Source organism: Schistocerca americana, chromosome 8, assembly GCF_021461395.2.
Source record: "Schistocerca americana isolate TAMUIC-IGC-003095 chromosome 8, iqSchAmer2.1, whole genome shotgun sequence".
Taxonomy (NCBI): domain Eukaryota; kingdom Metazoa; phylum Arthropoda; class Insecta; order Orthoptera; family Acrididae; genus Schistocerca; species Schistocerca americana.
The window spans coordinates 164,569,566-164,713,744 of record NC_060126.1 but is presented as its reverse complement, the minus strand read 5'-3'; the positions used below and the strand labels follow the sequence as shown (position 1 = coordinate 164,713,744).

The 144,179-nt window shown below is 40.2% G+C and overlaps 1 protein-coding gene across 2 annotated transcripts; it reads right to left on the bottom strand.

The window, feature by feature from the left end:
• Positions 1-38,349: 38,349 nt before the first annotated feature.
• Positions 38,350-141,316, bottom strand: LOC124545440 (protein takeout-like). 2 transcript variants are annotated; one of them, XR_006967630.1, is made up of 7 exons: positions 141,160-141,316; positions 127,120-127,212; positions 68,399-68,549; positions 62,697-62,833; positions 51,580-51,729; positions 39,875-40,085; positions 38,350-38,665 (listed from the first exon to the last, which is right to left on the bottom strand). XR_006967630.1 is itself a non-coding variant. In XM_047124363.1 (6 exons), the coding sequence occupies exons 1-6, from the start codon at positions 141,221-141,223 to the stop codon at positions 39,931-39,933; spliced, it is 750 nt and encodes a 249-aa protein (XP_046980319.1). In that variant the 5' UTR covers positions 141,224-141,316; the 3' UTR covers positions 39,502-39,930. The 2 variants fall into 2 exon arrangements, 1 of the variants encoding a protein (XP_046980319.1); XM_047124363.1 differs by lacking the exon at positions 38,350-38,665 and having other exon boundaries at positions 39,502-40,085.
• Positions 141,317-144,179: the final 2,863 nt, after the last annotated feature.

The following is a 144,179-nucleotide window of genomic DNA, read 5'->3' as shown; positions in this document are numbered from 1 at the left end:
CATTCCTATCTCATAGGTATTGCAGATTTTCGTGACCTGCTCGGTAACAGCATATCAATCGACCAAAAAGAGATCTCATTTCATCTTTATCGGTTGATTTTGCATCACGGTCTCTTGTGAAATTTAGTGCAGTGTGCTGCATGTAAAAATTGTTGCACATTGTAACCGTTACCGTGTGTCTGTGATGACAGAGAACTCCACAACTGTCTGTTTCTTCTCCTTCATCTTCCTCTCCCTCAGAAGATTCATCTAATACTTCTTGCAGAAGCTTCCGAATTCATTCCTGGTCTACGTCGTAAGAAGCCAATGATGAATTAAAGTACAGAGAGTGACAACAAGCAGCTGCTATGGAATACGATTGTAAGTTAGTGCACAATAACGTAAAGAGTCGAGCGGAGTGTTGACCTCAGGGCTTATTGTTGCGTATTTTCTTGGAAATCAGTCTTCCATCTTTGCTTCTATTTTTACTCAAAACTCGCACATAACTTTCTAGAAAGATACTAAAGATTATGAAGGTACATTTCTCTCCACTACGTATTAGACCACAAATAAGCTGAGGTGTTGTGAACAATCCGCGTGACCGCTAAAGGGTTAACGGACAACGAGCGAATGCTGAGACGCCGCTGAGTGAGGACCATTGATGGCGGTCGTGCCGTACACAGAATGAATTTTATTTGAGATGCTCCATGGCGTGACTGTATATAGAGACTGGATTTTTTAGGTGATTTTATGGAAGGACGAGCATGCGTTGTGTTTTATTTGCTGCAAGCGGTAGCCAAGTAATTATCCTTGAGGACATATTGCGTTGTAAATAAAAATATGTACGTTTTGGCATCCCGGGCGAATTATCAGTTATGTGTTCAGACTCTTAATTACTACTCCTCACTCTCCTCCTTCCATTAAAAGTATTTTATTCGAAAAATAAAGCCTAAATTTTACGTAATTTAATTATTAATCGTATGAGTTAAATTTTATGGTGTTCGGCAACGCTAGGAAAAAAATCATAGTTGGTGTCAGTACAAGTCACTTCTCTCTTTTCAAAATGACTAATATAATTTCAAAATATCCTTTTATTCACTTGCAAATCTTTCACTGAAGCTTATCCTCTTTGCTGGAATGAAAGGTACAACGTCTCTGCACTGTTGCACTTTTCGTTATTACGTGGACAGCTAGTGGTATTTTGAAAACATAACAAAATTCTCATTTGTCAAAGCAGCCTAAAAGTTCTAAGGCAACAAACCGCACTGCTTATTTCTAGATCATGCTATTTAGCACTTCATATTCTTACTGGTAAAGACGTGTCAGAACTGAATTATCCGTTGCAGGGAACGAAACAATTATAGGGACTAAAGGAACTTAATAAGATGAAATTAGAAACAATTTTGATTTGATACACTGAAAGAACACGATGTAATATATGATGAAAATACTGAGAGTAGTTATCAGTTAATGAACACAAACAAATTATAAGTTTATTCTGTAGATAATGAAAAGGTTGGCTTAGCAATGGATCTGAAGTACATACACAATGAAGGTAGTGAGAAATTTATCAGGTAATGATGGTAAACCAGTTAGTAATCACTCTAGCAATAAGCGAAATATTTATTGAACAAGTAGAAAAATGTAGTGCACAGTTAAGTGAGTAATGAGGGAACTAACATAATCCTAGATGAAATTTTGTCTAAAAGAAACACTATAGCTACACAAATTTGTCAAGATGCGTGTGGCGAGTTGCGGACTGGCACAAATAGTTCAAAGACTAGACCCGGAAACATAGAGGTAATACCAGTTAGATCAAGCGCAGAATTCCCAGACAGTAATATTATTGTTATTTTATGTGGAAGTATACTGAAGAACATAAAGTATACTGAAGCTTGAAGAAATGTATTCTGTATTGGTACTTGAATAAAATATTGCGGAAATCTGGATGAGTAACTTGGAATGTTCATTTCAGTTTCAGTGATAATAACGAGTGGATAGGTTGTTTGGAAATTGCGGTTGAGGCTATTGTGAATTAGTAATCTATTTATATGATTGAAGCCTTGAGGATAGACATACTTTCTCCATTCTTTTGATCCATAAGTACTTGGAAAAGCTATTTCAAGACGAGACCGTTACCTTTGCCATATTATTTTGGTCATTATGTAACTATAAATTTCCAAGAAGGTAAGATCCAAACTTTCAATGACTTCATGGCCATATTATTGTCATACAGTAAACATATATACAGTTAAAGGTTTTTCATGAGATATGATTACACAGTGTTACATGTGACCTGTAAGCTGGTATTAAATTAGGATTAATAATATGCTCTTGACTGACAACTTACAGACTTTATCTCCACCTGTGATACTTGTACTAATAGTTTCCACATGTAGTAATTTTAGGCCGTGGTGATCAACTGTTCCTTCCTATAAGCTTGTGTTACATACAATTCGTAGTTTGATGTTTTAGTTTAGTATACCCATGTAATTTGACTGAGTGTAAGGGTAACGTGTAGCGTGTTTTCATTTCGCTCTTGTGATTATTTATTGATCCTTAATTCGCGAGGTGACTTTTCTGTAACGTATATCACGAGGTGTGATCTCTAAGACCTCTATGTTGAAACCGAGACTTACGCCATAAATCATATGAAATTTTTAATTTATGCTGTATAATATTTATTTTTAAATTATTGAAGTGTTGTTTAAATGCTCCTAGTTTATTTTATTGCAGTAAAATGCCCGCAGCATTTTACAATTTATCGCACAAAAGGACATAATTTTTTGTGGTTCTGTTAAGCAGTACAGGTGAATGGACTGTTAAGTACTGAATTTTACTGACTGAAAAACTATATAACTTCTATAGCAAATAAATTTCCAAATAAGTTTAAATTCCAGGGCTTAAATTTGCGTATTAAAATCCCACCCGATACGTACAAAAAGGAAGTCTGTCAAATTGGCATTAATTGCCGGGAACTACATTTTTCTTATCACCACTGAGAACACATTCTTTTTTAACAGACACTTTAAGTATTTCATTGATCAAACATACAGATCCCCATCACAGATTTCCTGAAGTTCTTCCTCTGAATGATACTCTTGTCCGATAGCAGAACTGTGATCACTGGATAATGTAAAATTGTCGTCCTTTTCGTTTATTTCTTCATCCATATCACTTACACCTTCCTCCATAGACTGACTACCAATTTCATAAAACTCGGGAATGTTAAAATTGACACATTCCTGCGAACACATTTTGCTGAAGGGTACCATACTGAAGAAAATAGGTATCTAGTGCACGAGGTGCGGTCTGGGAGACTCCAACATCCATCAGTAACAACAATAAACACGGAAGGCGACAACGCAATCGAAAGCAAAACATCATACGCTTGCCAATTATGGTTTCAACGAGACGAACAATTATGGTTTTAACGAGACGAAGCGACCTCACGTGCAGCCAGAATTTGCATGGATTTCTTGCGACGGTCATTTCCCGGTAGAGTAATTTCCGGTTTTGATGACATTTCCTGGCCGCCTCACTCACCTGACTTTTCGTGTGCTGACTTTTTCCTTTGGTGCTGCCTGAAGCAAGAAGTGTTCCGAACACGTTGTGCCGCCATTCCGGAGATGAAGGACCTCATTATAACTGCCGTCGGCAGTGTCCAAGGGAATACGTTACGTCGGGTTATGGAAAGCTTCCAAAGCCACCAAGATGAATGTGTTGTGCAGAGGGGGCGTTGTTTGACAGGAGTCATATTCAGAAAGTAATCCCCGCAATGGGCAATGACTTACACATTAGTAAATGGCATACCTTAGCTATTAATAGACATAAGAGGTAATAAATAAATTAGAGTTACTGCCTGATTGTGTGCTTTTAATATCCTACTATGAACGCTGCCTCACCCTCTACATACAATGTTCGTGTTATTCTGTACCTCTGTTCCATAACTTAAATGCAAATTTCACATTTTACTATATAAGATACATAATATTCAACATAGAAAGTACGTTCATAGTCATGTAATATGTACAAACTCAACATTTCATGAAAATGTCACGAGGTATTATAAGCAGTTTTTGTTTCATGAGGCACCTCATTCTCTGTGCACTTAAACACATTCATCCAGTTTCCCTTTTATTCTAGCTTGAAATGTAAATGAATTTAAATGAGGTCTAATTTCAACTCATTCACATTTCATGTATTCTGGACATACATGAGAGGCACTCATTACTCTAAATGTATGCACATACATATTATATTGAGTGGAGCTCTTATATGGGTGGTATTAATACTGAAGTTTGATGCCACTTTTTGCTTCATTCAGTGCAGCACCAGAGATGCTTTTCCATTATGCAAATATTAATACAATGTGGGGTCACCACTCTGTTTAACAGCTTGCTTCCCTTCGATAATGTACTAGTTATTATGCAGCTGACAGTAGATGATTGAAGAACCAAATAGCCATTATTCTCCCACCTGTGAATTAACGGGTTTGTCCATGAAAGAACTGAATCAGTTTTTGTGCACTGTGGACCTGCCCTTATCTACACTTCTGGTATTCCATTGGGATCTTTGATTCGTAAAAAAATGTTCAAATGTGTGTGAATTCCTAAGGGGCCAAACTGCTTAGGTCATCGGTCCCTCGACTTACACACTGCTTAAACCAGCTTATGCTAGAACAACACACACCCATGCCCAAGGGAGGACTCACACCTCTGGCGGGAGGGGCCGCGCAGTCAGTGACATGATGCCTGAAACCGCACGGACACTCCGCGCGCCTTGGTTTGTCAGAGAAGAAACTAGTCACTTTACTTGTTCCCTCAGTCTAGCCTGTGTCAATAAATATTTATGTTTGTCTGCAACTGCGATTATATGAAGCAACTAACAGTGCATCCTACATAAAGTAACTAGTGCTGTGTATGGCAATTGCCTTGAGTTAAATAGATTCACCTCCAGAACACGGCATTTTCCCATGCGTATTTCATCTCTTGGATTAGAAAGACTGCTCACCTGTTTCTAAAGATATCTAACATTTTATTGCAACATATTGGCAACAGTTGTCGATCATTTATACTACTTCTTTTTTCAAGATGTATAACACCTTATTGGCATTTTACTTGTTATGTTATTTTTCCTTAGTTGTGATAATGTGTATTCCGCATAGTCGTATACGACTAGTCATCCTTTACGCTCATCTTGCAATATCAGTCACAAAACCTATGTTCTGAGTGACATTTGTGATGTTTTCCAGTCCTAGTACATCACCATTATTCATGTCTATTAATTGTGTTTCATATATTTACCGTTGAATTTACAGTACTTTCTGTTCCATTTTGTAGTCGTTGGACTCACAACTTTACGTATTTTCGGCTTTTTTCTTTTGGTCATAACGAATTTACTTACTTTTTCTTGCTATTGCAAGAAACATTCAGCAAAATTCTTGTTTGATAGGATGTGGATTGTGAAAGGTGAATATATCATGGATAATGGCAGTTTGTTTGAAATTTTCGCTACTATGGGCGTCTTTGGACGCCTGAACGGATGTGTGGCTACTATAGGATGTATTTTATTAGAGGTGCTCCCTGGTGTGACTGAATATAGGGGATCGATTTGTGAGACGATTTTATAGAGAGACTACGCTGTTGGCAAAAGGTAATATGCACAAAATTTTATTTGCTGCTTGTGATAACTCAGCAATTAATGTACAGGGAAGATTACATTGTGTTTCAAATTTTATGTGTTTTGAGTTTAGCAAATTATCAGTCATGTTTTCATAATCTCATTGCTGTTTGTCACCCTGCATCTTAAGTTAAAAGTATTTCATTAGAAAGGTAAAGCATAAATTGTATTTTATTTGAAATTTATTAGTAGGAGCTAATTTTTGTGGAGTAACGCAATTCTATGAGAAAAATCATAATTCATGTAAGTATGAGTCACTCCGATGTTATTAAAGGGCTTCAATATAATTACAAAATTCCAATTTAGTCATCTGCTAACATTTCACTGAAACGTATAGCCCGCGTTCGAATGAAAAGTGTAGCTTTACTGCTTTGTCGCTCCTTGCATTATTGCGTGGACTGCTAGCTGCAGTTTGGAAAGATAATAAAATTTCCATTTGGCAAAACTGCCTACAAAATGTTCAGGCAATCAATTGTCCTTTGCTTATTTCAGGAACATGAATTTCAGAACTCCATATTTTTACAAGCCCAGACAGAGCAGAGCTGAGTTATTCGTTTCAAGGTAAGATACAATGGTTGCGGTTAAAAACAACTTTCTGGGATGCCATTAGGAACAGTTTTTATTTGCAAAACTTTAATATATATTTAGCAAATGCGTTTTTCTAACAAAACACAGATTTAATACGTGGCATTTAGACTTCGTGTGTGATTATCTTATGAGAAAGCCATTCTGCTTATTACTGACAACTGTTGTTTCTATTTAATTTCTTTCACAATTGATGAGATTCTTTTACATTAACAGAGTCACGCACATCAAACACAATTGATGTTGCTATTGTTTATGTTCAAAAACAAAGTACCAAAAATATTCTAGATTTATTATACAACGTCGATTATGTAGTCGGAATCGAAGAGCATTTGCTATCACGTTACGAGAGAGAAGTTTTGTCGTACTCAGTTTCGAATTTACGAGTTTAAGCTTTAAAAGGCCCATCATCTGCAATTAATTTATTAAGTATGTGTAACGTTTGCTTGATCGTTACGAAGGTTCTTTTGGGCAGTGGGTAGCATCGTAACTCTTCCGCTTTTTCGTCGCACTGCTGGTTGTTTTCAGAGTCATACATATTTCGCCGAATACGAGACAAGAGTTCACAACATCCTGGGCTTTAAACGCAGAAACCTTATGGAACTACACACCGAAGAACCGAAGACCAACCGCATTTTTTTACACACAAAGATAGTGATTTACAAAAGCAAAACTCTGACGTCTGCCAGAGTGTTTACAATATGTATATAGATATTGCAGGGAGTGCATAATGTATTGAATGAGCATTAATTATAATTAATTTAAGCAAAGAGAGATATCATCACAGCCTGCTAGCAATTCGCATTGTGATAATTATTAGATATTATATAATGTAGAAGAGATAGGTATGATTTTACATTGATAGATTTCATGATAGTTAATACAATGTTAACAGTGTGGCAGCTTTTAGAAAATCTGTCTTAATTTAACTATTGCATTTAATAATGAAAATGAATTATGTATTTTACTACTGTCGGTGTGACTGGAATTTACATATGTTCTAAAGCACGAAGTAGGTGAGCAAAATGCGATAGTAAGTATGTATAAATACTGTGTCCATTGTTATCACGTGTTGAAATGCTTTTTTACATATATATGCCTAGTTCCTCAAACAGATTTATGAGACTATCCTTTTCAGTATTTGGAATTGGACTGTTATACATTTAACAACAAGTTTACTTATTGTTTTGATGTTTTTACTTTACTCGTCTATTTAACCAGTATTTTCAACATCCACGGTCACACCACGTCAGTTATCGACCAAATAGCGGAATGAATGGCAAATTTCATTAATAGTGAGGTATAAAAATACTTTCATCAGTAGAAGGATCGAATGTAGAAGTATGTTTGCTCATACATGGCGTAATTTGAGGATAAGTTCGACCAGTTGTACTTGACAGATAACTATAAGAATTTTCTACTTCAACTCTACGCTTTTAGAACAGATCTTGTAGATGACTGATTCCCGCAGAGAGTGGAAAACATGCAAGTGGTTTAACAGGTGTACTCTAACAAGCACAATGACTAGCCCACAGGAGATATCTTGACAACGCAACCTATACTCTGGTGAGGAAGAGAACCACAAATTTCTTGAGGTGTAGGTGTGAAGCCACTCTGCAGCTACACTCGCAGGTCAGTAGTTTTGTTATGCTGACATGATAAGCAAACAAGCTATTGTAAGTGCAATAATGACAGCTGTTTTCATATGTCTGTATATTTGGATAAGTGTAGCAAGATATATAGATGCACACCCCTCCAACTACCTCAACACACAACGGCATGGCACTCGTACAGCATTTCTGCCGAGCAGTTCAATCGGACAGGCATGGCAGGTGTAATCAATGCATAATGCTAATGAAATAGCCGTACGTTATACAGTGCATACATTATGCATAAAATTTAATAATTTTCGTAATGTTTGTGTTCATCGAGGCAAAAAAATTAGATCATTTCTATCCCCATATTTAACACTTTCATATTTCTTATTTCCTTTCTTTTACTTTTCGAGGCATCCTAAGATCTTCCTCACAGTTCAAGCTAATTCCATACCAGATTTCATCGAAATTGATTCAAGAATCCTATCGTGAACACGTAACAAAGTTACTTTCACGTGTATTATGTTCATATGTGGACATATGGATTAAACACGTTGAGGATTGTATAAGCATTGTATTCATTATGTTGAATAGTATTATGTAGAAAAATTCAATCAATAGAAGCATCTTCATAAATATGATAAAGGTCAAAACTCACAGAATGTTTCTCTGATTGACGTAATTTCTACACACTAATCAATGCTTTGTGCTCATTTTTAAAGTAGCCCATGTTCTTCCTCGCTATCCCATACCAATCTTTATGAAAACTGATTCAGTGGTTTGGTCACGAAAAGGCAAGAAACTAACAGATTTTCGTTTACATAAGACTTTCGATTGCGATGTCTGTTTTTTTGCGACGTGATTTTGAAAATGAAAGCGTATTTCCTCAACCTTCGCTCATGTTACCTCTGTAATCCTCATGAATATTCATATAGTATTTTTGGAGATTACTGTGTTCTGAATATTCATATAGTATTTTTGGAGATTACTGTGTTCAAACACACAGACTCCACGATGTAAGAAAAAGCTTTAAATCGCGATATCTTTTTTCCCCATGATTCGATTTTGATGAAACAGCTATGCTCAAGTTACTCGTAAAACCCTAATGAAAATGTATCTAGCAGTTGTGGGGATTAGCTTGTTCAATCATGCAGACACAATAGTTTCACAGTTATATTAATAGTACAGATACAGAAGATACAGTCTGGATTTCGTAGGGATACCAAATTGTTTGTTATGTTTCATGCGCTTTTCCATATACCTCCTGTCATTCCCTGTGTGATTGATATACAATGATTTAGTGGATAAGATGGGATGCAATAGGATTCCTGCCTGATCGTCAATACAGAAAAGTCTGCGTGCAGCCACACACAGCTGTTGTCACTATGGAAGACAGGAGTGTTCGTATATTGATGATGGTGAACAACGAGTAACATTCGGCGACGGAAAATTCTGAAATAAACGTCTTGAATTAGTAGTACGAATTGCATCCTCAAAACATCGCTGAATCCCTTATGACCTGAACTAGATGCTTCACACAGTGGGTTAAACACTTGACTGGGACATAAGAGCCATTGAAGCAAATTCGCAACTTGTCGGGCGATATTACACACCTCCGTTCTGGTACGGTCCACTTTCTGTGATATTTGGCCCACTGGAGACGTGCTGCTTTACGTGCTGCTATGGGCAATGACCTTTTGCGAGGTACACAACAAGCGTGGGGGGTCACACAAATGCCTAGAACCAGTTCTACGTCATTCATAGTGTCCAGAGTAGTCAGTGTGATCTTTGAGTTTGTGGGCAATAATTTTTCCAGTGAGATTGAAAGCTGCCTGCAATCTGAGAAACTGGACTCAAGAGTAAATGTACTTCCTAGGATTTATGGAAGCAGTTGAGGTCCAGACGCCAATACTCTGCTCGCTGCTGCACTCATTCTTGTGTATTCTGCTGAAGAAAACTGTGCTCCTGCGTGGGAAGACAATGTCCACGGAACAAAGATTGACGTAGAGCTTGATGAACGCATAAGAGTTATCACTGGTGCTGTCAGATCAACTCCCAGTCAGTGGCTGCCTGCCTAAGCTAATACTGTGCTGCAATATCTGAGGAGGAAAGCAGCTAAGATTAACTTGGTCGAAAAGATTGCTTCTCTTCATGATATCTTTCACGTAACTTCAAACAAGAACTCTCTCTTCTATGATTGTAAGGTCTATCAACAATTCGTCCGAGATCACGGAAATGGCCTTGGGGTGATTTAGAAAGTATCGTTTGTTTTGACGTCACCTCCAGATGGCTACAACGCTGGAACGAACATCCACAAAACAACGCTCACCTAGTTCAAGATCGTATGAGAACCGCATTAGAACTGCCCACGAAAGATGTGGTTACCCCGTGAAGGAGTGGGGTTTCTGTACCTCTGCGGACTTCGACGGGAGCGGAAGAGTAAACAATATCTGAGGACTTGACATATAGTGACTCAAAGTGCTCTTGTCCGGTTGTGAGATGTTGACATTCGCGTTTCATTACAGATACCTTGGTGTAGTTCTAAAACCATACGCTAAATAAAGAAAATAAATGAACGTCTCCCACATCATTTACCTCCAATCGAGTGGTAAGACGCTTATGAGGTGCAAAGACTCTCTAAGCAATATTTTCGTCCGTTAGGTAAGTCACGCTCTTTGACTACGTAGAGAAAGCATATTTGTAAGTGGTACGTTCGGGCGGTACCTTACTGACCAATCCAAAGACAAGGCGGTTGAGAGTTGAGTTAGCGTCCGCATGTGGACGGAGAGACGAAGCACACTCGTGTTTCCACAGACTGTGTGTGAGTCACATCATGTGGATGGCGACTGTAAATTCTGTTGTTCTATTGGATGAAATTCGACACCTTTGACTAATGTATTGCGATGGTGATTTATTCGCTGATATATATAGGAATTTATAGTGAACTTCGTTGTAAACTGATTTTAGCCTTAAATATGGGAATTCCTTAACGCCAAATTTAAATCCATTGTTCTGAGAGAGAGACCTTACTTCATGTTCAACAATCAATATCAGAATTTCATTAGCTCATCTGTAAATGTAAACCGTGGTTGACGTTGCTATCCACTTTATTTAACTTTGTTGTGGTGATCGGAAATTCTGTGGAGGAGTTGTTTTTGTTCTGTCTTTGATCGTTCGTGATCTTGTATTCCACATCGTCCTATGGAGAACTTATGTCAATTCATCACACGCATTTTCGTGTTTATTTCTTGAATAATATGATAAGTGATTTTTAATTCTATTCTATTATTTTTCATCACAAATATTATGTATTCTGTTTTCATTTGAACAGCATAGCTATACCGACTCGAATGCACTTACTGCAGAGTAAATATTAGCAAGTGGGTCCCTCAAGCCATGCACTTGTTTTCAGTGATGTCTTCACGTGACTTGAGAAGGCCTCCCCTTATCAAAAAAGATGCCACAACCATTACATTACAAGCCATGCCCCATTTTCAAGGAACGTCACTTTGGCGGGAAATTAAAAAATATGTAATCATTATGTATCCACCATGTTTAATCCATTTGATAACCATTATTATTTTGTGCGTAAGCTTCACCTGAACTGCAAATAATGGTACCATGTTCCAAGATATTAACCAATACTATAATATTGCCAAGTCGAAAAAAAAGCTTCAACTGAATTAGGTAAAATGGCGCCGTGTTCAAATGGTATTGCCAATACTGCAGTATTTTCTTATGGAAAAATACAACAACTTCACTTTAATGCATAAAATAGCGTCATTTTTCTTAAAAAAGTTTTGCCAATATTCAGTATTTCTGTGTTGAAAGTTACATAAGCTTCATCCAAAGTGCGTAAAGTGGCGCTATTCATCTCTCTCTCTGTCACAGACACACACACACACACACACACACACACACACACGCACGCACACGCACACACAAATACACACACGTTCATTATGTATACAAATATTCAGGTGCACACGCTCCTACTCACGCACATCCATATACCTGAATTTTGTGTCATGTGTTCAAAGTGGCTGAATAAATTCATTCCACTCTAGGCTGTTAAAATATAATTAATAGCGATAAAATTTTTCTTGTACGGTCATATTCAACCATTCTGGAAAGTTGTAACGTTCTCAAAAACATAATGTTGTGACATACTGGAACATAGTTCGTAAGATATTTACATCACTTAAAAATAACACTTAATACATTTATATTTTTCAGATGGTAGTGACCTCAGCGTAAGATATTTACATTTTTCACACATACACACACACATTAAAATCAGTCATCATCATGTTTCAGGCGAAGGTATCCGCATAAGTCACCATCATCATCATCGTCATTATTCTCATCATCGTTATTATTAACATTGTCTTTCAGGTGACAGGACCGCAAGCTAAGGCATGTACCTTACCTGGAAGTATAAAATATTCTTCACTCTTACTACAAGCCTAGCTTGTGCTGCTTAACAGTAGATACTAAACTGAGTTTGATCGAATTACAAACTGCAAAACTGTTATAACTTCAGAATCCAAAACCCATTGTCAGCAATAATCAATGGTCAGTTTCTTAACAGAAGACTGTTTGACACACTTTTCTCTGACCTTATGTCTTGACACGGTAATGAGTGAATATGTTTTAGCTCATAGGCCAATAGATTCCGTAATAGGCTCACCATTAAACTCGTCTTTAGTTAACCAATCTTCCTTTTCACTCATAAATGGATAGTTGTATATGTTATTTATAGAGTACCCTGAAGTATCTTGTCACGTATGTACATCACCCTTCCTATTGTCTTAAATATTTAAGGTTTTAGTATGATGAAGTTATCCATGTCTGTGTAAGACAGTTTTACATGATTCAATGGAAACTTGTTAAATATATAGCCTCAATGAGTGTCTATAATAAGGCTCTTTGAAATATCCCTAATAGCTGTTCCTACTGCGATGAATTTGTCGGGGTGTGAGAGATTCTTGCAGCATCTGTTGTGGATCTCATAGAAATCTCAGTGTGTTTTGCCAGTGCATCAGATGTGTCATAACCGCCACTGTAAATGGCCGACGTGAACAAAAGTGTATGAAGAATTCTTCACTCATGCCTGCCCTGCTAAAAAGTGCACAGTCGTCGATACGAAGAAATGAAAAATAAATTGCCACTGTGTAGAGTTAAACCTGGAGGACACTCTCGGTAACAGGCATTGATTTTGCTGGATCATTACACACTAAATAGCCAAAGAATCTGCTACACCTGCCCAATTTCGTGTAGTGCCCAGGCGAGCACGCAGATGTGCCGCAACATAACGGCAACTGAACTCGACTAATGTCTGAAGTAGTGCTGGAGGGTACTGACACCATGAATCCTGCAGTTCTGTTCATAAACCCGTAAGAGTGCGAGGGGATGGATATCTCTCCAGAACATCACATTGCAAGGCTTCCCATATATGATCAATAATGTTCATGTGTGTGTGGAGTTTGGTGGCTAGCGGAAGTGTTTAAACTTAGAAGAGTGATCCTGGAGCCACTCTGTTGCAATTCTAGACGTGTGAGGTGTCGCATTGTCCTGTTGTAACGCACAATGCACAGGATGCTTACATATGTGTCACCTTTCAGAGTCGTATCTAGACGTATATGGCGTCCCATATCACTCCAATTGCACACGCTCCGCACCATCACAGAGCCTCCATCAGTTTGAACAGTCCCCTGGTGATTCGTAGGATCTATGGATTCATGAGGTTGTCTCCATACCCGTAAACCTCCATTCACTCGATACAATTTGAAACGAGTCTCGTCCAACCAGGCAACATGTTTCCAGTCATCAACAGTCCAATGTCGGTGTTCACAGGCCCTGGTGAGGCGTAAAGCTTTGTATCGTGCATTCATCAAGGGTACAGGAGTGAGCCTTCGGATCCGAAACCTTATAATGTTTCGTTGAATGGTCTGCACGTTGACACTTGTTGATGGCTCAGCATTGATATCGGCGGTGATTTGGGAAGTGTTGCATTTCTGTAGCATTGAACGATTCTTCTCAGTTTTATTTGGTCCCATTCTTGCAGGATCGTTCTCCGGACGCAGCGATGTCGGAGATTTGATGTTTTAGCGAACTCCTGATTCTCACGGTACACTCGTGAAATGGTCGTACGAGAAAATCCACACTTCATCTCTACCTCGTGTCATCGCTCGTGCGCCGACTATAAGACCACTTTCAAACTCACTTAAATATTGATAACCTGCCACTGTAGCAGCAAAAAAATTCAAATGGCTCTGACCACTATGCGACTTAACTTCAGAGGTCATCAGTCGCCTAGAACTTAGAACTAATTAAACCTAACTAACCTAAGGATATCAAAATGGTTCAAATGGCTCTGACCACTATGGGACTTAACATCTGTGGTCATCAGTCCCCTAGAACTTAGTACTTAAACCTAACTAACCTAAGGACATCACACACATCCATGCCCGAGGCAGGATTCGAACCTGCGACCGTAGCAGTCGCGCGGTTCCGGAGTGCGCGCCTAGAACCGCTAGACAACCGCGGCCGGCCCTAAGGACATCACACACATCCATGCCCGAGTCAGGATTCGAACCTGCGACCGTAGCGGTCGCTCGGTTCGAGACTGTAGCGCCCAGAACCGCGCGGCCACTCCGGCTGGACTGTAGCAGCAGTAACCGATCTAACAACTGCGCCAGATACTTGTTGTCTTATATAGGTGTTGCCTGCCGTTGCACCGTACTCTGCCTATTTACATACCTCTGTATTTGAATACCCAAGCCAGCCTCTGTAGCCGACCGGTTTTAGGCGCATCAGTGCGGACCGCGCTGCTCCTACGGTCACAGGTTCGAATCCTGCCGCTGGCATGGATGTGTGTGATGTCTTTAGGTTAGTTAGGTTTAAGTAGTTCTAAGTCTAGGGGACTGATGCCCGCAGATGTTAAGTCCCATAGTGCTTAGAGCTATTTGCACCATTTTTGAATAGGTAAGACTATAGCGGTTTTTTGGTGCTTAATTGTGTGTTAAATTGGACATGAAACCAAGAATTATATGCGGATTAATTCATATGCCCCACTACATCACGCAGTTCTTATTGTGTTTGTCACAAATATGTCCTCTGATAGATTTACGGTGGCCATGAAACATCCTCACCTTGTTTATTCAGACAATGCCACAACATTCCTCGCAAAAAAAAAAAAAAAAAAAAAAAAACTGTCAGTGCTCTTTAAAGCGATCCAACTTAATGAAATACAGTACAACCGTATCCAGCATGGAAACATCTAGGCGTGTGTCAAGCGTTGCTTGAAGTAGGTGCATGTTCGCTCTCAGAGTTTATCAAACTCTACATGAAGCCAGTACAATTCAATTCACTTTTCACTAAAAATAACACTCATTTAAAAACTATGTTTCGCAGTCGGTGCAGCGGCTCCCTACCTACCTTCCTAGGACGTTGCTAGTCTTTCTCTCGCTTTATACTTATTTTTCACGGTTTTATCAAATACTCCATTAATCGTTAACTTGAAAAAACATCAGTTTGGAGAAAACGTAGTTTTTCTTATCATGTATAGTCCAAATTAATTTCTTTGGTTGCTGTAGGATGGTGGCACCATTTTTTCTGGACATAGGGAAAATCTTAATGAAAATCGTGAATACTGTCAGGATATTCAAGATAAACCTCTGAAATGAATCCCATGTCAGAATCGTCAGGTATATTTTCAACTTCAAAAGTGGCAAGTTTTTCTGGAGAAAGCAATACAAAACTGGACACTGGAAAAGACTGTAACACTGCCCAATTGTAAATTCTATTCAAAAGAAGACAGAAGACGAATCTGTAGTTTGCCACAGTATGTCTGCATGAAGGTTGAACAGTACAGCCTATAATGCGTCTTCCAATTATTTGAAGTTATTCAATATCGGTAATAAGTCGCAATTCTACTTTAATAATTATCAGCGTAGCATACTATGCCAATCCATGTGATGTAATGATATGATCACGATCGAATTCAGAGGTTTGAAGAAATGAGTTACGAAAAGTTTCGAACTCTTCAGTTATCAGTACCGCCTCAATTTTCAAATTTAAATCGCAATTTTCTCTTACTGTGTTACACATGAGTACATTCTAGCCACTATAAACTCATGGTCACTCATTTTTAGCCACAGTTTCACCTACCGATAACCTTTTAAACCTTTGAACTGGAGATAAATAATCTTCCAGTAAAGAGGATCTATTCGTCACATACACATACATAAAACTGCTTCTCGGCTAAATAAAACCTGTGATCACCTGGAAAATACAACCTCACTATGTTCTGCTTTTCTGATTTCATACATGAAGAACATATTTCGAGAGAGCATGCCAAAAAATGAAGTGAATCGAAAATTCAGGAACTCATATTGCGTTTCCTATCTTCGAGTATTACTTCAGTAGGCCTCATGAATGGTTTACGTTCCTTCATATTCCATGGCAGTAGCGAAATGTAAACGGCATTTAAATTCTCTATCTTCAACTGCCATCATTTGTTCGTGATCAAGAAAAGACCAACGTAATTGTTCAGTTGCGAAACATAACAGACACTATACAGTAAGGTCTGCAGATCACACTGAAACTGCCATGTCTTGCAGTCGATGTGAACCACTGAAATGTAAGTTGTCTCTGTGTTCAACATATCCTATTTTAAAGGGACTCAGCAGATACGACACACCGATGGTGAAATAAACTATATTTATTCTTGAAGGCCTATTTCTGCCTATTTATTTTCAATTAAAACTCATTGACAGTCTCAGAAATTACGTACCGTCTTTCAGTGAACACTCCAGTTTCCTATTCGTTCTTTACACAAGCCATTATAATGCGACGGTTTAAGCTGTGCACCATCAACGGAGCACCCATTTTTCTTTGGAACTAGCATTAACAGCGCTGTCATACTGCAATAAAACGATGATGAATAGTAATGATACTACCTGCTAACCCTCAAATGTTTGTTATGCAATAGAAGTGGTATTTGTCTGTACTAGCAACCTCCAACGCTAGTATACTTACGTGTTCCTTTTTTAAGACTAATCTATAGTGTAACGGGTTGCTTAAACTACACACAAGTACATCGATCCAGAATTCATATACACAAACCATCAATAGATTCATTAGAGAATATCCTTTGTCTTCATTTTTGCAATTATGATGTTGTGCTCCAAACCTAGAAACACGATTCATACAACTTAGTGGTGACTCCCAATGCAAGTGGCCTAAATTTATTAATCCCGATGAACTATCGTCTGTAATGATATAGTTATACAGCATATCGTTAATATAAACATTTTTACTGAAGAAATGGCTCTTCAGAATATAACATTACCATATCTGAGTGTATGTTTATAGATCAACAAAATATCAGATTACAGTTTTTGATATGCGTAAAATACTTTCCGTTTTCTTATGACTTTTGTAACATTATTTATTTCTAATATTCTTCGTTCTATACTGCAGATTTAAGTCATTATGCATATCAGTAAACATTTAGTCTCACAACTCTTACAAAATTGATATGAATGTAGTCACCATAGCGGGCTACAACAAATGCGTTTTTATAACTCTTTTCACATACATTCTTCATGTAGTTGAGAACATGGATTCTATACATTGGGCAAATGTTATTTAATTTTTATGTCTATACTCCGCCTCGGTTTAGAAATCCTTTGTTTGGAAGGTGCTACATTCTTGCTGTTTTCGATTCCAGCCGTTAAAGCAGCTGTCTCTCTAACTTGTATGCGCGTGTAGTGAATGGCTGCTCTCTTGTGCTCTATCAGATATTCTAACTCATTTCCCAAGTCACGTAAAAATATTACTGGGGACACCCTCTCATTGGTGTTACTTGCATGCATAAAGAAGGCGTTAATACCAGCAATGTCAGTCTGTTTTTCCTTGAGGTTGAATAAGTAGCTCACATTTCAACTACTGTATGTACTCCTGTTTTGTCTTATCGTACATTGTTTTAATTTCTGGTTTCTTCTCATCTACAGAATCAGTGTCAATGATATCATCATGATGCAAAGATGAAAGAAGGATAATGATTAAAATTTATTTTCAGCGGTCTCATGTGCCGGAAATCGGTTAACACCGTTGAGTGCATTGATTTCGGTAACAGGAGGCCCTTCAGCTGAAAATGGCATCTATATACCTACCTCTCTACAAATCACTTTAATTATGGATTAGCTTGTCGCCTGTTAAATGCAATGTTTCTTATTGAATTTTAAAATGTACTATCATTTCCAAAGACTTGTGGGGCTCGGATAGAAAATTTGTGTTGTGAACTTCAGGCTGAAGTCGGGTTTGATGGAAGTGTCTTTGTGAGTGTGTCCTGTTTAACTCTCTTTATTTCTACACAATCGCTGGAACCCACATCCATCTGAACCTACTTTCTATAGTCTAGCCTTAGACTCACACAACAATTCGGCCCCCTGAGAGAAAAAAAGAATGAAAACCTCTTCCAGATATAACGAAATTAACTACTCCTTGATGCTTTAGGATGTGTTCTTTTACACTACTGGGCATTAGAATTGCTACACCAGATGATAAACGAGTATTCATTCGACAAATATATTATGCTAGATCTAACATATAATTACATTTTCACGCAATTTGGGTGCATAGATCCTGAGAAATCAGTGCCCAGTGCCCAGATCAACCACCTCTGTCCGTAATAACGGCCTTGATACACCTGAGCATTGAGTCAAACTGAGGCTGGATGGCGTGTACAGGTACAGCTGCCCATGCAGCTTCAACACGATGCCACAGTTCATCAAGAGCAGTGACTGGCGTATTGTGACGAGCCAGCTGCTCGGCCACCATTGACCAGACGTTTTCAATTGGTGAGAGATCTGGAGAATGTGCTGGCCAGGGCAGCAATCCCACATTTTCTGTATCCAGCAAGGCCCGTACAGGGATCAAATAAAGGGTAGAGCCACCGGTCGTAACACATATGAAATGTAGCGTCCACTGTTCAAAGTGCCGTCAATGCGAACGAGAGGTGACCGAGACGTGTAACCAATGGTACCTCATACCATCACGCCGGCTGATACGCCAGTATGGCGATGACGAATACACGCTTCCAATGTGCGTTCACCCCTATGTCACCAAACACGGATGCGACCATCATGATGCTGTGAGCAGAACCTGGATTCATCCGAAAAAATGACGTTTTGCCATTCGTGCACCCAGGTTCGTCGTTGAGTACACCATCGCAGGCGCTCCCGTTTGTGATGCAACGTCAAGGGTAACCGAAGCCATGGTCTCCGAGCTGGTGGTCCATGCTGCTGCCAACGTCATCGATCTGTTCGTACAGATGGTTGTTGTCTTGCAAACGTCCCCATCTGTTGACTCAGGGATCGAGACGTGGCTGCACGATCCGCTACAGCCATGTGGATTCGATGCCTGTCATCTCGACTGCTAGTGACACGAGGCCGTTGAAATCAAGCACGGCTTTCCGTATTACCCTCCTGAACCCACAGATTCCATATTCTGCTAACAATCATTGGATCTCGACCAACGCGAGCAGCAATGTCGCGATACGATAAACCTCAATTGCGATAGGCTACACTCCGACCTTTATCAAAGTCGGAAACGTGATGGTACGCATTTCTCCTCCTTACACGAGGCATCACAACAACGTTTCAGCAGGCAACGCTGGTCAACTGCTGTTTGTGTATGAGAAATCGGTTGGAGTCTTTCCTCATGTCAGCACGTTGTAGGTATTGCCACCGGCGCCAACCTTGTGTGAATTCTCTGAAAAGCTAATCATTTGCGTATCACAGCATCTTCTTGTCGGTTAAATTTCGCGTCTGTAGCACGTCATCTTCGTGGTGTACCAATTTTAATGACCAGTTGTGTAATAGACCTTTTCATTTAGTGAAGCCATCTCATAAATGTTTCTCCCGTTTCCCACTACTTTCTCCTTTATTGGTCATTAGTTTTAGCTGCGTAATCCTTAACATTCTTTTGTTGCACATTTCAAAGGTGTCTATTATCTTCTTCTCTCAACGGTTTGACGTCCACCTTTCAAATGCGTATAAGATTATACTCCACAAAAGTACCTTCAGAAAAGACTTCCTATCGTTTCATTTTGCATTCGATGTTAACAACTCAGTCTTTTTCAGAAGTGTCTCTCTTGCATTTACCACTCTGCATCTGATGTTGTTTCTGTTTCGGTCATCATCAGCTATTTTGCTGACTAAATAACACAATTAATTTCGTAAGTTTACTGTCTCATTTTCTAGTCTACTTTCCGGGCTGATTTAAGTAGACACAAATCTAATAATCTTTTGTCATGAACCTACCGTTTATTCGTTGAAGTGGTCTTCCAAGTCTTTTTCTGTCTCTGATGGGATTACAGTGTCATTGGCAAAGCTCAAAGTTTTCATTCCTTTTCTCTTAATTGTAATTACTTCACCAAGTTACTCTTAAGTTCCTTGTACAGCTCATTAAAAGTGCAGATTCATAACATGGAGGACAGTCTACCACCTTTCCTCACTCCAATCTCTTCTATTGCCTCCCTTTCATGTCCTGTGTTGATACTATGTTCAAAAATTTCATCATTTATCAACTTTGCACTCTCGGCATTTGCGATGAATCTATAGTGCCATATCACCACTGAATTGCCTCGCACATCTTTTCCGTCGAACAATCGAGTATCCAATTCAGCGATTCTAGAATAACCATCACCATACTGAAACCTCATATGGACAGCGCTGTATGTAACGCTTATCTCCATAGGCAAACACTTTGCTTACCCAGAACACAGATTTTGTTCCATGTGCTGCAGGTGTGCCGTTACAGAGTGCCACCGCTGCGACTTCTCATAGTGGCGTCTACAATCGGAATGTGAGCTATGGTAATCTTCTCAGCATCGTTCTAGTTTCTTTATAAGTACGGCCGAAGCGAGTATAGTAATAGTGACTACTGTTATTGATGGAAGTTGAGTTAACACGGAATGTACTGATCCCTAGCTGTCTGACTGTCAAGCACTTTGGCAACATCCTTTAAGTGGGATTATTACCTCCATTGTCTATTTCTGTCATTCGTGGGAGAAAGCACTGACAGGTGGTGGCTAAGGTAAAGAAGAGTTAGGAGAGCGACATCTTTAATTTAGCATAGTCACTAACGGTAGTATGTTTTAGGCTTGTGCTTTTGGCAGCGTTTCACTGTGTCTCGTGAACACAGAATGAGCACACGTTCTCGTATGTGAGAGATTTTGGGGGACATGTTTATGTCGATATCGATGTCAACGTGTACCAGTTCTGAGCTACGTTACCGCTGGATACATTTGCGTTAATTTTATTGTTGTGACATGTCGCTGAGTATTAGGGTACAGTGAACTTATCTCTATTTCGGCTCACTTTCACAGTGTAATTTCAGGTGATTTTACATTTGTGCTAATTTTTATTGCTTTGGTGACTACGTTATTTGCTTTGTTTTCTTGCTTCATCTGGAGATGTACTGGGTACTGTTCTCTTTAAATGTTTTGAGCTTTCTATAAAAGTACTGGCGTGGTTATGGAGCTGAGACTTGATGTGATGTTGTGATAAACACCTGTACTATTTGATACGGGCCAAAGCATCCTTGTTTCCGTACCAGAGCATATTTGAATGAATTTCCGAATCGTTGCCTACGCATGAGCATTTAGTTAGTTGTTGGGATTATTAGGGACTTACATGCCAAACCTTGAGTGTGAAATTAGCTTTGGCATATGGATCGTAATGTTCTGTTCAAATGGTTCAAATGGCTTTGAGCACTATAGGACTCAACATCTGTGGTCATCAGTCCCCTAGAACTTAGAACTACTTAAACCTAACTAACCGAAGGACGTCACACACATCCATGGCCGAGGCAGGATTTGAACCTGCGACCGTAGCGGTCAAGCGGTTCCATAATGACGCGCCTAGGACCGCACGGCCACACCGGCCGGCCGAAATGTTCTGTGTTCTTAGCAATTAAAAATAGTTTCTAATATCAGAACGCCACACTTCCTCTATCTGAACGACCTTCATTTTCTGCCCTCAGGCCTCCCTCCTTGAATGTGAGCCTTATTATTTATAGCATGTTGTACATAATGCTTGGAGCAACAGGTGAGATTCTACACTGTGTATTAATGTCGCTTCAAACATGTGAATATTAGAGAAGGGCAAGTTCATTTCCCAAGTAAGTAACCTTTCGTTTCCAATTCGCAGAGTAGGCGATGTTATTGCCTAATGCGTCCAAACAGAACCAACGTGCTGCTATTTTTTTTCTTGTCTGTCGAAGACCTAAGGTCTGTAGAAATCCGTTTGAGAATAAAGAATGTGTAAGCTACAGCATGTCTGGCGAAAACCATCGGTGAGAATGGGCCCTACTGCTTCATGATAACGCACGTTTTCATATCGAAAGTGTCGTATAGCGTCGGCCGCTGCGGCCGAGCGGTTTTAGGCGCTTCAGTCCGGAACTGCGCTGCTGCTACGGTCGCAGGTTCGAATCATGCCTCGGGCATTGATGTTTGTGACGTCCTTAGGTTAGTTAGGTTTAAGTAGTGCTACGTCTAAGGGACTGATGACCTCAGATGTTAAGTCCCATAGTGCTTAGAGTCATTTGAACCATTTTTTTTGTCGTATAGTGGAAGTTATGCTAACTCCAGTGGGAGACACTCGAGCACTCGAGTACCCTTAAAAAACACGTTGAAAACTCGGCTATTCCTTTCGGACGAGGATATGCACTGGGCAGTTACGAACTTCTTCATACAGCAGGACACTGTGTTTAATCAATCGCGTACCTTCATCCTGGTGCCTCGGTGGGATGTTTGCCTCAATACTCATGACAATTTTGCTTGCTTGTTGTACTTATCCTGGACTGTACGGCCTTAGAACGGAAATGTTTAGATTGCCCCTCGTCTACACGTATACGGATAAGCTGAAGTCCCCTCCCTCCGCACGTATTTGTCTGTTGGCTTGAGTATGATGAATCAGTGGATGGCAGAAGTCCATGGAATCACAGTAGTTAGGGCAGCTGGGTGCTGCAGTTGGGCAGCCGTACGCACTACCTTCTGTGGCTAGAGAGCATCCCATATTACAAATTTTATGTGGCAGATGGTGCTGATGGTACTGACGTTGCGTGGCAGCCATGGCTTCATAGTAACGTTGTGTGACAGGTGCCTCGTATCAAGGATGCGTGACAGAGGATGCTTCGTACCAATGTCATGTGACAGAGGGTCTTCACACTGATGTTGCGTGGAAGTGGAGGCTTTGTATTGACATTGTGGGCCAGAGGCTGCTTGGTATCGATGTTGTGTAGTAGGAGGTGCTTTATAACGGTGTTTAGTGGCAGATAGTGTCTCACACCAATGTTATATGGCTGTGAGGTCTTCGTACTGATCCTGTGTATAAGAAGTTACTTCATAATATGTTATTTGGTCGAGGATGGTTCATACTGATGTTGTGTGATAGAGGATACTTCGTACCAGTTCTGCATAGCACTGTGTGCTTCTTGCCAATTTTACGCGTCAGAGGCTGCTTTGTAACGACCTTTCGTGGCCGACTGTGATTTGTACCAATGTAGTGTGGCAGGGAGTGTTCTGTACCAATGCAGTGAGTCGAACGTTGCTTTGTTACAATATTTTTTTGGGGGGAGATAGTGCTACATATCAATGTTGTGTGATATAGGGTGCATCCCACCGACGTTGCGTCATGGAGGATGCTTCGTAGCGAAGTTACTTATTATGGGACCGAAGGAAAGCTTGGTTTAATGTAATAATGCTGAAGCAAAACATTTCTCATTTAAACTACAAGAGGATCCGAATCTTTTGTGTCAGTTGTAAGTTAGATATGTTAAGATGAAACTGTTTTACAGAGTAGAGGAGACGACAATTTTGCCATTCATGAGAAATGAATCCATAATAACCACCACAGGCGAAATAACTGATTTGGAAGCGAAAGGTAACTGAAAGAAGGAACGAAATTGGAGCAAAATGGGTAAGAAAATGTAGTATAACCTGTATGATGAAAATATTTTTACCCTTCTCAGAGTCATCTGTGTGATTAATTCTTGTGATAACGTAATTTTAGATGAAATTGTCTTACTGTTTTATGTATAAATATATGAGTATGATAAACGTATAATTGCGAGTCTCTTATCAGGTGTGTCAACTGGTATAAATGTTTTGGCGTGTAAATAACCATTGTTCTTTTTACTATGTATGTTTAAGGAAAGTTTCTGCATATTTATCATGTGACAAGCGTCAAGAAGAGGACGAATTAGAACAATGTTATAGTGGTGTAAACACTGTGTTGAAGTAGCATTGAAGTAGCTTGTTGGATTAACTAGTAGTGGATTGAAATAAAATTATGAGTAAGTCACGTTTATGGGTAGTTAGTTTGTAGAATAGAACAGGTGTGCATGTCTGTGTGTAAATAACATGTGAACCCTATGCTGTTCTGACCTATACATGCACAAGGCATAATTCTGTTCATTTTAATGAATTGATAAGTAGCGTTTGATTTATTAAAAGAGAAGTGAATTGTTTAAATTTGAAGCATACCACATTTCTGATATGGATTTAAATATAATATTGTCAGTTCATTTAATTTTTATTTTCATACTGTCAAGTCATTTCACTTATTTTTTTTTATATTGTAAAGTCATTACCTTTTATTTTTATATTGTCGATTCATGTAACTTTTTGATTTGCAAAAAAAAAAAAAGAAAAAATTAGGTCTCACTTTTGATCTTAAAAATTGTGAAAGACAATACTAAGTGGTATTATGTATGACATTTTGTAATCACATAACTATGATGAACAATTTCTGTGAATGCAGTTGATAACGTGAAAGCGAACTGGCTAAACTCTTACAAGACACCGGGAGCAGCGAGGAGGAGGACTAGTTGCGAACAGGCGGGTTTCCCAGCAGGACACACTGTAGCGCGCTCGACAACAGAAGAAGGGGTGCGGGGCAAACACTTTCCCTTGCACCCGGAGCTAATGGCCGGCCGCACCAGTGCAATATGTGTTGAATTAATGCAAAACTCAGGGGAATATCCGATCTGTGGGTATCATGGGTCTGGCAAACCCAGGTCCCCAGCTGTTAGTAGCCTTGTTTCAGATTTTATGCTTTCAGTGCTACTATCTATCTATTACTATTCTATATCTGTCAGTATAAATGAGGATCTCTTATTATAGTATGCGTACTGTATGAATATTTTAAGATAGGAGAACTCTGAGAAAGGAATGAGTAAGTTTAGAATTTTGATAACAGGATGCGCGGTCCACAGCGCGGAAATCCATCTGCCGGCAATGTACCACACGCAAGCGACCATGGCGAGACGGCCGCGGTGAAACGACAGAAGACAGGGGATAGAGAGGCTTGGAGCCTTTTGACAGGTACTGTCCAGAGGAACTTGCAGACTTCAACGACGCCTGTCAACATTTCCTGGCGGAAGCCCATTGTCAAGCGACAGTAAATCATGGTTCGATGTTCTATGGTTGCTAAGGGTGGCACAAAGAAAAGCCAATAAGTGTCATCCTGGCCCAGGAATATCAAACTGGCGAGCCAATTGAGGATAACTCAAGAATTTAACAGAACAAAGGGCGTGGAGCCTTTTGACACGTACTGTCCAGAGAAACTGGCAGACTTCAATGACGCCTATCAACATTTCCTGGCGGATGCCCACTGTAAAGGGACAGTAAATCATAGTTCGATGTTTTCTGGTAGCTAATGGTGGCACAAAGAAGAGCCATTAAGTGTCATCCTTGCCTAGGAATGTCAACCTGGCGTGTGAAACGAGGATACTGCACGAATTTGACAACACAAACCTATTGATTCTCATTAGACTGTGATCGATTACCCTTTGCATGGGGCATATTTATAGTCGGGAACCCCATAAGGGGTTAATTGTAGTTCCAATATAACGACAAAGTGATCATTGTGTGCTAACTAACTGAAATATTGTAGAGTGAATAAATTACTGCCACAAAGTTATTTTAATTCTGCAAATTATTATTTTTATAAGATATCGAATTTTTTTGTGATAACCACTTTGTAAAACATGCTTTTATCTCTTATTATCATTTTTTTTGCCTTTGCAGATTGTGCATTGTAATGTTCTGCTTTATAACACTGATGTTATTTTCTTGATTTTTTTACTTGCTATGGCACCTTTGCTATTTTCAAAAACTTTACTTGTTAATAAACAGTCATAAATTTTCCTATGATCACTTGGCTCTTGCAATGAGCAAATACTGGTGAACTCCATAGGGGTAACAACCAGAAATTGTTTTCATATTAATGACACAGGTACCATTGCTTTTACTTGCTGACTGAATTAGGTCTACACTATCTTTTAAATAGGTGTCACAGATAGATTTTTTTTTATTTGAAATTGATAGATTCTAAAGATGTGTTGAAATTATTGTGTTTTAGCCAATAGCTGGTGACATTTTGCATTTTCTTTACATTTTTGGTTTAAGTGGGGTGTGAGAAGCCTGCTTGGGACTGTCCTAGCATGACCAGAAAATTCCCTGCACAGTCTTTTCCTGGAGCATTGGGGTTATGAAAGGCCTTTGTTGGATTCCTGTCATGTCAATTTCTTAAATCTGTTGTCATTTACGGCATACATTCCACTTCCGAATTTACTGTGGTGTTTCTGACTCCATGTGGGAGGAGACTCAGCAGTGGAACGTGTTACTTTTACACATAAACAAGAACGATCATTCACACTACTACACTTGGAAACACAGTTTATATGTCATTCATGTCACACAGTCTCATACGGAACCTACATCCACTTTCTTTTATATACTGTATATGATAAGACACTGTCATCCCCCTTCCCTTCTGTGTGGAGGGATGAATGAGCAATGTATTTCTAGTTGCATGCTTGATCGTAGCAGACAAGCCTCTCTGCTAGAGAACAGTAGGACCAACGTCAGAACAGGTAGCTTTCTAAAAGCAAAGAGGTTTCTATTCTTGGTATGGTCCTGTCCGTCCCTTGTCATCTTGGTATAGGAAGCTGCCTCTCTGGTCACTTCCATTTCTATCTGTGAAGCACCCTCGGTAGGGGGCCCAGGGCAGTCAGTCAGCGGCGAGCGTCTGAAGTGGTAAGATCTCCGGCTAAGCGCGTCTCTGCTAAGTCCATAGGACAATGGATTTCTTAAGTTCAGCCTAACTGACAATTAAATCACCTTTATTTCAGGTTTGGATCTAAAATATCTAATGTTATCTTAAATTGCAACGCAGTGTAATTCGAGTGTGAAGTTCAGAATATCTTCCGGCAGTTGCTTTGGCACATATTTGTGTTAAAGTGGAACCACGTGTTGATCAGTAACTCCAACTAAGATCATCAAACTTAAATGCGAATGTGTGTGGGATTATAATGTCTCGTCTTGCCAATATTTTTCAATATAGCAACTTCTCTTTATGTTCAACCCACATGTGGAGTACTTTGTGAGACCAGTACCACGTGCTTATACAATTGTTTGACCCATCAGGTTGATAGTAAGACGATAGTAACCAGTTCGAGGTTCTTCTTTTGTAAATTGCATTTCGATGTAATTTATTTTAATCATCAAAATTATTGTGGAGTTACACTCTTTGTGTAAACCAAGTTGACCACGTGAAGCGTGTGGTGTAATCATCAAAGTAGCCCTCAGCTAATCTTTTCAGGAAGATTTCACAGAGAGTTAGTATGAATCTTGGTTCCATATTTGATGTGTTCCGTAAGATTACAAACTCATATTTTCACAATCCTAAATAAGGCACCAGTTTAGTTATGAATCAGGTTTAATATGCTAAAATTTTAATGGAACAATTATCAATGTTAAAATAAATGTCCAAATTTAAACTGATTTATTTCTTTTTATTTACATTCTCTTTTTATATATATATCACCGGTTGTCATAAGATCACTATTAAAAGATTATAATTAATGTTAGTCTGGTTGGGAATTTGGTAAGCTAGACTGGATACCTGGTGAAACAGTTGCTTAGTAATGCAAGGTTAACGTCCCCAGATAGTTCATGGCTTTTAACCCGCTTTTATTGTCTTGAATATCAGCACCGCCTTCAGAACAAATTAATGCATCAAAATTACAACCTCACTCCAAATGTACAGTCACTGGGAAACACCAAAAAAATCACCCCCTACCTCCTACGTCTGCTAACTAGGCTGCTCACTCCCTCTGACCACTTACAACAGATTCCTACTCGCAGCATAGTGACAGTGTTCTCATCTACTCCTAACACAATATTAGAAGACCAAATACTTATGTACCACCCATATGTTCAGGCATTCAGAAACGCTCTCTGAAAGCAACTCTACAAATGAGATCTTACATCACAGCAAGTATTAGTAAATTCAAAAAAATCTGTGAAAAACTGAGATACACTAAAATTTTGTGTAATATCCATTTCAAAGGTACAAGAACTTTTCCTGCGTACTGGGAGAAGAAGCTGAAATCGCTTAGTTAAGTGGATCTTGAAGACTCAAAGGGATGGATTCCCCATTAAAAGAAGTCAACTAATGGAAGTTATCCACAAGCGACAGAGTTGAACCTGGATAGTGCGTTTAAAGGCATTTCACAGTGAATTCCAGAAGCAATGACTCCATTCCGATACAACGTTATTCATGAAATACCTAGAAGGGAGTATGTACCGTATGTTGTGACATCAAGAAACTACAAAGAGCGTAACGAAAATAATGATACATACTGGTATGATTACTACTAGTACTGCCGCTACTAGCATAGTTTGAAAACCACGCGGCGATGATTAAAAAAATACATTTGTTCCTTTATGTGTGTAAACTTGAAGTCAGATATCTATAACTAATTTTTACAACACATATTATTTTTCTTATTTCAATTCCCGACTCCCCATTGAAAAAAAGAAGAATCTAGTCTTACAAATTACATTGAAAGCAGTATATGAAAGTAACACATGTTTTGTACTAGAAATATTTTCGCAAATTGACAAATAGCACACACAACATTTTGTATTTTTAAAGTATTGTACAATTTTCGAATTTCTCTCGTCGACGCAATGATGTGTGCAAACTATGTGTCACAATTTGGTTGGATGTAGTGATATATGTAGCACTTTGGTATAATTTTGCTGCAAACTTGGCGTATCTTTGTTGTAATTGTGCTGTAACGAGATTATGTATGGAGGAATTTGTTACTATTTTGGCTTTAACATGATTTTCTGTGCTGTAGTTTGCCACTGTTTACAGTAATATTGCAATGTAACCAGTAGTGTATAATAATTCTGCTGTAACACGTCTGTGTTACGGGTAACTTGTTACAATTTTGCTACAACAGGGAGAGTCAGAATTTTATTAGAAAGTTACTTCTTATCAGCTATTTTCTACAAGTTGTGAGGAGGCTGTTTATGTTTTCTTATTGGCAACGTTATGTAGCGCTCTGTATGAAAATCACTGGCTGTGCTGTGTGCAGTCTGTGGCTAGTTTGCATTGTTGTCTGCCATTGTAGTGTTGGGCAGCTGGATGTCAACAGCGCATAGCGTTGTGCAGTTGGAGGTGAGCCACCAGCAGTGGTGGATGTGGGGAGAGAGATGGCGGAGTTTTGAAATTTGTAAGACTGGATGTCATGAACTGCTTTGTATATTATGATTTTTCAACACTGTTAAGGTTTTGAAACTATTGGAGGAAACTACGACGATTTTGGGATTTGGCTGAAGTTTTATGACGTTATTATTACGATGATGATGTGAATTATGGCGCTGAGGTATGTTTGTGGTCAATAAGCTGATGCTATATGAGGAATTTGATTATGCTATGTATCTGTTATGATGAAATATTGAAGAAGTGTCGACGAATATTTATATGTGTAATAAGGTAAGGAGTAATGAATAGCGGTTACGGACTCTGACTTGTGAAAAAGGATGTTGGAAACCAAGAATCGTACTTTAAGAGTTATGAAATGTGTGTAAATGCGTGAATGTATCACAATGCCGGTGAAAATTTTTTGGACACTGTTATATTCATAAGATTTTGTACCTACACATTTGCAACGCAAATTCTCGACCTGTGAAATTTTTTATATGAGACTGCCACTATAGCGGAAACTGCTGTCGTAAATATTTCCGTAAGAAAGTTAAGTGACCACCTGCACATAATGCATCATGGGCATCCAGCTGTGTCAGACGCCTGGAGAAAAAGCCATTAGTGTGTGCCTTTTTAGAGGCACAGGTAGAAAAAAAAGGGAGGCCATATCCTCGCTATTGACATTCCTTTGTAGAAAGCATCGCAAATACGACACGCTCAAACTTGAAAACATATGATTATACTGTGGAGCTCTTAATATATGATATTTACTAAAATGCCTAATGAAACGATGAGAAACATTTCACGGCTATTGCCTTGCTAGTTGAGAGAAATGCCATATGGCTTGCTTTATGTATTTATTTACTCACTTTGTTTAATATCTAGTTTCTAGCTGCACTGCAGCATTGGTTAAAATAAAATTTAATAGATGTACTAATATAAATATTTTGTGCTTACAGATCCAGTAAATAATTTTATGATCTATTCAAAAAAACGAAGGAGCATAAAAAGACATTTCCCTTCACAGGAATTGCATATGGAATTTTCTTTTCAACTACTTGGTAATTTTTTTGGTAGAATAACTTCTTGTGGTGCACCACTTTAATTACATAGATATTAAGATGTGAATATACATTTCCCTTGTCTGCATTGTTGTCTTTAGTGTAATATTTTTTCTGCTAGAGCTATGTCATGTTTAGATATAAGTTATTGCATTTGCTGCTGCTGTTTGCCAGGCATAGTGTTACTGAATTTGTCTTTGTGTTACTCTGCTAAGCCAGTTTACTACTGATTTATTTTTCTTGTTTGCTGCTCATTGCCTTATATTAGTTGTAATATTGTTACTTACTTTGCCAATTTGTATTTTTTTGTCCTTGCTGTTTGTGTTAATTTGTTATGTGCTGCTGCATTGCCTCGTCCCTTGGTATATATATCTGAGCTCAGTAGATTTAAGTTAGCTTAAGAGGGGGTAGACTATATAAGAAACTAACTATGATGAATCGGAAGAAATGCTTTGAGAAGCTATAAGAAAATGGTTTGGCCAAAATGGTAGTGCACAGTGGAGAAAAACTATTTTTGAAAGAGGATGTGAACAGAATACAGAAAGCATGCTTGGATAGGATTTTTTTTTCTTTTTGGCTGGAGCAAATGTTGAAATAAGAGGGACGATATATGGAATGAAGTTTTGGGATAGACTGCAGTACCAAATGTTACACTGAAAACGAACCCTATCCTTTCCATTGTGTTATCCCCCTATGTGTTTGTGTACTCTTGTATATTTGTCTTTTTCCTGTCTTTATGTGTTTAGCTAATAAGATTAATGCTGTAGAATTTTTCAAATACTATGTTATTTTCTTTGTTAAGATGTTAAGACGTTATTTATTCTGTTTTGTTTTAATGCTCATGTTGTTGTTTCAAAAGTTATTGTGATCTTTATGTATTTACTTATGTCATAATTCCTGTAACACTGATGTATATGTTTATTTCCATTCCTTTGTAAAGCCCCTATTACTACAAATGTTATCTGTATTATTATGTTCTTTAATGATGTATTTTGTACCTTTGTTATTGTATTCTTATGTTATAAAATTGTAATTGACACCAGTTCATCAAATTAAGTAACTTGTAAGTTACATTTCACTGCACACATTGCTGTTGGTCATAGTATGTGCACAATATGTGAGAAGTTGGGACTGTTAGTGTTTGCACGTGTGTTAATAATTCAGCAAGGGACTGGTTAACAGCATTGCTGGTTCTAAGGACAATTAGTTAAAAACTTTGTGAGTACACAAGTGGTTGTTTATGGACTTGCTATATTCTCTGCAAGACTCTTCGATGATGATTGTGCACCTGCACAGTCGCAACGGATGGCTGCTAGCCGTCTCTACAAGGACTACAGTGGGTCTGTTCCTTTGATGACCCACCAGTACCATTATTTCTACAAGGACTGCAGTGGGCCTGCACCTTTCATGACCCACCAATACCATTATTTCTACAAGGACTGCAGTGTGTCTGCACCTTTCATGACCCACCAATACCATTATTTCTACAAGGACTACAGTGGATCTGCACGTTTGATGGCCCACCAATACCGTAATCTCTACCAGGACTACAGTGGGTCTACTCTGTGATGACCTACCTACCAGTATTCTTCAAAACTTCGACTGACTCTGCGGTGGGTTTGCTCTGTTGTGGACCAATACCTGTCTGCATGTCAAGAGTCAGCACTGTTTTTCCGTTGGAAGGACAACACTACTTCTTCAAGATTGAATGGAAATCCACTACTTCCATGTGCATTTTCTGTTACTGCTCAGACTTTGAGAAAAACACTGCAATGTTACTGTGATGAATGATCAGGACTGTCTTTATGGTCTGTGAGAAAATTTAGCTTTTGACCAACATTGTTTTAATAAGTGAGTGCATTTGATATCTTTGTTATTGTAATTATGAAAAATTTTATCAAATCATTATTGGCCACTGCCCAAAACAATTTGTAAAATTTTTTGTGGGGAGCATGGGGGCTATGTAAGTAGGCTGTTTATGTTTTCTTATTGGCAACGTTACGTAGCGCTCTGTATTAAAATCACTGGCTGTGCTGTGTGCAGTCTGTGGCTAGTTTGCATTGTTGTCTGCCATTGTAGTGTTGGGCACCTTGATGTGAACAGCGCATAGCGGTGCGCAGTTGGAGGTGAGCCGCCAGCAGTGGTGGATGTGGGGTGAGAGATGGCGGAGTTTTGAAATTTGTAAGACTGGATGCCATGAACTGCTATGTATATTGTGAGTTTTCAACACTATTAAGGTAAATACATTGTTTGTTCTCTATTAAAATCTATCATTTGCTAACTATGCCTATCAGTAGTTAGTGCCTTCCGCAGTTTGAATCTTTTATTTAGCTGGCAGTAGTGGTGCTCACTGTATTACAGTAGTTCGAGTAACCAAGATTTTTGTGAGGTAAGCGATTTGTGAAACGCGTAGGTTAATGTTAGTCAGGGCCATTTTTTTGTAGGGATTTTTGAAAGTCAGATTGCGTTGCGCTAAAAATATTGTGTGTCAGTTTAAGCACAGTCATGTATAATTGTTCAAAAGAGGACATTTCAAAGTATGCTATAACATGTTGATGCATAAAGCAGTTTGTTATACTTCAGGTATTAAACATTAAATTTATTGCAGTTTTTGTGTTACATGACGTTGTATGGGCAATTTTTTATAACTTTGTTGTAAAATGTCAGTGTAGGGGGCAAAATGTCATTTACTGTCCACTGTGGCAGTAGCATTTATTAAAATTTCTAGGAGATGATGACAAATTCTTTTACTCTAAGACAAATGTAATTTCCCATCATGGGGGCCTCTTTAATTATGGTTGATTCATTATTAGTTTTAGATGAACTATGATGAGTTTTTGAGTACGAAAACATACGTTGTATAAGTGAGCTGGACATTGTTAACCTTGGTAAAATTATATCAAACTATTTTCATTGGCAGGTATGCGTTATGTTGTAAATCAAATCAGGAATAATGGCATGTGTGTTTTGTAACTTTGCAGAAACATTTTGACAAATAATGCTGGGAATTTGTGGTTTTGAATACATGGTACACGAACTGAACTAAACTCATCTAATAGTGGTACTTAGCCTGCTAGTTATATCAGTAGTGCCAACATATGAGAACTCTTATATTATGTCAGTAGCGCCACATGATGTTTTGTACTGGAGATGTTGACATATTTTGATAAATAAAACAGGCAATTTTTGTTCAAAATCGAATTTTCGTTCATGGTAAGACATCTGCTGATGTACTTGCATATTATGATAATTACTATGTGTAAGTTTTGTACTCGAAATCCTGATGTATTCCGATTAATAACTTCATTGATAGATTATGTTTTAGAGATATTGGAGTTTCCTTCCTCAGTTGGAGTTTGTTCCATCATTGTCATTGGCCTTGTTATGTGTTTAGGTAATATTGATTGTGTATAATCAAATGATACTTGTATTACGAAATTATGTAGTTTAAGTGATACAATACAATAAATCTTTAATCAAAGCACACTTTTATTGATAGAATTTGTTGTATTAATGTGTTAGAAAATATGACGAAGTTGTATAGAACAGCAGTGTAACATAACTGCAGAGAGGTGCCAGATTCAAAAATAATGAAGGTAAGGTATATTAGCAAATCAGTAACATCGATTATATTTCCTTAGAGCAGAAAATGATGCATTTCCTCCCCAACTTATCTCCTAAAATGGTGCTTGCATAGATGAGATTTAATAAAAACTTCTAGAAATGTTATGTGATTAAAGTGTACTCTTGTAACACAGTCTAAGATCTAAATACCAATATCTTATGCACTTAGCAAAAATTAGAGACAGTTTAAATATGACTGCATCACTGTGCCACTTAATTTGGGGTCATATTTTTTTCATCAAGTGTAAGTTAAACGTTAACTACATTCTCCTTGAAATTCATACTGTTCTTTACATCATTATCGCTATTTTCCTTCTTAGCACAGTTAATAGGAGTAGTGTTGTCATGTTGTGGCGTACGTCCTGCCACCAGCTTCTGGTGAAAGTGTTGCTGTCATTGTGCCATCAGGAAGGTGTCAGCACTGTGAACTGTGATCTGCTGCTTTACCTTCAACTGACTGTGACGGAGGAAGTCTCCTCATATACATAGCAGAGGTGATGTTGGACTGGTGACAAGAAATTTATTGGGTTCATAGAAAGTGAATAAGTGTACAAACACTTCTGTACGCAATTTAAGACCATTTTGTTTCTCAATAATTCAGTCCTACTCAAAGAGGGGACTTACAGTTGATTTTTCTAGATCGACGACTACACACTTCCACTCTATATAAGGCGTACATTAAGTCCTGGAACACTTTCAATTATATATTGCACAAGAACCAAGCATAGTACAGATATCATGCACATGTCATTTTGGAGATAAACCCTGAAAGTTTTTTTTTTTTTCATGTGTACCTCCACAGCATAGTTTGGTAATTTGCCGATAGTCAGCGCTAGTCACAATCATGGCGAGTTTAGGTGTGGAGCGAGCTTTCTTTGTGTTTCAGGTCGATAAAACTGCTGTTTAACGGACGTTTAAAACCAAGTACGCTAAGAAGATACCAACAAGGAAGGCCATTTACCACTGGCACAACAAATTCGTTACGACGGGTTGCTTGTGCCCCGCAAAAAGAAGCGGACGTCGCAGTATGAGTGAAGTGAATGTGGAGTGCGTACGAGATATTCATAAGGAGTCGAAGGAAATCGGTGCGTCTTTATCCCGTGAACTCCAAATGGCTCCAATGACAGGATGGGGCTCCACCCCATTTTCATCATAAAGTTCGTTGGTACCTGAACACGGAGCTGCCGCATTGATGGATCGGCTGTGCTATAAAAGAGGACAGCATTTTTAAGAAGTGGCCTCCCTGATCACCAGATCTCTTTCCAAGTGACATTAAGGGTCTGTTGTATGTATCGCCTCTACCACGTGATGTACCAGAGTTCTGGGAGAGAATACAGGAGGCGACTACCACAGTCCATGATGCCATGCTGTAACGGGTATGGAAAGAATTCGATTACCGTATTGACGTCTGCTGGGTCAATCATGGTTGGCATATCGAATTATTGCAAAAAAAAAAAAAAAAAATAAAATAAAAAAAAATTCTGAGTTTCTCTTCAAAATGCAATACGTATGACATCTGTACAATGCTTAGTTCTTGTGCAATAAATAAATGAAAGTGTTCCTGGACTTAATGTACACTATATTAGTCCTCTGCTGCAACTCCAAATGCTGAGAACTATCTTTCACTATCAGAAATAAGTGTTGTGCTTAGTACTTGTCCCAATCATACACAATCAGATACTCGAAGCACGATAAGAGACAAATGGAAGAAAGTACTCGTTCCTTCCTAAACAGTGACACACAGAAAATTTATAGTTATCACTCCTTGTAACTCACTCAACTGTACACTTCATTCACACTAGAAGAGAAGTGTAAGATGGCACTTGTTCTTCTGTATATTGTGACACACAGAAATTCAATTACCCGCCAGGTCTAGAGATAAATCGAACATAGCTTGTCGTTTATTAACAGGCAGAAAACTGAGGCTAATAGCTGTGGCTGCATAATTACCGCAAAATTTGTTGCTTCCCTGGGATGTGTACAGTCTTTTCATAGTTTGCTGCAGCATCATCTAGCTGTGACTCTATAATCACAGCTCCCAATGACTCAGAAGTTCCCTAGTAATGACTGTGACCAATAGAATACTTCTGAACATTGCCTATATGGCATCGCTGCAGATACTGTCTGACTGGCTGTTTTGTTTTAATGTCCTGAAAAATACTGTTATGCGATAAGCTGTTTCATTTTGTTGGCCGGCAAAATATGGCACAGTCTTTGGCTGTTTGGTTTCAGAGGCCTGCATAACGCCTCCATGGCCCATTGAATTGCTTCTGACATTATGACAATGACGTCATAAATTGGGGATGTGTCTTGTGATTTCGTGAGTGGGACTCTAATCTGCGAGAGTGACGTCAGAAATTTCCCAGATTCGTCACAGCAATTCTGCTTGTACCATCTGCGAAAGGTGTGAGGTTGCTATTAATGTTATCTGCGGGGGCATTAATATTCAACATTAACATCAAGGGTCCAAACTCGCAGGGGAACACCTTAAGTTACTACATCACTCGTTGATTCTACATGAGGAAAAATGTGCTACATCTTCCATAGATATAAATCTTCGGTTCAGTCCCAAATACCGCTTGACAACCTGCACGGTACCTACTTTCATTAACAGTCGTAGGTATCACATTGAAGAGGAAATCAAGGAATACTATCTCTGCCTGATTGCCTTGATTCTTTGTCTTCAGTATGTTACATGTTAACATCGCGAGATGGATTTCACAGGGACGATATTTAATGGAATCTACGATATTTAGTACGGCGAAGTTAATTCTGTTCCAGATATCGAAGGCGACACGCCGTTTATTTCCCACCAGGCACTAGCTCAAGAAAATCCATCGCTCAGAGCGCCCTCCTTGACATTCTCTGACTACAGTATTTTTGCAGTGAACACAATGGATGATCTCAGTAGACCGCCATTGAAGAATGAGTGAGGTTCAAGTTTTGCAACAGCATGACCACCTCAGCAACGATATGCCAAGGAGGCTCTAACCATGTTAGTAGGTTCTAGGTGGAGCAGCATGGAACTGAAAGTAACCTAACACTAGGAGAGTTTGGCTACGCTGATTTGTAGCACCGAACTGGCCGTTTTTCTTTTGACTGTTGGTTTGTTTTTATTTCAGCTACCAAAAACCCTGCAGTAATTTTAAAGTAACTATTTATTATTGATGTTGCTGCGTATGCTTACCGCCTTCAGATGTTTGTACTTCAAGGGTGTATCGTTCAGAAAACTTTGTCCTTATTTATCTAGCTGATGCTTTCGAAGCAGGTTTGGCACACTGCTGGTTTCTTTTCGACACCAAGATACTAAGGAATGGTCTTTCCTTTACCGTACCTAGGTCGGATGTGATGTAAAATTCATGTTAACTAGGTACAGTTTAGATGCGCTTTCTGTTTGGCAGTCAGTTGTCGCGGGACTTCGTATCGATGCCATTGTCTGAGATGTACAGTTCAGACTTAGCTTAATTGTTTAACGGCATGCCATAGGTCGTAAATCTGGGTAAAAATTTAGGTTGTGTGGTCTCGTATTTTCTGGATATCGTAATTTTCTTGTCGCGTCGTATGGAAGGAAGTCTTGTGTACTGTGCACTGTGGTAGTCCTAAACTCCTTTTGTATCGTTTTCTTTTGCAGCATCTGAAGATCTTTCATGTTAGTGTTGGAAGTTGTGTCTCATGCTACACCACCGTATGATGTGGTGTGTAGAAGCGACGCTTTATATGGTCTGAGATTAGTTGTAGTTGACGTTTTTAAAGATTTTGATGCTGAGGATTGGCATTGATGTTTCACTTCCTTCTTTGTCTTGACGTGGTTTCTAAAATGACCTCTGTCTCGCCAAACCCTAAAGTATTTTGTTTCCACTTTCCAGTGTATTAATCATCAAATATAGTTGATTCTTTATCTAGAACTGTCCTTATTGTAGCTGTTCTAGTTGAGTGTGAAGCAGCTGCTTACACTGCAGCCTCACACATGAGTATTTTATTTGTGTTCATAATCCCTACATTCCTTGGATTGACACCCTCATATGTTCACAGTTATGCATGTACAGGAACTCTTAATTCAGCAGTTTCGAATGACCGTTGCATGCCTCTCATTTTTTGAAAGAATTACAAAGGCTTCAGTATATATATATATATAGCTTCACTGTGAATATTACATGTATTAACCGTCAAAATACCAAGGGGTACAGGGTAGTTTATGCCCACATTTTCAAAATGTCATAATCTAGTCAATTACATTGTTATCTAAAATTAAAAGAAAAACCTTTTTTAATGAGCACTAGTGGAACGAATAAATTTTTCATGCTTCTCACTAATTTTAGAGTCATATTCAACAATTGAGGTGCAAACCTTACTTACACATAAATATCTCTTTAAAAATTACATTATGAAAAAATTTCTACAACAATTAACGAAATTTGCATTTTAAAATTTTTCTTTAGGGTGGCCATGAAGTTCCCCTCCCCTCCTCTGCACCTAGTTGTAAACGTGATTGAAGATGCATTGATATTGCCAAAGTGTGCTAAAAGATATTTTCGGGTTCTGGACCAAAATTCCAAATCAGTACCTGTTTAAAAAGTATGTGGTTAATGCAAGTCAACAAAAATTTACTAATTTCTTATATTACTTATGTTTTATACGGTGGGTGTAAAATAAGGTTCATGTGCAATTAAGGATCAAAATAGGCAATCATTATGGAGCTAGTACGTAGCAACACTCATCACACATACATAACATAATGGAAGGAAAAAAGAGAGAACAGTCTTTAGCGTCCCATCGACAACAAGGGCATTAGAGTTGGAGCACATTCTTAGCATGTTTCAAGAATGGTGAAGGATATGGGCCATCCCCTTTCAGAGTAACAATCCTCTTGTTTGCCTTAAATTATTTAGGGGAATCACCGAGTATCTACATCAGGTTGGCTGAATGCTGATACTAAGCACTGTCCTCCGCAATATTATCAGTTTTTGTATTTTCGAGTTTATTATTGTACATTAGACAGTGACTAAAGTACTAAGAAGATCGATGTGCATGTGCACTGTTTTGCAAATTTTGAAGGGAACCTTTACACTACACAGAGCTCTGATGTACATGTTTATTCGTACACGCTCTTGATTTAGAATTTTAAAAAATAGTTTTATATTGTTCCTGCTTAGTAACACAAATACAATAAATAAGGAGACTGAAGACATAATTCACTTTCTTACTTTTAGATGTGTAATTGTTTTCATTTACAATGTGTGACTAACACTTTGAATTATGTTTCTGCGGTGGTGTTGATAAATAATGTTTTATAATGAAACTTCCCGTAACGATCTAATCATCCTGATAATTAGAAACTACATTATAATAATGCATTGCGAAATTTATTTACTGTTGCTGGAGAATAACTAATAAATGTCATGATTTTTTAAAAGAAACTTTATTTTTTTCCAAATATTTAGAGTACAGAACTATAATCATTTGAATCACACACTGAACATCTTTCACATCATGTTGTGATAATATGATTAAGGACTAGGCTCCAACAGAGTTTATGGACTAGAATGCTTTCAATAATTACGATAGCATTGTTTCGATGAAACATTTCTATTGTTAATGAAAGCAAGTCCGTTGGAATAGACTCTTAAGCAAAAATATTCTAATTGCATTTCGAAAGGGACTCATTAATGACTAAAAGGGAAGGAAAATCACTTACTAGTTGCAAAACAATGCCAAGATATCTTTGTTTCTACGAAGAATACATAATACCACGAAGAGAATAATATTGACCTACGTGTCATGTTTAATGTATTCCCTTTCTATAAGCAGAACTTCCAAGCTGCTAGATCTTCATGAAGGTGGGAAGACTGAGTTGTAGGGGACCTTGCTAAACACTCTTTGAGCCATCTCCTTGAAGGAGGCAGCCAGGGCTTCCTGTATGACGGGTACCACCTCCTTCGCAATCTCTTCAGAATTCTCATTCAGAAACTTGAGGGTGTTGTCAGCTGTAACATACACATAAATTACAGAATTACCTTTACTTTCTCAGAGTCATAATCATCTTATAGCATCAATTAATAGGCGAAACTCTAAGACATATGAGTATTGCTGAGATTCATGTGGTTTTTTTAAATTATTGCCATATATATTTAAAATATTGTAAACGTATCAGAACACTATGAAAAGTAGTGCCCAATAAATTAAATAATGACACTGATAGGAGGTCGTGAATACGCCAGATGTCTCAACTGTTAAGATCAGCACAATGATCAAAATTTCAACTAGTAGGAAATTATAAAATGAGTCTCTGCAGGTGTTAAAAGTAGCGATTACTGCTCTTCACATAGCTGATTGTCTGAGACAAGCATATCAGTGTCTTAACATAGTTTTCATATTTACAATCAAAATCTTAATCTTCTGGGAAGTGTCATCACTTTTTAAAATATAGTACTTACTACACAAATGTGAGAGATGACATTTACTTTCGGTGTTTATCCACAGTTAATTTGTGGTAACTAGTAGCATTCATCCTATGTCACTATCTTTTAAGAGTTATGCTATCTGACTGAAATTTTCCTAAATACACTAGTGTCCACAAATAACGCAACGAACCGCTATTCCCTAGTCTTGTGTCTAATTCACCGTATAATCATAAAAACTGCCAACAGATTCAGTACGATCGTATTATGCACGGAAAGTGGAGTTCCGGTGAACGGACATCCACGTCAACCATCAAGTCAGTTACCATTTAGACAGCGTAATATCTAACATGTATTCCCACACACACGATTGCTGAATGCAGTCACCGATGGTGCAGCATGGCACAAAGAAGAGGCCTACCAGAACATTCTGCTGTGGAGAGCCATAAGAAGAATAGAAGCAGGACAGTTCGCACACTGATGAGGCCCGATGGCTTAATGTAAATCGTTTTGTTGTTTCACGGATGTGGCAACAACTTACAGAGGCCAAAACAGTACCCCAAAGACCAGAGCAAGGCCGACCACGTGCGATATCAGAAAGAGAGGACCATTATTTCAACGTTAGGTCACGATGGTACTGCCTTAGCACTGTACGGAAACTGGCATCAGACCTCGCAGCATACACTGAACGTCTTGTATCAAGACAAAATTTGTCCAGAAGGCTTTGGCAGAGTGGCCTTTATTGTCGAAGATCTGTTGTATCTGCACCAATGATGCGTTTTCACAGAAAGGAACGTCTAGAGTGGAGACGTCAACATGCCGTCTGGGCGCTCGAACAGTGGACCAATATTCATTCCACAGATGATTCCAAATCTGGCGTGTAGAGTGATTCTCGACGCATTCGCATATGGAGGGAACGAGGAACACGATTTTGGAGTCCAAACATTATGGAAAGAGACCGATATAAAGTAGGGTATCAAATGTCGTGGGCAGGGATTATGTTGACCGTATGAAGACCTCTTCTTGAAGTTGTGTGCGTGAATCGACAAGGTTTAACTGCTGTCAAGTATCGTGACAAGATTTTGAAACCCAATGAGTGGTTGTTTCGAGGTCTTGCGCGCCCAGACTTGTGTTGATGGAGGATAACGATCGGCCTCAAAGAGCAAGATCGTTTGATATTTTCTTGGAAACGGAAGATATTGCACTCATGGTATGTTCTGCTCGCTCTGCCGATTTTAATCCCATACTGCATGTCTGGGATACACTAGGAAGACGGGTTGCTTCACTGCAGCATCCATCAACCACTCTAGAAGACTAGGGAGCAACTCTGCAGAAATAATTCACGTTATTGTCTCTAGGTGAGATTGATGATGTCCCTGTCAGACCTGTGTTACTGCCAGAGGTAGTCACACCTCATATTCAGCGCATTAGCCAGTTGTCAGAGTCTGTATACAAATCTGTTAAGTTGGAAAAATCTTGGAATATTTTATGAATATTGCAGCTGTTTACGTTCAGAATTCCTTACATTGTCACAACTTTACTATCATCTGTTTGTGCTGTTTGTGGCAAACCAAACACAACTGTCCAAAAATGTCGAGTTTTTTTCTTAATTTTTGGACCAGTGTAATTCATCACATTGGCAGATGGTGTTTGTGGCCAAACAAGAGCTGTATCATTGGAGAAATACAGAGCCGATCGAGTTTGCCGGGACTTACCCCAGTTCACTGTTAGTAGTGGCATGTCACCACAATGCGTCTGGGCGTAGCACACAAGTATTGCACCATAATTTAAGAATGGAATTAAAACTTAAAGTTGATTTTCCAAAATTTGTTAGCACGTCTTTTAGTATACTAATTTGTAGAATGTCGAATCTCGGAACGATCAGGTCAATATTCTTCTCTAAATCCATCATTTTACGAAAAAACAAGTGAAACTAAAAAATAAAGCTAGAAACCGAAAAATTAGTCATTGTGTGCAGATGTATGTCTAAATTACCTGGCACAAGTCTCAATGTGATTAAAGAAATATTTTGGTCAGAATTCGGGTTTTTAAGAAACATTGAAGGCACCTCTTAGGAATATGAAAATTTGTATGAAGCTTCAGTTCAACATAAAAATAGTAATTATGTAACCCCATTGCGCTACCTCTAATAGTTTTCGAGTAATTTTCAGGGAACTAAAATTGTAACTAAGACCTTATTTGTAGTAGGTTAAGTATCTGTTATATTAATGCTAAAAAGTTTTGGTTACAACACGTGATGAAACCTATTAAATAATAGAGCTATGACAACTTTCAAGGCCTGGATATAAGTAATAACAAATACAAGGTTTCTTAAAGTTGTAGTCCAGAGATCAGGTTCTACTGAAGTTCCGTTCTGAAAATTCTAGACGGCAAAGGTTCAGCGCAGGCGAGCTAAAACATTTCGGTTATTTTAAACAAATTAACTACATCTACAAAAAAATTACGAAGATTCTAGATTAATACACAACAGTGTTTTAAAATACTATGTGCCTGAGAAAGAGGCCATTTGGAGGCTGCTTCTGTAGGCATAGGGTGGATAACAGCAGGTATTCCCCTGACCGTCCGTTGCGCCACATACATAAATATAGCCTCGGAGGCTAGACTTGGCTTCACTTCGCATCCAGCCACTGTACGATCAGCGTCAGTCAAACATCAGAGTGCGTGCTGCCTCGGATGACGTCAAGGACAAGCTGTTACCAAACGCATATATCCAGTAATAATAGAAAATGAGCCCACGAGGACTGTACACCTTCTTGGATCACTTAAATTTCGCAGATGTAACTCTTAGTATGCCGTACGTAATGTTAACAAATCTGCATGGAAAGTTGTGATATTTATTTTCCACCTTTGTGGCGAGCCATTATTTTGATTATCAGAAGACACAGCGAAAAACAATTTAAGAGGAACTTAACGATAGAGGTCGCCTCTGAACTGCTCTAGTGCTGTTTAGTATAGAGAGATTTATTGTCAGTATTAACATAATGAATATTACAAGGCTGAACAAATGGAACTTTACCAAATATATCTGTCAATTCGAACTCAAAACCTTTATTTATAATTACAGTTCTGATCCCGCTTAGCAAATAGAGTATAGCAACTTTTCTTTCAGTGGACTGGACAAGAATGTGAACTTGCAGACTGGGAACTATGGTCAGCAAGTTCTCCATCGCTTTCCGGCTGAAGACAAAAATAATTTCCAGGCTCTCGTATAAGACGGCGAACAATATTCAAATAAAACTTCCTGGAAGATTAAAACTGTGTGCCCGACCGAGACTCGAACTCGGGACCTTCGCCTTTCACGCGCAAGTGCTCTACCAACCGAGCTACCGAAGCACGACTCACGCACGGTACTCACAGCTTTACTTCTGCCAGTACCTCGTCTCCTACCTTCCAAACTTTGCACTTGCCCGCGAAAGGCAAAGGTCCCGAGTTCGAGTATCGGTCGGGCACACAGTTTTAATCTGTCAGGAAGTTTCATATCAGCGCACACTCCGCTCAAGAGTGGAAATCTCATTCTGGAAACATCCCCCAGGCTGTGGCTAAGCCATATCTCCGCAATATCCTTTCTTTCAGGAGTGCTAGTTCTGCAAGGTTCGCAGGAGAGCTTCTGTAAAGTTTGGAAGGTAGGAGACGAGGTACTGCAGAAGTAAAGCTGTGAGTACCGGGCGTGAGTCGTGCTTCGGTAGCTCAGTTGGTAGAGCACTTGCCCGCGAAAGGCAAAGGTCCCGAGTTCGAGTCTCGGTCGTGCACACAGTTTTAATCTGCCAGGAAGTTTCATATCAGCGCACACTCCGCTGCAGAGTGAAAATCTCATTCTGGAATATTCAAATACTTAGAGCAATTCAACCATATTCTAATATATCAAATATTCTCTTCTATTACTTATAACTGAGATTATTATATACTATAAACTATTACTGCTGTTATTATTAACCCACCACCCCACATGATAAGTCCCACAACCTTACAGCAGAAGAAAGAAAAAAAACTGTAACTACTTATGACTAAATCTGTTTATAGTAAAAGCTTGCACCTCCACACCACAAAAGAATTTAATCGTTTAACGAATAACACAAACCTGATGACAAATAACAAACTAAATTATAAATCTAGAACGAAGTCCTTTCATTACCAAAGGGCATGTATTTTATAGACGATTTTCTTAAATTGATAACTAATAGCACAATATGTATGTACGACAGTTACCTTTTGATTTACAAACCAAAGCTACTTTTAATTGTAATACACATAGTAAGTAGAAATCCTCGTATTTCCTTGCACTGTTTTATGGCAGACACTTATTGTGGGAAATCAGGGGTCTGCCGTTGATAAGTAGACATTTAAAATGAGTTTAATATCTGTATAACTAATAGAAAGTCTGACAGGAAATTAGAAAATACACATAAAATAAAATACATCTACGTCTACATCTACGTTATTACTCTGCTATTCTCAATCAAGTGCCTGGCAGAGAGTTCAATGAACCACCTTCTAGCTGTCTCTCTACCGTTCCACTCTCGAACGGCAAGAGGGAAAAACGAGCTGTTACATTTTTCTGTGCGAGCCCTGATTTCCCTTATTTCATCGTGATGATCATTTCTCCCGATGTAGGTGGGTGCCAACAGAATGTTTTCGCAATCGGAAGAGAAAACTGGTGATTGAAATTTCATGAGAAGATCCCGTCGCAACGAGAAACGTCTTTATTTTAACGATTGCCACTCCAATTCACGTATCATGTCTGTGACACTATCTCCCCTATTTCGTGATGATACAAAACAAGCTGCCCTTCTTTGTACTTTTTCGATGTCATCCGTCAGTCCCACGTGATGCGGATCCCACACCGCACTGCAGTACTCCAGAATAGGACGCACAAGCGTGTTGTAAGCAATCTCTTTAGTAGTCCTGATTCACGTTCTAAATGTTCTCCCAGTGAATCGTAGTATTTGGTTTGCTCTAAGCACAATATTATCTATGTGATCGTTCCAATTTAGGTTATTTGTAATTGTAATCCCTAATCATTTAGTTGAATTTACAGTCTTCTGATTTGTGTGTTTCCTCGCGTTTTCGAAGTATAGCTTATTTCTTTTAGTACTCATGTGAATAACTTCACATGTATCTTCATTCAGGGTCAATTGCCACTTTTCGCACCATACAGATATCCTATCTAAATCATTTTGCAATTCGTTTTGATCGTGTGGTAACTTTACAAGATGGTAAATGACAGCGTTATCTGCAAACAGTCTAAGAGGGCTACTCAGATTGTCTCCTATGTTGTTAATATAGATCAGGGACAATACAGTGCCTATAACACTTCCTTGGGGAACGCCTGATATTACTTCTGGTTTACTCGATGATTTTCTGTCTATTTCTACGAACTATTACCCTCGTGACAGGAAATCACGGATCCATTCGCACAACCGAGGCCATACTCCGTAGGCACGCAGTTTGGTTAGAAGACGCTTGTGAGGAACGGTTTCCAAAGCCTTCTGGAAATCTAAAAATATGGAATCAATTTGACATCCTCTGTCGATAGCACTTACTACTTCATGAGTATAAAGAGCTAGTTGTGTTTCACAAGAACGATATTTTCTGAATCCGTGCTAACCATGTGTCAATAAATCGTTTCATTTGAGGTACTTCACAATGTTCGAATACAGTATATGTTTCAAAACCATACTGCAAATCAACGTTAGTGATATAGGCCTGTAATTCAGCAGATTACTTCTACTTCAATTTTTGGGTATTGGTGTGACTTTAGAAATTTTCCAGTCTTTAGGTACGGATCTTTCTGTGAGCGAGTAGTTGTATATAATTGCTATATATGGAGCTATTCTATCACCATCCTCTGGGAGGAACCTGACTGGTATACAAACTGGACCAGAAGCCTTGCCTTTACTAAGTGATTTAAGCTGCTTTGTTACACCGAGGATATCTCATCTTGGCAGTTTTTCTTGATTGGGATTCAGGAATATTTACTTCATCTTCTTTGGTGAAGATGTTTCGGAAAACCGTGTTTAATAACTCTGCTTTAGTGGCACTGTCATCAGTGACTTCACTGTCGTTATCGTGCAGTGAAGGTATTGACTGCGTCTTGCCACTGGTGTGCTTTATGTATGACCAGAAGCTTTTTGGGTTCTCTCCCAGATTTCGAGATATTGGAAATTATTAAAAGCATCCTGCACTGAAGTACGCGCTATATTTCGAACTTCTGTAAAACTTTGCCAATCTTGGGGATTCTGCGTTATTTTAAATTTGGCACGCTTTTTTTTCGTTGCTTCTGCAACAAAGATCCGACCCGCTATGTGTACCACGAGGAATCAGTACCATCACTTATTAACTTATGAGGTATATATCTTTCAGTTGCTGTCGATACTATCTCTTTGAAAACATTCCACAACTTTTCTGCACTTACATGATCAGATCGGAAGGAGTGAAGACTGTCTCTTAAAAAGGCGTTAAGAGCATTTTATCACTCAACAGAGGAAAGGCCACTGGACGTGACGGGATACCAATTCGATTCTACGCAGAGTACGCGAAAGGACTTGCCCCTCCTTCTAACAGCCGTGTACCGCAAGTCTCTAGAGGAACGGAAGGTTCCAAATGATTGGAAAAGAGCACAGGTAGTCACAGTCTTCAAGAAGGGTCGTCGAGCAGATGCGCAAAACTATAGACCTATATCTGTGACGTCGACTTGTTGTAGAATTTTAGAACATGTTTTTCGCTCGCGTATCATGTCGTTTCTGGAAACCCAGAATCTACTCTGTAGGAATCAACCTGGATTCCGGAAACAGCGATCGTGTGAGACCCAACTCGCTTTATTTGTTCATGAGACCCAGAAAAAATTAGATACAGGCTCCCAGGTAGATGCCATTTTCCTTGACTTCCGAAAGGAGTTCGATACAGTTCCACACTGTCGCCTGATAAACAAAGTAAGAGCCTACGGAATATCAGACCAGCTGTGTGGCTGGATTGAAGAGTTTTTAGCAAACAGAACACAGCATGTTGTTCTCAATGGAGAGATGTCTACAGACGTTAAAGTAACCTCTGGCGTGCTACAGGGGAGTGTTATGGGACCATTGCTTCTCACAATATATATAAGTTACCAAGTAGATAGTGTCGAAAGTTCCATGCGGCTTTTCGCGGATGATGCTGTAGTATACAGAGAAGTTGCACCATTAGAAAATTGTAGCGAAATGAAGGAAGAACTGCAGCGGATAGGCACTTGGTGCAGGGAGTGGCAAGTGACCCTTAACATAGACAAATATAATGTATTGCGAATACATAGAAAGAAGGATCCTTTATAGTATGATTATATGAGACGGGAACAATCACTGGTAGCAGTTACTTCTGTAAAATATCTGGGAGTATACGTGCGGAACGATTTGAAGTGGAATGATCATATAAAATTAATTGTTGGTAAGGCGGGTACCAGGTTGATATTCGTTGGGAGAATCCTTAGAAAATGTAGTACATCAACAAAGGAGTGGCTTTCAAAACACTCGTTCGACCTATACTTGAATATTGCTCATCAGTGTGGGATCCGTACCAGATCGGGTTGACGGAGGAGATAGAGAAGATCCAAAGAAGAGCTGCGCGTTTCGTCACAGGGTTATTTGGTGAGCGTGATAGCGTTGCGGAGATGTTTAATAAACTCAAGTGGCATACTCTGCAAGAGAGGCGCCCTGCATCGCGGTGTAGCTTGCTGTCCAGGTTTCGAGAGGGTGCGTTTCTGGATGAGGTATCGAATATATTGCTTCCCCCTACTTATACCTCCCGAGAAGATCATGAACGTAGAATTATAGAGATTCGAGTGCGCACGGAGGCTTTCCGGCAATTGCTTCCCCCTACTTATACCTCCCGAGGAGATCATGAATGTAGAATTATAGAGATTCGAGTGCGCACGGAGGCTTTCCGGCAGCCGTTCTTCCCGCGAACCATACGCGACTGGAACAGGAAAGGGAGGTATTGACAGTGGCATGTAAAGTGCCCTCCGCCACACACCGTTGGGTGGCTTGCGGTGTATAAATGTAGATGTAGATGTAGATCAGCTTTTTTAAGTAGATATACTCCTATCGTTACCATAGTGTCTTGCGCAGCAACCAATCCATATACCATAACATTCTAAAAAAAACGTAATTTTGATGAAAGACAATGACTGAAATGAATTTTTGCATCTATTGTCTGTTTTTGTGTATTTCTGCAACAAAACTGCAATTATAACTCAAATGATACTTCATAGAACAGAAGCAAAAAATTCCTGCCCTTCAAGTATACTATTTTTCCATAAGAGAATTCTGAGGTACCAAAATTTAGCCTAATATAGACAGGGAATAATAAATTTCCGGCAGTAGGTAACTGAAAATTACAACAATGTGAGCTTTTATAAGGAAAAAATACAAAAATAAAATGAACTTCAAGGGAAATAAAAGGATCGCCTCATTAGACTCTCTGAGATGGTTGACGAACTGTTGACATCAGTAGTCTAGTAAACTCCATGACTATTCTTTGTTTAACTTTGCCAGGTTCTTCTGGCTAACGTCCTTACCACTCTCAAACATAATGTACTTTTATCGGATGTTTCAATAAGTGGTATGGACGTTAGCTAGAGGAACTTGCCAAAGTTAAATGCACATAATGTTGTACAATTGATGTATGTTTTAAATATTACATGAAACATTTGTAACTGTTTAACATAATCTGAAAAACCAACGTTCTATACAAAAACTGCATTTCTGAGAGAATTAGGTTCTGTGGTATAATCTGAAGTTGCCTCAGCTATAGTTTTCTGTTAAGACAGCGCACTTTGTTATGAGCTATGAACGTAAATGTCTGTTGTGATGTGATTAATTGGTGCTGAGAAGGTGTTGCAGTATATGACAACTGTGAAGTTCGAGCTCCACGTCATAGTATGACATTTCTGTGGATACCTCACTTCCACAATACAGAATCTGGAGGAGAATACACATATAGCCACATGAAAATGAAATTTGCTATAAAGGTAGGAATCGTGTCGTATGTATTACCATCAACTCGGTGGACTCGTCTATCAAACCTAGTGTTCCAAGTATTTCACTTTGAAATCAGAAACCTCTGGGCTAGCCACCCTTTAAGTCCCTGTTTAATCCGAGCAAATCGTGTACCGTAAAATATCGTAGTTGTTTTGTAACTGAATATTGCTTTTCGTTAATAGAATCTTGGTGATTCCTGTATCTGTCAATATAAAAGACTAGTTAATCTGTTATATTTAAATAATCTGGTATATCTACTTGGAATACCCGCAGGTACTTTCTAATGATACATTACTTTTCTATATTATTTGAAATAAATGAATGGAGTTTCATTGCATTATGGCAGAGTGCTACAGCAACCAGTTTAGAATTATTTCAGAGTAAAAACAATCTTGGTTGCGAAGTTATTTAATATCAGCGATGTGGTTCACTCTACTAGGATTTCATCAGATTGAACAAAAGTAACTGGATATGTAACACATATGTCATAAAGCCACATAAAATGGAAAGTGGACGCAACAGTAACTGGACCTGTAATCCATCCGACAGATTGCATATCCAGCTACTGTGGCGTCCATTTCCCATTTTATACGGCTTTATGACGTGTGTGTCGTATATCCACCTTCTTTTGCACAATCTGATTTGCCCCAAAAGAGTGATACGCGTTATTGATATTAAATGACTTCGCAACCAAGACTGTCTTTGTTCTGAAATAAAATGCATAAAACATTGACACTTGGGAAATCCAACAAAAATTTGATTTCTTGGATTCTGTTTTGAATCGTATGTGTACCATGATTACTAACATTAACAGTATGCATTTTCTAAATAATATTAACTCTTACTCTCAGCGACTACATGAATGGAGAAATTTTTCTCTCTTTTGCTGCAGAAAATTGTTTCCTCTACGACATAACGAAATTACTCAATGTATGAACACATAATCAGTAAAACAGTTACTCCTATTAGCATTAATCTTATCATCACAGATCTAACAACTGAACATAATCTACCAGGTTTAGGTGAAACGCTTATTCATGCAGATTTATCCTGCCTCTACAACCAAATGAAAGGCAGTTTGTGTTTAGCCGTATGTGTTTCGATTATCCTATCTATGAACCACTTAAGTGGGCTGTAATACAGGAGTAGTTTTATATACATGTTGTCTCCAAAATTAAGGGACAAGCTTAGGGCAGCTTCCTTACATGAAAACAAGGAAAAATTTCTTGTAAATTTGGGCTCTCAAATGAATAACGTAAGAGCTAAAAGCACTTTTTCATCTGCAATCCTACGGAATACATCTCTTCTACTTTCAGTTCCTTGCTTTCGATACTTCTGCAGGAAATAGTATGCACCAGAATAGAAACGGATGTCAACATTGGCTCTAAAATGGACCTGAAGGACTATGAGCGCTTATTCAGTAGAAGACATATGTCTCACAATAGCGAAGATGAATAAGTGCTCATAGCTGCCAAAGTAGGCAGTTTAGATCGCATATTTACTAAACATTTTTGTCTTAGTTTGGATCATAGAACCGCCTCCCAAAATATTGGAAGAAAAATCCTTGTTGTAGAAAAGATCTGAACGTGGTTTTCAGTGTTTAGTGTTGCCACCCATCGCTGTTGGTTTGTCTTTCGTCTTTTGCTTGTGTCGCGCATGTGATTTGCTATTCGTTTCTTTTGTCTCGAGTGTGTGGGTGTTTGTCATGTGAGAGTGCATTACTCTTTTCGTGAGTGAATTTGTCTGTGTGTGTGGGTGTAAGTGTGTGAGTATGCGTGTTTGTGTTTGTGTGTGTGTGTGTGTGTGTGTGTGTGTGTGTGTGTGTGTGTGTGTGCGCGTGTCCGTGCGTTAGTCTTTATGTGAATGGATTTTGTGTGTTTATGTATGTGTGTGTTGTTAAGTGTGAATGTGTTACTCATCTTTCATTTACTTTTCATAGTCTCATCACTCCAAAAATTACCCACTGCACTTCCCATGCGCCTCAATATTTCAACAGGTGGGAGGAACAGCCCTATAATGATGAGTACAAAAGGCTCTGTTCAGTAACATACCTAGTGCCTTGTCATTGTTGTAGAGTCCTGTCAAGTCAATCGATAGCTTGCCTAAACTGAGGTCGACCTTGTAGTCCGTGACGTCCCAGTACACCTCTCCATCTCTTTCAATGGGCTGTCCAAATAACTCCAGGACGGCCTCCAGTCTAGCTGCAGATTAGGAAAAGAAAATGAGTATTAACACAATTATATCGAAACTAAGAATACATGACGAAAAGCTAAAGAAAAATGCAGGGGCTTTTACCTGAGAGCTGTACCATTATTTGAGACAAAATTTAATGAAAGGAGTCACGAAGCTGAAGTTTTGAGCTAGGTGTCCCTGTGGTGGAAGAAAAAAAAATGGAAATTTCTGTTAAGGTCTTCCTGGACCAAACTGCTGAGGTCATCGGTCCCTAAGCCTAACAGTATTTAATCTACCTTCAACTAAGTTACGCTATGGACAACGCATACCCATGCCTGAGGGAGGACTCGAACTTCCGACGGGGTAAGACGCACGGACCGTGACAAGGCGCCTGAGACCTACACCGCGCAGCAGTGGTGGAAGAGGTAAAGTATTGAAAAATCAGTTACCTATGGCTGTGAGTCATTATACTGATTCTGAAGCCTCCAACTTTCATGATTTTTTCGCAAGCTAGATGAAGTATTGTAGTTGGTAAATGATGGTTACCAAATAAATATTCTTCAGTAACGTGGTGTCGTCAAACCATAAACAAAGCATATGCCGTATTAAGTCACTCTTAACAGCTGAAATTTACACTCACACCATGTAATAATTTTGTGCTGCGTATAAGATATCTTAGACGTTTTACATAAATAATTTACATAGCTGTTTCTTCAATGCTAAAACACCTAGATTTGTTGTAACTTGTCCCTGATTCGTCAGGACAAATTTAACCCTGCTTGATACACTTCTGGATGTGGGTTCAGGCATCCCAGTACTCTTACCATAGGCTTGAAGATATTGAAGGTGAATTGGTGACAAGTATATGGCATGTTTAGGATTTCTTAAGTGAAGAAAATTCTGTGGGTTTACTGGATCACACAGAGGAAATTCACCCAAACTTCGGTAGACATATAACTTACCACAAGCTTACAACAGGAGTGTGTGGGAAATTGATGACGTGTGAAACGTAGCGCAACTCTGAATTAGCTGGTGCAGTTTGAACCAAACATGATTAACAGAAGAATTATCAAGTGGAGAAAAAGTACTGTGAGTGATACCTCTATAACATCACGACTGCCGAGGATGGGAGTGAAAATTAATAAATAATTAGATAAATTTGATTTCTATATAATAATTTATTTACCAAACACTGCTATAACCCAACATAGGATGAGACATACTTTAGAATCTGACGCTCTGATGAGAGGTGATTTTTGGTCATCCGATTATTGGTACACGAGCGGCTTCGTACACAAGAGACCCAGCAACGAGCTCAAACTAAGACGTTTTAGATCTCTGTGTCTGTGGTTGGAGAGAGTACAGACAGACTATGATGTCGAGCTAGGGGGTTACGTGTGGTGGTGGTAGGCGGAACGAGAATCTGGGTTGGTTTATTCGTCTGCTTTTTCTTCCTTCTTCACGTGTTTACGACGAACATGCAGTACACCTCAGACTCTAGTTTATAATTTCAGTAAGTGTAGAACGTAGATGAGGCTTCCTACCAATTACCAGAACAAATGGCGACACTCGCGCACACTCAGTAATTCATTCCACTACAGACCACGATCCGCGGAGATGCCAGTTTCTGTTTCTTTAATCGAAGCCTTAGGTTCAAATACTTGTCACAGTGTAAATGACATACAAATATAGGTGTATGTAGACAGTTGTAAGATGGAAGCAAATAGCCCTAACCCAGAGGTATGTACAGGCAAGTATTGGAAGTCCTTCTTATTGCACAGGATTAACGGAGTATAGTCGCCCACTTCTAAAGTATTTACTGCATGCTCGTATATCTGACGTGGCTGTCGCAAGTTCTCTCAAACCCAGAGGCATGTACAGGCAAGTTTTGAAAGTCCTTCTTATTGCACAGGGTTAACTGAGTATAACTGCTCGCTTGTACAGCATTTACTTTGTGCTCGTATATTTGACGCGGAACTGTCCTGCTTGGCTTTCGAGGGCCCCTACATACAGCTTTTGAGGCTGTTTGGTTATAGATGATATACGACTGCGTCGCTTTTTACCTCCGACTCACAATCGGTGTTTGTGAAATCAGTGGATTCTCGATGTATGAGAGCTTTTAAATGACTGACGAAAGGGGCTTGCACTATGCGCCTCTACCTATGTTAGTGTATTTACAGCTGTTACTAATACTTGGATGATTTTTTCTTTTCTTTCTGGCAACCGTTCATGATTCAGTCATTACAACAAAGACAACTAAAGGAAAACAGTCACTATTAGTATTATATCGAAAGCTAGAGTTATCGCCAATAGCACTCATATATATAAATCAAGATTAGTCGAAGACAATGAACGGAATTATGTAAGACCTTACACTAATTTTCAGCAATGAACATTCTGAAATAACTAATACTGTCAGACTTATCATTTTATAGTTATATGTTCTGACAAACCAATATAAACATGTGACCAAATAACGCCCTGGTAATTAACAATTTCTCCGCCTTATGAAAATATAACAAAGCGTGTTCGCTGTTTCTACCAAAGATACTAGTTGCCAACATTGTTTCCAAAAGCAGATTAATTTTATGAGAACAGCTTAACATAATATACTGTTCTCTACATCTGAATATTTCAGGGTGGAACAAAAAAATTGTTCAAATGGCTCTGAGCACTATGGTACGGAACATCGGAGATCATCAGTCCCCTAGAACTTGGAGCTACTAAAACCTAACTAATCTAAGGACATCACACACATCCATGCCAGAGGCAGGGTTCGAACCTGCGACCGTAGCGGTCGCGCGGTTCCAGACTGAAGTGCTAGAACTGCTCGGCCACACTGGCCGGCCAGGGTAGAACACCGTTTGGCATGTCATACACCATCAATTGATGTCTGTTGAATATTCTACTTAAGTAATGTCAAATATAGAGGAATGTTGTCACACAAATTTAGTGTGTTTCCTTTCAGATAGATATCCATTGATGATCTCATATTCACACATAATTTTCACACAAAATCATCCAGTCACAAAATCAGTATCATTGGCGATAATCTGCTATGCAGCTAAAGCTTCCTTTTGTGTAAGTGATGGTTTTCCCATGCAGAAGTGAAAATGTTGTATAGTAATTGACACAACAATTATATTGCAGTCACCTTACGTGTGAAGCATAAAATGGAGTTAAACAGTTTCATTTTCATTACATAGCAAAAAGACCCTCTGTATCGGTTAATGACTTATGATGTTCTCTCATGGGTTCTTATTGTTACTAATGTACATTAAGTATGTTCCATTTGCTTTGTCACAAAATGGTAACTTGGTCATTTTTTGCAGATAACAGCAGTATGGGAGTAAGCAGGTGGCATTAGTTCAGTTAGGTAAATTTTGAATCAAATCCTATTCAAAAATTTAAACAGATGAATAAAGGTAACCAATCTCCATTTAATTTTAGCTAGACTCAGAATTTTCTGTTCAGTAACTCACTTTGAATACCAGAACTGAAACGTATAATACATCAAACAGTTAAATAGAAGTAATCAGTGTTCAGTGTTTGGGAACATCAATAAATCGCAAATGAGCTTTAAAGTGATTTTTAATCGTCTTGTCTATAGACTGATTGTGAAAGTTTTCAGTATTAAACCGTTCTTTAGGTACCAGTACGAGTAAAAAAGTTTTTGATTCACAGAAATGACTGAATAAAGTAACATGTTTCTGACACAAACCTGACTGTCAAGATCTAATGGCTACACAAAAACAATAAACAATTTTTTCTTAGATGTTTTCTGTTGTCATTGTAGGCTCAAGTTGCGGTACGTGCCTTAGAACACGCTGCTGACTGAAATAATTTAAGTAAATCAACAAATAATGGTTAATATAATTGTTAATGGTAGCCATTACACAATTTTGTTACCTGAATTTAATTGTTATTTGCTTGTACATAATACAGTCCGTTGAATCAACATTTTCAGAATAAACCACTTTGTTCTAAAAATTATATGTAAGGATAAATGTGCAACTCCCTACAGATATTTCTTGAAAACTTTTGTATATATGTATACACATAATTTAAAATTATCAGTATGGGAGAGTGTTGAACCCAGAGGACAATGTGACTAGGAGCTCTTGATTTTCCATTTCAGTTTAGTAGCTGATTTAAAATCACACAAAGGAAAGCCATAAATGATCTAACAATTTTCTGCATTTTTTGCTGTTAGATATGAGATTAAGATATGAGTACAATTTGTAAGTATTTCTTGTTCTGTTCATATAAGTTCTGCATGATATATTGATAGGTGCTAGTCACATTTGCTAAATAGTGACACAAATTCTTCACAGTTCAGTCGAAAAACTGCTAGAAGCTGACATCAGGATAAATCAGTTTGGATTGCGGAGAAATGTAGGAACATACAAGGCAGAACCGATCCTAGAAGACAGGTTAAGGAAAGGCAAAACTACGTTTATGGCATCTGTAGACTTACAAGGAGATGTCTCCAGCGCTGAGATCGACTTTTTGAAACCAAATATACAGTGATGTAAGTTAAGATCCTAGATATCACAGCATGCAAACATTCACCCTGGCGGGTCTTCCTTTGCGAATAACCGACAAAAAAATTCGAAAATTTACGTGATGCTCTGTAACGCTAAAAAAGTCGTAATACTACACTGGATGCATGGTGTAATGGATAGAACAATGTCTATTAACGCTGGGATTGTGAGTTCAGATCATGAAAGTTGCAATATTTTTTTTATTTTTAAAAATTTACCAAAATGACATTGGTCATTACTTTCATTCAATTAACTGGTTTATATTTAATTTTTTATTTCTATTCCTTTGCCATTTCATTTTAAGCCCTGTATGAACTTCTTCATTTGTTTAATTTTTACTGTGTATAATTCTTTTCCCTAGCGGAATTATTGTGACAACAGGTTTAATTATATTTGTCTACTATAATATTCAATTATTTGAAAATTCCGATGTATCAGTTAAAAAGCATGAGACGACATGATCTATTTATACTGACAGGGCAATAGTGCAAAAGGTGTATCTTTCGTCATCAGAAATTACTTTTTTCGTGGTAATTGTCATAGAAACATTTAAACCATATCCTAATTACCTTTTGAACTATGGACAATATAACACAGGTCAAGATTTAAAGGAAAGAAGGGTTTATAAGTAAAAGAAGTTGGATATAAAGAACAAAATAATGTGGATCAAAAAACAGGGTGATAAAGCAAAATAACTTTAATACAAATGAATACATAAATTAATTAAAAATGCATGAACAAATATTTCAAGTGGGAAAAGAATGATAAGAAGAAAATAACAGCAAATGAAGACGTTAATACTATGATTAAAATTACTTTACAAAGGAATGGAAATAAAAAATTACATTTTAACCAATTAATTGAATGAAAGTAATGATCAAAGTTTTTGGTAAGGATTTAAAAACAAAGACAATTACTGGACATGACAATCCTAACCCACAACCTCTTGTGTATGAAGCTATTATCCCATCCATCATACCACACAACCGGACTGCGTCATGCAACCTTTCTAACACTGTTGAATGTCACAGAAGATTGCATACATTTTTTTGTCAGTGAATCGCAAACAAGGGGCCACCTGGTGAATGGCCGCAGTGCGTGATCTGGGATCTTAACATACTTAACCATCTTTCAAAAAGTTGTTATCACCGCTGGGCACCTCTTAGAGAAAGATTTTGACTATGTTGATTGCGATACTGTCTTTGAAATTCTAAAGGTATAAGTGATAAAATACTGGGAGCGGATCCATAGAAACAAGATAGCATTCATAAGAGTCGAGGATCATGGAAGGGAAGCACTGGTTGAGAAGATAGTGAGACAGGGTTCTGGCATATTCCCAAAGTTATTTACTATGTACTCTGAGAAAGCAGTAAAGGCAGCCAATGAAAGACTTGGAGTAGGAATTAAATTTCATGCAGAAGATATAAGATTTTGAGGTTTGTCTATGATACCGTAATTCTGTCAAAGACATCACAGGACTAGGAGTAGCAAATTGACAGCGCCTTTAAAGGGCGACAGAAGATGAACATAAAAAAATGCAAAACAAGAATAGTGGCATGTAGTTGAATTAATACAGGTAAAGCTGAGGAAATTAGATTAGGAAATGAGACACACAAAGTAGTAAATGAGTTTTGTTGTTTGGGTAGTAAAATAACTGATGATGGTCGAAACAGACTGGATATTAATTGTGGATGGTCATTGGCTAGAAAACTATTTCTGAAGAAGAGAAATTTGTTAACCCCAAAAAGACAGTAGACTTGTTATGAATTTATTTTCTGGAGGCATTTGTCTAGATTGTAGCTTTGTGCGGAAGTGAAACGTGTACAACAAACGGTTTAGACAAGAAAGGAATCGAATCTTTCGAAATGTGGGACTTTGTAAGAGTGCTGAAGATTAGATGAGTAGATCAAGTAACTGATGACGATGTAGTGACCAGAATTTTGGGGAAACAATAAATTTGAGGAACAACTTGACTAAAAGAATGGATGAGTTGAGGGATCACCAGTTTAATACTGGAGAGAAGTATGTAGAGTAAAACTCATAGATGGAGACTAGGAAATTAGTACAGTAAGCAGATTCAGAAGGATTTAGGTTGCAGTAGTTATACAGGAATGAGAAGAGATGCACAGGATACAGCAACAGGGAGAGCAGCATCAAACCAGTCTTCCACAACAACAACAATATGTTATATTAGAGATAATTTGAATATATTGTTAACTCTTCAAGTACATAGTTTAATGGTCAGTAAACTAACGTATAATTTTAGAATTCTTTATATAAGATGTAGACAGTTGAGCCATAATTCGTAGCTTGTACAGAGACCTGTACTTTGAAACAAAAGAACATTTTTTCAGTGTGACATATCACACTAGAAATTAATGTCTTAACAAATTTAGCTTGAAATTCGAAATTTGTGTATTTTTGGGGAGCTTCTATTTGAAAATGTATTTAACTTGTAACTGGTTTACAATAAAATTTTTTGGTAATTTGATTTCAGTTACTGATTATAATCATTGCAACACATTTTTACTTTCTGCCAGCCCTCTCGATAAAGCTACGGTTTGTCTCACCTGTAATTGTGAGGAATAAGGAATTGAAAATAAAAGTTTCCTATCACAGACCGTTATCCCCAAGTAGAAGTTTTATTTTTTGTAAGAGTTCTAGACAAATATTTTACCCAAGGATAAGTTGAGAAGGGTATTTTTGGTCGTTTTCTTTTTTATGAATATTCTGCAGTGCCTCTTACTATGTACCAACAATACTCAACCAGTTCCCCATCCTATAAACCACTTTTCCATTACTGCAATCTTGTGCTAAAAAGTTTCCCCATGTTCATCAGCTACATCCCTCAAGTAATAAGAAAAAAAATCAAGATGAAAATAAAGGAATCGTAACTTTGGTGACATACGATACTTCATACTTTGGAAACATCATGTTATTCACAATCGGTTTACAGCCACCAGATTTGTGGTCTCCAATAAAGTGTGCACACACTGACTTTAAGGTATTGCGTACGTCATTAGATCAAAACATATTGTTTTTTTACAAATTATCTAGTCTTTTGTACAAATGTTTCTGACAATATACTTGTATATCACATATTTCACATAAACACAGCACACAATACAGTAGCGACTGTAAATTCTGGGTAGTGCCAATACTCATTCTTCGAAATTTCTCACGTGATTTAAGCACAAAACAGAATTGTGACATTTGTTTCTAATAGCTAACGCTAGATGGACAAACAAAGAGATAAAAATAAGTGTAGAGAAGAAAGTTTCCCTGTTGCATGTGAACTGAAACTTCCTTCAATTAAATTAACGCAAATCTACATGACAGAGAAAAGCCGATATCCAGAAGAAACTGTTAATAATGGATAAAAACTAAAATCCCTAAAATCATAACTGAATGCAGCATAGAAAATCAGTCCTAACAATTTACTTTCATGCAAAAGTGGAGAAACTATTCTGTGCACTGTTAATGATTTATAGTAGAGTAATGATGTGACAGATAGACAATTAAATACAATACTCACAATTTCTTCTATTTTACAGCATAGCTTCTACTCTTCAGTACTAGATCATATTGTATCTTGGAATATGTATTCACATTTGGGAAAACTTTATAATTTTCCAGCGCAATTTTTAATTTCAGAAAAAGACTGCACCAGAGGAACAATACAATCATTTATAAAATTTTGTCAAAAATGTATCCAGTTTCTGTTACAGGGCTCGTTAGAGGTAGTTGTCTGAGTATTGACCCAACCTACAACACTCTCACCAACTTCAAATATGTGAGAAGCGAGGTACAGCACAACAGGGGACAACAATCTCTGTAAATACTTCAGGGGCTTAACATTCAGTTGAGGGTGACATATGTCAGTAAAAATGTATTAAACATTCTGCCACACAATATATTAAATTTCTCTCCATTATTACAATGGAGATTCAAAGAGAATTCCAAAAAAAGTAAGATACCTTCCACCTGTTAACTCCTTTGGTTCACATAAGGTTCTCTTTGTAGGGTCTATTACAGTTAATTCATTTGTTGTTGTTGTTATAAGACTGTGATACTGCATAACTTGAGGTCAATGTGTTATAAGCCTGTCAACAAAATACAAATTTTTCATAATTAGCTGCTAACAAACATGGGACAGAGAGGTTATGTTTCTGGGAAAGTTTGTAAAAGTGATATTCTCTACCGACAGATATGTGGGCACTGACAATCCTGTCAAGTGGTCGTCATATTTGATACTCCATTGGATTTGTGTGCTTCAGGAGATGATGTAAGTGTTTGACAGTGATCCAATTTTTAATTACTCATTTATCATTGTCTGATTCATATCATATAATGTTTAAATTCACAGAAAATATAGAAAAAGGTAAAATATGTGTCTTTAAGAAATTGACATAATTACGTATTACGTTATGAGACCAGAATGCTCCTGTGCTAGATTTTATATATATATATATATATATATATATATATATATATATATATATATATATATAAAATCGAACACAGGAGCATCCTGGTCTCATAGCATAATACGTAATTATGTCAATTTCTTAAAGACACATATTTTACCTTTTTCTATATTTTCTGTGAATTAAAACATTATATGATATGAATCAGACAGTGATAAATGAGTAATTAAAAATTGGATCACTGTCAAACACTTACATCATCTCCTGAAGCACACAAATCCAATGGTGTTTCATATATGACGACCACTTGACAGGATTGTCAGTGCCCACATATCTGTCGGTAGAGAATATCACTTTTACAAACTTTCCCAGAAACATAACCTCTCTGTCCCATGTTTGTTAGCATCTAATTATGAAAAATTTGTATTTTGTTGACAGGCTTGTAACACATTGACCTCAAGTTATGCAGTATCACAGTCTTATAACAACAACAACAAATGAATTAACTGTAATAGACCCTACAAAGAGAACCTTATGTGAACCAAAGGAGTTAACAGGTGGAAGATATCTTACTTTTTTTGGAACTCTCCTTGAATCTCCATTGTAATAATGGAGAGAAATAAATACATTGTGTGGCAGAATGTTTAATACATTTTTACCGACATATGTCACCCTCAACTGAATGTTAAGCCCCTGAAGTATTTACAGAGATTGTTGTCCACTGCTGTGCTGTACCTCGCTTCTCACATAATATATATATTATCATCTTCAGCTTATATCAGGTGGTCTTCATATCTATAGGATATCACCATTGCAATTCCTACCACTACTGTAAAAGTTTGTTTTGTAGATATTAGTGGTGCTGTAGTAGGTGTTAAACTTTATCTGGAGCAGTTATTTTTGGAGTTGTTGAATTATGAAAGGTTATTTCATAATTACTGTCAAGTAACATCATTATGAAATAAACTTTCATTAATTTTAACACTTACTATAGCTTCACCAACATCAATGGTGCAAACTTATACTGTACTGACAGCAACTAAGAAATCGGCAATTGGAGATTTGTGGTAAGTTCCTATAGGACCAAACGGCTGAGGTCGTCAGCACCTAGGCTTAGACAATACTTAATCTAACTTAAACTAACTTACAGTAAGGACAACAAACACACCAATGTCCGAGGGAGGGCTCGAACGTCCGACAGGGGGAACCATGCGAACCCTGCAAGGCGCCTGAGACCACGCGGCTACCCCGCACGGCGGCACCTAAGACAGCAATATCAGATGAACATCAAGACCACCTGAAGTGCAGTAACTTGATGATGACAATCACCCCAAAATAGATCTACAGTAATAAAATTGTAATCGAAAACAGTGGCGCCTTGGTTTGTAGGACAATCTGTACCAAATTTGCCATGATTTAATTGAAAGTGTTGTTTTTCAAATATTTCACATGTTACTGTGATGATTCATCAATGCAAACCCCATGAGAAAATAGCTGAAGTAAGGTTGAAAACTGTATTGGATTTTGTACATTTTGTGGCCGATTTGCTGAGCAGCCGTTGGTCTGATAAAAAAGATGTATTATCCATATTCCGTGGCACTACGAGTAACTGGACGATTTGAATGATATGTAGATGTAGGTCCTTGATTAGATATCAAGATAAGTTAATGAAGGGAAGTAAACGCTCCTTGTGAGAGTATATGAAGAATTCGCATGTATTGCGTTAATGGAATATGGCTGTGGAAGTCAAACGCATAGATCCTCTCCTGGTGGGAACAGTCCAGTGGTTGTGTGTCACGTTTGATGAGACCTCAAGTGTTCGAAATGCTAATTTTATGTATTGCAATATGATTTTCGTAAGTGAGAGTAAGCCGCTATTGTAGCGAGGCGGAATGCATGCTTTTCAAGATTTGAGAGGGAGTGACAGAACATTGGCTTCTTTTGATGGTTTCGGCAAGCCAGTGTAGGTCTGGAGAACTGGTGACATGAGAATAGAGCACAGGAAGCGTAAGCCTGGGTACTTACGTGCTGTTATGTTGCTGTTCCCTTCCCCTTTAACAGGCAGCACCAACACCTTGCCTTCTGCCTTGTATGGGCCGACGAGTGTCAATGGCTTATCGGTATGTACCTCTGTCTTCATGTAGTAACTGCCTGGCTTCATCCTGTCAACACAGTCAAGTTGACAAGAGTTATCATGTTCCTTTGGTGTAAACTATAATCATTGAATAATCAGATCTGTAAATAACATCGTTATGAAGTGGGTTTCACTTTCATATGCCAAAGTTCACTGTTCCAATTCCTTGGGACAACGAGGCAGGAGTCGAACCTGCAACCGTAGCGGTCACGCGGTTCCAGACTGAAGCACCTACTATCGCTCGGCCACACCGGCCGGCAGAGCTTGACTAGAACACGCGGTTTTAAGTGATTACTGAAGTGTTATAATAGTGTGCATACGTCCACAGATAACGGTTTTACATCAAGATTACTGTAAAGAATTCTCCCCCTGGCAAGTGGGAAGGTCATGCACCTCAGACAATTGCGAAGGCGGGAAAATTAAAGTTTTCCGATCGCTGTACCAATTAGACAACGATCAAGAACTGGGTCAGACTTCGTGGACTATTACGTAAATTATAAAAGACGGGAAGCCCGCGTGGGATTACAGAAACGTGGTGCCAAACGCATGAATTGTACTTTTACTACTGCAGCCTTGTTATTGTAGGTCCATTCACAGGAGTGAGATGAAAATCAGCAGCCAAGCCATTCTGCATTACAAAATGGCTATAAATTTTACCACTGTTACAGACGTAAGGCACTTCAGCATTACAATGTGTGAATGAATTACTATACTGATAATAAAATGACACGAAGGAATATTCTGCGAAATTGCGACGAAATTTACGACGTAAGAGAAAATGACATTACAGTATGTTGAAGAACTATTTTGAAGTAACGACATCACAACGGTTATTGTAAGCGCTTCCGCTCCAACTGTTAATCATCATAATATAATCCACATTCCCCAAATACTAGAGCATCCATCTGATATATGTAGAGTTGCGATAATGAACAACTAGCACATAGCGATATTTAAACAAACGTCACTTATTCACTTGTAAACAATGAACACAATCTGATAATTTAACAAATTCCAATTAGAGAAATTAAAAATACAACCGAATATGTACAAAGTGTATGGTTTCAGCCGAGTCCCCGACATACCGCTGTCGATGTCACGTGATCCGCATCTGTTTCGCTGGGCCATAGTGAGGCCACAGAAAAATATGTCGCTCAATGCATAACTAACAGGATAAGGTGGCTCTAGGAAACACATGGATGCTGTAGCTCATATAAGTTAAAAGACCAACGTGTTTATTCACCTATGAAATGGAACAGTGGTCCACATTAATCCCCGTTTATAATAAACGCCACACGTGATATACATGAATACCAAATTACTACAGAATCAGTTCCAATGCTATAAATGCAAACAATAAGAAAAATATCAGCTATTAAGATGGAGGAAAGCAAATCTCGACAGCGTTTGAATAATTCAAGAGATTTGGGAAAAGACCGCAGTTTACACGTATTGAATTGATCGTGCAGAAGCTGTTTCATTTTGCTTCGCAGGCAACAAAATTTTCAGCTGAGTCGCAATGAGTCTACAACTATATGTACATCTACATCTACATCCATACTCCGCAAGCCACCTGAAGGTGTGTGGGGGAGGGTACCTCTATCGGTTCTCCTTTCTATTCCAGTCTCGTATTGTTCGTGGAAAGAAAGACTGTCGGTATGCCTCTGTGTGGGTTCTAATCTCTCTGATTTTATCTTAATGGTCTCTTTGCGAGATATACGTAGGAGGGAGCAATATACTGCTTGACTCCTCGGAGAAGGTATGTTCTCGAAACTTCAACAAAATCCCGTGCCGAGCTACTGAGCGTCTCTCTTGCAGATTCTTCCACAGGAGTTTATCTGTCATCTCCGTAACGCTTTCGCGATTACTAAGTAAACCAGATGGCAGTTATAAGAGTCGAGGGGCATGAAAGGGAAGCAGTGGTTGGGAAGGGAGTGAGACAGGGTTGTAGACTCTCCCCGATGTTATTCAATCTGTACATTGAGCAAATAGTAAAGAAAAGAAAAATTCGGAGTAGGTATTAAAGTCCATGGAGAAGAAATAAAAACTTTGAGGTTCGCCGATGACATTGTAATTCTATCAGAGACAGCAAAGGACTTGGAAGAGCAGTTGAACGGAATGGATAGTGTCTTGAAGGGAGGATACAAGATGAACATCAAGAAAAGCAAAACGAGGATAATGGAATGTAGTCGAATTAAGTTGGGTGATTCTGAGGGAATTAGACTAGGAAATGAGACACTTACAGTAGTAAAGGAGTTTTGCTATTTGGGGAGCAAAATAACTGATGATGGTCGAAGTAGAGAGGATATAAAATGTAGACTGGCAATGGCAAGGACAGCGTTTCTGAAGAAGAGACATGTGTTAACATCGAGTATAGATTTAAGTGTCAGGAAGACGTTTCTGAAAGAATTTGTATGGAGTCTAGCCATGTATGGAAGTGAAACATGGACGATAAATAGTTTTGACAAGAAGAGAATAGAACCTTTCGAAATGTGGTGCTACAGAAGAATGCTGAAGATTAGATGGGTAGATTACACAACTTTTGAGGAGGTACTGAACAGAATTGGGGAGAAGAGCAGTTTGTGGCACAACTTGACAAGAAGAAGGGACCGGTTGGTAGGTCATGTTCTGAGACATCAAGGGATCACAAATTTAGTATTGGAGGGCAGCGTGGAGGGTACAAATCGTAGAGGGAGACCAAGAGATGAATACACTAAGCAGATTCAGAAGGATGTAGGTTGCAGTAAGTACTGGGAGATGAAGAAGCTTGCACAGGATAGAGTAGCATGGAGAGCTGCATCCCAGTCTCAGGACTGAAGACAACAATAACAACAACAAGTAATCGTGTAATGAAACGCGTTGCTCTCCGTTGGATTTTCTCTATCTCTTCTATCAACCCTATCTGGTACGGATCCCACAATAGTGATCAGTATTCAAGTAGTGGCGAACAAGTGTACTGTAACCTACTTCCTTTGTTTTCGGACTGCATTTCCTTAGGAATCTTCCAATGAATCTCAGTCTGACATCTGCTTTACCGCTGATTAATTTTGTATGGTCATTCCATTTTAAATTACTCCTAATGCCTACTCCCTTATAATTTATTGAACTAACTGCTTCCAGCTGCTGACCTCATATATTGTAACTAACTGACAAAGGATCTTTCCTTCTACGTATTCGCAGCACATTACACTTGTCTACATTGAGATTCAATTTCCATTCCCTGCACTGTCAATTCGTTGCAAATCCTCCTGAATTTCAGTACAATTTTCCATTGTTGCAACCTCTCGATATACTACAGCATCATCCGGAAAAAAGTCTCAGTGAACTTCCGATGTTATCCACAAGGTCATGTATATATATTGTGAATAGCAATGGTCCTACGACAGTCCCTGCGGCACACCTGTAATCACTCTTACTTCAGAAGACTTCTCTCCATTGAGAATGACATGCTGCGTTCTGTTATCTAGGAACTCTTCAATCCAATCACACAATTGGTCTGATAGTCCATATGCTCTTACTTTGTTCATTAGTAGACTGTGGGGAACTGTACCAAACGCCTTGCGGAAGTCAAGAAACACGGCATCTACCTGGGAACCCGTGTCTATGGCCCTCTGAGTCTCGTGGAGGAATAACGCGAGCTGGGTTCCACACGATCGTCTTTTTCGAAACCCATTCTGATTCCTACAGAGTAGATTTCTAGTCTCGAGAAAGTCACTATACTCGAATATAATACGTGTTCCAAAATTATACAACTGATTGATTCTAGAGACCTACGGTACACCGCTGCAAAAAGAGGAGCAAGTTCCTTCGCGTACATTCTGAAGTAGGCCGAATCCCAGCACCATACCTAAAAACGCACTTAAATTATCGCGCCTTCTCCCCTATCTCTCACTGTGTTCAGTCCACAGGTGCATGAAGCCTAGTGGGCGCTGTGATTTTCCTCAAACTGCCAAGAACCAGATTTGCCTCGTACATCCAGATATAGTCTCTCAGCCACGTTTTCTCGCCCGTACTCTTACGAGAAGTCTCCTGCATCAAGTTAGAAACCGACGTCTGTTCTACCAATCTTCGAACAAAGCTGTTCTCTGCTGTTTTTCGAACACAAGTGACCTGTCTCCAGGGGATAGTTTATTCGCCACTCTGCAAACGTTCAAAACTGTTGTATACCAACAAGAAAGACTCATCAAAATAGTGTCTGATGCTGTGCTTATTTTGCAAGTCAACAATCTTCCCTCCATATGAAAGTGTACTATATTAACCGATTGTTATCCACCAATATGTGTAATTCTTATACAATACTGAACTACCATATTTCAGCCAGTTTTACCCATTGAGGTCATCTTCATATACGCACTTCTCGAAAGCTGGCGTCTTGCCTTCCCCTACTTTGTTTATCGTTTAGGTGAGACTGTGGTGGCTTGTTACGTCTTCTTTTTTTTTTTTTTTTTTTTTTTTTTTAGCTTAGAGGTCATCCACGTTTAGTCAGCGCCGTCCCTTTGAAGGATAAAGGAGTTTCTACTCACAAAGCGGGCCAACAGCTTCCTACAGCATGCTAAGACATTTATCTATTACAGACTGCCCCTAGCACAGATTTCCATGAAGGCGACTGTAAAATGGTGCAAGGTGTTCTAAACTCTTAGGCCAACAAGAGTAAGATAGAGGGAAAGACGGTTAATATACAATTCGTACAAGAACCAAGATGGAACAATAAGATTGGAAGACAAGGAATGAAGTGTTTGAATTAAATAGGTGCGTAAGAGAGGTAAGTAGTCTTTCGGCCCTAATATTCAGTCTGTATAACGAAGAAACAATGAGAGAAATAAAAGGAAGATTCAAGAGTGGAATTAAAATTCGAGGTGAAAAGATATCAAACATAAGATTAGCTGTTGACATAGCTATCTTCAATGAAAGCGAAGAAGAATTACAGGATTCTGCTGAATGGAATGAACGGTCTACTGAGTACCGAATATGGACTGAGCAGTAAAGAGAACAGCGAAAAACTTAATATAAAAAATGGTGGTCATTAAGTGGAAGCATTTAAGGAATTCTGATACATTAGAAGCAAAGTAATATGTAACAGATCAAGCAAGTAGGGAAAAAAAGCAGACTAGTAGAGGGCAAGAGGGCATTCCAGGACAAGGGAAATCTATTGGTATAAAACATATGCAATAATTTCAGGAAGAATTTTCTGAGAACATTTTTCTGGAGCACATTGCTGTATGGTACTGAATCATGTACATTTGGAAACCCGAAACAGAAGAGGATAGAAACATTTGAGATGTGGCGCTGCAGAAGAACGTTGAAAATTAGGTGGAGTGACAAGGAATGAGGATGTTCTCCGCAGAATCGGAAACGAAAGGAACATATAGAAAACGCTGACATGCGGTAAAGAAACAGAGATTAACCTCCATGGTACCAGAGGGAGCTGTAGAGGGGAAGACAGTATTTGAGATTTTTCCAGCAAACAATCGAGGACAAATGGTGCAACAGCTGCTCTGGAATGAAGAGGTTGCCGCAGGAGAGGAACTCGTGGCTGACCGCATCAGACGATTCAAGGGACCACTGACTCAAAAAAATAAACTTGAGTACTTACTCGACGTCGTCGATGATCGCATTGCCATTTCCGATAATGTCTACTTCGTTGAATTCCAAGCTCAAGGTGACTGGCCGTTCAGGTGAGTCCTTGATTTTGATTTGCGTAAAATGTAAGGGGTCAAGTGGCGGGAGACCCAGACTGGGAATACCTGAAACGAAAAAGTATATGTGATCAGAGTGACAATCGCGATACAGCACTGATAAATAAGTAATACGGGCCAGACCGCTGAACCGTCTAAGTAACTCCAAATCACTCTAAAGCACCAATATTCCACTAATTAAAGAAATCCACTAAATTAATGTTTCAGAAAGGCCAAGAGCAGTTATCGAGAAATTTGGGTCAACAATAGCGCCACAGAAAGCACACTAAACTGTAACTTGATAATGCCCTGGGCGTGGGTAAGCTTCCGAAGGCGCGTAATTGACGCAGTTGATTCTGTTAATTTTGAAGATCTAAATATTACAGAAAACACACAAAAATATTTTATTTAAAACGAGCGATATGTGCCCCCTTAGAAAGTGTGGCATATGGCGCCAAAGGGACAGTTAATGAACCTACTCGAAGAAATGGAGATTTATGTGCACAGGAAACAACAACCGGAATTACTTGGAAGGAGAGACAGCATTGGTCGTATATTTTTGTTTATTATCGCAAAATCGATTTTCGGTCACTTAGTGACCATCTTCAGTGCTGTAATATGTAACTTAAATTAGTAAGCACTGGTGTCAATATGCATTACGGCGATCACATAGACTCCAGCACTGAAGATGGTCACTAAGTGACCAAAAATCGATTTTGCGATAATAAACAAAAATACACGACCAATGCTGTCTCTCCTTCCAAGTATACCCATTATCTGGTCGTAGTGCACAGGACACTATGGAGTCGCCAATCAACCGGAATTACTGCTGAATGAACAGAACGAGTATAACCTGAATGCTTACTATGAAATATTCAGAGACCTACTACTTTGAGTAGCGTGGAGCACCCTAGCGGATTGCCGCGTACCGGCCGCCGGTGAAAAGGACACCGGGCTGTCCTCCGTGAGCTCAACCATAGGAAAACAAGCAAGTCATGCAGAGAAGACACAACATATTCGCCGTCGATACTGCACTCTAATATAATATCGATTCTCAATTTTCTATTTTTAACTAACGGTGTCAAATTTACTAACTGTATTATGATTTCGTTCACTGTTAACTAATCTTAGGATAGAAGATTTTGTGATTTTTGATTTTTTTTTTTACTTTATACTTTTCATACTGGCATTCATAAAAGTTGTATGTTACCTAATCAGGCTATGGGCTGTATTGTACATTATTTGTACTTTTCATGGATTACAAGTATGAGTCTAATTTCACTTACAGTATATCAGCATATGTTTGTAATGACAGACGCTCGTTTAGCCTAGGGTGAAATTTTTTTTAACTAAAGACAATGCATACAGCATTTTAATCTCTATATTGGCGACGCTGGTTTACTATGTACTCTGGCTGAAGTGCCCTCTGCAGGCATTAGGTTTTTGTATAAATACTGACGCAATCTGATTATTAGCACGCACATGTTTAAATTGACGATGATTTATATCAGAATATTTTAACTGTATGTATGACTCCCATGCATGGCTATAAATATTTTATATTTCATTCATCACTAAGACTTGTATAGATTTAATCTTAAGTAATTGAACCTGGTCGCTTAGACAATATTTATATTTACAACAGATCTGAAGATGGCGATAAGCCGAAACCGGTCATTAAGTGTAAAGAAATCTATGTGATGAAGACGGACTTGTGAAAATAAAAGTGCTAAAAATAAAATGATCGCGGACTCATATACAGACTTTATGTCTTCAATTGTAAGGACGAGCTCGGTGGAAAGTTTGTAAATCATAAATCATGACCACATATGAAACTACGTTTATACAGTATTTAACGTCCAAACAAATTAATTGGTATCTGCTTTGTATACTTTGCAGTGGGCGCCATCACAGTGAAAAAACAAATTAGAAATGCTGGTGATACATTTGTCGCCAGACCGGTATCAATTGTAGAACAATAGTTTGATTCTAAAACTCATGTCAAGGTTGAATATATGATTTAGTTCCTCTTGCTAGACGTATACAACATTAAACATAGCAAAAACCAACTTTCCAACTCAATGAACATAATGTCTTGCAATGGCGACGGAGAAATTGCTCCTACGCAACGTGTACAAAATCGTGTAAAGTACTGAAACACAAAGCTCTCTAACCATGAATATCCCGCTAACACTGTGGGAGGTAACTCATTTCTGTGGAAGAGTGGTTGGGGAGGGCTATAAACTTTCCTAATATGTGCAGCTCGCAAATGTATTGTAAGGGACTCCAAGACCAACGAAATAATACGATTAATCAGGCAACTCAAGTTGCGTAGAAGATCCCAGAAATTTTGAGCTGCTCAGAAAATGGATAATGCTAATGCAAATGCGACGATGACTCAGAACTCATCAGAATGCACCAGCCATCACCGGATAGAGACAGCCATGATAGCAGCAGAAAAAGGTTGCCATCGGTGATCTCTGGACCCCGAGTGCCTCACACAGCCTCACAAGGCAAGTGCCTAAAATTCTTGTACTGTAAGACTAACTCCTGATTGTTCGAAAAGCTGTACATGCAACACACGCAGATCGCTTGCAGATGCCTGTGGACTGTGTCTGCTACAACCCATGTCGCGGAAATGTGAGCCCATAGAAACCTGACTGCAAGACGAACTTTCCAGTTCATCTCCGCTGACACAGTGGCTGAAATACTTAACCAAAACTATTCAAATCTGGTCAATCCTGGCAGATCCAGATAAATAGTTAGTGATGCAAGTTCCTGAAAAGTACTGAAGGCGCAGAAAGATGTCACCAAAACGTTGTCATATGCAGTCGAGATCGATCGCTGTCTTTCGATTTTGATCGATTTTGCCACTCCACCAGGCACCTCAATGACAGCTTTTACAGAGTTTCTCGTATAGTGCACGACAGGACATGGTTCTGCAGCCTTATGGGGCTCTTCGCATCAGTTACTTTGCTCGTTTTATAACACGACAGTGACAGAACCACATTAAAACTGCGAGCGTGTCATAACAAAAAAAATATGTGCTAAGTATTTAAGAACTGAGTGCTCTACTATCATTTTTGGGTTTCATTTTGAAGTAGATATGAAATATGCATAATAAGTGGAACAAATGAGACTTTATTCTCATTCAGCAACTGATATGATAGTTATCAGAGACATGTACATACGATGATGATGAGGTCCCATACTCCGAGGAGCGTAGGGGGACAATGAGGGAGACCCGCACCGCCGACTAGTCAAGGTCCTAGCGGAGGTGGTTTGCCCTTGCCTTCCTCCGACCGTAACTGGGATGAATAGCGGTGATGAAGGTGACACAACAACACCCAGTCTTCTGGAGGCAGGGAAAATCCCTAACTCCACCGGTAATCCAACCTCGAACCCCGTGCGCTGGAAGCGAGAACGCTACTGCAAGACCACGAGCTGTGGACCATGCACATGTACATAACACTAATGTGGGTGAAATTACTTCTAGGTTGCAGCAGCCACGCAAATACCAAACAAATGAGTTTGTAGCGTTCAGTGACACTAACTACGATGACATGCGGATGAATATTTTATGAAATAGATACTAAGTGACTTTACTTGTGATACGTACCTCAACGTAAGTAGCACATTGATACGGTAGAAGGAGCAGCCAACACGTCCCATCAGTTTTTTTTATTATTATTCATTAGCGACTAACTACTTTAATCGTTACAGTCAAGTTATAGAAGGTTATCGTATTGTAGTGCCAACATACCTGTTCATTAGAATAAAAAAACTTGTTATAATAAGACTCTGTAAGATCATTATCTGCAGAAATATAACCACGCTTGCTGACCAGTAAAGTTTTTAATGCTTCCCGATTGTTGGTTATCGTTTACGTTCACGCAACCGTTTCTACCGCTCTGTTCGACCAACAATGGTATTCCTTAGCTGGTTCAAACATTAAAGTGTGGCTACGTGCGAGTAGGATTCGCGCAATGAGGGTTCCTCACAAATTTAATTATGTATGTAGACAGACCACTCATCCTGGCAAGCGGAGGAGCTCTCGACGATTTTTGTCTGTTATCGATATTGGCAAGCCAACAGTCCCAGGAATTCCAAGACCGTGACAAAATATCTATAGTAGTTCCTAAGATATCCCGGCGAACAAAATGAAGCGAAAGCGGACGTCGCTTTATATATGTAAAGAGAAGAGATCAAATGAAATGTTGAAACTTCCTGGCAGATTAAAACTGTGTGCCCGACCGAGATTCGAACTCGGGACCTTTGCCTTTCGTGGGCAAGTGCTCTACCATCTGAGCTACTGAAGCACGACTCACGCCCGGTACTCACAGCTTTACTTCTGCCAGTACCTAGAGCACTTGCCCGCGAAAGGCAAAGGTCCCGAGTTCGAGTCTCCGTCGGGCACACAGTTTTAATCTGCCAGGAAGTTTCATATCAGCGCACACTCCGCTGCAGAGTGAAAATCTCATTCTGGTAATGAAATGTTTTTTATTCACACATTAAAACATGACTATAACTTACGTTTTATATTTACATGTAGCAATATTTTTCTGTTTCGCTATTAACGGACAGTGAATGCAGTGTAATATATAAATGCCAAAAGATATTTCTTATTTCATATAATAACGATTTTACAATTTTCGAATATTTTTCCCGTTACTGGTACTGTGTAACCTTGCTTCTTGCCAAATTTCATGATTCTAGGTTAACGGGTGCACCCTACAGGTTTTGATGCTTGAGTTTGCGAGTATTAAGATACGTGTTATAAATGATAGCGTCTTTTACTCGCGTTAACTTCGAACCTTAAATATTGTACGCAGGCAAGGGATCACACCTCTTAGTTTGTGACATGTACTTCAGTATGACACGTCTATCCGTTCCTGAGAGAACGAGGTTTCAACAGACGGACAGTAAAAGGGTAACACGTGACAAGAATATATTTTTTGTGTCATATAATTACAAATTAACAATTTTTGAATTTTTTTCCTTTACTTGTTCTGTAAAACCTTGCTCCTTGCCGAATTTCCTAATTATAGACCATGGGGACATACCCAATATGTTTTAACGAGTGAGTTTACGAGTATCCAAGTATGTGATACATAAATTTCAACTCGATTCGCTTACACACTACTGAGAGAAAAAGGTTTTAACAGACGGACAGCCAGACAGAGGGGTAAAATAAGTGACAACAATATTTTGAGGCATGATATAAATACAAATTAACAATTTTTGAATTTTTTCTGTACGTATACTGTCAAGCCATGGTTTTTGAAAATGTGATGATTGTAGGTCAACGAAAAGTACCCTCTAGGTTTTGATGAATGAGCTCGCGACTCTGAAACTACGTCACATACATCGCCGTATCTTTTGATTTCGCAGTCTTGGAAGGTTAAATGTTGAACACAGCGAAGGGTGTGTGCCATAAATTTTAACTTGATACCTCTATCGATTCCTCGGAGAAAAGGTTCTTACCAGTCGGACAGAAAGACAGACAGACCGATAGGCAGACTAACAACAAAAGGAACCCATTAGGATTTTGTTTTAATGACTGAACTACATAACACTAAAGGCTATTGTTTACGATAACGCAGTGCTACTTTAATTATGGAAGCGATTGCATGAGAATCAGTAATCAAAAAATTGTACACTAACTGCAAATAACAGTAGAGGTAGATGGGGTAAAATTACCACCCTAACAGAAATTGTATTTTCGCAGTACCATAATTATTAACAGAAGTATGTCGCTTACACATTTTGAACCTACATGTGATATAGTATGACACGAAAGTGAAAAAAAATGTGTAGGAACTGTATGTATTTTTCTGAGAGACTTTCCCAGTTTCCTAGAGAGGAAACCTGGCAATGGCCATCGCAGCGGCATCTCACGTCCGTTGCTCTGATTTCCAGAAACATTCATCTCTTAAAACAATATCAGGCGACTGCAGCAGATCGATTTCAATCACCAAACATAAAAGAACAGAGACAGTTTTATATTACATAGTTAATTTGAAATAGTCCCGATGGAATGGAATTACGGATGACAGCTTCGTGTATCAAAGGGTCTGTAACTCAGTCGGATCTGTAGTATTAAGCGTGACGTAATAAAGGTACGTGGAAAGAACTCTTACTGGTAGAAGTCCATCTGACCTGTAGTACTAAGCGTGACATATGGAAGGTGTATGGTAGGAACTCTTATTGTAGTGAACGTCTTGTTCATTTTCATGCTTAGGGTGGTCACTTTTCCCTATCGGAAAGTATGTTGCCATTAGTGATTCACACATGAAACTATCACACAAAAGAAACCACACAGAACTAAATTTGTAGGCCAAAAACGCTGTTTAAACATGAAACGATTCAAAGGTATTACTCTACATATACGTAATAAGAATAATATGTTGTAAGTAAGGTTGCAGTATCACTTCTTAAAACATTTATTGATCATTACAACATCAGTTTCGGAAGATTTCCATTTTCAAGATCACGCGTATACAAAGTTTGAGAATTTCAATGTGCTACTGTAGTTCTATTTTCTTATTTTTTTTTTTTTTAGTGGAGAATTTGGTGAATTATTAACTTATAACTGAAACTTTATTCATAATTTTTACTATAGAGAATTACACAATCAACTACGTTGTAATTAATTTTTATACTTCTAAATTATGTGAGTAAGTGGAAGACTAACGTCTGCGTTGTCCGACGTTTATATAACATCTGGTGTGACTGTATCTGGTGACAGTTCTCGTAATATTTCACATTAAATTCTGAAATATCTACACTTGTGTCCAAAATTAAAGCAACAAACCACTATTTCCCAGCCTTGTGACTAATTCACGGTTTAATAATACAAACATGCAACAGTTGTCTGTGCAATAGACTGCGGCGCGGGTGGTGGCATTCCGGTCAACAACGGACAACTACGCCAATAATGACATCATGGCACCTATCAAGTGGGGTACTCCCACATCCACAATCGCTGTGTATACAGTCACAGACGGGGCGGAATGGCACAAAGACGATGCCTATCAGACTATGTGCGGTGGAGGGCCATAAGAAGAATGGATGTATAACAGTCGCTAACTGATGTGGTCCGACGGATTAATGTGAATCGTTCTGTTGTTTGTCGGACGTATCGACAGTTTATAGAGACCGAAACAGTATCCCGAAGAACAGGGCAGGGCTGACCACGTGTGGTATAAGAAAGAGAGGAATGTTAGTTGGCTGTAAGAACACGACGGTATCGTCTTCGTACTGCACGGCGACTGGCATTTGCCCTCGCGGCATCCACTGGACATGTCGTATCGAGACAAACGGTGACAGAAGGCTTCGGCAGAGTGGCCTTTACTGTCGGAGACCTGCTGTATATCTACCTGTGATGCACCTTCACTGAACGGAACATGTACAGTGGAGTCGTCAACGTAACACCTGGACGTCGAATATTGGACCAATGTTCCTTTGACAGATGAGTCACGATTTGGTCCGGAGAGTGATTTTCCAAGCATTCAAATGTGGAAGGAGCGTGGAACACGATTTCAGTACCCAAGCATTGTGGAAAGAGATCGATATCGAGGAGAATCCCTAATACTGTGGGCAATGATTCCGTTGATCACTCCAACCCCTCATCCCTGAAATTTTACGGGGAAATCGGCAAGTTTTAACTGTTATCAGGCAGGTATCGTGACTAGATCCTGGGACATCAGGTGCGGTTGTTGCGAGGTGCTGTGGGCCCAGACTTCGTTCTGATGAACGATAACGCTCGACTTAGAGCATAGGTGGTTGATATTTCCTCAGCAACCGAAGATATTGCACGCGCGTTCTGGCCTACTCACTTTCCCGTTTTTAATCCCATAGAGCATGCCTGGGATCCAATAGGCAGATAGGTTACATCACGTCAGCGTCCACCAACCACTCTCCAACACTTGTGAGTAGCTGTGCAGAAAGAATGGGCGTTATTGTCTCAACATGATATTGATAACATCAGTCACAGTATTCCCCATCGTTGTCGGGCCTGTATTGCTGCCAGAGGTGGTCATACCCCGATATTGAGCACATTAGCCAGTGTCAGCATGTGTGTGCAAATCCATTAATGTGGAAAAAAGGAAGAACGTTTTTGTCTACCGTTGTACAAATAACAGTTATTTATGTTCTGTATTCTTTACATTGTTTATACAATATCATCCACTGTTTATACAGTTTATTGGCAAAATAAACGTAACTTGCCAAATTTCCCTTTGTTGCCTTAATTTTGGACACCAGTGTATTTCATGTTGATTTTGTGCTGTTTTAGAGTGTAGCGTAATATTTTGAAATAATACTGTAGATATTTGCTGTAATTTTTTTTTACAGTTCACACCACAGTTATTTTACATTGACATAGTAAGAGACTTTGGTCAGAGGCGATTATATCCTTATGTATCTCTTTCACTCTCAGCCTTTAACGACTCAGTCAATAAAGCTGTCTAAATAATTTTTGTGTCTGAAATCGTTGTGTCCATTAAGAATTGCCTTCGGATTTTTTTTGTGTGAAATATATCTCAACTTCTTCCAAAATTTTAATTTCTAATCCTTTTGGTGTTTTATATAATAGTTTTAGAGCGGTTTCGATGTTTCTTGCCGAGTGGTTTCTGTTTGTTCCATGTATCTACCCACTTGATTGGTCTTTCTCATTGACTCATACGAGTTCACAGAATCGTGTGACTAAATTATGTCCTGTCTGGCAGATATTTAAGTTATTGTAGTTATGGCATGTGATTTTGTAAATTCCTGGAATTTATGGTGGCTACGAAACGTAGCTTCGTTCTTGAATTGTTGTTAGTGCGAAAAGCGAATTTAATCATGGTGTTTTTGTAAAGTTTCTGTCGGTATGTATTTAAGTTTAGGATTTGTCTGGTTTTCTCTAACTAGGTGGACATTTTTGTGTAGTGTGTCTCGTTATTCGTTTGTTACAAGTTTGGGTGACAATTTTAGGGTCAAAGTTGTTTTCGTAAGCTGTATCTTATAGTATTTCAAGTTCTTAATCGATTTCGTCTTTATTTAGTGTTAAATTTATTAATCTATTGACCATCGAGAACGTAAATTTATGTGACGTGGGGTTACATTATTCGCCATTCGTAATGCAATCGGCGGTGGTAGCATTTCCGTATAATTCAAAGTTGTGTACAGCGTTATTTTTGCTAATAGTTAGGTCCAAATAACTTATGTCACTTCAAGACATATACACTCCTGGAAATAGAAATAAGAACACCGTGAATTCATTGTCCCAGGAAGGGGAAACTTTATTGACACATTCCTGGGGTCAGATACATCACATGATCACACTGACAGAACCACAGGCACATAGACACAGGCAACAGAGCATGCACAATGTCGGCACTAGTACAGTGTATATCCACCTTTCGCAGCAATGCAGGCTGCTATTCTCCCATGGAGACGATCGTAGAGATGCTGGATGTAGTCCTGTGGAACGGCTTGCCATGCCATTTCCACCTGGCGCCTCAGTTGGACCAGCGTTCGTGCTGGACGTGCAGACCGCGTGAGACGACGCTTCATCCAGTCCCAAACATGCTCAATGGGGGACAGATCCGGAGATCTTGCTGGCCAGGGTAGTTGACTTATACCTTCTAGAGCACGTTGGGTGGCACGGGATACATGCGGACGTGCATTGTCCTGTTGGAACAGCAAGTTCCCTTGCCGGTCTAGGAATGGTAGAACGATGGGTTCTGTGACGGTTTGGATGTACCGTGCACTATTCAGTGTCCCCTCGACGATCACCAGTGGTGTACGGTCAGTGTAGGAGATCGCTCCCCACACCATGATGCCGGGTGTTGGCCCTGTGTGCCTCGGTCGTATGCAGTCCTGATTGTGGCGCTCACCTGCACGGCGCCAAACACGCATACGACCATCATTGGCACCAAGGCAGAAGCGACTCTCATCGCTGAAGACGACACGTCTCCATTCGTCCCTCCATTCACGCCGGTCGCGACACCACTGCAGGCGGGCTGCACGATGTTGGGGCGTGAGCGGAAGACGGCCTAACGGTGTGCGGGACCGTAGCCCAGCTTCATGGAGACGGTTGCGAATGGTCCTCGCCGATACCCCAGGAGCAACAGTGTCCCTAATTTGCTGGGAAGTGGCGGTGCGGTCCCCTACGGCACTGCGTAGGATCCTACGGTCTTGGCGTGCATCCGTGCGTCGCTGCGGTCCGGTCCCAGGTCGACGGGCACGTGCACCTTCCGCCGACCACTGGCGACAACATCGATGTACTGTGGAGACCTCACGCCCCACGTGTTGAGCAATTCGGCGGTACGTCCACCCGGCCTCCCGCATGCCCACTATACGCCCTCGCTCAAAGTCCGTCAACTGCACATACGGTTCACGTCCACGCTGTCGCGGCATGCTACCAGTGTTAAAGACTGCGATGGAGCTCCGTATGCCACGGCAAACTGGCTGACACTGACGGCGGCGGTGCACAAATGCTGCGCAGCTAGCGCCATTCGACGGCCAACACCGCGGTTCCTGGTGTGTCCACTGTGCCGTGCGTGTGATCATTGCTAGTACAGCCCTCTCGCAGTGTCCGGAGCAAGTATGGTGGGTCTGACACACCGGTGTCATTGTGTTCTTTTTTCCATTTCCAGGAGTGTATTTCACTGTGGGCTCAATCATCAAGAAACTTAACATCACTTTCATATTTAACACTGGAGAATATACTGCGTTTTATACGTCTCAAATTAAAATCACGAGGACTGTAGAAAGCATAAGATACAAAAGTAAACGCTTGCACCACAGAGTTATTCCATCTTACAGGCATGTAAGAATAACTACTGAATCAAATATATGGCAAGTATCGACAACTACGCGGCAAAAACAGGGGTCAAACTAGAATTAAGTGATAAAATTCGACATAAAGAAACGTTAAACCAAGATTTGTATTTAGCACATCTACACCTACGGAAATCCGTATCTCATGTGATATTTGATAATATTTTAATATTTGCAGAGTATTATATAACTTACAGCAGCAAAATATGTTCGACATAGACATAATAAAAAAATTACGAACCACATACACAACGAAAATAGCACAAAAAATTCAAATGCAGCAAGTCAACGTGTTACCTATGTAATTATAAATATTAAAATCAATGACAACATAGTTGTTTGTGCGATTCACGATAATAAAAATTATGACTATTTTCAGTTCTACCTTAATAACTCACGAAACTCTTCACTTACAAAAAATATAAAAATTAGAACTATTGCACGCTGTAATTCTCATACGTTTTATACGTTAGTAATCAATAAATGTTTTAAGCAGTGATACTGGAACCTTACGTACAATGTCCTTTCAAGACTATATTTCACTGCTGTCCTAACCAGCAAGGAAACAGAATAGTATAAACGACTTACCTTATGCCAGACGGTTAAAATCGTAAAAGATTTTTTGTAAAATAATAACGGTACAATCTTCCTCTGTCAGATGCATTGAGACCAGTAACGTTGCGTGTTACATCTAGTTTGATCTACATACATCTACGTCTACAAGATTAGTCTCCAATTCATGCTTAAGTGTATGGCAGAGGGTTCATTGAACCACCTTCAGACTATTTCTCAATCGTTCCACTCTCGAACAGCTAGTGAGGAAAATAACACTTAAGTCTTTCCTACGACCTCCGATTTCTCTTATTTTACATAAATCAGTTCTCCCTATGTATGTTTGGGACGATAAAATACTTTCGAATTAAGTGTAGACAGCGGATGAGTAAAATTTTGTGACCTGATCTCGCCGCACCAAAAAACATCTTTGTTTTAATAACTGCCGCCCCAAATCGCTTATGATATCAGTGATACTCTCTTCCATATTTCGAAATAATATAGAATGAGCTGCCCTTCTTAGGAGTTTTTCGATGTCCTCCATCAGTGCTATCTGATAAGGATCTCATACAGCACAGCAGTAGTCTAGGAGAAGACGGACAAGCGTATTATAGGTAGCGTCTTTCGTAGAGCTGTAGGACCTTCGAAGTGTTCTGCCAATAAAACTCTGTCTTTAGTTTGCCTTCCGCACAACATTATCTAAGTGATCCAAGTTCATGTTGATTGCCATTTTAATTCCTTGGTATTTTGTTGAACTGAACCCTTTATATGTATGCGATTTATCAAGTAACTGAAATTTAGTGGATTCCTTTCAGTACTTATACGAATGACATCACACTTTTTCTTATTTCGAGTAAATTTCCTCTTTTCCCATCATACTGACGTCGTTTGACTACCTCTCGGCAGGCGTCCTTGGACACTGTGCCTCACCTTCCCCTACTAAGTAAAGGAACATTCCAAATTGATCTGATGAGAATCTATGCAAAACAGGCACGGATGAACTACGAATTAAAGTAAATGTAAAACCGTAGTGCACCTGAAAAGTGCGCGGAAACCATGACAGTGCTCGTCAATGGCTTCCGAACAGCTATAATTAACGGACGCAGCAGCACAGACAGCTGTCAGTAATGGCAGTCTGGAAACCATCTGTACAAAAAGTATTTTACTTTATGAACTATTTACAGTTCAGAGGTCGATCGCGATGCATAACAGGATAACTAAAATGAAAGAAGAACTAAAAGAAAATAAAGGGAAATAGAAAAGTGTGGGGGCAGATGCTGAGATATTATGTCTTACAGCACGATGACACACGACTACAGTCAAAAAATGTAGGTGAACGTGCTGCTTATGCTGTATTAATGTGAATACCGACACTAGAAAGAATACAGAGAATAGAAAGAATACAGACAAAAGTTAAAAACTGAAACACATTTGAACACAAGCTGAGAGGCACCCACATGCCTTGCTCATACTGTGGCATCAAGCAGTCAGGCCTGCAAGATGAGTGGTCTGCCAAGCGAGTGGATTCATTCTTATTTATCGAGTAACATGAACTCTCGTACTCACAATTAAGTTACAAATTATCCTCCTGTATGAATAATACGCAACGGAAACGCATATCTGACTATCAGTGATTTACAGAACTCTGACTGTTCACTACGCACTGGCAATACCACATTTTCTTTTTGTCTTTTATTTAACGGCTTTCATCAACACGTGGCCACCGCAGTGAATATGAATGGCGCACACATTATAAATTCGGGACATCATGACAACATACAATAAGAAGGAAAAGTCCACCAATCTTTTTCTTTTCACTATCTTATTTATTCCCATAAATTCTATAACCTAAACACACAAATTCTATAACCTACAACAATAACACATGAGAAATTCCGCCCAGTGGGTATGGCTTTACATTGGTGAATCTCTATATTATGGTCTCGTAATTATTTAACGCTACAGTGCACTTTCTGGATAGGATGGTGGATCTTTTATTATATCTCACACTTCGACTCTCACAATCATCATCATGAAACTTTCCTCCAGATCGAGCGGTACAGAAGGAACAAGCATAACCCACTAATCTTTTGAAACTACCTTGCTACTCTGCCATGCAAACCACACATATCCAAATTACATGACATACATCACACTACAACATGGAATTCAATACACTAAATAGTCACAACACTATCACTTTCAGCTTTCCCACTTCAATTAGTATTTATCCCAGTTTCACACGACACTGCCCCACTTTGTAATTCTACTTTCCTACTATGAACTCTGGAGATATATGCACGTCTTCCTGTGCAATGCAAGCCAAGTGGCGTTGCTGGATAGACGGCCGACTCACCTTGCTTCTCTCTCAGAGTTTGAATCTAGCGTCACACGGAATCATATCACGCAAAGTAATATTAGGAACATATTCATCACACACGCGAGTCCTCAACTGATACCATGCACGAGTACTTCTCTTTATCCTTTGTCTCTTACACGGATTGAGACTCACACAGTACTCACCACGTGGAAGTACTCGTCTCTAATTTCAAGTCCTGCACACGCCATTTCTTAAATATTTCAACTTATGGTACACACGCTATTTCTTAAGTATTTCAACCTATTGCACACACGCTAGTAATTCAGCTTAACTTAAGCACACGGAAGTATTTCAACTTATTGCTATACGTGGTTTCATTGTGACCGTTGGTCACTTCCGAAGATTACTACAATCCCATTAATATTACCTGCCTGACATTTAATTCTCCCCACGAAAGTTCCTGAAATAGAGAAATTATTATATCAAACTACTCTTAAATATTCCACATGCATACCATGTCTCCACTCGTTTGTGTTTACAGAGCACAACTAAAACAGGTCTTAACAGCACAAGATCCAGCGGCAGAGTGCTGAAACATGGCCGTTCTCGAGGTCCTCTCGCACCTCTGCTGAAGTGGGGGAGCATCTTGCTACCGTATTGGTCAGCCACATTTCAGGCGCTCAAAGCTCAGGTAACTTTCATCTCTTTGGTCCCGCCAAAGGTGGCCAAAGGATCGTCTCAAAGATGATCATATATTCACATTCACTATCTGCAGTTAGCAGACGAGCATACATTCATTCATTTCACAGATCTCACCAAACTGGATGTAGGGATTTACTTTGTGGGAGTGCACATGTGATCAACTAAATAAATAAATTGTCATTCTTTCCCACATTGGTATCCGGCTTCGCTGTATTAATTGAAATTGAGTTATTTTACAAAAAAAATGTGTTTTTCTGACAAAAATAATGAAGTATGTTGTACCTATTTTCAATGTCGGGCGGTACTGTACCCTTTCAAAGCAGAAGGCTTAGAACTTCCGAAACAGGTAATTGATGTTATTAGCAAAAAATTTTTTTACTTTAAAGATTAGCTCATTAATAAGATATATACGTATTCGTGATTATGGTTTTTTTCTTTCAGTAAGAAACAAGGAAATGCAACATCACACTTCCTCGTCATCGACTGGACGTTAAGCACAAATTCCTCATACTCTTCTTTCTCATTTTCTTCGGTCAGGTGTGTAAATAAAGCTGTTGGTAAGCTTTTTTTGATTTGCTCTCATGTGAGCTGCAAGCATCGCCGTCATCTTCCAGCATTTGCAACGAGAACGTAATATTTCCAGCAGAAAAATAGCGCAAAACGTTTTACTGAAATCTGGTTCCTATAAATTTTTTTCCACGCCTGACACGAATGAGTTTCTGTTTCAGTCACAAGGAAGGGATGATCGTAGCCGTGTCGCAGTTAAGAGAATTCACGGGCATTTAGGAGGACGCGATTTCAGAGTTGAGTTTTCTGTGATTTACATAAATATCTCAAAGTAAATGTCCGGATGATTCCGATTTCCTACTTCAACCTTGCTCAGTCGTAGCTTGTGCTAGGGAGTCTATTAACATAAACTTGAAATTTACCGACCAGAAACTACCCCTAAAGAAAGTAGTGATGCTAAAACTTCCTGTACCGTGTAACGGCAAATTTCTCGTACGAAATCAGTATAGTACTATATTTTGCTTACCACGACGACGCTTTAATGAATATGTGCTAACCGAGGGTCACATGTTCCTCGTTGTTGGGAGTTCTGGATTTCTATTCTGTATGAAGGCAAACGGAATTCCACGAATCTTAATTAATGTTTTATCTCTTGCCTAGTTACCGAAACTATCTGTTTGACATGGAAAAATCTCTCGGTATCTGTTCTTTGGTGGGCTAAAATTTTAGGCCTACAGAATTTCATGTAGACCGTAAGTCACGGTAATTGTAATTAACAAATATACAGTCAGCTTGTTTATTTGGAAGACGCTAAGTTTTTTCTTTGCAATAATAACATGTCATCTATCTCGCCAAAAGACGATACATTAGTTTGCAAGAATGTTCCTTTGTTAGGAGAAAGAAACCGAGAAATTTTCAAAATCGTTGAATATTAATAACGCCGCAGCTGAAGTCGGCATCACTCATGTATTTGCTTTATGATTACTGTGTAATTTAAAAGGTCCGTCGCCTAAGAACCTTACAAAGAGCAGTGGAGTGCAGAAAATCGTAGCTCAACATCACATGCAAAACAGTCAACGCACTCATCAAAGCAGTTGCTTTCTGATTTGGCGACGGTTTTCTTACGGCTTTAAAACTTTGCCACGTTTATCGAGGAGGGCATTTATTTCAGCTTCGATAGCAGCTACAAATTGCCATTTACGTAAGTACATCCCTCTATGTCGTTTTAAAGAAGAGAGCCGCCTGAAAACAACATGATTAGCCCATATAAACGGGATCAGGTTTCCGCGATTGCACCTTCTCCCCGGAACGAAAGTTGCCCCTCAGAGCTATCAGCTGAAACGATTTTCGTGTTTTCTTATTTCCAAAGTGAGCTAGATTAACGATAGAATGAAGATAGGATTTTGGCGTCCGATTGAAAGCGAGGTCATTCAAGGCTGGGAACAAGGTAGAAATAGGAAACATCCTCGAATTTACCTCAAATGACTGAGCAAAATCTGGGTAAATCTGAATGATTATGGTGACACGACGGTTTAAATCTTATTTCCGAATTAGAATCTTGAGACCTGCGAAACTGTGACCAGCATAAGTTACGGCGGGAGCTAATAGTCTGTTTGTGTGGATTCAAAGTACAGTCAACATCATCCCCCACCCCCCGATTTCTCTGGTTTTTGATGCAACAAAGTTTTAGAGCTAAAGAATTATTCTCTTCTGAACTTCTAATCGCAGTCCTAAGGAACGAATTTGCCAGTGCCTATTAATGACACTTTCTCTAGTTCTCTGTATAGTTCGTGATGTTAAAACTAACTTCAGAAAAGGGCCATAAGAATAGTAACAAAAATAGTGTTGAGATTATTATAAATATCTCTTAAAGAATTAGCGATTTTAACAACATACACTGATAAGCCGAAACATTATGCCCACTACTCACCGCGAAGTTGTATGGGGGGCGCTGAGGACACGTGACGCGGGAAGAGAAGTATATGAGCGAAGCAGAGACGAATGGGGAATCATTCTACGTATGATAAGAGGCGCAAATGCAGAAATCCGCCGATTTAAACAACTTTGACAAAAGCCAGATTGTTGTGACGCAGTGCCCCGGAGCGAGTTTCTGGAAAACAGTGAAACCGGTTGGCTGTTCGCGTACTATTGTCGTGAGCATCAACGGAAAATGGTTCAAGAAAACCGAAACCACGAGTAGACTAAAAGAAGTTGGACGTCCTTACCTCATGACAGAACATAGGGCCCGAGGATGAACCTCTCTCTAAATCAGGATAGGCAACACTCTATGGCAGATCTCACGACGGAGTACAGTGCTGGAGCAGGGACAAGTGGTTTGGAGCACACCGTTCGGCACACGCTCTTGAACATAGTGCTCAGCAGCAGAGAAGCCCTACATACGAGGGGCGATTGAAAAGTCGTTGCAAAGTCCGAGAGATGATACTACCTGTGTGTATTGAGGTCATGTTTACTTAGTAGCATCTTTGGAAAGAACGCAGACCAAGTTTCAGCCATATTGGTCTATTTCTTTGCATATGGTATTCGTGTGAATCAAGGAAGTCGAGTGAGTGTCAAAAACTGGACGGAAAAGAATTTCGTGTGGTGATGAACATTACTTTATTAAAGGTTTAACGCCTCAGGAGACTAAAGAGAAGTTTGATAAACATTACGGTGACTCTGCACCTTCGATTAGAACAGTTTATAAGTGGTTTAAAAATTTTCGGATTGGCCATATGGGTACAAGTGATGCTGAACGTTCTGGACGCCCTGTGGAGGTTACGACTCCAGAAATCATTGATAAAATCCATGATATGGTGATGAATGACAGAAGAGTTAAGGTGCGTGAGACTGACAGTGCTGTGGGCATCTCGAATGAACGGGTACATAATACTTTGCATAAGCATTTGGAGCTGAGAAAGCTATCCGCAAGATGGGTTACGCGATTGCTCACGCTTGACCAAAAACGGAATTGTGTGAAGTGTTGCAAGGATGGTGTGCAGCTGTTCAGGAAGAATCCGTAGGACTCTAAGCGTGGTTTCGTCACTATGGACGAAACATGGAGGCATTACTATACTTCTGAGTTCAAAGAACAATCTAAACAATGGGTTACCAAGGGAGAATCTGCACCAAAAAGGTCGATGACCATTCCTTTGACCAGAAAGGTTATTGCGACTGTCTTTTGGGATTCGGAAGGTATAATCCTCGAAGACTACCTGGAAAAGGGTAAAACTATTACAGGAGCATATTTTGCATGGTTATAGAACCGTTTGTAAACCGAACTGGAAGAAAAACGCCTGGGATTGGACCGCAGAAAAGTCCTTTCCCATCACTACAATGCACCAGCACACACCTCAGCAGTCGAGGTCGCAAAATTAATGGAACCAGGATTCCAACTCGTTTCACATCACCCCTATTCTCCAGACTTGGCTCCCTCGGACTACAATTTGTTCCCCAATTTGAAGAAGTGGCTAGCGGGACAAAGATTTTATTCAAACGAGTTGGTGATTGCAGCAACTAATAGCTATTTTGGAGACTTGGACAGTTCGTATTATTCAGAAGGGATCAAGAAATTAAAACAGCGTTGGACGAAGTGTATAAGTCTAAAAGGATACTATATCGAAAATTGAAAAAGGTTTACCCCAAACACATAATTAGTTTTTATTTTTGCACGGACTTTTCAAACACTCCTCGTATTCCTATGCTGTTCCAACAATATTGTAAATTAAAATTACAGTGGACACGGGATTATCGAGATTGGACCATGGCTCAACGGAATCGTACCGGCTGGTCGGGCGATTCCCGTTTATTGTTAAACCGTTTCGATAGCGGCAATCAGAAACGCTGTCATTCAGGCGAACGGCTGTTCGAAACATGCATCGCGACACGGACGCAGGTCTCTCGGAGCTGTATAATGTTATGGGACATTCACTTGGAACCTGCGGTAGTAATCGAAGGCACCATAACAGGTGTGGGCTATATGAACGTTTTTAGGAACCACTTGTAACCTCCTATGTTTCATGTCTCCCTCTACATTGATGGCATCTTTCAACAGAATAACTGTCGGTGCCACAAGGCTATAATTGTGCTGAAATATTTTGAAGAGCATGGCAGTGAACTCACGTTGATTTCTTGGCCATCAAATTCAGCTTACCTGAGTCCAATGAAACCCAACTGGGACGCTATCGAGCGCCAGCTCTGAGCCCACAAACATGATCTGCGCTTAGACATCTGGTGCCACGAACGTCTGAAAACGTATCAAGTATTCCTCGAATCCATGCCACCCAGAATCGCTGCTGAATTGCATTCCACAATTAGACCAACAAGCTTTTAAGTACGCGGTCATAATGTTTTGGCTAATCAGTGCAATGTGAGCCTGTTTACCAGTGAGCTATCCATGTTATAATTAGCCTTCATAGTTACTGCACAGACAGCTCTGTCTACTACCATGCAACAGAATATTGACCGAACTTATGTTTACAATAAAGAATAAAACTCAAACAGCATCAAGAAATTTCGTAAGAGGACAGAAGATATTACAGAAAAAATTATTTAAAAAGTCAGTAAAAAGTATTTGTCAAGCAATATATTCTACACACTGAGGGATTACATAGGTTGCATCGGGTAGATGACTATTAAAGAAACTAAAACAAAAAAGAGCAATAGAACATCACGGTCATTTCACGACATACTTTCTTTTCCCAGAAATCTTACACCAAAGCTATGCAACGTGTAATACTAACGTCTTATCCATTTTCGACGTCTCACATATTATGCAAGTATGCTGACTGAAATTCCCAAGCAAAGCAATGGGAAGTCACACTATGGGAAATGGAAACCAGACATCGTCGCTGTGGTCATGATGCCAGTTAACTGTGCATCGTATGTTTATGAAATGGTACATATTATACGTGTAGTTGGTATGGCGAACTGTGTTGTGATACGAATGGACAATGTAGCACTGACTTTTTTGCATTGTGAAATACACTAAGGGAAAAAATTCCCACAACAGAAAATAACTAATGCAGAGTAATGAAACAGTGGAACTATATTTGTCTGGTAACATATTTAAATGATTAGCGTTGCAAGACGGTAGGTTCATGTAAGAGCGAGATAAGCCAGCGCAAATGCGAAGTGCTGGTATATTAATAAAAGCTATAATGCCAGAATGTTGAATGCAAGCTCGCAAACTTGCATGCATTGTGTTGTACCGGTGCCACATATCTGTTTGTGAAATGGAGTTCCATGCCTTGGTCGGTGAATACAGGGACGGTTACTGCTGGTTGTGGATGACACTGGAGTTGTCGAATGGTGATGTCCCATATGTCTTCGACTGGAGACAGGTCTTGTGATCGATCTGGCCAAGGCAACACGTTGACACGTCGTAGAGCACTTTGCTTTACAACAGTGGTATGTGGGACAGCTTTACCCAGTTGCAAAGCCCTCAAACGAATGCTGTTCATAAATGACAGTTCAACATGTCGAATCACTAGACTGCTGTACAGATTTGCAGTCAAGGTGAACGGAATAACCACGAGAGTTCTACTGTTGTCACACGAAATCACACGCCACTGGCCTCCTTCTAACACAGGGCCACGACTCGCACCAGGCACAACCATCTTTCATCAGAAAACATAACAGGTGTCCACCCTTCCCTCCAACAGCTCGCGCTAGACGCCACTGAAGTCACAGATGTCGGTAGTTTGGTGTCAGTGGAATGGTAACCTTGAGGGCATCTGGCTTGGAGCTGTCCTTGAAGTAACCAATTGGTAACAGTTAGTTGTCACTGTGGTACCAACTGCTGCTCAAATTGCTGCTGAAGATGCAGTACGATATGCCACAGCCATACTCTGACCACAATTCTCTTCCCCATCTGTAGTGCCATATCACCGTCTGGAGCCCAGTCGTCTTACTACAGTACATTCCCGTGACCACCGCTGCCAGTAATCATGTGCAGTCGCTACATACATATTCTGCGGTATTTCATACGAATATCCAGCTTCTCTTAGCTCTTTTACATGCCCTTGTAAAGGAATTCTTGACTAACATCAACTAACCACGTCCATTCTTAAAGGTAACTACCGCTCACGACCTTTACAGCATGTATTTCAAGCAAACCTGATAGTAGTGGGTCAAAGGTGATTTGGGTACACTTTGGATCTCCACCACCATCCCTCGCCCCCGCCCCTCCGCCCCTCCCCCCAGAAAACAATTGACCAGAAAAATCACTCAGTGTGTGCTACACTGTTGGACTGAAGAGTCTCAAATACCTATATTTAAATCAATGTCGATTACATTGCAAGAGATATTCTCTTTATTTATAAAATTCAGTTTGCTTATTCCTTAATTAATTGGTCTACAAAAGATGGGGCTGTGGATCTCTTTATTTGACTGGAGGAACTCATCATTCTCTGATACTTATTTCTACATCATCTACATCTACATGGATACTCTGCAGAGGGCTCATCGAACAACCTTCACAATTCTCTATTATTCCAATCTCGTATAGCGCGCGGAAAGAATGAACACCTATATCTTTCAGTACGAGCTCTGATTTCCCTTATTTTATCTTGGTGAACGTTCCTCCCTTTGTAGGTCGGTGTCAACAAAATATTTTCACAATCGGAGGAACTTGGTGATTGGAAATTCGTGAGGAGATTCCGTCGCAACGAAAAACGCCTTTCTTTTAATGATGTCCAGCCCAAATCCTGTATCATTTCTGTGACAGTCTCTCCCATATTTCGCGATAATACAAAACATACTGCCTTTCATTGAACTTTTTCGATGTAGTCCGTCAGTCCTATCTGGTGAGGATCCCACACCGTGCAGCAGCATTCTAAAAGAGGACGGACAAGCGTAGTGTAGGCAGTCTCTTTAGTAGGTCTGTTACATTTTATAAGTGTCCTGCCAATAAGAAGCAGTCTTTGGTTAGCCTTCCCCACAATATTTTCTATGAGTTCCTTCCAATTTAAGTTGTTCGTCATTGTAATATCTAGGTATTTAGTTGAATTTACGGCTTTCAGATTAGACTGATTTATCGTGAAGCCGAAGTTTAACGAGTTCCTTTTAGCACTCATGTGGATGACCTCACACTTTTCGTTGTTTAGGGTCAACTGCCACTTTTCGCACCATTCAGATATCTTTTGTAAATCATTTTGCAGTTTGTTTTGATCTTCTAATGACTTTATTAGTCGATAAACGACAGCGTCATCTGCAAACAACCGAAGACGGCTGCTCAGATTGTCTCCCAAATCGTTTATATAGATAAGGAACAGCAAAGGGCCTATAACACTGCCTTTGGGAACGCCAGAAATCACTTCTGTTTCACTCGATGACTTTCAGTCAATTACTACGAACTGTCACCTCTCCGAAAGGAATTCACAAATCCAGTCACATAACTGAGAGGATATTCCATAAGCACGCAATTTCCTGTCAAAAGCCTTCCGGAAATCCAGAAATACGGAATCGATCTGAAATCCCTTGTCAATAGCACTCAACACTTCATGTGAATAAAGAGCTAGTTGTGTTTCACAGGAAGGATGTTTTCTAAACCCTTGTTAACTGTGCGTCAATAAACCGTTTTCTTCGAGATAATTCATAATGTTCGAACACAATATATGTTCCAGAATCTCGCTGCATATCGACGTTAACGACATGGGCCTGTAATTTAGTGGATTACTCCTACTACCTTTCTTGAACATTGGTGTGATCTGTGCAACTTTCCAGGCTTCGGAAACAGATCTTTCGTCGAACGAACGGCTGTATATGATTGTTAAGTATGGAGCTAGATAATGCATCAACATACTCCGAAAGGAACCATATTGGTATACAATCTGGACCAAATCAAATGGCTCTGAGCACTATGGGACTTAACAGCTGTGGTCATCAGTCCACTAGAACTTAGAACTACTTAAACCTAACTAACCTAAGGACATCACACACATCCATGCCCGAGGCAGGATTCGAACCTGCGATCGTAGCAGTCGCGCGGTTCCGGACTGCGCGCCTAGAACCGCGAGACCACCGCGGCCGGCCAATCTGGACCAGAAGACTTGCTTTTAGTAAGTGATTTAAATTGCTTCACTAGTCCGAGGATATTTACCTCTACGTTACTCATGTTGGCAGCTGTTCTCGATTCGAATTCTGGAATATTTACTTCGTCTTCTTTTGTGAAGGCATTTCAGAACGCTGTGTTTAGTAAACCTGCTTTGGCAGCACTGTTTTCGATAGTATCTCCATTGCTATCGCGCAGAAAAGGCATTGATTGTTTCTTGCCGCTAACATACTTCACATACGACCAGAATGTCTGGAATTTCTACCAGATTTGGAGACAAAGTTTCGTTGTGGAAACTGTTATAAGCAACTCGCATTGAAGTCGGCGCTAAATTTCGAGCTTCTGTGAAAGATCACCAACCTTGGGGATTTTGCGTCTGTTTAAATTTGGCATGTTGGTTTCGTTGTTTCGGCAACAGTGTTCTAACTTGTTTTTTGTACCAAGGAGGATCAGCTCCGTGGTTTGTTAATTTATTTAGTATAAATCTCTCAATTGCAGTCGATAATTTGAATTAAAGCCACATCTGGTATACACCTATAGTATTAATTCGGAATGAGTGGAGATTGTCTTTCAGGAAGGCGCCAAGTGAATTTTTATCTTTTTTTTTTTTGTTATAGGTGTATTTTTCGCTTACTTTACCAGGGTTTGGGGCTTACAATATTCAGTCTCGCTACGACAACCCTGCGTTCACTGTTCCCTGAATTGGTTTTGATGCTCATTATTAACTAAGGATTACTTGTTGCAAAAAAATGATTCCAATGGCTCTGAGCACTATGGGACTTAACTTCTGAGGTCATCAGTCGTCTAGAACTTAGAAATACTTAAACCTAACTAACCTAAGGACATCACACACATGCATGCCCGAGGCAGGATTCGAACCTGCGACCGTAGCGGTCTCGCCGTTCCAGGCTGTAGCGCCTAGAACCGCTCGGCCACCCCGGCCGGCTATTTGTTGCAACCGTTTGCTGTTTACGTGGGCCCATGAACTTAACTGTTCCAAATAATTTTCAGAGAATGCGTTTAGCACAATTTCGGATGATATGTTATGCATACCTCCGGAAATGAACATTTATTTTCTCCAACATATCGAGGGTCAATTAAAGTCACCACCAACTATTACATTATGAGTCGGGTTCGTGTTCGAAACCAAACTCAAGTTTTCTTTGAACCTTTCAGCAACTGTATCATCTGAATTGGGAAGTCAGTAAGAGGATCCAATTATTATTTCATTCCGGTTGCCAACAATGACCGCTGTCCATACTAACAGGGAGTATCTACTACAATTTCGCGACAAGCTGAACTACTTCTAACATCAACAAACACGGCGCCTCCAACCATGTTTAGCCCGTCCTTTCGGAACACCGTTAGGTTCTTCGCAAAAGTTTCAGCTGAACTTATATCCGGCTTTAGCCAGCTTTCAGTGCCTATAAAGATTTGAGCATCAGTGCTTTCTACTAGCGCTTGGACCTCTGATACTTTCCCAACACAGCTATGACAATTTATAACTGTTATGCCAATTGTTTCTGTATCTACGTTCTCTCTGTGTTCAGCCTGCACCCTTTGTGACTGAAGCCCTTCTTGTGTTTTCCCGAGACCCTCTAACCTAAAAAAAAGGCCAGTCCACACCACATAGCCCCTCCTACCCCATGTAGCCGCCTCCTGTGTATAGCGGACACCTGACCTATTCAGGAGAACCCGAAACCAAGCCACCCTTTGGCGGAAGTCGAGGAATCTGTAGCCTACACGGTCGCAGAACCATCTGAGCCTCCACTCGGTTATGTACCAGAGTTCCGCAATCGGTCCTGTTGCCTATGCTGCAAACGGTCAGCTCTACTTTCATCTTGCAAGCAAGTCTGGCAGCTTTTACCACTTCCGTTAGCCGCACGAAACCAGAGAGAATCTCTCCTGATCCAAAGTGACACACATCATTGGTACCGACGTGAGCAACCACCTGCAGCTGGCGGCATCCTGTGCTCCTCATGGCATTCCACATCTGGAATGACTCCACCCGGTATGCACACGGAATGCACACTGGTTTTCTTACCCTTCTTGTCAGCCAAGTCCCTAAGGGGCCCCATAAAGCGCCTAACGTTGGAGCTACCAATTACCAATAATCCCATCCTGTGCGATTGACCGGATCTTGCAGGCTGAATGGTTTCCTCTGAAACAGGACAGGCGACAGCATCTGGCTCAGCCACAGTGTCAGCCACAGACAGCACCGGGAACCTGTTTGTCAGACAAACCGGGGAGGCCTTACGTGCGGCCGCCTGGGAAGTGTTTCTCCGCCTGGTTCGTCGCAGGGCGACCTCTCACTCGACCACAGGTGAGGGATCAGCCTCAGTGTGAGTAGTAACTGGGTTGGCCACCGGTGAGGACCGATTGGAGGACTCGGACATGCTGGACGTTTGTTGGATCCCCATGGCCGGCCCACAACAGTGGTGCCCATCCAGTGCAGCCTCAAGCTGCGTAACCGAAGCCATCACAGCCTGAAGCTGAGAGCGAAGTGTCACCAACTCTGCTCGCATCCGCACGCAACAATCGCAGTCCCTGTCCATACTAAAGGCCTCGGAAAACTAAACTATACAGATAAAGGGACTATCGGCACGTGCTGCGCAGCTCTACTGTAGACCCTGACGAAAACGCACAAACTGTGTCTAATAACACGCAGATATTCAAAAACCTTACTACCGAAGCACTCAGGTGAAAATAAATAGTTCGCCCCTCATTAGAAACTTGTAATATGTCACAAAATCGGTTTACTTTGCGGCGCAAACGGAAACGCGAGAACAGTGGCTATTAGATATTAAATTTACACGCAGAAACTCAAGAAACTAAACTATTAAAGCACTCAGATGATATAATAAAATTCGCTCGTCGATATGAACTCGTAAATTTCACAAAAGCGGTTACTTCCCTGTTGCTCCGTCTGTCTTGGTTGGCTACTATTGCCATCGTCTAATGTGCAGGAGTTGTAAAATGCTTTGAAAAAAAATTATTGACATATCAAATACTCAAACAGATGGAATTTCTTCCTGCCACACATGTAATACCACCATGAAGGCAGCGCCCACATCAAGTAATTATATCGCTACAGATCGCAGTCGTAGCACAACAGAGATATAGCAAAAAGGAGCTAGTTTTGACGGTAAATCATACATATCGTGAAGAAACGGTAGTTGAAAACATTGTCATAGGTAAGAAAAATCACGAAAAACCATAGTCAACTGTACCGACAGCACGTTGCACGTGTCTAGAAATTGGCGGTAAGTCTTCCATAATGCGGAAAGAACGGTAGTTAAAAATATCATCATAGGGAGAAATAGTGATGAAAAACTCTGCGAAACTGTACTGATACCACTTTAAACGCATTACGCGCAAATATATTGGTGGGAAATCATACAATAGTGGAAAAAAAAACAACTCTGTGGCGCTCACCCTGGGAACACGTTCATTTTTTGCACACCGGAAGGCGTCAGCAATCTGCTGGCTCACGTGGACCATTATTTCTTTGCCTGCAGACCGGATGTTACCCGCCTTTTTCGGCGTATTGTTGTCCTTCTATCGGTCTCTCTTTGATGCGGTCTGCAGCTTGCAGTGGCTGCACCTAGGACATTCCCCGAACATCTGCAAACCGTTAAGCGTTCTGGCTTGCAGCGGTTGCTTCAAAGGCCTTCCTAGAAGGATCGTCAGAAACAATGAATTTCCTGTTGTCACACACAAGCGACTCCTTTGAGGCGTTCCTCAGCTTGTCCTATTGTTCTCGGAAGGATGGCGACCTTCTGGGCACTTGAAAGAGACCACGGATTTGATGTCCCTGACAACAGGTTTTCAAGGGAGGACTGGTGAATGCTGACAAAGACATTCCTGGAAGAATGGATGGTTGCTGTTTCATCTGGATTCTGTGTTCTGAATCAGCTAATCAGTGTTGGGAGACTAGTTCACAACACAGCAATCAGAGGGAGCTCGAAATTCTGACGTCATGGGTCTATTTACAGGAACACGAAATTCACGGAAGGGACTCTTATTTAACAAGAAACCAAAGGACAGAACATCTGCTGCTGATTTTCTCTCGATAAAAACCTTCCTATTAGCCCCTAATTTTCTCTTTGCAGTCACCCCGCCAGATACATGTGAGAGGTTGTAATACGTTTGCCACAACACATACAGCCCGCCTCTCAACTCCCCTGCCATCAGATTATCGCTTACTTGCCATATCCTAACGAATCCTCCAGTCTTTGATATACAGCATTAAAATCCACTTGATTTTCACGAGTAAGAGACGTCTGCCACTAAATTACATACCCCTCCTCCCCCCCCCCCCCCCCCCACTTCACTCGAAATCCCATCGCAATCCGACAGCATTGTTCCATTACTTAGAAGGCTGTCCAGTCCTCCACCCAACACTGACGAGGGAGAGAGCTAACACAATGAGAAAAAAGCATATTAACGTACAGCAAGAAATTACCAACCATACAGATTATCTGAGGATTGCAAAAAGAAATTCAGAATTACAGCACCCACAATGCATCGATGTCTAACGATTGTCTACAAATATTTCCCTGCACGTGCTATAATCACGTTTATCGTGTTCCTATGATTACTATGCTAGAAATACGACAGGATGATGTTGACAGTGTAGCGTTTCATGAGAAATACATCATAATCATAATCATCATTACGTTTTCCTTCTTTTCAAGTGGAGCATGTCTTCATAACATGAATCTAACAACAGTAACACAGAGCATCCTTTACATTATCCACTGAATCATATACACTGGTACAATAGCCTCATACTTCCGTGCATAATTCAGAGCTACTGCAAGAGTAGGAGGAAATTCGGGATTTAATCTCAGCAATGCTCAGTTTTACCCCCACACAGTATTTCATAGTTGACTGATCGTGATACTCTATTCCATCTAGAGCAGAGTATATCCACGTGAGTGGTACAACTATGCTTTAATTTGAAGCACGAGGGCCAGTCCCTCCCTCCCTTCCTGCCATAGACACCATTAGTGTCTGTAGTTGACTTGGTCGATACATACACAATCAGTGATTCATCATGTCTGCTTGTTCTGCTCTAAAGAGCCTAGCAGCCTTCAGCTTCTTGGTAGAAGTAACAGTCCTACTGACAAACATATTCAAACATGTGCGGTGGGATTAACAGCTGTCTACGCGGTAGATTTCTCAAGTTCACCTCTGTCGAGGCTGAGAAATCGTATCTCCTACGTGGGGATGACAATGTGATGACTGTGGGAATACTAGGGGAAAACGGCAAGAAGACATCTAAAGACCCACAGTCCTACCATTTATGTTGTAAATGGCTTACGTTGAAAGTTGCTGTTCTGGTGTAGCAGCTGTCTGGGATATCACAGTAAATACTAGTTATTGAATTCTTTTTCCTATAGCTTGTGCACGATTTCTTAGAACTTCAAATGTTTGTTCACGACCTCATGAGAATCTACCTTCCTGGCAGTGACTGTGTCACAGACACTTCCCACTTCTGCAGGAATGTGACAAGAAGATACCTGATAATGGTCATATGTAGGAAAAAATTGTGGAAAGCCGTACCAAAACAAATGTAGCCTTTACACCTTTCAAGGGTAGTAGTATAGGGGTGGATGTAGGCCGGAAATAACATGATTCGCCTAAGTGCCTGGAACCGAAAATGGCACGCTCCCTAGCAAGAAAAATTTAAGTGTGCTTACCCCCATTACAAAACCGTTTTGCAGTGATATTATGGTTGTTAAAATCTATGATGAAGGGGACGGTCAGGAGAAATTAAAGAAAGGACAGTCCGTAATGTTGAGTAATGAAATGTATTGATCATTAAACTATTACCTACATAGTAAATTCTCCAAGTTCGTTACTGCGAGACATGTCAGAGCAAAGCTATGGTTTCTGCTACACGGCAACAACAGTGCGACAGCAAGAGGAATACTGGAGAAAATCGGCAAGGAAGCGCAGGAAGCCATTTCGAGGAAATATAAAGATCCTGCGCCTATACCGTATTAAGTGGAATTAACCGACATTAAATTGAATGTTCTAACTAATACTGCAGCAGCTACGTGTGGACAACTATGACCTTTTGGATTTGGACCAAACGCAAGACTTTGCCAGAATTTTTAACAAAATGGAGACTGCGACTAGTTAACATCAAAGCACAACTTCTGCAAGGGAGGAGATCGCCAGAGAAACAGCAGTGTTATTGTGGACAACGATAAAATAGTTGTAATAGATTACTTAACGCGAATGACCTCTTATTGTAAGGATATACAGGGTGTTCCAGCTATCTTGTCCACCCAAAATATCTTTGGAACAATAACAGCTATTGGAAAACGACTTTCACCGGTATCAATGTAGGGCTGGGGCCCATGAATGTACATATTTGGAAACATTCTAAAACGAAAGCATTTGTGTTTTTTAACACAAACTTATGTTTTTTTAAATGGACCTCCTATTTCTTTCTTCGGCAATCCGTAGCATGACAAAGCACATACACAATGGTGTTGATTGCATCGCATTATTCCCATTATATCCCGAGATATTGAGACGCGAAGTTGACGCTTGAAACAGACGGCATGCGCTGCTAGCGCACGTCCTGAGGCTCAGGCGTGAACCCCATGCTGCCCGTAATCGCGATGTGATTGACATGTGTAATCACACCTCCATACTTATCAAGAGGTCCGAAACGAATAATACGGTCTGCTGCCATCAACTCTCATAAGCACATAATGGTTTCCCTCTTGCACGTTTTACGTATCTACGTACACAATATGGACCAGTACCGATCGGTGTACACCCGTCAGGTTGTCTTATTTATCCTGCACACCCAAAATAAGTTTTATCTAATGCGTTATATGATCCATTGTGCCTGTCGCGCAGGGCCTGGCTCTACCTAGTCAAGCGTCCAACGTAGTTCCCACTACTGCCACAGTTACCACTTCGCCTTGTTCATGATTTGCGACCCATGCAAACTCCTGTACTCCACCACCCTCCGAGCATCCCATTTGTTAGTGCTTTGGCGTGCAGTACACCGCTTGCCAGTGTAGACGTGCATCAGAGTAATCTAGCGACAGCACGGAGGTAGTACACATTGTGAATAAACGTTGTGTTGTGGAACTTATACTGTACAGTATAATGTACAGACATGAAGATATGGTAGAAGTGCTGCTGATCTATGGAGAATGTACGTTGACGGGAAATACGTTATGAGATTGCTTGTTTGTTGATAGTACTGTTAGCGAACATTATGATTATTAAGTTAATATGTGTTTACTACCCTACTCTACATACCTGTACTGTACCCTGTTGTAGGTGGACGAAATGCTGTTCAGGCAGAACGACTGTACAGAAGACGATTCCCTGACAAGCCATCGCCTTCGCGCCGGATGTTTGGTCGTCTCACATCTCGTCTACGTGAAACGGGAAGCTTAAATCCAAGACCTCGACATCATCCTAGGACACGCACAGATGAACGTGCTGAAGTTGCTGTGCTCGCTACCATAGCTGTGAATCCTCAAATCAGCACACGTCAAATTGAACGTGAAGTTGGTGTGTCGAAATCAAGTGCACAGCGTATTCTTAAACGTCATAAATTTCATCCTTACCATGTTCATTTACACCAGGATCTTCCGCAATAGGGTAACATTTTGTCGGTGGGCTCAGCAAAAACTTCTGACTAATCCAAATTTTTTTGCAGATGTTCTCTTTAGCGACGAGGCATCATTCTCCAACAAAGGAATAGTCAATATAAGGGAATATGCATTATTGGTCCGCAGACAATCCAAAATGGCTCCGTCAGGTAGAGCATCAACGTTCGTGGAAAGTTAATGTTTGGAGTGGGATTATTGGAGATACCACTATCGGACCTTTCCTTATAAATGGCATCCAAAATGGCAGACAATACTCCAGATTTATACGACACAATCTTCCTGTTCTCTTGGACACCGTACCTCTGAACCGGAGAATGGTCATGTGGTATCAGCATGACGGATGCCCTGCACATAACGCCTTACGAGCACGACGACTTCTGAACCGTAAGTTCCCTGGCAGGTGGATTGGACGAGGTGGCCCAGTTAGGTGGCCTGCCCGATCTCCGGACCTTACACCGCTGGATTATTTTCTTTGGCGAGCAGTGAAGGATGCTGTTTACCAACGTGAACCAACAACACCAGAGGACATGAAGCAACGCATTATTGATGCTTGTACAGCCATCAAAGAGGAAACAGTAGCGCGAAGTAGGGCATCCCTCATCTGCAGAGTGACCCTATGTATGCAAGCCAATGGGCATCACTTTGAGCATGAGATGTGAACGCTATGTTTAGTATGTAGTGCTGGTATCACAGTGGAAGTTTCTACAAAGGGCCATTTTACCCTGTGATGTTAAGAAACATTTGTTCGCAACAATTTGTCATTTAACGCATTAGTTAAACATAACATTGATAATTATGTGATAATAAAACTAATTGGTTAAACATGTTTACATTCATCTTCTATGTCCTACCTGAACTTCCCTAATCAAAACATTTTTACCTAAACAACGGTAAAACTTTTATTCCACTTGCTCGTTTCACTAAAACCATCAACATGAATTTTACTATTACGAGTGGATGATTAACTGTCACTTGCGCTAGATCTACAGTAAAGTAAAGTTTTAACGTTGAACGGCATTACCTTTTTAGTAATGGATTAACGATAAGCGAAGTTAACTTTGTGACTAACGTTGCGGTACACAGATATGTTACAGAACCGCATCACCCCTAGCCTATGGGATAAATACCTGCTGGAATGTCCGATGTTAATGCAGGATGGCATCAGACCGTATTATTCGTTTCTGACCTCTTGATAAGTATGGAGGTGTGATTACACATGTCAATCACATCGCGATTACGGGCAGCATGGGGTTCACGCCTGAGCCTCAGGACGTGCGCTAGCAGCGCATGTCGGGTGTTTCAAGCGTCAACTTCGCGTCTCAATATCTCGGGATGTAATGGGAATATTGCGATGCAATCAACGCCATTGTGTATGTGCTTTGTCATGCTATGGATTGCTGAAGAAAAAATATAGGAGGTCCATTTAAAAAAACGTAAGTTTGTGTTAAAAAAGACATATGCTTTCGTTTTATAATGTTTCCAAATATGTACATTCATCGGCCCCAGCCCTACATTGATACCGGTGAAAGTCTTTTTCCAATAGCTGTTATTGTTCCAGAGATATTTTGGGTGGACAAGATAGCTGGGACACCCTGTGTAATGAATATCAAATCACAAGTTCAGGAGTAAATAAAGTTATCAGTAGCCTCCTTATAGATTTTATAAAGTGTCTAGACATGAAACTACGAGTAACTTTTGCGTCCTCCTTGGCTAAGGAACATGGCATTACCAGGTTTGGGAGCAACAATGTACAACTAAAGAATGAATCGTGTGTTCGATCCTGTACTTACACTTTGCTCCATTGTGCTCTGTGCAAATCACATCCATATGTTGTCGGTTACCTAATACCTTACAGTACAGCTGCTGTGTGGTGTTTAGCAACGTTCTGTAATGTGTCTACTGGAGTAATAACAATACCCATAAACTGATTGTTGTATAAATAAGTCTGCCAGACTCTCAAGAGAGAGAAAAGTTTACGGGTAATGTTCTGTCTGCATACAGTTTTAATAGTTTATCTGCACACTATGTAAAGTTTCTTAAAACTGACGCCAACGAAGATCATGTAAGTATTATATTAAAGCTGAAATGACGTATTTTTCACAGTCTAGAACATTGTTCTCCACAATGCTACCAAATATAGAAACTGACGAATTGGGTCTTGTTCCCACAAACAAAGTTATTCCTCAAGCGTTAAGGAAAAGAACTAATGTGCAAACAGACTTCAAACTTTCCCTATTAAGGAAATAATTCCGCTGAGTACAGTAATGTGTTATGTGCACGAAAAAGAAAACTGGAAATGGAGGACATCGAAGTCGATAAACGAGAACTGCTGGACTGCAACTGGAGAAAGAAATGGCTATTGCAGATGGGCAAGCAAACGACTGGCTTTAACCACAAAAAAGAGAAATCTGGGTACTACTGGGGAATATACAATATCTGCATTTACAGTAAACAGTATTGGAAATTGGTCACATGCTGGAGTGCTGGCAGAAATCAGTAGACTCGATAATGTTCAATAGACTAAAAAATACACCAATATTTTGTATGAACCTCCATTCCCATTTGAAATGGCCAAACAAAGGTTTGTATTAAATCTGAATGTGGAGAACAGGATGTTGTGCACCTAGCAACAGAACAGCCATTTAGGGAGTTTAAAGCTGATTGAATATCTACACTTAATGAACACTGGTTTGCATGAGTTGTAAACTTCACGTTCTATACAGAAATTCCCCAAATATGTGTAGCAGGAGAACAGTTGGTGTACACACCGGATGATTTGGAGTGCTTTAATAATAGTGTCTTGGAGGAAATAAGAGGTAAAGACCATGAGTCCTCTCGCCTAGAAGCACTTTATGAAGGAACAGAGCTAATTGTTACAGCCATAAAGGAAGAAACAAAAACATATGTGTGTTAGAATTTGATAACATACCTTCTTTGTACCTGCCAAATTACTGACTGGAGAAAGAAAACGCTGATACAGTTATGGACTTAAGTTGTAAGTTAAAAATTGAGTTAGATATTATTAAAATTACACCCAACAAACTTAAAGAAAGGGTTGTTTTCTGCATGTAAAAGTATAACAAGGAATTAATAAAGATTCCGTGCGAGTACATTTGCTTGTATTATTCACAAAGCTGCCAATAATCATAATACATTTAATATTTACAATGAAGGAGGAGAAGGAGATTAGTGTTTAACGTCCCATTGACAACGAGGTCATTAGAGACGGAGCACAAGCTCGGATTAGGGAAGGATGGGGAAAGAAATCGGTCGTGCCTTACAAAGGAACCATCCCGGCATTTACCTGAGGTGATTTAGGGAAATAACGAGAAACCTAAATCAGGATGGCCGGGGACGGGTTTGAACCGTCGCCCTTCGGAATGCAAGCCCAGTGTGATAACCAGTGCGCCACCTTGCTCGGTAATCAGAAGGATGAGGAAGGATTTCGGCCGTGCCCTTTCAAAGGAATCATCCCGGCATTTGCCTGAAGTGATTTAGGGAAATCACGGAAAACCTAAATCAGGATTGTCGGAGACGGGTTTGAACCGTGCAGGGGGGCTTAATTAAATATGATTGAAATTATTTTTTATTTTTCGTAGCTGTAAGTCCGATTACGCTGTTTCGTAAACGGTTGGCCCTGACTAGTATTATTACGCAATCTGACTGCATAGAATAACAACAAGAATGAAATGAGATTTTTCGTTAACACAATTAATTAATTAAGTCCCCAGCAACTATAAAACCTACAAAACCCAAGCACAAATGTAATTGTTCTGTGTGTGGGAGTGTGACTCAACGCACATCTGGCACGGTTTTCTTCAACAAGACAAGAATTTGAAATACCAATTATACTGACGCGATAAAAGAAAATTAGAAAAACAATAATTACGCAAGAAAACCAGAATTACACTCTAATACAAGAACACAAGCCAGATGCTTTGTTGACTGAACCTGTAATGATGCATTATTTGAGACACAAATAATAAAAGAACATAGTGGTTTTTACTTTCATATATATTGACGAAATGCACTCTGATCATTACAATATCTTCATTAGAATAACATCTGCTATCTCTCGCATCAAATAACTGGATAAAACATGGAACAAACACTCCCTACTACCACATCTCACTCCGACTTCACGACAAGCAGTGTCCACCACAACTTCTCGGCAAGAACTGCCTGCCGCTACCCCTCAATAATCACTCTCTGCTACAACATCTCAACACAGCTCTGGACAAGCACTGACTGCTACGAGTTCTTAACAGGCACTGACTTCTACGAGTTCTCGACAAGCACTGTGGGGGCGGCTTAATAATACTCTTTGGCGCAATGTAGCCACCTTTCATATGCCCCTCCTCCACAGGCCAGAATTTGATGGTATTTTTGCCAGCATTGGTGGTGAAAATACCACCAAATTCGTCCAGAAAAATACAGACAAAAATAAAAGATAATATTAATTCCTAAATATCACATAATTAGTTAAAATTTTGGCTTTGCACTGACCTTTCAATAACCTAATATATAAAATACAGTAGGCAATACAAATTCTTTTCATACATGTGACTTTACATAAGAGTTCACACAATACACAAAAAATCAGTTTATGCAAATGTTCACATAAAATGCTTTCAATGATTAGTTTATACAAAAAAAAAAAAAAGACACCAACAGGTGACATCTTTTCAGTAGAAGCAGTCCATCAGTGGCACCCAGTAAAGTTTAGCAGGTACACCCAGCAACAAGTCACATTAGTTCAGTAGAAGCAATCCATCAGAGGCACCCAGCAATCTTGAGTAGGTGCAGACAGCAACAAGTGACTTCATTTCAGTAGAAGCAGTCCATCAGTTGCACCCAGCAATGTTGAGCAGGTGCAGACACCAACAAGTGACATCATTTCAGTAGAAGCAGTCCATCAGTTGCACCCAGCAATGTTGAGCAGGTGCAGACACCAACAAGTGACTTCATTTCAGTAGAAACAGTCCATCAGTTGCACCCAGCAATGTTGAGCAGGTGCAGACACCAACAAGTGACATCATTTCAGTAGAAGCAGTTCCATCTGTGGCCCCCAGCAATGTTGAGCAGGTGCAGACACCAACAAGTGACATCATTTCAGTAGAAGCAGTTCCATCTGTGGCACCCAGTAAAGTTGAAGAGGTACACACAGCAACAAGTCACCTTAGTTCAGTAGAAGCAATCCATCAGAGGCACCCAGCAATGTTGAGTAGGTGCAGACAGCAACAAGTGACTTCATTTCAGTAGAAGCAGTCCATCAGTTGCACCCAGCAATGTTGAGCAGGTGCAGACACCAACAAGTGACATCATTTCCAAAGAAGTTGCTTCATCTGTGCACCCAGTAATGTTGAGCAGGTGCAGACAGCAACAAGTGACTTCATTTCCATACAAGTAGTCCATCAGTTGCACCTAGCAATGATGAGCAGGTCCAGAGAGCAGTCCATGATATTCACTATCACTGATCACATAGTTCATCAGCAGAAATTAATCATTCCTAAGTGTCACACATTACGTTGAAAAGTGCAGGTAACAGTCCATAATATTCACCTTCACTAATCAGACAGTTCAGGCATGAACAATAGTTTGAATACACATACAAATGCTTTTACAATGCTCTTACACTAAACATACAAATTCTAATAAACACACAATGATGTCAGATAATTGTCATATTAACTATTACAAATACTCAAATATCAGTAAACCTATAATATTTATGGGTGTCAGTGCAAGCCACAACAAACAAATAAAATAATATTTAGGAGATAGGTGGGTAGGATTAGGAAAGGAAAACACACAAAACACATTCACTCATCTTTCATCCACATTAAGTACTACTGTGTAATTGAATAGTGTTAACTGTGTAAATGCAATTCTGTGAAAATCTGATGTTCATCATGTGTATCAAGTAGTGGTGGCAGCAATGTATAACAGTCAATAATAGTTAGGTCAACGTCATAGTCATCATGTCAAGACCAATGTTTGCCAAGCCAGATCAAATGTACTGTTGTTGAACAACTGTCAGTGAGCCAAGATATGCAAATACTTCCTCTCTTAAAAAAAAAGTATATACTGCTTAGTGATTTAACAAAGTGTGTGTATAGGCTATCTTCCTTCTACTTTAGTGTTCTAGTCTGCTATCTTCATGCTCCTTGTTCCATAAGACCAACAAAAAAAAATATGCATCTCACTTACTTTACCTCTTATCCACCAAAACTCCAATAATCATCAACTTCACACAATCTCAATAATACCTCTTCAATACGTCGATACATATAAACCTTATTGCCAATATATGCTCCTCACTTACTTCACCTCTTATCCACCAAAACTCCAATAATCATCAACTTCACACAATCTCAATAATACCTCAATAATACCTCTTCAATACGTCGATACACATACACCTTATTATCAATATCATCTCACTTCCAACACAACTCTTTCCTCTAGCCAGTCTCCTCGAACAAGTACAGATAAAATCCTAGTGCAAACTTCAGTTCATCATCCCATACAATCTGAAGACACACTGTCAACACACAACCTCTGTGTAATCCATCTAACCCAAATCTTCTACTCATTATGAATTATAAACAAAAGAAAAGCATACATGAGCTCTAACAGACTTAGTTCGAATAACTCTCAGTAATTAAGTACGATTACGGAATGTGAATGATCATAATATTTCACAGTGTGTACACCACTTCAAGAATTATGGCAAACAGAAGCAAACATGTGGAGTATTTCTTGTGTCAAGTGTCACCTCCTATTTCCATTGCTCACGAAAAATGCAGTATAATAACTGTCAATAGTCTAAACCTAGTTTTGGTATGTCATGTCGTTAGCTTCCTTCCTATTAGCATAAATTTATACAGCTTCCATAAAACCTCCAGCTCATGTGACTTCTATGAAGTTTCTTGTACTAATGTCGTTTATGTCGAATTACAGCAGTTCATTTTCTTATCTTAAAATAATATAAGGCACTGAGCGTAAGCAAAACATGCAATAGCGAGTAAATATACCAGTAGAGAACAGAATGTCAACCAGTGTATGCAGCACAATTCTTACAACGAGGCTCTGCCAAGCAAACAATCTATAATTAATACAATAGCGAGACCTAAACTCTATGTTCATACACAGTATATCAGCATTTCTATATACCAAATTAAAGAGTAGTTATGACAACAAAACAGAAATGTGTAAATATGCAATCCATACGCATAGCAGCAAACAGGTCATTAGCATCATATCAGCATAAGCAAATAAATGTTCATATGTCATCCTAGTAAGTAAACATGAAGGCGCAAGCAGATAAATCACAAAGTATAACTTACACACCTAACCACAACAGCACAATTAATCAGGTGACAATTATAATTTAAATAAATAAGCACATCAGGCACATAATAGAAAAATATGACATCAGTGAAAAAGCAGTGCAGCCAAGCGATGCATAATATACACAAGTTACAACCCAGTTCATTAATAATCACTGTCAAAATCAGTTAACGTACGCAAGCACGTCGCTTCACAAGTAATTTCATAGCACATGAAATTTAGCACAAAGTATGAATCACGTAATCGCGAGCAGCAAATTACGCCTAAAGTACGTACCTAAGTGGAAATATGTTATCTGAAAAATGAACTCAATTAATAGTTACCTTTTTAGTTTATTAGTTTCTTCTTGGAAATTACATTCTTTCTGAAAATTTCTCGATAGCAAGTCCTCTTAACGTCGGAGACACACAGAATTTACCTGAAGTTCTTAAATATTTTATAGAACCGTATCCTGAAAAATACTGAATGTTAATAACATAATTCATCAAGTCACTATAGCTTTATACTGAATTTAGTCGGAGAAATTAAACTGTGTATTTGTTTACGGCTGTCAGTGCATTCGAACTGAGCGCTCGATCAGCTGTAGGCGCGTGACGTAGGAAGCAATTGTTCGCGGTCAACGACTGCCTTGTGCGGCGCGCAGACTTGACTGTTGCTTTGAGTATGTGCCGCCGCCAAAACACAGCGCGGTATCCTTGTACTCTCCGCATGTTTACATGTAGCTGTTAGTTTCTCACAAGTATGTCATTCTACAAAAAATTTTTTAAAAGTATGTCATTCCACAAAAATTTTTACGTTAGATATATGATGTATTCCTTTAGAGCGTCGAGATTTAAGAGTTTCTACTTCGACAGTGTTATCATGAATAATTTTGCGAATTCTATATGGACCGTTATAAAGCAGAAAAAATTTGCGACACAAGCCTTTTCCTTTGTGAGACAAACGGTGGGACTTAATTAACACCTTCTGACCAACTGATAAGATTTTTGAACGACCAGGACGTTTAGCTGATCTCTCTCTTCTAGCAGCCGCAGATGCAATATTTCGTAGAGCCAGGTTGGCAACTTCAGAATGCCGCAGTTTCCGTGAAGGCGGAAAAGGAACTATTTCAGAAATGCGATTTGTCGGTGCTTTATTTTTTAATGTCAATAAAGGCAGTAAAGAAGTTGAATCATTAGGGAGTTCATTCAGAATGTTTTGAAAAATATGAAGATACTGATCCCAAGTCCTGTGATTCTGATGACAATAAAGACGACACAATTTATTGATTTCCTTCATCCATCTCTCTGAAGCGTTAGATTGAGGGTGAAAAAGTGAAATGAAAATTGGTTTAATTTTACGACGCTGTAGAGTACGAAGCCAAATTTTAGAACGAAACTGTGATCCATTATCTGATATAACCTTATCAACATGACCAACTTCTTTAAGAAAATGTTTGATGAAAGCGTTAGATACTGAACGAGCTGTTGCTTTGCGTAACGGTGTAAAACACACATATTTTGACGTCAACTCCACTGCTACGAAAATGTACGCAAAACCATTAGTAGAACGAACCACTGGACCGAACAAATCGACTGCAGCCATCTCCTTTAATTTCGCTGGAATGCTAGGAAACAACGGTGCTCTGTGAGAAACTGTTGGCGGCTTAGCCTTTTGACATAATTTGCATTTGGCCAGAACAGATCGAATACGTTTTTCCATATTACTGAAGTAGCAATTTTCCCGTAATTTATGAAAGCATTTTCTGGGACCAAAGTGTGCATAACTGAAATGCGTATACCAAATCAATTTATTGACCCACTCATCAGGAATACAAACTAACCAAACGGAGTTGTCGACCGATTTTCGTTAAAAAAGAATGTCATTGCGGACTAAATAATGCTGTCTAATCGCTACGCTTTCCTTTCTCCTCCACTTCTCCTTAATGTCCTTTCAGATTGGATCCTTATTTTGCTCCTTAGCGATATCCTGGAGCGAAGACGAAATAAAGTTCTCAAACGCAACACCTTGAATATACATCAAACAATAATTGTTTTCCTTGCAGTCCTCTTCAGCACTTTGTTTCAAACCCATAGGTGCACGTGATAAAGCATCAGCAACAATATTTGAAGAACCCTGTATGTAAACAATAGTAAAATCAAATTCTTGTAGGTACAACGCCCATCGTGACAATCTGCCATGAGTTAATTTTGTTGACATAAGAAATTCCAGAGCTCGATGATCGGTGTAAACCTTAGTATGTCTGCCAAACAAAAATGTGCGAAATTTTGTGAAAGCCCAAACAACTCCAAAGCTTCAAGTTCCGTTATCGAATAATTCTTTTCTGATTTAGAGAGAACACGACTTCCAAATGCAATAGTCTTCTGTACTACAACGCCGTTTTCTTCTATCTCTTGAAATAAGTGTGCACCTAGGCCCTTGTATGATGAGTCCGTCGCCAAACAAAAATCTTTAGATAAATCCGGATGTGAAAGAAGTGGAGCAGCAACTAAAGCATCACGAAGCTGTTCAAATTCTGACTGAGCTTCCTCATCCCAACACCAATTAGATTTCTTTCCGGATAGTTCACATAAACGAGGTGTGGCCAAATCGTCCAATCTAACAAAGCGTCGAAGAAAATTACAGACACCAAGGAAACTACGAACATCACGTTTTGTAGTAGGAACAGCATAATTACGAATAGCGTCTAATTTTTCTGGATCAGGAAGAATACCTTCTGTAGAAATAATGTGACCGAGAAATTTCACCTGAGAACAACCAAATTCAGATTTTTCCAAGTTCACAGTAATGCCAACTCTTGCAAAGATACGTAATAATGAATCCAAAATTTTGTTGTGCTCACTCCAAGAATGTTTAGCAATAAGAATATCGTCAACATATGAAGTAATGTTGTCACGAAGATAAACAGGTAAAATTTCATTTAAGCTACGAATGAATGCTGCTGAAGATACAGTAAGTCCAAACGGTAATTTCCGAAACTGGTAACAGTTACCAAAGGCTAAAAAGGCAGTGTATTTTCTACAATCAGGGTGGAGTTCTATTTGCCAAAAACTTGCGCGCATATCAATCGTGGATAAGACTTTAATTCCATGGAAATTTTGAAGAGGTTCATCTAAATTTTGTGGGCGGTCAGTTTCAGGAATGATGATGTTATTTATCTGTCTGGAATCCAGAACCAAACGAATTGACCCATCCTTTTTAAGAACAACGTGTAATGGGCTGGTATAAGGACTGACTGCAGGCTCAATAATGCCCTGATCTAACATGTACTGAAGTTCATTCTTAACCTTGTCTCTGTAAGCCAAAGGAATAGCGTACGTTTTCCCGCGAAATGGTGTGTGTTCTTTTACTTTAAATAAATATTGTAAGCCTTGTATAATTCCTGTGTGATGACTAAACACTGTAGCATGTGAAGTCAAAATGTGGTGCAGCTCTTCTCTTGCAACGTCATCTGGCACTTCAGCTTTCTTAACCTTTTCATTAATTAATTCTTCGCTATTAATTATATCATCCATCGCGTCTCTGTATCTATTGTCATTGTCATGAATAAACACACTGTCGTCATAATGCTCAACGAAAACATCAGAAGTAAGAAACCTTAAACATTTTGTATCTGACTCAGATCTTGTTAAACACTCGAAAAATTTCAAACATTTCGGCATTCCGGCAACAGTCAAATTCACACTTCCTTCTTTAAAGTTCAAAATTGCCTTATGTGCGTTAAGAAACTCCATACCTAATATAATTTGTGTGTTGAGTAATGGAACAATAATAAAATTAGCAGACAATTCGTATCCTTGACAAATGAAATTTAAGTTGGTCTGTTGTTTGACTTCCACACTTTTTCCAGAAATCGCTCCTCGAATTGTAGTTTTAGAAATAGGTAACACAGGACAGACAATAGTTCTTTCACATATACGAAAAACTGATTCACTAATGACATTCAACGGGCTCCCAGAATCTAAAACTGCAGTGAACTTATTCTTACCCACACATACTTCAATAACAGGATGTAAAAATGCGTCTACATTATTTTCCTTTTCGTCTAACAAAATGTCTCTCATGTCTTCCAGGCGTACGTAGTGTAAAGTCGTAGTGTCATTACTTTCTGAACCGTCTATATTGCTGCCAGAAGCCGAAGCTACAAGTCATTGTCGATTGTTTGCGTCACGTCTTTGATTATTCGCGTCATTTCGCGGATCAATTTCAACGATTTGCACTTGTCTCTCAGAAGTTCTGTCACGTGGAGGATGCCAATTAGGTCCCTCCTGTCTGTTAGATGCAAATTATTGGTTGTGTCTGTTATTAAAATTTCTGTTTTCCTGTCTGTCTGCATAACTACTTCTTGTATAATTTCGACTGTCACTTCTGAAATTATTGTTGTATCTACTACCCTGATTATTTCTGTAGTAAGAATTTCTATTACTGTTTAAATAATTTCTGTCTTGATAATACCGATTACTGTTTCCGTATAATTGATCATTCCGGTACGAATTACCGTTGTTATAATTGTCTGTGTAATTTCTGTGAGAACGTCTGTTATTGTCATAAGGCTGGTATCTATTGTCCTGTCTGTTACGTCTGTCATTCTCAACATTACCCATATAACGCCCGTTCCGATCACTATCCCTTTTCTCTGAAAATCTATTGTAAATACTGCTACTGAAAAAGTTACAAGAAGTCCCGTCGTCATTATCATACTCAAGTTCTTGCAACAAAGTCTTAAAAGTCTCAATGTCGTCTTTACATCTTCCAGCTAAAGCAATTTGTCTTATGGATTGTGGCAGCTTAGTTAAACAAATGCGAATTAATTCAGTCGGGCTGTAAGGGTTGGAAAGGAACTGATTCTTTCGAATCATGTCTTCAAAATATTCTGCTGGCGTGCGGAACTCAGACTGTTTAAAATTACGCTGCATAATCAGACTATGTTTGACTCTGTCTTGTGTGTTTTCGGACCAATATGCCGATAGAAATGCATGATAAAAATCATTCAGATTATTACAATCTCTAATGAGTGCGCGCATCCGCGTCGCCGGTTCGTTTTCTAAATATCCACACATAAATTCCAGTTTGTGACTTAGTGGCCAATTTGGTGGAAGTGCGTACATAAATTGATCTAACCATGCACATGGATGTATGTCATTCTTAGAATTGCGGAAGATCTTAAATTTCCGGACAGTCAAAAAGTGTTTATAGTCAAAGTTTTCGCCTCGTGGCGACAAAGACCTGCCGCGCCTGTCCCTGTCCCAATGACGATTATTGTCAAGTTCGCGCGCCTGGCGCTCTCTTGTTGCATCCCGTAAATGAAACAAATTATTTTCTTCAAAGCCCTCTGCTATCTGTGATTCTAGATTTCTTCTGCTGTCTTTTCCTACGATTTCGCCTTCAATTTGCTTGACTTGCTTTTTTAATGCCTCAACTTCCCTTTTAACGCGTTCATTAAATTTTCCCTGATATTCAACATGTTTATTTATGTTCTGATACTCTTCGGTTTCTGCAAATGACAATGATGCTGTATCATCCAAATCTCTGTCCCCATGTAAACTAAGATTTGTCAGTTTATCTGAAATTTCCTCAACTCTTTCCGCTAAATCACCTATTTTTTCTTTCTGTTTATTTACGTCTTCCGTAAGTGTCGCGACTCGGGTTTCAGTATTGACACATTTGGTAGTTAACTGTTCATATTGTTGTGTTAGATAATTTATTCTGTCATTTGGTACGGATTCCTCGATTCTCTCAAATATTTCTTTCTTATCGTGTGCACGTTGTAAATTTAACTCTGAAAATTTCTGTACTATCACGCGATCTCTTTCCTCCTGTTCTCTATCCTGTTCCCTTTGTCTAATCTCTACTGCAACTAATCTATTATTATCAGAATTCAAAATCGGTTGCACTTCTTCTCTGATTTCTTTCTTTAACTCATCTTTCATATTTTCGACAACATGTCCCTATTCGTGAGTCTAACCTTGTTTCCATTGTTCCCATATCAATTTTTAATTCAGATCGTAAAGTTCCCATCTCTGTTTTAATTGTTCCTATTTGTGTTCCCAGTGAGTCTAACCGTGTTTCCATTGTTCCCCTATCTGTTTTTAATTCAGATCGTAAATGCTCCATTGTTCCCATTTGTGAGTCTAACTGAGATCCCAAATTTAATATCGCACTCATCAGCTGCTCCATATTAAATTGTTCAGAATTCTTATCGCCCCTAACTTTTCCCGCAAAACTAACTTCCTTCTGCATAGCCATAAGGCTATCTGTGTTCGATACTATTCCAGAATCTTCTGTCGTTAATCTCGGATTCTGTGAATTTTCTGATTGAGAAAAATTTTGAAATGGTTCCGGACTATTTTCCCGACTTATTACATTGTTTTCCACTTCATTATCCATCATACTGTTTTCCACTGTTGTCGAGTTCGCCATGTTAACAATTTCGTCATTCTCACTATTCATCATTTTTGCCTTTTTCATCGATCGCGTAATCATTTACAAAACATAAAAAAATTCGTCACTGTACGAAAATTACACACAATGACTCTTTATCTCCAACAATACCATTTACATGAAAAGTTTCCCTCAAACACAATCAATCGAACAATTGAAATAATTGCACTAGATTGTCAAACGCGTATATAAGACAACAATTTAAATTTTTTAAAAAATACCATTAGAAGAATGACAATTACCAAATCTACACATGCAACACAGACTACAATCACTAAACTCAAATTACAACAACAATACTACGGTCTACTATTTTTACAATCAGAAGAATTCCAAGGGACGATCCGAAGCAGCGGTCGCCACGTGCATGGGGGCTTAATTAAATATGATTGAAATTATTTTTTATTTTTCGTAGCTGTAAGTCCGATTACGCTGTTTCGTAAACGGTTGGCCCTGACTAGTATTATTACGCAATCTGACTGCATAGAATAACAACAAGAATGAAATGAAATTTTTCGTTAACACAATTAATTAATTAAGTCCCCAGCAACTATAAAACCTACAGAACCCAAGCACAAATGTAATTGTTCTGTGTGTGGGAGTGTGACTCAACGCACATCTGGCACGGTTTTCTTCAACAAGACAAGAATTTGAAATACCAATTATACTGACGTGATAAAAGAAAATTAGAAAAACTATAATTACGCAAGAAAACCAGAATTACACTCTAATACAAGAACACAAGCCAGATGCTTTGTTGACTGAACCTGTAATGATGCATTAATTGAGACACAAATAATAAAAGAACGTAGTGGTTTTTACCTTCATATATATTGACGAAATGCACTCTGATCATTACAATATCTTCATTAGAATAACATCTGCTATCTCTCCCATCAAATAACTGGATAAAACATGGAACAAACACTCCCTACTACCACATCTCACTCCGACTTCACGACAAGCAGTGTCCACCACAACTTCTCGGCAAGAACTGCCTGCCGCTACCTCTCAATAATCACTCTCTGCTACAACATCTCAACACAGACTACCACGAGCTCTGGACAAGCACTGACTTCTACGAGTTCTTAACAGGCACTGACTTCTACGAGCTCTCGACAAGCACTGTGGAGGCGGCTTAATAATACTCTTTGGCGCAATCTCTGGCGCAGTGGCTCAGTGTAGCCACCTTTCAACCGTCGTCCTCCCGAATGCTAGTCCAATGTGATACCCAGTACTCCACCTCTCACGGTATTACTTACAATGATTTACGTGAATCTACTAGGGAGATTGTGTAGTTTATGGGCGTGAAAAGCAGCCGAAACGAGAAAGCTGGTAGCGTCGTGATACTCCTTTCATACCTATACGAGGCCATTGTCAGCTGTTATCCCGATGTTAACATGCATAGACCCGTGTGTGATTAAATTATGTGTTCGGTGAACAGTAATATTGATTCGAAAGCTCAACTCTACACTATCCACCAGGCATGTGAGTGTTACATGGTTGATCCACGAACCAAAAGCATCTGTGGGTACTACTAGGATCATATAGGTTGGCATACTTCATTCGAATATTTAAACGAAAAAAAAATCTCTGTTAAGGGCGACCTACGTCTTCTGGAAACACAAGGCTGCATTTAGGTATGGATGGATGTTATAGACAACTTGTTTTTAAATCGAAAGGAGCGTGGGTTTGAGATAGAGGGGTAATCAATAATACTTGTCGAACGTATCGTCAGTCAAGGACTGTAAAGCGGATTGCAGCGTGCTTGTTTTGTACGTGGAGTGTTCATAAGTGATAGAGATATCCGCAAGCAGGTGGGAAGACCTATGGTGGGGGTTGGTAGCTGGTCTGAATGTTACTAAAACTATTTCACATTAACAGCATTGCACTCGCATCGACAGCGTTAACTGTGATAAAGTACCTGGTATTCTGCATAGTTGGGGGGGTGGGGGGGTATAAGAGTGCATATGATGGGTTCGCCGGCCGCGGTGATCTAGCGTTTCTAGGCGCTCAGTCCGGAACCGCGCGACTGTTACGGTCGCAGGTTCGAATCCTGCCTCGGGCATGGATGTGTGTGATGTCCTTAGGTTAGTTAGGTTTAAGTAGTTCTAAGTTCTAGGGGACTTATGACAACAGATGTTTGAGTCCCATAGTGCTCAGAGCTATTTGAGCCATGGGTTCGGATTCATTTGCTGGAATCGTACGGTATGCAACCCAAACACTAAAAACTGCAAGTCGGTGAACTAAAGCAGATGAATATGTCAGGTACAAATTCATTTACATGGATTTTTGAGGGCGTGTAATCTGCCCAATAAGAAGCGACAGTGCGGGAGATGAGTGGCCGCAAATTCTGTCGTTATGTCACCTTGAGACTGTGGTATTAAATTTGGATCGAGGTGCTTGAGATACTAAGATGAGTGTTGTTGATGGAGGAAATACTGACACTGATTTGGTCTGTCATGTACTCGTCGGTTAATTGGCTCTCGATGTACAATAGTTGGATAAGCATTTCAGTACTAAGTTTCCTTATAAATAAGTAAGTACCACTATGCACATCTGTGGTACTCATTTGAATGTGTTCTGCGCTAGACAGAATGCAGTATCATGGCCGATCAACTATTGAATGCCTCGGTGAGATCAAAATGAGCAATGCTGTGATTAAGTCCCAAGTCTCCCTCTACTCTTACAGTAGGTCTGAATTATGCGTGGAGTATGAGGCTGTTGCATGAATGTAAGTCATTCAATGGATAGTGTATTGGATTCCTGTTATGGAGGGATGTTTCATTTGAAATAAAGGTGAAAACTGTCAACGAAGACTCTGACACCATCATACTGACGTATTTATAACATAGTAATAGGACACAAGAGATTGTAACACCTACAGGAGATATTTATAGACAATCATTCGATATCGATGAGCTGTGGGTGTTATGGTTCTAATAATTTTGTGCAGTTCTCGAATACTCTGCATGGCTGTGAATTTCTTCCTATACGTTTGTTTGCCATTTTTCTCGTTGCGATAGCTCTCTACCTAGTCTGTGTTGGATGGAGGACTAGACAGCCTTCTAAGTAATGGGACAGTGCTGTCAGATTTCTAGAGAATGGGCAAGGTCTGTGATTTGGTGGGAGACATTCCTTACTCATCAAAATCATCCTTACTCATATATCAAAGACAGAGTCGTGAGAGTATCGCAGGTAAGCGATAATTTGACGGCAGAGGAGTTGAGAGGCGCGCTGTATACCGCTTTTCTAAGTATTATGGGCAAACGTATTGCAATCACACAGATCTCGAGAAGTGAACGCAGTGAGAAAATTAGGGGGTAATATGAAGTTTTTTACCAACAGGCAATGAGCAGGAGAAGTTCCACCTTTTGTTTTCTTGATAAATAAGAGACCAAATTCTTCCATGAGTTTTGTGTGCCCATAAATGGATGGAAACACATCTTAATAGGTGGACTATGTTTAAATTTACATCCATATGCATACTTCACAAGTCATCCTACAGTGTGTGGCGGAGGTTTAAAGTTGTGTCAGTTAAGTTCCAATAGTTTTTCTTGGTTATTTTTTCCTACTCGCTCACGCCGTCTTCAGGCCACGAGTGGTCTATCGGTACCATCCGGCCGCCGTGTCATCCTCAGATGAGGATGCGAATAGGAGGGGCGTGTGTTCAGCACACCGCTCTCCCGGCCGTTATGATGGTTTTCTTTGACCGCAGCCGCTACTATTCGGCCGAGTAGCTTCTCGATTGGCGGCCTGGATGGTCACCCGTCCAAGTGTCGGCCATGCCTGTCAGAGCTTAGCTTCGGTGATCTGAGAGCAACCGGTGTATCCACTGCGGCGAGGCCGTTGCCATTTTTTAATTGTGGCGATGGTTTTAACTACCGCTTTTCGTGATACGTGTGATCTACCATCAGAAACCTCTGTTTTCTGTATATCTGGGCTAACTGCATTTAGTGCTACAATTGGGATCTGCAGCGGTTAATTATATGTGGTGAGTGTTTATATTGATGTTGAACCAATTTCATGTCAGTATTGCATGCATGATTGGAAAAATGCGATCTATTGACATATATAATTACTTTTAGATTGGTTGATATTTCTTTCGAAGTATTTTACAACACTTGCATCTCCCAAGATTAAATAAACGGCTGAGCTTCTGCTGCCAACTAAAGAGAACCACAGCTCTACCTCCTGCAAATAGATTAATTAAAGAATACGAAAACTGAGTTTCACAAATAAACAATATATCCTCTACAATGTAATTATTATTGATTTAAATTTCGTGCCGTGAGATCCTTCCTGCCCAATAGCTCAGCACAGACTAACCAATTTTTCTCGCCAGTTTTTTTTCTGGAAAGAGACGGCGGGAAGGTGCGAGCTGGGGGTTGGGGATGGCTGAAGATTTCCCAGAGAGGGAAGGGGCAGGACCCTCTGACGGGGTGGGGATTTCCCAGAGAGGAGGATTTAATTAAGTGATCAATTTAATTGATTAGTCAGTTAATCTGTTATGATATCAAAAGTGTGCTCGTATCAAACCTGCCACACTACTCTTGATTTACATCCTCATAGTGGCGTTACCTGCGGCATTCTAAGGCGACTGGCGTTATTTTGAATAGACATCATCTTTCCGATGTGGGAGACATGCCTACCCACTATCGGTATGTTGCACAGGCCATTCTTGTGGTAATTTTCTTCCATCATTGTAGCTTCCTTGCAATAATGTGCGATATCGAATGAGGCTACAGTGTTGTATACGGACTGGCCTTGTATTATGGAAGGGAGAGGATCAAATCTCCATCCAGCCATCTTACTTTTTGTTGTCTGTGGTTTCCCTAAATTAGTTCAGACAAATGTTGCGATGGTATTGACAACAAGGCCACCTGCCCTACATTTCAAGTTACGCATATAACCATGTAAATAATTATTTGTTCTGTAACTATTATATACGTGTCCAATATGATTGTGAATGTGATCCTCAGAAACGTTTGGAAATTTGCAGCGCATTGGACTACAAATTGCAGATGTAGTTTACATTGAAAGTTTGAAACAATGTTGTCAGAACACAAGATGTCAGAAACGTCGTTTCAAACAAATGCTATTGTTTCGGAATTCGTCGTACTGTTACGTGATATTTAATTGTTCGTTCCAGTTGATGAAAGCTATCGAATGTGATGAGCACTGCTTGGACATTTAATTTCAACTGTGGAAGTATTCTTTCTTATTGAATATGTGCTCCGACAAGACGACTATTACGTACATTTAGCGCAGGAGGTATTTACAGAAAAATTCCGGGAGCACTTCTACAGCATCGTAATGTGGTTCGTCGAATTACTGAGATACTTCGTGAGACAGAGTCATTGTTAGATACCAAGCGAACTGGAGTACCACTTAAACTAATCAAAAAGAACTTCTTCGCTTTTCTTTTTCTAGAAGATCCCAACAAAATCATTGTGCCTGTTGGCACACTTAGAAGATACCGGGTTTGCAACTGTGCAAAAAGCAATTTGGCAAACATTGTACTTCTTCCTGTATCAAGTGATAGGAGTGCATCAATTGAATGATACGGATAATAAAAAGCGAATCAGTTACCGCAAATGATTTACATCTTTTATCGGGAGGAATACCACTGATATTCTTGGTGTCACATTCTATACAGATGAGGCCTGGTTCCAAATCTTTGATCACTTGGTAACATGGCCCGACCCGTGGATGTCATTTCCTAAATATATAGAAACAGGACATGAACTATTCGAACGCTCTATACTACTACGTAGTCCAAATTGTTGCTAAAATTATATTTTTAAAATTTTTACGATACTCTCACATGTCATTGTGGAACGAGATTAAAGAATGTAATCCGAGCGAGGTGGCGCAGTGGTTAGACACTGGACTCGCATTCGGGAGGACGACGGTTCAATCCCGCGTCCGGCCATCCTGATTTAGGTTTCCCGTGATTTCCCTAAATCACTCCAGGCAAATGCCGGGATGGTTCCTCTGAAAGGGCACGGCCGACTTCCTTCCCCATCCTTCCCTAATCCGATGAGACCGATGACCACGCTGTCTGGTCTCCTTCCCCAAAACCAACCAACCAAAGAATGTAAGTCAGTCACTTAATCTGCGGGCTAGTATGCCTTTTACATAAAATTTTTCCTCCATTAGCAAATGGAAGACGTCACTGTGGACAAGGTATGTCTGCGTTATAAGTAAAGAAACAGGTTTCTAGATGCAGGAAAACGACTCGGAATACAGTTATAACTTGATAGACTGCTGCTCATTAATATGTAAGAGTGTTGGCAGTGGAGTTAGTTATTCTACATACCATCCCACCGCGCGTCACGTCTGAAATGTTGATGTAGACACGGAAGCTGGACCGAAATTCGTTGCCCTTTGTTGTCCCATACTGCCTTCGATAGCAAAACTGCATTTCAATTATTTCAATTAAGTATCATGATAGTTACCCTCGGGTGGAGCCACGCATATTGGCACGTCACTTATGGTATTTGGGCAGGAGTGCTGGCCCCAGATGTAACACGTCCAGTGGATTAGCGATTAGGAGTGGTGTGCTGGCCAACCTGGGTGTTGTTTTCGGGTGGTTTTCCACATCGTATAGGTGAAAACGGGGCTGATACCCAAGTCCCGCCTCACTTATCCGATTCGAAAACATTTAACAAACATATGCACACTTTTACGTGGCTAACACTAGTCGATGACCTTTTGGGGACACATATTCTGTCCTTATGGTAACGCGATGACGACAGGTAGGGAATTCGCCCGCACATAAATTAACCACGTAAAATTCAACAGTGACAATGCAGACCCCAAGTATATGCGAGACAAGGTCACATGGAAAAGAAGAAGAAGCATCATGGTGACCGAATTATCATTCTCTTAGTTTTGATGGTTTATTACAAGATTGTGACAGTTTTGTAGGCTATACTATGTGATTTAGGAAATAGACTGAAGTATCATATTCATACTGAAACATTTCATATGTCGATTATACATTAAATATAAATAATACTTAAAGATTCACTTTGTAGACGGGCTGTCCACAGGATGAACGGATGAATTTATCGAGCTACGACAACTGTAGTTTCTATGCCAATTGTATTTTATTTTGTTTCTTATTTCATAAATTACTGGAAGAGGTTAATCATATGGTGATGGTTGTCTTAATCTTTTTAAAGCTTTATTGCATATAGAGACCAGAGTTATATACAACAGGTACCTGTTGTGTTAGATTGTAGTCTGTAACTGGAATGTATGTTACTAAACGGCGAAAACTGTCACTTGGTTTCCCAGGCACAGTTACAAGTTGCCTGTCTAACGCCTTCGAGGGGAAACGATCATCTGATATTCAGTATTTCATACAGTTATTGACCATTTTAAATATATATATGTTTCCGTCATAATTATGCTATTGTTCATCACAGATCCCATCTCAGACATGTCACTCACGCCTGGAAAACCGTTTCTTGCCTTTGATATGTAGCCTGCCTTCCAAAGTAGGTAGATTTATTTGCCTGGCTGATACCGTTCCCGCACTACATAACTATTGTGCAGGGCAGTCTGTACGCCAGGCGCTGCAACAAACACAAGTTTGCCTGTATCTTCTCTTTTCTTCTTCTTCTGTAGTGGTCAATCCAAGGATTGGTTTGCAACAGCTGCAATGTGTGCGTCTTTCAGCTTTTCTCTTGATTTCTTTATAGGTGTTACATCCCACATCTTTCACGATTTGATCCATGTACCTCAGTCGTGGTCTTCCTCTTGGTCTAGGGCTAGAATTTTGTAAACCCCACAGCTCTCATGCAAGGGACTCCTGCTACTTCTGTGCTAAATTTGGTTGAAATCGATCAATCGGTTTAGCAACTACCAGATTTAGCTGCACAGAAACTGGCGGCTGCCAATAGATGGCCTGTTCAATCAGACATGAAATGTGATTTATCTGAAAGGCCATCTGTTGCCACAACATGGAGGTCTAGTTGTGGTCCAGGCGTGCAGATTCTAGGCTTTGTTGCTGTTGAACGGAAATCAGTATCGGTAGATGAACCAGGTGCCTGATACAGAGGCCTGTACGCAACAACGTTCCCTGAATTATCCTTAAGAAGGCAGTGAACGGTCGTTCTTTTGGTGGGCTCTTGGTTCATGTGGCCGGACAGTTGCTCGACAGTTGCCCGTCTATTCACCTGTACACTCGTACGCAGCTGTTGTTCACCCTTGTCACCTGTGGCCCATGGGGCACCGCAGTTGCCTCAGCGCCGGTTTTGAATAGAGACAATTTTTCATATACAGTGCACTTTAACCATGGCGGCCCCGAAAAGTTTACAGACATAGCCTTTACGGAATTGCTTCCATCGCAGTCCCAATAGCCAATGATTGTGCCCTTCTGTACGTGACATGAATCACTCTCTTTCTATACTACAACGATTGCACTGTTGACAGCGTCCCCCTGGACGTAATTTAGGTACGCTTCACTGGTAGGGCTGCCGTCTATCGTCTGTGAGTGGTTATTTCTCGTTGTCGTCGATCATAGGCTGTACTTGAAGACAATATACTACATGACAAAAGTAAATGATCACTTATGTGAAACCCTGACGCCATCTCCCGTTCCCAGATAAAAATTTAAAATCTTGCTCTAAGGTTCCAACTGACTTTCTCTATAATGGTGCAAAAGCGTTGCGCCCTGTGATGGCACCTGGGGCTCCACAGTGCTTGAAAGGTCAACGTGTCGACAGACGCGAAAAAAGGCCAGAGCTCAGAAATTCATGTTGTATGCAAAGTAGGTTAATGATGTCACACTGGCAATCAGTTTTGCCACAGTTCTACCCGAAGACGCCGTGGACGTGACATATCATTGGAAGTCGTCACACCTCACTATACCCACAGCTCTCTCCTCTGCGGTGAAGGTCACAACAGCGGTGCCTAGCTATGGTGTAACACGGTTTTGTTATGGATTGCAAGGGAAAACATTTCGGGCATACCGCTTCACAGAATCGACAGAAAAATGTCTCAGGAGGTGACATAATCGGCGTCAATGAAACCGCACCTGCCCTTTGGAGTAAATTTTCAAACAGCTCACAGTATAAAACGGCAGTTTGCGGTGCGGTGTTCTCAAAATGCTTTGATACCTTTGAAACCGGCAGGCGATTTGACACTTCTCTAAGAACTTAATAGGCTACCATCCGCTGAACGTGATCTGACGCCATTAGAGTGTGGTGCGATCGAAATTTCTGCTGTGTTGTGGGCGGTGGGAACGCTAGGAACAGTTCAAAACCATCTGACTAAATGTAAACATGATGCGAAGCAGAAAAGGGTCTGGTCACTCCTTTTCTGTGTCCTCCTGTGGGGTGTGCACGTGAGATATTGACACGTGTGTGAGTAAAATGGTGAAGCTTCCCTCTAAGACACAGTTGCTTGGCTACATCCTTGGTGCCACCTCTTCCCATTGATTTAACACTTAAGAAATGTACCTGTTCAGAGACAACCACGCATCAGTTCCTAGGTCTGTGCGGGTCAAACAACATTTTGGCACTCTCCAGCTGAGAGGGATTATGTGGCTGCAGTAACACGTCTGCAGCACGTGAAGTCTGAACGGTGTCCAACGGTTGCCTGTCCCACAGGCTCTTCGGAATTGGTGAGTGATTGTGTCTATAGAGGTATATTTTTAAACTACCCAACAAGTGTGTGTGGTTGCTAATGTGAGTGTGGCGAAACTGGGTGGTTTTAGGGGGATCATTTGCTGTTTTATATATGCATGTGTCAATAACGCACCCTCCCGATGCACACGTCACAGGAGGGCGTGGAGAAGGCGAAAAGGAGAAGTATAAACACCTTTTCTTCTTCGGAACCCATTCTAATTTCGTCTAATTTTTTGAAGCGTCCTTAATGGTTCTTCCCCGTTCACCAGGGCAAAAGTTACTGTCGTGATACACTCCAAAACAATGCGTTCAATGGGGTTGCAGCACTATTGATGTCCTTAAGAGAAGGTTGAATCTTCCAAGGTAGATGTTAACAGTCAAAGGTTGTCTAGAACGTCGTCCTGCACAGAAAACTATCGTTTTCGATTTTTAAATGTGTGCTAATTAATCCTCAAAGTTAAGAGAAAGGTTCACTGACGCCCTTTACGACACCTCCAGCGGCCTTCATGTCCGATTCCGATCAGCGGCGTGTTCGGTACGTTTTCCTCGGCAACCCACAGGAGAACTGTATGAAGTCACCAGTGGGCATCGCTATTCTGACCTCCAGCGCTGAGCCATCAGCGCGAGCTGAGGGTAACGGGGGCTGAGAAGACCTTCCAATGGTGTGGTACTTCCAAAGTGTCTGAGTGAAATTGTGGCGAAATTTGGTGACACCGTGACATCGTTAACCCACCTTCTACCTAAAATGAACTGAGCTCTAGCCTTTCCGTGTGTGTCGACATCTTGGTGTGTGAAGCATCGCCGGGCCCGAGGACTACGTTGCAGGTGCCACGCTTCAGCACTGTTGCAGGGGAAGGACGTATGCACATTCACACAAAATTTTAAACTACTGTGTCTCAGAGGAAGGAAATTACGAGGTTTCAAAAAAGTGATGTTTTAATTCTGCTGCGTCCGCAGCTCGTGGTCTTCCGGTAGCGTTCTCGCTTCCCCAGCACGGGGTCCCGTGTTCGATTGACGGCGGGGTCGGGGATTTTCTCTGTTCGAGATGACTGGGCGTTTTTGTGTCGTCTTCATCATCAACATTCATTCCCATTACGGTCGGAGGAAGGCAATGGCAAACCACCTCCACTACGACCTTGTCTAATCGGCAGTGCGGGTTCTCCCGCATTGTCCCCTACGCTCCTCGGAGTATGGGACTTCTTCAGCATCGTCAATTTTGCTGCATTAAGAAATAAAATGAAATGGGTCGATCGCGTAAAATCAGCATTAGGCAAAGGCGAGTGGAAATCTAGAACTGATTGTAAGCGTTCAGGGCTCGTACAGTGTATCTGTAAAGGTAATTGCAAATAAACGCTAGAGCATTGCTTGGGGCCTTTATTAAGTATGTATGACAAAAAGACGACCGGTGTCAGAGAAGAGCTTCTAATATCATAACAGGTCGGCATAGCGGGTACAGAAGTGTAACAGAAATGATCAGAAAATTTGTAAGGAAATTATTACTTTCTCAGTATTTGGAGACTGCTGATGATCCACAACTTTGTACTGAAGTAACGAATAATCGCTACAGTTGCTAAAAACTTCTGTATACCTCTCCCCGACGGGTCCTGGTTTTTATACTGAAACAATTTTCCAGTGGTGTGCTAAGATACTGCTTTTATGAAGCAGAGTGACACAGCACCGCACATTTTTGAGATCCACTGGAACAAGGCTTCAATGTGAAAGCTAATGCCGTCATGGAGTAAAATAAAGAACTTCAGACAACTGAAGTGGTTATTCATCAGCTACATGGAACTCCTTGGACCACAGAACACATAATTCTTACGAAACCCTGTTTCATTAACGTACAAATCCTGTGCTCGTAACGGTCCCTGCGACATTATGCTGCCACACACGTATAACTCGTGCAAGGATTTTGAAAGGAAGGTAAGAGACATTAGAGTAGGTACAGATTAATGCTGTCAGTCAGTTTTTCCTTGCTGGTCGAGTATATAAGGGTGATTCAGCTGCGCCTACGGATGTCGCTTAATGCAACTAGCAACGCCTAACCTCATGTGCCATTCTACGCTGCTGGGAATACGCTTTTATTATGAATAGTTTTGAGTACATCAGTTCGGAGTTCAGTACATTAGCTACTTCGCTTTTACCTTGTCTTACGCATTCACTTTGCTCTTTGATACACCGGGTCACTAGGCATGACATATTAACAAAGTTACAAGGTGCTTCATTTCCCATTATCGAAATTATCTGATGTATGAAGTCTTCAAAAGGTCGATATTCCCTTACTGCCTTACTGTATGGTAATAATTTTCAGTAAACAAATATTGAAAACTATTCTGAACACACCTGAATGGTGGTACATTCCCTTCGGAAAACGCAACCCTTTAAATCGTTTACCTATGTCCGTTTACCACGTAATACGTTAATATGTTGTGTCTAGTGACCGGGTCTAACAAAGAGTGAAATTAAAGCTTGAAACGAGGTAACAATTAACTAAATAACGTATTAAACACTGAATATACGGCGTGCATACTACACTACTGGCCATTAAAATTGTTACACCAAGAAGAAATGCAGATGATAAACGGGTATTCATTGGACAAATATATTATATTAGAACTGACAAGTGATTACATTTTCACGCAATTAGGGGGGAAAGCTCCTGAGAAATCAGTACCCAGAACAACCACCTCTGGGCGTAATAACGGCCTTGATACGCCTAAGCATTGAGTCAAACAGAGCTTGGATGGCGTGTACAGGTACAGCTGCCCATGCAGCTTCAACACGATACCACAGTTCATCAAGAGTAGTGACTGGCGTATTGTGACGAGCCAGTTGCTCGGCCACCATTGACCAGACGTTTTCAATTGGTGAGAGATCTGGAGAATCTGCTGACCAGGGCAGCAGTCGAACATTTTCTGTATCCAGAAAGGCCCGTACAGGACCTGCAACATGCGGTCGTGCATTATCCTGCTGGAATGTAGTGTTTCGAAGGGATCCAATGAAGGGTAGAGCCACGGGTCGTAACACATCTGAAATGTAACGTCCACTGATCAAAGTGCCGTCAATGCGAACAAGAGGTGACCGAGACGTGTAACCAACGGCACCCCATACCATCACGCCGGGTGATACGCCAGTATGGCGATGACGAATACACGCTTCTAATGTGCGTTCACGGCGATGTCACACGGATGCGACCATCATGATGCTGTAAACAGAACCTAGATTCATCCGAAAAAATGACGTTTTGCCATTCGTGGACCCAGGTTCGTCGTTAAGTACACAATCGCAGGCGCTCCTGTCTGTGATGCAGCGTCAAGGGAAACCGCAGCCATGGTCTTCGAGCTAATAGTCCATGCTGCTGCAAACGTCGTCGAACTGTTCGTGCAGTTGGTTGTTGTCTTGCAAACGTCCCCAACTGTTGACTCAGGGATAGAGACGTGGCTGCACGATCCGTTACAGCCATGCTTATAAGATGCCCGTCATCTCGACTGCTAGTGATACGAGGCCGTTGGGATCCAGCACGACGTTCCGTATTACCCTCCTGAACCCACCGAGTCCATATTCTGTTAACAGTCATTGGATCTCGACCAACGCGAGAAGCAATGTCGCGATACGGTAAACCGCAATCGCGATAGGCTACAATCCGACCTTTATCAAAGTCGTAAACGTGATGGTATGCATTTCTCCTCCTTACACGAGGCATCACAACAACGTTTCAACTGCAATTTGTGTATCAGAAATTGGTTGGAAACTTTCCTCATGTCAGCACGTTGTAGGTGTCGCCGACGGCGCCAACCTTGTGTGAATGCTCTGAAAAGTTAAATCATTTGCGTATCACAGCATCTTCCTCCTGTCAGTTAAATTTTGCGTCTGCAGCACGTCATCTTCGTGGCGTAGCAATTTTAATGGCCAGTAATGTATAATCTATTCCTAAGACAAGAGGTGCATGTGGTAAGGAATTACTAGTGCATAGAAGGTCATTGGTAGGGGCAGCTGAATCACCCTGTACGCAGATACAGATGTAGATAAACTCAAATCTATCCTAACCTGTTGTGCTAATACAGAGTACGAAGATACATACAATGACACTCAGAAGTGCTTTCTGTTTTGCTGATGTGTAATGGAAGTGCTTGTTCTTCCACGTTAATCGTTGGAAACATTTACTGCATCATTTCAGTTAGCAGCAACATTCGCCTCACAGAATTACATTCTTTATGCACAGCCTTACCTAAAAAGAAGTGATTAATCTTAAATTTTTTATGAAACCCAGCACATCAAATGCGGAGAAAGAGTTAACTATGACGACCCCACACATTCTGCAGTTAGTAACTGCAACAAAACTGTTGCAAAAATTTAATGTCACTGTTACCTCTGTGTTAACAAAGGAATGAAATCAGTTCCTTGTTTTCTGTCATTACACCAACACATGAGCTCCAGGTACTGTGCGTACATATGAGAAACACATCTTGCAGTTCTGCAACCTCCCTCATACTTAATCATGAAACAATATGAGTTTATGGACCATGGAAGAAGGGGACAAATGGAAAAAGAAAAGAAAAAGGAAAAAATCATGAAATGCGTTGGCGGAACTTACCTTTTACCAGAACCGGCAAGGCATCCGTAAAAGCATTTTTCAAGCAGCCGTTGAAGTCTGGATCATTTTGCTTGCAGGTCTTCAGGGATGCCGCTGTAAGAGAACAAAACTGATTAGCGAGTAAGAAAATGCTGCATCACAAAATCATCCTGAAGAAACATAGAAACTGCAGTGTAAAAACATTGTTTATAATTCCTTTGACAGATTTTCAAGGTTTTTTTCATTAGGTTTAGCGCTCTAAAATTACGTTTGTCACATTAAGAAGAGCGTGTTATATATACTGCAGACAATATACGACTCTGTGTATGGCTAATCCGGGCCCGAATTTTCTGTCGAAACTGTGAGCCAGATGTTGTAGAATTGTGTTCTACGAACGTTACAGTTCAGTACGTTTTGATACATTGCATAAATGTTGCAGTAAATGGTAGAATTACTGGCAGTATTGGTAGTGTATAATGTGTATATAATTATTGTTGTTATCTTCTACTCTACAAAACGTTGATCATCAAGATTAATGGTAGGAGTTTCTTGCTATTATTGATAAATGCAATAGTGGTTTCTGAATAACATGAACGTGTTTATACAGATAGGAGAATAACCACGTAGAACAAAAATGTGCCATACCTTATCCGACCGTCTACGAGGGTTGGAACTTAAATAGTGGCAACTATTTATTTACAGCTCGTACAAAATAGATAAGTGTTTCAAAGTTCTACTGAACTTCAAAGCAGTCAGCATCATCGTCTATAACCCGTTGCTACTGATGTGGAAGTCGTAGGATATTCTTAGCAGTGCCAGTTGTGTTGACATTTCGAGCTGCGCGGTCTATTGCCCGTCGGATTCGTAGCAGTTCTGAAGCGAATCCCGTGAAGTGTTTCCTTCAGTTTAGAAATCGAGCTGAACTCATGAGCTCGTAAGTCTGGGGGGGTGCAGTAGGTGGTATAGCACATCGCAGCCTCATCAGTCAAACAAATCAGTAACAGCTTGCACTGTACGTGCCTGAGCATTGTCCTGCAAAATGATGGGCAGGTCCTGCAGAAAGTGTCATCACTTCTGTCTCTATGCTGTTCATTTATGGAACACAGCCTTCGACTAGATTAGAGACAGAAATGATGACAGTATCTGCAGGACCTGACCATCATTTTGCAGGACAATGCTCAAGCACGTACATTGCCAGCTGTTACTGATTTGTTTGACTGATGGGGCTGCTAAGTGCTATACCACCTACTGCACTTCCCTGACTTAAGACCTCGTAAGTTCTACTCGATTTCTAAACTGAACGAAACACATCACGGCATTCGCTTCAGAACTGCTACAAATTCGTCGGGCAATAGCCCGCGCCCCTCGAACTGTCAACACAACTGGCACTGCTAAGAGTATCCTACGACTTCCACATCGCTAGCAACGGATTCTACACAATACACAATGCTGGTGGCTACTTATTAGGTCACTAAAACTTTGACACAAGTATCTATTTTGTAGGAGTTGTAAATAAGTAGTTGCCACTATAAAACATCCAACCCTCGCATATCACCTCACTCATTTTCTATGCGGTTCACAGCTTCTGATTTTAGGAGAGTGTAGTAAGACACTGATCGCGTATGTAAAGAAGGAGATCGTTAGCAGGTAATGCCCTGTAGGTATGCAACACACCTAACGTACAGGTGGGTATGACTTTAGATAAAAGCACTGCGTCTTCAGCCCACGAGTGGCCTACCGGGACCATCCGACCGCCGTGTCATTCTCAATGGAGGATGCGGATAGGAGGGGCATGGGGTCAGCACACCGCTCTCCCGGTCGTTATGATGGTATTTTTGACCGAAGCCGCTACTATTCGGTCGAGTAGCTCCTCAATTGTCATCACGAGGCTGCACCCCGAAAAATGTCAACAGCGCATGGCGGCCTGGATGGTCACCCATCCAAGTGCCGACCACGCACGACACCGTTTATCTTCGGTGATCTCACGGGAACCGGTGTATCCACTGCGGCAAGGCCGTTGCTGAGATAACAAAAGCCATTAGGAAAAGTACTATAGCCTATGGTTACTCATGACAGTCTACGGAAGCCAAGTTTAGTTTTAAAACTCTACATAATGGTGATTATCTACGGCCACTTCTTCAAAGTTATGTCTCGCTGTAGCACTATGACGAAATAGGGACGAAATGTAAATATTATAATAGACGAAGCAGTTCAGATAGTTGCGAGCTGTTCGAGCGAACAAATATTTCTTTTTTTTTTTTCCTTTTGCCGAGGGAACACTTCACTCTGCAGCTGTACCTTCCGCATTAATACTTCCACGGCCTCTGCTCTCACCGGCCTGGAAGATAGCAGATGAGCTACTGGCAGAAGTAAACCTGATGTGTGAGACAAGCAACAGATGACACTGCTCATTCGTTTCCAGCGTTGTGGGAGTGGATCAGAGGGATTACCATTTTGTAGTAATTTTGGAGGGCTTGTCAAATCCGTTATTTGCTTTACAACCAAAGGGACGCCGCACAGAAATCTTGATTATAACGATGGGATTAAAACAACTTTTTTATTTGTTACGGAGAAACTTTTTTCGACACAGTAACCCGAAGACCTTTTGTGTGTTGGTAGTTGATGACTTGCTCGGTGTTAATAACAATGAACGTGATAGCAATCGGCAGATGGTAACACATCGTCAGTGAGGTAGGGCATCGAATCAAGGGGATGGGAATAGCTATACGCTCATAAACTGTACACGCTAGTAAGTCTCTTAAAATGGAAACGTGGAAACAGGTCTTTTCCCTAAAGGTATCCGTCTTGTATTGCAGGTTTCATATCTGATGTTTGTTGTCATTGGCATGCCTTTATGACGTTAGAATGACAGTTTAGAGTGAACACCGACATTGCATGAACGTACGTGTATGAAACTGTAGAAAGACTTGTTTCCTCTTTGTACTTCGTGCTCCTGAGATCTAGATAGGAAATCTCTGGGCATTCACTTAAAATTGTGTGGGATCTTGCTAGTCAGTTGTCTAAGCGTCATACGGAGCAAGTAAATCGATCTTAAACAGTCAGTGTTCAAATGATAAAACACGAGGAAGCTTCAGTAGTACAAGTGCTATCTAGTCCAATAACGTAGGTATATGTTTTTTAGAATCTCATAAGTAATTCAAAGCTATAGAAATGCGTCGCGTATCAAATTAAATACATAACAAAGTACCGTGGTCAAGGACTAGCGAGATGTGAACTAAATCCCTGTATTTTCTTTTAAAATTTTACTTCGCTTGAAAGAAACTACAAGAAATTCAGGACTGCACGGACAAATTGGAACACATAGAATCTTCTGTCTCTGAAGGATATATAAACTCTTAAGTCGAAAAAGACGCTCTTCGAAGGAGTTATCTAAATGAGACGTAAGTCTGTAAATGTGATGTACATGAGCAAACAAACAAATAATTACGATTTCAGAAAAAAATGGAAGATTTACTCAAGAGAAAGAGGTTCACAAGCCGAGCGAGTCAATAATGCATTGGTCCATCTCTGGTCCTTATACAAGCAGTCATTCGGTTTATCATTCACTGGATTTTTGACAGAGTTGTTGAATGTCCTAAGGGATTTCGTGCCAAATTCTGCATCTGCATTCAAAAGTAAAAATTTAGAGTAGGTTAGAGGAACCTGCACATAATGCTCAAAACGTTCTCAATTGAAATATCCGGCGAACTTGCTGGGCTGGATACAGTTACGCAATCACGAAGACCAACAGTAGAAATTCTCTTCATATGTGAGCAGATGTTATCTTGCAGAACTGTAAGCTGAAGATGACTTGCCATGAGGAGCGTAAAACATCGTTGACGCACCGCCGTGCTGTAAGGTTTCCGCGGATGACACCAAAGGGGTCCTGCTATGAAACAAAATGATACCTAAAGTTACCGTTCCTCGGTGTCCGCCGTGTGGTGGGCGACAATCATGTTGGTAGCCACGGCTGTCCAGAGCGTTTCCAGACACACCTTCGGCCTATAATCTCATTCCCTGGAGTAGAATTGTTGTCAGTGATGAGTCTTGCTTCGAAATGTTTCCATACACGCCCCAGGAAGCGGTGGCATATTTTACTCCTAAGGTGATGGATCCATTCTTGATTTCTTTTTCAATGGTTGTATCTCGTCAAGGAATAAAAACACTGACGGCAAAATAATAATAATAATAACAATAAAATAATAATCGCAACACCAAGAAAGAGTTACGCATCACAAACGAAATTTGGGAGGCATGTTTCTAAATCTGAAAATGATGTCTACGAATTCTTTCGCCAGCCACATATCAGCGGCGCCAGTAGTGCCACTGTGAGGATACAAATTAGATTTACTTTAAATACACGTTTTAAAGGTCGTGAGCGTTACTATCATGAGATTGGATAAAGACGTAATTATCAACATTTTACTATGTTTTAATGAGGTCGTGTTAGCCGGCCGCTGTGGTCGAGCGGTTGTACGAGCATAAGTCCGGAACGGTGCTACTGCTATGGTCGCAGGTTCGAATCCTGCCTCGGGCATGGTTGTGTGTGATGTCCTTAGGTTAGTTAGGTTTAAGTAGTTCTAAGTTCTAGGGGACTGACGATCTCAGATGTAAAGTCTCATAGTGCTCAGAGCCATTTTAACCATTCTTTTGAGGTCGTGTTATAAGGCTGCTAGAAGCTGCGTGAAGCCTTCTGCTGTATTGTAGGAAGACATGGCATGAATGTAGCCACTGTACATCATTGCTGGCAGCGGTGGTGACGAGAATGCACGGTCGCAAGAAGACCAGGCTTTGGACGGCCACGTGCCACTAACGACAGAGAAGACCATCGTGTTCGGCGTATTACTCTAGCTCATCGGACTGCATATGCAGCAGTAGTACGAGCAGCAGCTGGCACCACAGTGACACAATCAACTAACGCAAACGGTTCCTTCAATGAGAGCTCCGAGCCAGACGCCCGGTAGCGTGCATTTCACTGACCCCAAACTACGGACATTTGCAACTTCAGTGGTGTCAAGCGAGAGTTCATTAGAGAGCAGAGTGGAGGTCTGTCGTGTTGTCTGATCACAGCCGGTTCTGTCCCGGTGCCAGTGATGGCCCTGTGTTGGTAAGAAGTAGTCACTTGAGGGCCTGCATCCAACACGTCTGCTTGCTGGACGCACTGGAGCTACGCCTGGAGTTACCGTCTAGCGTGCAATTTTGCATGCAGCAGAAGCACTCCCGTGGTTGTTCCTCGAACCCTAACTGCAAATTTGTACGTCAGTATGGTCATTCCACTTGTTGTGCTGCCATTCATAAACAGCTATCCAGGGGGTGTTTCCCAGCAGTATAACGCTCACCCACATATCGCTGCTGCCACCCAACACGCTCTACAGATTGTCTACATGTTGCCTTGGCCTGCTAGATCACCATAATTGTCTCAGAAGACTGTTATAGCGTTATCCACACCGGCATTAACCGTTGCTGTATTGACTGACCGCCGGCCGAAGCGGCCGTGCGGTTAAAGGCGCTGCAGTCTGGAACCGCAAGACCGCTACGGTCGCAGGTTCGAATCCTGCCTCGGGCATGGATGTTTGCGATGTCCTTAGGTTAGTTAGGTTTAATTTGTTCTAAGTTCTAGGGGACTAATGACCTCAGTAGTTGGGTCCCATAGTGCTCAGAGCCAGCCATATTGACTGACAAGAACAACACGAATGAACCTCCACCCCACAAACTGACATCCGACACTTATACAACACTGAGACTTGGTTCTTAGGGAAAGCAGGAAAGGTGTGGAAGGGGCCTAATCTGTTACCGTTGGTTGCACAGAAAACAAATACAATTTTTTTTTTTTTAAAGCTCACAACAATCATTTTTTAAGTATTTTACTACACTGGCAGCTGAAGGCTTTATTAGAAGAATTGCAAGTTGTCGGCTTAAGGCCACAAGCAATGTTACACACAATCAACGGCTGAAGGCCTGGTTAAGAAGGTTCAAAAATTATTCGTCGGCTGAAGGCCAGAAGCAATTTCAAAAATACACAACGGCTGAAGCCCTGAATTACCAATAAGGTGGAAAAAAATACCAAAAACCCTTTTAACAATCTTAATAACTGTAACAAGTTACAGTGACGGCTGAAGGCCTTATCAAGAGAGAAGTGAAACTATTTGTCGGCTGAAAGCCACAAGCAATGTTACAAACAATTAACGGCTGATGGCCAGCAGCAATTTCAGAATACACAACGGCTGAAGGCCTGAATTACAGGTGAGGAAGGCAGTACACATTAACAAATAGTAAGATATTTTCTTCTTAACAATCAAAACGGTAACAAGCTATAGTAACCACTGAAGGCCTTATTAAGAAACACTGCAAATTATTGGTCGGCTGAAGGCCACAAACAATGTTACACATAATCAACCGCTGAAGGCCTGATTAAGAAGGTTGAAAATTATTCGTGGGCTGAAGGCCACAAGCAACTTCAGAATATACAAGGGCTGAAGGCCTGAATTAGCATAAGGTGGACAGTTACAAACAACTAACGTCTGAAGGTCGGAATTACAAGTGGGGAAGGCAATAACATGTTAAAACATTAGGTTAAATTTTAAACAAATATGACAACTTGTCCAAATAAGATGGAGTGATCCACAGACAGTGTTCCCTGGATCGACCTGAGGAAGGTGACTACAGCTGGGTAAGCGGTGAGACAGGCAGCCAAGAGTTGTACTCACGTAACAGGATGGCAACTCGCACTAGGGGTAGCTTAAGCGCCGACCGAGCGACTAACCAATCCGTCTAACGTCCGATCACCGGTACAGCGATGGAATATTTTTAGGCATGGTCGAAGAGGCGGACAGCACTACGTCTTCAGGAAAACATTCGCAAGGCCGACGGAAACACTAGAACCAAGGTAGACCTCCCAAAAACATATGCACAGTACAATTCAAGAGGCTGTCGAACTACACGCCGTATTGGACAGCATGAACACGACGAGGAAATGTACACTGCCGGAAAAGTACGCTAACCTCCAGGGCAGGCAACTGGGGCGTTAACGGCCACAAAGCAGGAAATACCGCTGGCTGCACTTTACTAATAAGAAGAGTGCTAAATCCAAACTAACATCAGGGAGTAGAAGGTGGCTGACAGCTTCCACCAACCTGACAGACCACTGTTGCGGCTGGTCTCACCGACCATGTGAGCAGCAACACGAAAACAACAGCAAGATCTGAAACAGTGGAGTTTTCAGTACTGGATATGGTTCACTCAACTTCAAACGTCCTGGGTTCGATCCGACAGTGCCTGCCCTCACGCTGCGGACCTCCTCGCTGCTCCGTCCGAAGCCGAACTGACTGACACACACGACGACCCGGAAATACTAGCCGTGGCACCAACGATAATTTCACAGTTCTGGCTATCGATAACCGCTGCTGCTGCCACTCGCGGACAAACAATACTAGCAAACTCAGTGGTGCCATTAACACAAGAAGGAAACAAGACGCCACTACCGCTATTACAAGACGCCAAGTTACGAACGGCAAGAACGCGGTTCAAACACAATTCATGCACGTTTGAATACTTTTATTCAACGTTCTGGGAGTCACACTAGTTATTGATGTATCAGCATATCTCATTTGCAATGGATTATCTCGCGCTTACGTTAACCAGCAATGTTAACCGCTTATATGTATTACATAAACAAATGTATTCCCAAAAATTCAGTACTCTACATTAACTATTTTTTGACGTAGCGATCTTTTTCCGTTAGTCTATAAAGACAATTTTCACCCTCTTCATCAGACTGCTGCAGCTTGTACGGGAAAGGGTTAAGATCCTGGATGGGACATTCGGTGAGACGAGAGTGCTTGCTAACAGACGGTTTGGAAGGGCTGGTTTGTGGGAGGAGATTGAGAGAAAGGTGCAGATTCAAGATGACAGACGTTATAAACAAGGCAAAAATCACGCGGACCTGAAGATGACGGCAAAAGGCAAAACATCCTGGAGAGTTAGTATGTGAAAACGTGCCTATGGGCAGAACAGTAAGACAACATCAGAGGTAGGCCTGTCCCCAATTTTCTTTGTTCTGCCCTTATCAGTCCCTGCTCTCATAGAATTGAATTCTTCTGCTTGAGATTCATAACGTTCAAACTGCATACTTAAGAAATTTTTACCTTTCATTATCCCGTGCCTTCATTTTTTTTAGTTTCCATTTCCAGCTGCTGTTGTCTTGAAGTTTCCTTGACTGGGGTAACAGTTAGGAAGGCACTGCAAAATGGCCCGTGAACGTGCCCCAACGCCACATTAGAATTAGTTTCGACCTACAGTAGTAACTTTGAGGCTTTTATATTATACAAATGTTCCTTGGAAAGTAGAATAATCTCCTGTAAACGAACATACATTTATTTATTCTCCGTTCTAAACTGTACGCTCCCTAGGAGCTTCACTATTTGAATGAAAAACGTTTAGTCATCTTGCACAAAAACTTAAATGTTACATGGAAAGGGACGCTGCATTGGCGTATGACGATTTGGGAATTTAGTTCGGTCGGGAGGCGCGTCATATGGGCGAGACGGTTAAGGCGATCATTCTAGATAAGAGTAGAATCCGGATTCGAGTCCCGGTCAGGCACAAGTTTGCAATTCGCGTCATTGATTAAGTGGTGCGATAAGACGTTCATTCAACTGGTGCTGTAAAGCCGGTGAGGGCCTCAGTAGATAGCAGTAATATTCTTCGATTGTCGGTCGTGCTCTAACAAGAATGGTCTCCGAGAAAACTGCTCTGCATAAACGTACTCCAGTCTCCCATGCTGTGAACTGCACGTACGTGTTGTAAGCGAAAACTGCTAATTGGCTCATGGAAAGAAAACTCTTGTAAAAGTTTCATAGTAGGTGCGCACACTCTTTATGATGGCAGGACAACTGCAGACCACACTCTTGCAATGCAGTAGGTGAGGTTGCGACATAATGCTCTCAAGTAACCTCTCACAACGCTGGAAAAGGTTCACGGTGAATTACTAAGCGTCTTTAATAAATTACATCAAAATATGATGATGTTAAAATACCATCAACGTGCACTGCACAAAAGCACACGGTTTCCCTATGACATTACTGAAGCCCGGTACATGTTATGTGGCCTTAGCGTCTTTAATCAATAGGCCGACTACGAAATGTGACCTATATGACAGGAAATCGCAAATCCAGTGGCACAACTCCGATGATACTCTGAAAACACGCAATTTAATTACAAGTCGCTTGTTAGGAGCGGTGTAGAAAGCTTACTGGACACCTACAAATATGGAATCAATTTTAGATCCTCTGTAGACACCTCTCATACGTCGTGTGAATAATGAAACAGCTCCGTTTCACACGGACGGTGTTTTTGTGAATTCTTTGGGTATAGTTGAGTACATCGGCGGAAGGATTAGACGCTGCACATAATGAGATGGAGAACAGCTCAAAAAATGTTCAAATGAGTGTGAAATCTTATGGGACTTAACTGCTAAGGTCATCAGTCTCTAAGCTTGCACACTACTTAAACTAAATTATCCTAAGGACGAACAAACACAGCCATGCCTGAGGGAGGACTCGAACCTCCGCCGGGATCAGCCGCACAGTCCAGGACTGCAGCGCCTAAGACCGCTCGGCTAATCCCTCGCGGCGGAGAACAGCAACTAGACATACTGCTGACTTTAAAACTGAAAAGATAAAATTATTACGTATTGTGGGCGTTAGGAATCTGTACAATAACGGTTTACTCCGTACTGTCACTGAGTCCACCATTTCGGTGACGCTCAATGAAGGTAAAAGTATCCTCAACTTTATTTAAAAAAGCTCATTGCTTTACTGGGTATGGTCGTGTTGGAAGTGCCATTACACAGGCAGCTGCGTGTGGGGCTACAGTTTTAGTATGGGCTCTACATAAAAGTGCCATTTGCCATTTTTCTCATTAGCATGTCATTGTCACAGGTTAAAGAAGCGATAAGCAACAGGATTGTCATCACCGAACATTTGAATTCACAGTCTGGAAATTATCAATCGACGCTCAAACAAGCGTCTCTTTCAAAGAATATCCTCAATCTACAGCTGTACAGCCGATTTTACTGTCCGTCTAGATTGCAAGTATTTCTGAATTTATGATCTATTTCGGTTCCACAGTTACTGTGGTGTCACCGCCAGACACCACACTTGCTAGGTGGTAGCCTTTAAATCGGCCGCGGTCCGGTAGTATACGTCGGACCCGCGTGTCGCCACTGTCAGTGATTGCAGACCGAGCGCCGCCACACGGCAGGTCTAGAGAGACTTCCTAGTACTCGCCCCAGTTGTACAGCCGACTTTGCTAGCGATGGTTCACTGACAAATTACGCTCTCATTTGCCGAGACGCTAGTTAGCATAGCCTTCAGCTACGTCATTTGCTACGACCTAGCAAGGCGCCATTATCATTTGCTATTTATCTTGTGATGCATCAGACCGATGTTCACCAATTATGGATTAAAGTTAAGTATTACAGAAGCTACGTACCTTTTTTACTAGTCTCAACTCCTTTAACTGTTCCAGACCTCACGCCAGCCTGCGTGAGATTAAACGCGTGCCTTTCGGCTATCTCATAGTGGCTTGGCTGTCTTGCCAAGTCACAACAGTTACCATCTTAAGATCTTAATTATAGGTTGTTAGAGAGGATGACTGTATTGGGATCCTACCTTCTGAAGTCGTATATTAATGTCTACCCTCAAAAGGCGGAAGAATCAGCGATGATCAACGGCATGAGATAACAGAACGCAATGAAAACTATTGCATTCAAGACACGGTAACGTGTATCAACAGAACATGTGGCCTGTAGCTGAAGAAGTGCTGTTATGATATCTCCATTGGCAAAAGATTCCGGATTAGTTCCCCATCCGGGACGGGACTGCGAAGGGGAGGTTACCATGAGTAAGTGGTGGAATGACCAACGACGGGATAACGTTCTAAGAAGCGGAGAATACAATGCCAGATCTTTGAAGGTAGTGGGAAAGCTGGGAAATCTGAAAAGTGTATTGCAAAAGCTCCGTGAAATGAAAAGAAACCAAGGACTTCAGGTCAGGCGAATATTGAGTAAATTAAACATCAGCAGCAAATATTATGACGTGGTACTTGTAGGATACGATATGAATAGGAAGGTAGAACAGGGAGTGAGCTACTGTGAACAGTTCTGTGATAGCGTGATTCTCATCAGACTCGTCAGCAAACCAAAGCCGACAACGACGATACAGGTATACATGACAACTTCACTAGCAGCGGACGAATAGGTAGGGAATGTATATGAGGCTATCGAACACGCAATTTAGGATGTAGCAGGAGACGAAAATCTAATAGTCGTGGCGGATAGGAGAAAAGTTCAAGGAGAAAGGTCAGTAGACAGGGTTACGGGAGAATATGGGCTTGGCAATAAAAATGAGAGAGGAGAAATGCAGAATTTTGTACTTCTCAAAAGGGAAACAAAGTAGCATGCCATACCTGGGTGTAACATTTTGTAGCGATATGAAATCAATCAATCTCATAGGCTCACCGGCGGGTAGAGAGATCGGTTTAGCCTGCAAAAGAGGTTGCTTACGAAACATTCGTGGGACACATTCTAGAATATTGCTCAAATTATGACTACCAGGAGGAACTGAACACGTACAAAAAACATTTTTATGAGTGGGGGAGAGTCAGAAAAGTGGCGGACGCTTGAAAGTGAACATGAACCATTCCGTGTAAGCCTACTCGTTAATTTCAAGAATTAACTATAAGTGATAAAACTAGGAATACGCAACAATTCCTTACATAGCGTTCCTGAATGTATCACAAAGACAAATTAAGATTAACTGCAGAATGCTCAAAGGACGTGAAATAACCATTATTCCTGCACCCCATATGCAGGTGCAACTGGAAGAAGCCATAATAACTGATAGAATGGAGAAATCCTCTGCCATGAGCTTCACATTCGTTTGCAGAGTATAGAAGTATCTGTGGAATATTATTCCATAAAATAGGATGCACATTTGCTGATAAACTGGTTGGATTGCTCTTGTAGTTGACATATTCCGACGTAAAGGTGGTACGTGTAGAACTGATACCGAAATTAATTCAACGATGGCCGGGTGTGAGAAAGACACCCGTGTTGAAGATTCCGTATAAAGTTAATTATGTGTATTAGCAGCTCAGCCGTTCAGGGAATGGAGGATCGACAATTTTTGCCTGTATCGACACTGGTACTGGCAAGATATAGGTTCCACAAGTTGCACGACTTAATAGAACGATATAATTTCAAGTTTAAAGTGGAATCAAGAATGACAAAATAAATATATTTTTGTGTGATATACTTATAAACGAACAATTTTTTTTTTGTTTTTTTTTACTTATAACCCGAAACCTTTCTTCTTGCCGAATTTCATGATTATACATCAAGAGGAAGTACTTTATAGGTTTTCATGAATGAGTTTGCGAGTATTACAATGTATGACTAACTGGCAGTATCTTTTGATTGAGTCGGCGTAATATTTTTACACCAGGAAAGAACTATAAACCTCAGTATGTGACATAAATTTCAACTTGGTACCTCAAACAGAAACAGGGGTCTTAGCAGACGGACGAACATACAGACAATCTGATAAAAAAAGTTAGTAATGTAATTATAAATGAACAATTTCGCTTATTTTCTTTGGTTCTAGTGAGAAACTCTGCTTTTTGGCATATTTCATATTTCTAGGTCAGTGGGAAATACCTTGTAGGTTTTGATGAGTGTGTTTACAAATATAAAAGTATGTGACGTAAATGGCCGTATCTTTTGAGCGGATCCACTTAGATGCAAACGTTTTCTATACCAACAAGGGACAATAGACATTAGCATGTAACAGAAATTTCAACTTGATAGTTCTGTCCGCTCCTATGAAAAAGGGTTTAACAGACGGACGGACGGACAGACAGACAGTCCGATAAAAACTAAAAAAAATTCATAGCATGTAAATCCAAATTAATAATTTTCGGATATGTCACTTTGGTTCCAGTGTGAAAACTTGCTTCTTGCCAGATATAACGATTTTTGGTCAACGGGAAGCACCCTTTAGGTTTTGATGACTGAATTTTCGAGTGTCAAAATATATGACATAAATGGCCGTAACTTTTGAGTGCGTTGACCTAGAAGCTAATGTTTATTTTATCGCCAAGAGACCATAGACCTTAGTATGTGACGTAAATTTTATCTTCATACGTCTACCATTATCTGTGAAAAAACAGGTCAAAACAGCCGAGCGGACAGACAGACAATCTGATAGCGAATGATAAAATAATCACAAACTAGCAATTGTCAGATTCTTTACTTTTGTTGTAGCGTGAAACCTTGCATCTTGGCGAATTTCATGATTTTAGTTCAACGGGAAGTATCCTCTAGGTGTTCAAGAGCGCTACTTGTAAAAACTGTGCCACGCGGGATTAGCCGAGGCGCAACAGTCATGGACTATGCGGCTGGTCCCGGCGGAGGTTCGAGTCCTCCCTCGGGCATGGGTGTGTGTGTTTGTCCTTAGGATGATTTAGGTTAAGTAGTGTGTATGCTTAGGGACTGATGACCTTAGCAGTTAAGTCCCATAAGATTTCACACACATTTGAACATATTGTGAACTAAAAACTGAGGTATAAATGACAGTCTCTTTTGAGTGAATTGACTGTTACATGACCAAGAGGCTGTAGACCTTAATGTGTTACGTAAATTTGAGTTTGATAAGTATACTCGTTCCTTAGAAAAACGGTTTTGAACAATCTGATAGAAAGACAGACAGACGGATGGACGGACGGACAGTAAAGTGATTCTGTAAGGGTTCCGTTTATACCGGTTGAGATATGGAACAATAAAAATGCATCCTGTTTAGATGGGCACTAAAATCTTACATAGTTATCCGCCCAGGCATGCTAAGATTATACGATAGTTTGAAATGACGATGCTGGAGACATGTTTAACACGTGGTCACGGCAATAGCAGTGCGGACTAGCACAAGTGCCCACGGCACCAGAACATACATACAGACGCCTGAAGCACGTCCGTGACTACCTCGGTCACGCACGGTAGGCACTTACGGAGCTGAGCAGCGGCGGCGTAAGCGACGAGCAGCAGCACAAGCGACGGCAATGAGGACCCCATGGCGGCCGCAGTTGGGATGTGACGTCAAGAGGTGGAGACTGGTGTGTGGCGTCGCCGGTTCGCTTGTTCCAAGTTTTAAGTGCGTGATCTCAAGGGCGATTCGCAGCACCTGCCCGCGCCTAGCGTTGCCAGCCGCCGTCAAGTATCAAGGGCACGGTTTCGCAGGAACAAGTAGGTTGTTCACGAAAAAGAAAAGCTCAAGGTGAGCGACGATCCCCGACGCGGTCGAGTCCACGTGCATGCCCCTTGAAGCGTGAAATAAAACCATGTTTTATTTCCCGTAGATGGAGATTCCACTGTGCACGCTAGCACACGCGAAGTACACCGAGCTCAAGTACAACGTTGCACCAAATATTGAGGCCCGACATGTTTGCCATTCACGCGAAGACGTACGCCGAACAACTGCTTGCAATCACTGAACACACAGTAAGAGGTACTATTAAAGTTATTCCAAACAAGCGACAAGTCTTTTGCTGGACCACTCCCCCCCCCCCCCCCAACACACACACACACACACACACACACACACACACACATACCGCCAATCTCCCGTTCCTTCAGTCAATAGTTTCCTTCAGTTGGACGCTTAGTAAGATATTTAAAAATAAATCTAGTATTCTTGGAGGGGTAGATTTTTAAAATAAAATAGCTTCCTAGATTTTTCTCTACAGCATTAAAAAATTTAAAAGAAAGTTAAGTTGCTTTTAAGATAATCCTGATTTTTTAAAGGTCTCCAGTGAAAGCAGAAACAGCTAGAGTTTTTGTATTGTTGTATTGTTTTAGCATAAATAAAAATATGTTATGTATCAAACTACGTCTAAAGGATTAAAATACAGCGTCTATTACTTTTTCATTTTGGTAATAGACCTTTTTAACACTATAATTTTAAAAGTATCTCATTTTCCACCTAAAAAAGTGGACAGGAATACAAAAAAATCTCATATTGTTAGATTTTTCGATACTCCGCAAGCCACGTGACAGCGTGTGATGGAGGGTACCCTGAGTACCTCTATCGGTTCTCCCTTCCATTGCAGTCTCGTATTGTTAGTGGAAAGAAATATTGTCGGTATGCCTCTGTGTGCGCTCTAATCTCTCTGATTTTATCGTCATGGTCTCTTCGCGAGATATACGTAGGAAGGAGCAATATACTGCTTGACTCCTCGGTGAAGGTATGTTCTCGAAACTTCAACAAAAGCCCGTACCGAGCTACTGAGCGTCTCACTTGCAGAGTCTTCCACTGGAGTCTACCTATCATCTCCGTAACGCTTTCGCGATTACTAAATGATCCTGTAACTAAGCGCGCTGCTCTCATAGGGTCTTCTCTATCTCCTCTATCAACTCTATCTGGTACGGATCCCACACCGCTGAGCAGTATTCAAGCAGTGGGCGAACATGTTTACTGTAACCAACGTCCTTTGTCTTCGGACTTCATTTCCTTAGGATTCTTCCAAAGAATCTCAGTCTGGCATTTGCTTTACTGACGATTAATTTTATATGGTCATTCCATTTTAAATCACTCCTAATGCCTACTCCCACGTAATTTATGGAATTAACTGCTTCCAGCTGCTGACCTGCTATAACGCAGCTAAATGATAAAGGATCTTTCTTTCTATGTATTCGCAGCACGTTACACTTGTCTTCATTGAGACTCAATTGTCAATCCCTGCACTTTGCGTCAATTCGTTGCAGATCCTCCTGCATTTCAGTATAATTTTCCATTGTTACAACCTCTCGATATACTACAGCATGATCCGCAAAAAGCCTCAGTAACTTCCGATGTTATCATTTATATATATTGTGAATGGCAGCGGTCCTGCGGCACTCACCTGCCACACACCTGAAATCACTCTTACTTCGGAAGACATCTCTCCACTGAGAATGACATACTGCGTTCTGTTATCTAGGAACTCTTTAATCCAACCATACAATTGGTCTGATAGTCCATATGCTCTTACTTTGTTCATTAAATGGCTGTGGTGAACTGTATCAAACGCCTTACGGAAATCAAGAAACCCGGCATCTACCTGGGAACCCATGTCTATGGCCCTCTGAGTCTTGTGGACGAATAGCGCGAGGTGGGTTTCACATGATCGCCTTTTTCGAAACCTATGCTGACTCCAAGAGAGTAGATTTCTAGTATCGAGAAAAGTCATTATACACGAACAAAATACGCGTTCCAAAATTCTACAACTGATCGACGTTAGAAATATAGGTCTATAGTTCTGCACAACTGTTCGATGTCCCTTCTTGAAACCGGGGATGACCTGTGCCCTTTTCCTATCTTTTGGAACACTACGCTCTTCTAGAGACCTACCGTACACGAAGTTCTTTCGCGTACTCTGTGTAAAATCGAACTGGTATCCCATCAGGTCCACCGGCCTTTCCTCTTTTGAGCGATTTTAATTGTTTTTCTATCTCTCTGTCATCTATTTCGATACCTATCATTTTGTCATCTGTGCGGCAATCTAGAGAAGGGACTACAGTGCAGTCTTCCTCTATGTGAAACAGCTCTGGAAAAAGACATTTAGTATTTCGGCCTTTAGTCTGTCATCCTCTGTTTCAGTACCATTTTGGTCATAGAGTGTCTGGACATTTTGTTTTGATACACCTACCGGTTTGACATAAGACCAAAATTTCTTAGGATTTTCTGCCAAGTCAGTACATAGAACCTTACTTTCTAATTCGTTGAACACCTCTCGCATACCCCTCCTCACACTACATTTCGCTTCGTGTAATTTTTGTTTGGCTATGTTTACGTTTGCTGTGAAGTTCCCTTTGCCTCTGTAGCAGTTTTCTAACTCTGTTGTGCTACCACGGTGGGTCTTTTCCATCTCTTACGATCTTGCTTGGCACAAACTCATCTAATTCATATTGTACGATGGTTTTGAACTTTGTTCACTGGTGCACCTGTAGGCACCCTTCTTGATATGTGCATTGTCTGTCTCATCTGAATATC

Excerpts from the sequence above, each read along its gene's own strand:
- LOC124545440 (XM_047124363.1), bottom strand. The coding sequence starts at position 141,223 with ATGGGGTCCTCATTGCCGTCGCTTGTGCTGCTGCTCGTCGCTTACGCC. Across the intron at positions 127,213-141,159 it reads CGCCGCCGCTGCTCAGCTCC|CGGCATCCCTGAAGACCTGC; the intron begins GTAAGTGCCTAC and ends GTTCTCTTACAG. Across the intron at positions 40,086-51,579 it reads CAACAATGACAAGGCACTAG|CTGACAACACCCTCAAGTTT; the intron begins GTATGTTACTGA and ends TGTATGTTACAG.